At 46.2% G+C, this 130357-nt stretch overlaps 1 protein-coding gene and 1 pseudogene across 1 annotated transcript; one reads left to right on the top strand and one right to left on the bottom strand.

The window, feature by feature from the left end:
- The first annotated feature begins 21762 nt into the window (after nucleotides 1–21762).
- LOC147596754 (potassium/sodium hyperpolarization-activated cyclic nucleotide-gated channel 1-like) lies at nucleotides 21763–107076 on the top strand. The gene is given in 6 exon segments (XM_086769635.1): nucleotides 21763–21792; nucleotides 59875–60115; nucleotides 93417–93570; nucleotides 97438–97448; nucleotides 106255–106780; nucleotides 106782–107076. Coding segments are annotated over 6 exon segments (1257 nt in total).
- Nucleotides 107077–129310: 22234 nt separating this feature from the next.
- Nucleotides 129311–130357, bottom strand: part of LOC147596753 (endogenous retrovirus group PABLB member 1 Env polyprotein-like) — a 2440-nt pseudogene continuing 1393 nt past the window's right edge.

Raw genomic sequence — 130357 nt, 5'->3', positions numbered from 1 at the left:
AATAAAACACCCATCCCACAACCCGTGGTACTGGACACACAAAACTTCTTAAGTAGACAGCCTATAACGACTATCATAAATCAATTACAGCTGCAATGATATAAATTCCAATTCCCATGGGTTACAACAGACAAATGATAGCTATCCCACATACTGCTCCCACTATTCCAGTGAGAAGCACTCACATCACTACAGGGACCCACGTACTGCCCTCAGGGATTCCCGCAAAGTCACCACAATGACTTGCGTACTGCCCTCAGGGATTCCTGCAAAGTCCCCCCCCACCCCGGTCCGGACTACCCAGGGGTGAGCAACAGCTCCTTTCCCTCGCGTAGGATGTCTCCTCATGACTTACAGGTATCCCCTCTCTGACATACCTGGTCCACTGATGGTCCTTGTCTACTCCCACAGTGATCGGGCAAGGGAGGGAGTTCTTCTGAGGAAGGCTCGGGGCGTGCCAAAGACGTCTCCCTCTCAGCTGGTCCCACGGTCGAGCAGAGAGGGTCCCATCTGGGTCGCCAAATTGATGCGCGGATCAAACTCTACAACTCGGAGAGAGTTATAAAGCAGGCATGTTTATTTGGTGCTGGGTGCGTGGGGGATCGCTCCGGTGCAGGTATACATATTCATAGGATTGCACAATACAGACATACATATGCATAAGTGAGGCGGGGTTATTAAAAAAACCCATGCATTAGCATTTCAGATCTGTCTCTGGTGGTCGTTTACTTCTTCAGGGGTCTTATCTTCCTCTAGATGAACTTTAGTCATTCACCCATGCTCTCCTTTCTCTTGGTGATTTCAGCAGTTTCCCGACTTCTGACCGGATTTGCGGTGGAACTAACATTCCGTCCTTTGCTAGACATATTAGTCCTTGACAAATACCAGTTTCTTGACACATACCAGTCCCTGATAAGCTTAAGTGAGTTTCAAGGCAAACAGGATTGTCAGGCATTCTCTAGCAGACAGTTAATCTCCTAAATCAAGCAATATCTAGCAGACCGTTAACTCCCTGTATCAGTTGCTTCCACCATTGTAAGCACATGGCGCCTGCCTTGGTGGGTTTGTGGGAGTGTGATGTAATCAATCTGCCAGGCCTCTCCATATTTATATTTCAGCCATTGTCCTCCATAACACAGAGGCTTTAACCGCTTGGCTTGCTTAATTGCAGCACGTTTCACATTGGTGGATAACCTGTGCAATAGTGTCCATGGTTAAATCCGCCCCTCAATCACGAGACCATTTGTATGTTGCATCTCTTCCTTGATGGTCTGAGGTGTCATGGGCCCACCGAGCTAAAAATAGTTAACCCCTATGTTGCCAGTCTAAGTCCACTTGGGAAACTTGAATCTTAGCAGCGTGATCCACCTGCTGGTTGTTTTCATGTTCATCCGTGGCTCGACTCTTGGGTACGTGGGCATCTACGTGATGGACTTCTACAACCAGCTTCTCTAACCACTAAGCAATATCTTGTCACAGTGCAGCAGCCCAGATGGGTTTGCCTCTGCGCTGCCAGTTGCTCTGTTTCCATTGCTTTAACCACCCCCACAGGGCATTTGCCACCATCCATGAGTCAGTGTAGAGATAGAGCTTGGGCCATTTTTCCCGTTCAGCGATGTCTAAAGCCAACTGGATGGCTTTCACCTCTGCAAACTGACTCGATTCACTTTGGCCTTCAGTGGCTTCTGCGACTCGTCCTGTAGGACTCCACACAGCAGCTTTCCACTTTCGATGTTTTCCTACAATACGACAGGATCCATCAGTGAACAGGGCATATCGCCTCTCATTTTCTGGGAGGTTGTTATATGGTGGGGCCTCTTCAGCCCATGTCACCTCTTCCTCTGGTGGCATTCCAAAATCTTTGCCTTCTGGCCAATCTGTGATTACTTCTAAGATTCCCGGGTGATTGGGGTTTCCTATTCGGGCTCGCTGTGTGATCAGTGCGACCCATTTACTCCACGTGGCATCAGTTGCATGATGTGTAGAGGGGACCTTCCCTTTGAACATCCAGCCCAGCACTGGCAGTCGGGGTGCCAGGAGGAGCTGTGCTTCAGTACCAATCACTTCTGAAGCAGCTCATACTCCTTCGTATGCTGACAGGATTTATTTTTCAGTTGGAGTATATCAGGCCTCAGAACCTCCATATCCCCGGCTCCAAAAGCCTAGGGGTCGACCTCAAGTCTCTCCTGATGTTCTCTGCCAGAGACTCCAGGTAGGGCCATTCTCTTCAGCTGCAGTGTAGAGGATGTTTTTCACATCTTGTCCTGTCTGGACTGGCCCAACAGCTACTGCGTGAACAATCTCCTGTTTAATTTGTTCAAAGGCTTGTCGTTGTTCAGGGCCCCATTTAAAATCGTTCTTCTTTCGGGTCACTTCATAGAGAGGGCTTACAATCATACTGTAGTTTGGGATATGCATTCTCCAGAAACCCACAACGCCCAAGAAGGCTTGTGTTTCCTTTTTTATTAGTTGGTGGAGCCACAGCTGTTATTTTGTTGACCACATCCATTGGAATGTGACGACGTCCATCTTGCCATTTTACTCCTAAAAACTGGATCTATTGTGCAGGCCCCTTAACTTTGCTTTGTTTTATGGCAAAACAGGCTTTCAGAAGGATTTGGATTATTTTCTCCCCTTTCTCAAAAAACTTCTTCTGCTGTGTTGCCCCATACAATGATGTCATCAATGTATTGCAGGTGTTCTGGAGCTCCACCCTTTTCTAGTACAGTCTGGATCAGTCCATGGCAAATGGTAGGGCTGTGTTTCCACCCCTGGGGCAGTTGATTCCAGTTGTACTGGATACCTCACCAAGTGAAAGCAAACTGTGGCCTGCATTCTGGTGCCAAAGGGATGGAGAAGAACGCATTGGTGATATCAGTGGTGGCATACCACTTGGCTGCCTTTGACTCCAGTTCATATTGAAGTTCTAGCATGTCTGGCACAGCAGCACTCAGTGGTGGTGTAACCTCATTTAGGCCATGATAGTCCACTGTTAGTCTCCATTCTCCATTAGATTTTCTCACTGGCCATATGGGACTGTTAAAGGGTGAGCAGGACTTGCTGATCACTCCCTGGCTCTCCAGTCGACAAATCAGCTTGAGGATGGGGATTATGGAGTCTCGGTTGGTGCGATATTGCTGCCGGTGCACCGTGGTGGTAGCAATTAGGACCGTTTGTTCTTCAACCTTCATCTTTTCCACAACGGAAGGGTCCTTCGAGAGTTTGGGCAAGATGGACAGCTGTTTATTTTTCTCTGTCTCCACAGTGGCTATGCCAAAAGCCCACCGATGCCCTTTTGGGTCTTTTAAATACCCACTCCTGAGGTAATCTATACCAAGAATGCATGGAGCATCTGGGCCAGTCACTATGGGGTGCTTTTGCCACTCATTCCCAGTCAAACTTACTTCAGCCTCCAATACAGTCAGCTCTTGGAATCCTCCTGTCACTCCAGAAATACAAATGGGTTCTGCCCCTTTATAGCTTGATGGCATTAGGGTACACTGTGCACCAGTGTCTACTAGAGCTTTATACTTCTGTGGGTCTGATGTGCCAGGCCATTTAATCCATACAGTCCAATAAACTCTGTTGTCCCTCTCCTCCGCCTGGCTGGAGGCAGGGCCCCTCTAGTCCTGTTTGTAGTATTTTCTAGTCTCCTTTTGTGAATATGAATCAGAAGTCTCTTCCATAGGATCAGAGGTGAGATCAGCCCTTCTACGCTGTCTGGGGAACTGCTCACTGGAGACTGGAGCAGCAAATTGCCTGGAAGAACCTCCCTTTGGGATTGTTTTACCTCGCAACTCACGTACACGTGCCTCTAGGGCCGAGGTAGGCTTTCCATCCCACTTCCTCATGTCCTCTCCTTGGTCACGCAAGGTAAACCACAGGTCACCTCATCGCGTGTACCATCTCCCTTGAGCAGGAGGAGGATGAGGTCTTCTTCTAATAGCTGAGATATTGGTCCATGCAGGTGGGGAGTAAGACCTATCCTCTTCAAGATTCTGACACACCTCAGATAGTTTTTCTAACAGTTTTTCAAACTGGCTTTCAGATTTCTCAGTCAGTCTTTCTATAGCTGAGACACAGGCCCGCATCGGGGAAGAGAGATTGTCTTCATATTGTCGGAGCTGGTTAGCCACTGCACGTACTGGTGGCATCTCATCATATTTCCAACTCATTGCTGCCAATGAGTTGGCATATGACGATGGTGCACTCTGTACAGATTTCCACCACATGGGTCGGGTGCATTCAATTTCATCTGGATCTACGGATGTCCGTGGGTCATCCAGGTTATGATAAATCAGCTCCCGAACAGCTAATTCCCTCAGAAACTGGATACCTCTCTCCATGGTGGTCCACTTGCTTGGGTGGCCTACAATATCTTCCTTAAAGAAATACCTGTCCCTCATGCCTGACAGGACTCCCCTCCAGAGGCTGCAGGCTGCTGACTCTCTTCCAATTGCCCTGTCAATGGCTGCTTCCCTAGACAGGGATCCCAGCTGCCCGGCTTCCCTGCCTTCTAATTCCAGGCTACTGGCCCCACTGTCCCAGCATCGGAGCAACCAGGTGACAAGTTGCTCACCTTGATTACGACTGAAATCTTTTCGCATATCTCGCAGCTCACTCAGGGATAGGGACCGGGTGACTACCTCCCCTTCTGCCTCTCCCTGATCATGTGATGTGCCTGGTTCATCATCATCTTTCACTATGTGAACTGATTTTTTGGTGTATTTCTTCTGTACAGGGGCAACTGATACTGGTGTAGATTGCTTTTTTGGTTTCTCTTTGGTACTGCTTGCCAAGGTTTGAGTAGCCACAGTATCTGGCGTGGGGGCCGAAGTAATCATAGTGCCCACAGCAGGGGCTGGGGTAGCTGCGGTGCCTGCCGTCGGGGCTGAAGTAGCTGCAGCATTTGTAGCAGGAGTTTGAGTAGCCACAGTGTCTGTTGCTGGGGTTGGAGGAGCCATAATATTTTTAAAAAATTATTTAAACTTAATCAATATCAAGATCTGAGATAGCTGCAAGAGACCTATCAACATGAACACGGTGGTAGGGGTATCCCAAGGGTATTCAAAATTCTCAAAAGCTGTTGAAATTAGCTTGGTGAAGTGGGGAAATCTGTAAACAGATGTGTGTCCCCCCACGGCCTGGCTTCCCAGACCAAAACAACAGGTATAGTGTTGAAGCAGAAGTAACGGACACTGCTGACGACCAATATGATCAAGCAAATGCCAATTTATTGTTGATACATCCCGGTTAATATAGCCCTTCTAATTCCGTATCATGCGCAAGCTCTCTACTAATTGGTTAACTATATCATGCATGCGCTCCTAGCTAAAATATGATTCGTTAAGTCTCTTTGTTCACGCGCACGGCTCTCTCCACCTGCACCCTGCTTCACATTCAGCCCCCAGTCACTCATGCCAGCTGTTTTCCTTCTTCTCAAGGTTGCTTCGTTTACTTTCTCACAGGAAGCTTCATTACTTTCTCACAGGCGGCCTCATTATTTTCTCACAGGTGGCTTCAGTACTTTCTTACAGGCAGCTTCAGTACTTTCTCACAAGCGGCTTCAGTGATGTCCTTGAGGCCTGCTGCTCACAAACATAACAATTCCATTCGGTCTGGATTGTTCACTAAGTGCCCCTGGTACTCCAGGTATCCAACAGTATAGTTCCAAACAACACCCACAAGATGGCTTCCAAAATACCTGGGTGGAGCTGCCTCTGCCTCCTTGCTCTGCACACTGCCCACCACCACTGAGTACAAATACGAAATCAGTCCCGTTACCAGCAATCTCACTAAACAAATCAGTGCCGCATAGCACAGCAGAGTGATACCTTTGATCCAATGCACAGCATTGATAAACCATGCACAAACACCAACAAAAAACAAATATGGCAAGTAGGATGCTATCCAATACAGCTCTAAAAAACCTGCGAGAATAAATAAAACAACATTGTGACCAGCGATGACCAAACCGGCTTAATGAACACTTGTAACAAATCTGTTTTCAACACACTGTGTTCAAACCTGTCCTTATCTCAGCCCTTCGGAACTGACCGAGGGTTTGAACCTTGGATCCTCAGACTAAGGTCTGATGATCTCATGACTGATCTAGTGAGGCCTCTTTGAGCCCCACGTTGGGCACCAAAAAGACTGTGGTGGTTTAGCCTGGATCACCACACAGTTTCTTATTCACCCTCCCCCTACCCAGGGGGATGGGGGAGAGAAATTGGGAAGAAAGGAAAACTCATGGGTTGAGATAAAAACAGTTTACTAAAATACTAAAAACTACAAAGCTAACAGGATATAAGGATATTAATATATACAAAATATACAAAATGAACAATGTATGATTTCTCACCACCCGATGTCCGAATGACTGACGCAGCCCGTCCCAAGCAGCGATCATGGAAACAACACTGAGCAGCAAGTAAAGTGGGGAGAGCAAGCTAGCAAGGTAGAGGGAACAATGCCAGCAAGCAAGAGAGAAGAATAGAATGCCAAGTGTGCCCAAATGGATGCCAGAATGGAATGCCCCCTCCCATGGGCAACCCCCATTTATATACTGAGCATGATGTTTATGGCATGGAATACTCTCTGTGGCCAGTTTGGGTCAATTATTCTGTCTGTCTTTCTCCCGGCTTCCCACATCTGCACGTTAACAAGACGTTAACGAGACTTGGAAAGCCAGACAGTGTCCTTGGTCTCATTAACAACAACTCGTATCATCAGGGTGTTTTTATCAACTTTCTTCACACACGAAATCCAAAACACACTGGCTACTGAGAGGAAAATTAACTCCATCCCTGCCGAAACCAGGACACCTAGGAAGCAAGAACAGGTAGCCTGAGAGGAATACAGAGAAATTGTCTGAACAGACAGTGATCAGGTTAGGATTAAATCTGCTAAGGGATACAAGGGCAAGAGAAGCTTCTCTAACTACATTGGTGATAAAAGGAAGACCAAGGAAAATGTGAGCCCTTTCCAGGAGGAAACGAGAGACGTATTTACTTAGGACATAAAGAAGGCTGAGGTACTCAACAACTTCTTTGCCTTTGTCTTCATGGGCAGGGGCTCTAGCCACATTGTCCAAGTCACAGAATGCAAAGGCAGGGACTGGAAAAATTAAGAACTGCTCACTTGTAGCAGAAAGTATAGTTCAAGACCTTCTAAGGAACCTGAAGGTGCACAAGTCCATGGGACCTGATGAGATGCATCAGCGGGTCCTGAGGGAACTGGCGGACAATGTTGCCAAGCTGCTGTCCATCGTATTTGAGAAGTCATGGCAGAGATTCCCAATGACTGGAAAAGGGGAAACTTAAGCCCCATTTTAGAGAAGGAAACAAGGAAGACCCAGAGAAATATAGGCCAGTCACTCTCACTTCTGTGCCTGACAAGATTATGGAGCAGATCCTCCTGGAAACTATGTTAAGGCATATGGAAAAAAAGAAGGTGATTGGTGACAGCAAATGTGACTTCACTAAGGGCAAATTGTGCCTGACCAATTTGGTGGCCTTCTATGACAAGGTTACAGCGTTAGTGGATAGGGGACAACCAACTGACATCATCTACCTGGACTTGTGCAAAGCAATTGCCACTGTCCTGTGAGACATCCTTGTCTTTAAACTGGAGAGACATGGATTTGATGAATGGACCACTTGGTGGATAAGGAATTGGCTGGATGGACACACTCAGAGTAGTGATCAATGGCTCAATGTCCAAGTGGAGACCGGTGAAGAGTGGCGTTCCTCAGGGGTCGGTATTGTGATCGGCTGTCATAGTTCAGCCCCGATCGGGACCAGACTATGTGGTGTCTCTCTCACTCCCCCCACCCTCCAAGAGAATAGGGGGAGATGATTTAAGAAAAACACCTCAAGGTTTGAGAGAAGGACGGGGAGAAATCCTTAAAGTTACCGTTATGGGCAAAACAGACTCAACTTGGGGAAAAGTATTCATTTATTACTAAAAATAGCAGGATAATGAGACAGAGAACGAGATAACCTCCCTCCACCCCTCCCTCTTCCCGGGCTTAGCATTATCTTGTTGACGTGGAAGTAACGGACACTGCTGACGACCAATATGATCAAACAAATGCCGATTTATTGTTGATACATCCCGGTTAATATAGCCCTTCTAGTTCCGCATCATGCGCAAGCTCTCTACTAATTGGTTAACTATATCATGCACACGCTCCTAGCTAAAATATGATTCGTTAAGTCTCTATGTTCACGCGCACGGTTCTCTCCACCTGCACCCTGCTTCACATTCAGCCCCCAGTCACGTATGCAAGCTGTTTTCCTTCTTCTCAAGGTTGCTTCATTTACTTTCTCACAGGAAGCTTCATTACTTTCTCACAGGTGGCCTCATTATTTTCTCACAGGTGGCTTCAGTACTTTCTTACAGGCAGCTTCAGTACTTTCTCACAAGCGGCTTCAGTGATGTCCTTGAGGCCTGCTGCTCACAAACATAACAATTCCATTCGGTCTGGATTGTTCACTAAGTGCCCCTGGTACTCCAGGTATCCAACAAATCCCCTTTTTTGTTTTGAACAATCCAGACCCACTTTCATCATACGTTCCATAGCTTTCACAAAGCATTTTAAAATATACCCCAAAATCATCAGTGTCAACAGCAAACCCGTCAATAATACCAACCCATAAACTATCAAATCTTTTAGCCAGCCTGTGACCCCCAAGGATTTCAACCAGTCTGTTAACCTGCTTTCCACTTGTATTGCATGCATGTTGCATCGTAACTCTGCCAACTGATAGCGTATCGACTTAGAGTGATCAGAAACATCCATGCAACACATACCTTCAAAATCTTCACATCCATGTCCATGCGCTAATAACAAAAAATCCAATGGCTGCTTGATTCTGCAAAAATATCATGACGCATGCTATCCATGTCTTCGAATAATCCTGATAACATGCTAGAGGTTAAATTCATTTGCTTTTGTGCCCAACAAGCTAATTTATTTAAGTTAGCTAAAGTTTTTGCAGTTGCTGCCCAAGGAACAAATAAAGATAATGCTATCCGCTCAGCTGTACCCAACAGGGTTAAATTGCCATCACAATGGGGAGTCAATACTTTTAGCGATCTTCTTGCTCGAGTATGATTCCATAATGTTCTCATAGGTGGAGCAAACATTATCAATTTTCCAAAATCATGTAGAACTCTACTGAATCTCCCCCCCCACTTTTTTTTTTTTTTTTTTTTTTTTATGAGCCAGATTGTCTGTATTGAGTTGTTAATCATTTTTTGCAAGCATGGTATGTTAATGATTATGCCTAGTATGATGCCTAGTATCACAATTCCGATTTTAACCAAGGACAGCAACCACCCAATTATGCCACACACAAGCTTAGTTAATAAAATTACTGATCACACGTTATACATATTCATGATTACGAAGCAAAGCTAAGTTTCACTACCTTCTAGTAATTTTCTAGTATAACATTCTTCTACTATTATAGATATAACGACTCCAGTAACTTTCTTATCTACAAGAGCAATGACTAGTTTTCTGCAGGCCTCTGTTGAAACAAGCCATAAATTCTGCTAACAATGTTTTGTATCTTAAAGCTTCCCTTCTCATTCCATGGCTTTCTTCCTGAGAGCATGATTGCATTCCTCCCCCAAGGTCGGTGTGCTTTCACTGATACCATACTGGCTCAGCGAAATACCACATCTCCCCCTTCTTTGTTTATGAGAAGAGGCTTGTTTCAACGCTTTATCTATTAAAGTCTGCACACATTTTAAGACACAGAATATAGATCAAAATACATATATAAAAGGAATGAATAAGCATCCTACAGCTATTAGTAACAAGCTTATATCAAGTCACCAAAAGATTTCGGAATATATCAAAACCATCACTTTGCTGCTGTTTTTGTACTCCTTTTTGCAAGTTTTGAATACTTTTGTGAATAGATTCTGAATGATCAGACAGATTCATGCAGCAAAGCCCATCAAAATCCTGACAACCATGATTTTGTGCTAATAATAAAAAAAAAATCTATTGCTGATCTATTCTGTTACTAACCCAACTATGCCAAAGACACCGCTGAGCAAGAGGATGTTTATCAGCCGGGTCAGAGCAGAGAAGGGAGGCATGCGCAGCACCTTCAGGGCGTCCCCTGTTGTTAATAAAGTGAGCTCTGGGCCCGTCCTCTCTCCCCCGCTCCGAGCCACCTCTGTTTATACCCTCAGCAGATTCAGTGAAAGAGTACTGACTAGGTGTTGCTGCATGCGTGGCCAGCACATGCAACAAGGCCTGTCAAAATATGTGCTCTGCAGGCTAACAGCGGTTCTGTTTTGTAAAGTAGCATAGTATATAGAATCTACATCAGTTAACAGCATTGATAGTGCCGATGAAGTTATATTTATTTGCTTAGCAAGCCAACAGTCCAATTTATTTAGCATAGTTAATGCCTAGGCACTTGCCACACCAGGTGTAAAGACTGAAGCAGCAATAATTTTACTTAGTTTCCAAAACTCTGTATTATCTTGGCAATCAGATTCAATGCTATGTATGCTTCGTTTAGGTCTTTTATGCTGTCTGGATTTTGATATGTGCTTGCATGATTACGTCAAGCTGTGTCGTTGCAATGTATAGATCTTAAAGCATTTACAATCATTACCCCTCTAGAAACATTAGCTCTTGAATAGTTAAAAAATAGACAGAAGTCCATCTTTACTGATCCCAAAAAGTTCCATCTTTTGTAGTTTTAGCACTCAGCACTCGTGGCTGCTGCTGTTTTACACAGAGTTGCCGTCCTACCGGTATCTGGCAGGTCAACCAAACATGTTCTGAAATACCCGCAGATGATACAGACAGGGATCCACTTGTTTACTGCTCCTGTAAAAACATAAGCGTATCCCTTCCCCCATGTTATAAGAGGGAACGGTCCTTCCACTTATACAAAGCTCGACTCAGACAGGAGTATCTGTTAACCATGTCAGGGGCAGGGGGGGGGTGGGGGCACCTGGCGGCAGCTGTGGCCCCGGGCATATAGGAGGAAAGAAAACTAAAACCCGAGGTTTAAGACAAGAATAGGGAGGGATCCTTAAAGCCACCGCTACAAGCAAAACAGACCATCACTAAAACCAAAGCAGGATAATGAAAAAAGGAACGAGACAACCTCCCCCCACCCCTCCCTCTTCCCAGGCTTAACACCATCTCCACCTCCCTCCCCTGCCCCCTTAGCGGGACAGGGATGGGGGGCGGGGGGCCGGGAAGAGGGAATGGGGGTTACAGACAGTTAATCACGCACCGCTTTATTGATATCAACGGTTTAACTGCTGCACCTACAGCAGCAGCTATGACTGTAGCCTTTTCTTGTTCTAACATTCGCTTGGCAGCTTCCAGCAGTTGCCCTGTACTAGATCCTTTTGGCAGCACACTAAGGGCTCTCTTAGTTTTTTGGGGTTTTTTTTTTTGTTGGTTTTTTTTTTAGTTTGTTTTTTTTTTTTCTCATCAGCCTTATTAAAGGCAAGCATATCTAAGAACTTTGCTTTCATGTCATCATCCAAATCAGGGTGAGCCATAATTGCAGTGTGCAACCGATCAATAAATTTCCCATATGGTTCTGTGGGACCTTGCCTTACTGACATAAAGGCAGGTCCGGACTTTTCATTGTACACCCTAGCAAGCACTCTATAAGCCAAATCTTGGCCCAGTTGTAACACTTCAGTAGCAAATTGCGCTTGCCAATCAGATCGTGTGTAGGGTCCCGCTCCCATCAGCATTTGAGTTTGCACCCCAAATAATGGATCACCCTGTTGTCGAGGCGTTGCAGGTGCCCTATCACAAGCAGTCTGCCAGTGCTGAAAGAACTGCAGCTGCTGTGACGATAGCAAAAGCATCTGGACAATCATTCTAATATCATAAGGAGTTAACAACTGTGACAAAAAAATATGCTGCAACACAGATTGAGTATATGATGATTTTAGCCCATACTGAGTAACTGCACTTTTAGCTTCCTTCAATATTTTCCAGTCTAATGCTTGCCACACCCTTCTCCCAGTATTATTGGTCACAACTGGAAATGCCATGGGCAAAGGCTCTCCTTCTATCAAAGCATCTCGAATCACCTCTTTCCACTGCACTATCGGATTCAAAACCCCGGCCCCTCCCGCCGGCGTCCCTTGCAAAGGTGCAAAAAGACTGATCTCACCTGATGCTCCGTTCAGAACAAATAGGTTGGATGCTGGCAGGTCTCGATGTGGCACAGGCGAAGGAGTTGACAAGTTTCCCAGCGACGCTTCTAGGCGAACCTCTAGGGCTTCCAGCCTTTTTAGCGTCTCTTGCAGCTGTGCATCCTTCAAGCCGGATGAATGTTCATCCCCCTCTTCCTCATGCCGTGGTGGCAGGGAAGAAGGTGGTAACGGGGGATAAACCAGAGCTGCTGGCGCCGGCGAAAAGGCTCGTGACTCTGAGCCTGCACTGGCGCAGCGTGGCGGGGTGCCTGGCAGTGGTACATCTGGTGGTGGTGAAAAGCCTTTGGCAGTTTTTCCCTCTGGTGCCCACATATCTATAGTTATAGGGGCTGTGGCTGCATTTCCTGGAGTCCTTGCTGGGACTCGAACCCCCCCACCCTCAGCACGAGCCAGGGCAGCGGCAGGGCTCGTTAAACCCGAGAACAGCATGCTGGTAGCGGAGGTGGACCCGTCGGCTGGAGTTAAGGCCGCAAAAGCAGATGTGGCAACTCAATGCTTGGCTTTCATGCTTATCAATGTTTCGTTAATTAGCCTCCACACAGTGGAGAGTTTGCTCGCCTCCTTTGATCCCTTACTTATTTCATCCCACAGCTCTTTTCCTATCTTTTCCCATGCTGGGAGTTCAAAAGCATCATCAACTGTGGGAATTAATTCCCTTTTCTTTGCCCACTGCAGCAAAGCTTCTAGGACGGCCGAGTCATAACTCAGTCCTCTCATAGAGAGCATATGTTGGAGGAGCTTAACCACTGCTGACTCCTCTTTGGTCAGCATGGACCCCATCTCCTCCCCGGCCGCTCGCCTGGCCAAGACGAGATTCCCTCCGTACCTTTTGTACCTTTTTGCGCTATAGCGACTTCCCGACTGCCGGGGCAGCACTCGCCTTCGACCGGCTTCCACCCCCTCTTCTTTTCCTATTTCGGTTCCGTCGGGATGTCCAACGCCGATCTGAGGGTCCCTGTTCGGGTGCCACCTGTTGACGTGGAAGTAACGGACACTGCTGACAACCAATATGATCAAGCAAATGCCGATTTATTGTTGATACATCCCGGTTAATATAGCCCTTCTAATTCCGTATCATATGCAAGCTCTCTACTAATTGGTTAACTATATCATGCACGCGCTCCTAGCTAAAATATGATTCGTTAAGTCTCTATGTTCACGCACACGGCTCTCTCCGCCTGCACCCTGCTTCACATTCAGCCCCCAGTCACGTATGCCAGCTGTTTTCCTTCTTCTCAAGGTTGCTTCGTTTACTTTCTCACAGGAAGCTTCATTACTTTCTCACAGGTGGCCTCATTATTTTCTCACAGGTGGCTTCAGTATTTTTCTTACAGGCAGCTTCAGTACTTTCTCACATGCAGCTTCAGTGATGTCCTTGAGGCCTGCTGCTCACAAACATAACAATTCCATTCAGTCTGGATTGTTCACTAAGTGCCCCTGGTACTCCAGGTATCCAACATTACCTCTACTACCTTCCCCCCCCCTGAGCGGCACAGGGGGGAAGAGGGAATACGGTCAGTCTGTCACACATTGTTTCATGCCACTGCTTCATGGTCGGGGGAAGAACTCCTCGCATTCCTCCCCTGCTCCTTCGTGGAGTCCCTCCCACAGGCTGCAGTCCTTCGTGAAACTGCTCCGGTGTGGGTCATCTCTTCCACGGAGTGCAGTCCCTCCAGAACAGCTGTCCCAGCGCAGGCCCTCCACAGGCCACAGCCTCCTTCAGGCATCCACATGCCCCTGTGTGGGGGTCCTCCATGGACTGCAGGTGGATCTCTGCCCCTCCGTGGACCTCCATGGACTGCAGGGGGACAACCTGCTCCTCCATGGTCTTCACCACAGGCTGCAGGGGAATCTTGGCCAGGAGCAGCATTACTCCTCCCCCTCCTTCTTCACTGACCTTGGCATCTGCAGCCGTTCCTCTCACAAGAAAAATTCTTCATAACAGGTAGGCGGACGCCTCTCAGAATCTCTTCACATCATCCATCTCATCTCCTCTCCACTTCTTGCAGCCAGGCCGGGCCGAGTTGGACCCAGTCGGCTGCCCGACAGGAAGCCAGAGGGTAAGGCCTGCAAGGCCCACAAGGCTCACGTCTCCCCCTCTCTGCCCCTGCTCATCTCCTTCACATCTTCTCTCTCTTTTTTTTTCTGTTTTCCCCTTCTTAAATATGTTATTACAGAGGCGTTATCACGGAACATTCTGCTACTAATCGGCTCGACCTTGGCTAGCAGCGGGTCCGCCCTAGGCCCGGCCGAGTCCACTGAACAAAGGGGAGCGACTTCTAGCAGTTTCCTACAGAAGCTACCACCTTAGGTCCCCCCTCACTAAACAAAACCAGAACATTGGCTGTTTAACATCTTTGTTGGCGACATGGACAGTGGGATAGAGTGCACCCTCAGCATGTGTGCCGACGACCTCAAGCTGTGTGATGTGGTCAACATGCTGGAAGGACAGAATGCCATCCAGAGGGACCTTGGCAGGCTGGAGAGGTGGGCCCATGCAAACCTCATGAAGTTCAACCAGGCCAAGTGCAAGGTTAGGACAATCCCAAGAACAAATACAGGTTGGATGGTGAATAGATCGAGAGCAGTCCTGAGGAGAAGGACTTGGGAGTACTGGTGGATGAGAAGCCCAACATAAGCCAGCAATGTGTGCACACTTGCAGCCCAGAAGGCCAACCGCATCCTGGGCTGCATCAATAGGAGCTGGCCAGTAGGTCGAGGGAGGTGATTCTGCCCCTCTACTGGGCTCTGGTGAAACCCCACCTGGAGTACTGTGTCCAGCTCTGGATCCCCCAACATAAGAAGGATGTGAACATGTTAGAGTTCAGAGGAGGGCCACAAAAATGATCAGAGGGCTGGAGCATCTGTCCTATGAAGAGGGGGTGAGAGAGTTGGTATTGTTCCGCCTGGAGAAGAGGAGGCTCCAGGGAGACCTTCTAGCAGTCTTTCAGTACCTAAAGGCAGCCTAGTAGAAAGCTGGGGCGGGACTTTTGACAAGGGAGTGTAGTGATAGGACAAGGAGTAATGCGTTTGAACTGGAAGAGGGTAGGTTTAGATTAGACATAAGGGAGAAAGTCTTTACTGTGACAGTAGTGAGACACTGGAACAGATTGCCCTGAGAAGTTTTTGGATGCCCCATCCTGGGAAGTGTTCAAGGCCAGGTTGGATGGGGCTTTGAGCAACTTGATCTAGTGGAAGGTGTCACTGCCCATGGCAGGGTGGTTGGAACTAGATGACCCTTGAAGGTCCCTTCCAACCCAAGCTATTATAGGTCTCTATTATTCTATGAATCTTAGATGTGATCATGGACTGGCCAGAAGGCAAAGATTTTCGAATACTACCAAAGGAGGAGGTGACGCGTGCTGAAGAGGCCCCATCATATATAAAACTGACAGAAAATCAGAAACAATGTGCCCTGTTCACTGTCGGGTTCTGTCATATTGTAGGAAAACATTGGAGGTGGAAAGTTGCTATGTGGAGTCAAGAGTCACAGAAGCTGCTGAAGGACAAGGTGAATCGAGTCAGGTTGTAGAGGTGAAAGCCATCCAGCTGGCTTTAGATATTGCTTAACAAGATAATTGGCCAATACTTTATTTCTATATTGATTCATGGATTGTGGAAAATGCCCTGTGGGAGTGGCTACAGCAATAGAAGCAGAGGAACTGGCAGTGCAGAGACAAACTGATCTGGTCTGCTGCAGTGTGGCAAGATATTGCTGCCTGGCTAGAGAACTTCATTGTAAAAGTATGTCACGTAGATGTCACCGTAGCCAAGAATCGGGCCACTGAAAAACATAAAAAAACCCAGCAAGTGGATCAGGCTGCTGAGATTAAAGTGGCTCAGGTGGATCTGGACTGGCAACATATTGTTGAACTATTTATGTCTTACTGAGCCCATTGTTACCGAAATCCGGAATAAAACTCCTTAACAGCAATGAGAAGTTAAGAAGCAGGCACTTCTTTATTGCAGCGCTGGGCACACGGGGGATCGCTCCACCTAGCGTGCGCACCCATTTGATCAACAGCACGGGTTAAATACACATTAATTATACATATTCATTAAATTCCAAGAAATAATATGCATAAACATAAATTTTCTGAGAAACCATTACATCATTTCCCTACCCACTCGCGCATGCCCAGTCTTTTGAGTCGAGGGTCTTTTGGTGGTCTTGGTGGTCGTCAAAACGCCCCCTCCTTGAATTCGCTGGTCAAACTCCTCCTTGAAATCTCCATATATGGTCTTGAGAACAGGTCGCGATGCTCCTTGATTTTCCTGGCTCCAAAGTGATGGCTCAGGGCCTATTTCTGCAGGTGGTGTTTGGGGGTGTTTGGGACTTACCATTGTATTAAAGATATGCTAGGCTAGCTTCTAACAAATGCGTATTATAATATCTCTAGGGTCCCACTCCCTTTAGGAACAAACGAATTTTATGAAGATTTAACCTATGTGACTACAGTTCTATAGTTAGCAAGAATCACCTCATATTGATATTTAATTTTCAATGTTTATGTCATGTAACACCATGATACCTCAGGCCATCAGGGAAGAGATGCAACATACAAATGGGCTCGTGATCAAGGGGTGACTTGACCATGGACACTTTTGCACAGGTTATCCATGAATGTGAAACATGTGCTGCAATTAAGCAAGCCAAGTGGTTAAAGCCTCTGTGGTATGGAGGACGATGGCTGAAGTATAAATATGGAGAGGCCTGGCAGATTGATTACATCACACTCCCACAAACCCGCCAAGGCAAGCGCCATGTGTTTACAATGGTAGAAGCAACAACGGGATGGTTAGAGACATATCCTGTGCCCCATGCCACTTCCTGGAATACTATCCTGGGCCTGGAGAAGCTAGTTAACCTAGGGAGCGCCAGCGACCCGGAGCGCGGCGAACAGGACAGGCAAACAGGGCGTGGCGTGTCAGGAAGGGCGTGGCATGGCAGTTTGCGCAGCAGTTCGCGCAGGAAGGGCGCGTCAGCGAGGGCGCTTGCCCCGGGGCACTTGGTGATTCACGCCTCTCAGGGCGACATGGCCAACACCCGCCTGAGAACAAAGGCTGCACCTCCAGCCAGAAGGGCTGCACCGGCACCCCCTGCGGCGGTCGATGCCTCCGTGCAGACGGAACAGCTGAAGGGGGAGGCTGCAGTGCAGACCTCGGGCTGCAGGCAGTGCCTGGACCCTACTCCCGGGGCAGGGGCAGGTGGCAGCCCTGACTGCAGAAGGCGTGCCCAGGTGGAGCATCTCCTGCGGCAGGTGGCTGAGCTGCAGGAGGCAGTCAGGAGGCTGCGGGACATCAGGGAGGCTGAGAGGGAGCTGGATACTTGGTTCCAGGCACAGGCTGCACCGGAACCGCAGCACTCAGTGAACCAATCAACCCCCCCCGCAGTGACACACGACGTAAGCAAGCAGGCAGAAGATGCCACTGAATGGAAAGCTGCAAGGGCAAGGTGCAGGAGGAAGAAGCAGCAGCTTCCCCAGAACCCCGAGGTGCCCCTGCAGAACCGCTTTGCTGCTCTGCAGACTGAAGAAGTAAGACCCAGCACCTCGGGGGAGGCATGGGAGCCGTGCGAGGTAGCGCGCCCGGCTCGTGTAATAACTAGCGCTACCAAGAAAAAGAGATGAGTGGTAGTAGTGGGTGACTCCCTCCTGAGAGGTACGGAGGCACCCATCTGCCACCCTGATGCGGTCTCTCAGGAGGTATGCTGTCTCCCGGGGGCTCGTATCAGGGACGTCACCGAGAGAATACCTAGCCTCATATGGCCCACAGACTATTATCCACTGCTGGTGTTTCATGTGGGGGCCAGCGACACAGCTGGCAGCAGTCTAAAAAACATCAAAAGGGATTTCAGGGCTCTGGGTTCAACAGTCAAAGGCTCTGGGACGCAGTTGGTATTCTCGTCAATCCTCCCAGTGGAAGGGCAGGGACCTGAAAGGGCCAGACATATCTGGCAGGTTAACTCGTGGCTCAGGGAGTGGTGCTACAGCCAGGGCTTTGGGTATCTACATCACGGGGAGTGCTTTGAGAAGCCCGGGCTGCTAGGGGCGGATGGCGTGCACCTAACCAAGAGGGGGAAGAGTGTGCTTGGACAAAGACTTGCCAGGCTCATCTGGAGGGCTTTAAACTAGTGTTGCTGGGGGAGGGGGAGCACAGTTCAGCCCACTGCTGTCAGCATGGCGCCAGTGCCAGCACCGAGGGTCCAGAAGCTGAGGAAGGATCACAGATAAGTGCAAATAAACCTAAACTGCGGTCCAATAGCACCCCTGTCGCTCCAGCCAGCAAGTCGGCTTTGTCGGGGGCCCAGCTGAAGACTCTCTATACCAATGCACGCAGCATGGGAAATAAACAGGAAGAGCTGGAGATGCGTGCACACGAGCAGGGCTACGACCTCATTGGCATCATGGAGACGTGGTGGGATGACACATATGACTGGAGCATCAACATGGAGGGGTATAGGCTTTTTAGAAAAGACAGGAAGGGGAGACGAGGAGGGGGTGTCGCTCTCTACATCAGCAACCGGCTGGAGTGTGTGGAGCTCTGCCTGGGGATGGAGGAGGAGCTGACAGAGAGCTTATGGGTCAAGATTAGAGGATGGGGACGGACAGGGGACGTTACGGTGGGGGTCTGTTACAGGCCGCCTGGCCAGGAGGACAGAGCAGACGAAGCGCTCTATAGCCAGATAGGAGCAGCCTCACGGTCACAGGCCCTGGTTCTCATGGGGGACTTCAACCACCCTGACATCTGCTGGAGAGATAACACAGCAGGGCACAGGCAGTCCAGGAGGTTCCTGTAATGTGTGGATGACAACTTCCTCCTGCAGGCGATAGAGGAGCTGACAAGGAAGGGTGCCATGCTCGACCTTGTGCTCACCAACAGGGAGGGGCTGGTGGGGGATGTGAAACTGAAGGACAGCCTTGGCTGCTGCGACAACGACATGGTGGAGTTCAAGATCCACGGGGCAGCAAGGAAAATACATGGCAAGCTCTCTGCCCTAGACTTCAGGAAGGCAGACTTCGGCCTCTTCAGGGACCTGATGGGCCAAGTGCCATGGGAGGCGGCCCTGGAGGGAAGAGGGGCCCAGGAAAGTTTGTCTATATTCAAGGAGCACCTCCTCCAAGCTCAGCAGAGGTGCATCCCGATGAAAAACAAGTCGGGCAAAAAGGCCAGGAGGCCGGCGTGGATGAGCAAGGAGCTCCTGGACCAACTACCAACTGAAAGTGAAAAAGGAAGCCTATAGAGGGTGGAAGTGGGGACAGGTAGCCTGGGAGGACTACAAAGAGGCTGCGCGAGTGGCCAGGGATCAGGTGAGGAAGGCCAAAGCCCTGACAGAATTGAATCTGGCCAGGGATATAAAAAGCAACAAGAAGAGCTTTTATAGGTACGTAGGGGACAAAAGAAAGTCCAGGGAAAATGTAGGCCCCCTCTGGAAGGGAACTGGTGTCCTGGTTACCCAGGACATGGAGAAGGCTGAGGTTCTCAATGACTTTTTTGCCTCAGTCTTCACTGACAAGAGTTCCTGTCCCACCACCCAAGCTGTAGAAGGCACAAGCGGGGACTGGGAGGATGAAGAACCACCCACTGTACTGGAAGAGCAGGTTCGGGAACATCTGAGGAACCTGAAGGTGCACAAGTCCATGGGACCTGATGAGATCCATCCACAGATCCTGAGGGAACTGGCAGATGAAGTTGCCAAGCCACTGGCCATTGTATTTGAGAAGTCATAGCGGTCTGGTGAGGTCCCTGATGACTGGAATAGGGGTAACATAACCCCCATTTTTAAAAAGGGGAATGAGGAGGACCCAGGCAACTACAGGCCGGTCAGCCTCACCTCTGTGCCTGGCAAGATCATGGAGCAGATTCTATTGGAAGCCATGCTAAGGCACATGGAGAACAAGGAGGTGGTTGGTGACAGCCAACATGGCTTCACCAAGGGCAGATTGTGCCTGACCAATTTGGTGGCCTTCTATGATGGGGTGACAGCATCGGTGGAGAAGGCATGATCAATGGACATCATCTACCTGGACTTGTGCAAGGCATTTGAAACTGTCCTGCATGACATCCTTCTCTCTAAACTAGAGAGACATGGGTTTGATGGACGGACCACTCAGTGGATAAGGAGTTGGCTGGATGGCCGCACTCAGAGAGTGGTGGTCAACGGCTCAATGTCCAGGTAGAGACCGGTCACGAGTGGGGTTGGTGTTGGGCCCGGCCCTGTTCAACATCTTTGTCGGCGACATGGACAGTGGGATAGAGTGCACCCTCAGCAAGTTCGCCGACGACACCAAGCTGTGTGGTGCCGTCAACACGCTGGAAGGGAGGGATGCCATCCAGAGGGACCTTGACAGGCTGGAGAGGTGGGCCCGTGCCAACCTCATGAAGTTCAACCAGGCCAAGTGCAAGGCCCTGCACCTGGGTCATGGCAATCCCAGGCACAAATACAGGCTGGGTGGAGAATGAAGGGAGAGCAGCCCTGAGGAGAAGGACTTGGGAGTGCTGGTAGATGAGAAGCCCAACGTGAGCAGGCAATGCGCCCTTGCAGCCCAGAAGGCCAACCGCATTTGCTTCAGAGACCAGCTTCAAGCAGGTAAAACTGCACTGAGGAAGGAAACTGAAGTGAAGAAAAGCAACCAGAAAAGCTCTTTTTTTAGAGGTTTTTTTGGAGCCAGTAGCAGTGTTGTGCCTGGGCTAGCAGCTGGCAGCTTGTGGGAGGGCTCCTGACTCACTAGGGGTGGAGCTGACACTGCATGCTCTTTATCTCTGGTAATTGACCTTGACCCATTTGCTGTGTGGATAAAGAGAGACCTGGGAGGGTGGGAACTTGCCCACACAACGCAACACAGAGGGTGTGGAAAGCCTTTCTGAGCACCTAGGGTGGAGGTAGTCAGTATCTGAGGGTTGCCTGCACTGCCCATTCAATTAGGTGGCAGTGGGAGTGGAGGCTGTGTCTTGTATCAGCATGGGTGAGTGCTCTTGTCTTTTCTCAGGTAACTTGCTCTCTGGTTGATAGGCCCTGACACCAACACTTCAAACATGGTCCTCACCAGGAAATGGACTTCCCACGTGAAGACTGTGGCAACCCAGACAGAGGGTCTGCTCCATAATGTGGCAGTTCAGGTTTCTGGTTGCCAGGAGTACCTCAGACTGCTGCTGCCAGGGGAGGATGGGAAGGAGGTGACTTGCGTGCGGTGTGAGCAGCTAGATGAGCTGCTCAGCCTTGTGGTGGAGCTTAGGGAGGAGGTAGATAGACTGCGGACCATCAGAGAATGCAAGCGGGAGATTGACTGGTGGAGTGACTCTCTGTGAGAAAGGTGCAGAGATTGCACTTCCCAGACTGAGGGAGTATTGGGAGTAATGGCCCCTCTCTCTCACCATAGTCAAGCAGGGAGAGACAGCTCGAGAGGAGAGGAGGAATGGCAGCAGGTCTCAGTCTGGCGTCGCAGGCAACCCCCATCCCGACCTACCTCGGTTCCCCTGGTCCCTCTCTGTAACAGGTATGAAGCCCTGAAACCAGAGGGAGAGGTGAGTGATGATGACATGGGAGCGCTGCCGCCAAGCTTGCCCAAGGTGAGGCGGACGGCTCCACGTTTGAAGACTGCCTCCTCCAAGAAAGAAAGGAGGGTGATAGTTGTGGGCGACTCTCTTCTGAGAGGAACAGAGGGTCCAATATGTCAGCCTGACCCTACCCATAGGGAGGTGTGCTGCCTTCCTGCGGCCCGGGTCAGGGATATTTCTAGAAAACTCCCCAGCCTTATCCGCCCCTCTGATTATTACCCTTTATTGATAGTTCAGGCTGGCAGTGATGGGATTGCTGATAGAAGCCTGAGGATTATAAAACATGATTTTAGGAGGCTGGTGAAGTTAGCTGATGGAGCGGGCATACAAGTAGTGTTTGCCAGTATTCCTTTGGTGGCAGGGACAAACACTGAGATAAGCAGAAAAAGCCATCTTATAAATGCATGGCTGAGAGGCTGGTGCAAACGCAAAAATTTTGGATTCTTTGATCACGGGGCGGTCTACTCGGCACCTGGCCTGAGGTCGGCTGATGGGAATTGCCTGTCTCCAAAAGGGAAACGGATACTTGCCCAGGAGCTGGCAGGACTTATAGAGAGAGCTTTAAACTAGATAGGAAGGGGGAAGGGGATAAAGCCAGGCCTGCTAGAGATTGGCCTGGGGAAGTGGTATTGGGATTAGGAGAGAGGCGAGGGACTCAGCTGAGGTGCGTCTACACTAATGCATGCAGCATGGGGAACAAGCAAGAAGAGTTGGAAGCCATAGTGCGGCAGGCAAACTATGACCTAGTTGCCATAACAGAAACGTGGTGGGATTGCTCCCATGACTGGAGCGCTGCAATGGATGGCTACAAACTCTTCAGGAGGGACAGGCAAGGAAGGAGGGGTGGTGGTGTGGCTCTCTATGTTAGGGAATCCTTTTCTGCTACTGAGATTGTGACTGGGGATGATAACATTGAATCCCTATGGGTAAAGATCAGAGGAAGGGCTGACAAGGCAGACATCCTGGTGGGCGTCTGTTATAGACAGATGAGGTATTCTACAAGCAGCTGGCACGAGCTGCACGGTCGTCAGCCCTTGTCCTCATGGGGGACTTCAACTTCCCTGACATATGCTGGGAGTACAGCACAGCACAGAAGAAGCAGTCTAGGAGGTTTTTGGAGTGCATAGAGGATGCCTTCCTAATGCAGTTGGTCAGAGAGCCCACGAGAGGAACTGCCCCGCTAGACCTGCTGTTCGCAAACAGGGAAGGTCTGGTGGGAGATGTGGAGGTTGGGGGCTGCCTTGGACAGAGTGACCATGAAATGATAAATTTCTCAATTCATGGTGGAGCTTGGAGGGGGAATAGTAAAACTGCTGCCCTGGACTTCCGGAGGGCGGACTTTGAATTGTTCAAGAGACTAGTAGGGGGAGTCCCCTGGCATTCAGTCTTAGCAAACAAAGGGGTCCAAGAGAGCTGGTTGCCCTTCAAGAAGGGAGTCTTAAGGGCGCAGGAGCAGGCGGTCCCCCTGAGCCGCAAAATGAGCCGGCGGGGAAGAAGACCAGCGTGGATGAATAGGGAGCTATTCTTGAGGCTCCGGGAGAAAGAGAATCTACCGCCTGTGGAAGGAGGGACGGGCAACTGAGAATGAATACAAGGAAGTCGTTAGGATGTGTAGAGGTGAAATCAGAAAGGCAAAAGCCCAGCTTGAATTTAACCTGGCCACTGGGGTGAAAAGGAATAAGAAACTCTTTTATAAATACATTAACAGTAAGAGGAGGACAAAGGAGAATATCCACTCTTTGCTGGATGAGGCTGGGAATGTGACCACTGAGGATAAGGAAAAGGCGGAGGTTCTGAATGCCTTCTTTACGTCTGTCTTTAAAGGTCAGACCAGTTATCCTCAGGGTACTCCTCTCTCTGACCTGGTAGTCTCGGCTGGGGAGCATGCTAACCCCCCTGTGATTCTGGAAGAAACGGTCAGAGACTTACTACTCCAACTGGACTGCCACAAGTCCATGGGGCCGGATGAGATCCACCCAAGAGTGCTGAGGGAACTGGCGGAGGTGATAGCCGAGCCGCTTTCCATCATCTATCAGCGCTCCTTGTTGACTGGTGAGGTCCCAGAAGACTGGAGGATTGCCAACGTGACTCCCATTTACAAGAAAGGTTGTAAGGAGGATCCGGGGAACTACAGGCCTGTTAGCCTGACCTCGGTTACAGGGAAGGTTATGGAACAGATAGTCTTGAGGGAGATCATGCGGCATGTGCGGGATGGCCGGGGGATCAGGCCTAGCCAGCATGGGTTCATGAAGGGCAGGTCCTGTTTGACCAACCTGATCTCCTTTTATGATCAAGTGACCCATCTGCTGGATGAGGGAAAGGCTGTTGATGTGGTCTACCTAGACTTCAGCAAAGCCTTTGACACTGTCTCCCACGGTATTCTCCTGCAGAAGCTGGCAGCCCATGGCTTGGATGGGTACACTCTTGGCTGGGTAAGGAGCTGGCTGGAGGGCCGGGCTCAGAGAGTGGTGGTGAATGGAGTTAAATCCAGCTGGCTACCGGTCACAAGTGGTGTTCCCCAGGGGTCGGTGCTGGGGCCTGTCCTCTTCAATATCTTTATTGATGATCTGGATGAGGGCATTGAGTGCACCCTCAGTAAGTTCGCAGATGACACCAAATTGGCTGGGAGTGTGGATCTGCCTGGGGGTAGCGAGGCCCTACAGAGGGATCTGGACAGGCTGGAGAGCTGGGCTGAAGCCAATGGGATGAGGTTCAACAAGACCAAATGCCGAGTCCTGCACTTCGGCCACAACAACCCCAGGCAGCGCTGTAGGCTTGGGGCGGAGTGGCTGGAGGACTGTGTGGAGGAAACGGACCTGGGGGTACTGATTGCTGCTCGGCTGAGCATGAGCCGACAGTGTGCCCGGGTGGCCAAGAAGGCCAACGGCATCCTGGCTTGCATCAAAAACAGTGTTACTAGCAGGAACAGGGAGGTAATTGTCCCCCTGTACTCGGCACTGGTGAGGCCGCACCTCGAGTACTGTGTTCAGTTTTGGGCCCCTCACTGCAAGAAAGACATTGAGGCCCTGGAACGTGTTCAGAGGAGGGCTACGAAGCTGGTGAGGGGTCTGGAGCACAGGCCTTATGAGGAGCGGCTGAGGGAGCTGGGATTGTTCAGTCTGGAGAAGAGGAGGCTCAGGGGAGACCATATAGCTCTCTATAACTTCCTGAAGGGAGGTTGTAGTGAGCTAGGGGTCGGCCTTTTCTCTCGTGTAGACAGTGATAGAACTAGAGGCAATGGTTTCAAGCTGTGCCAGGGGAGATTCAGGCTGGACATTAGGAAATATTACTTCTCGGAAAGGGTAGTCAGGCACTGGAATGCACTGCCCAGGGAGGTGGTGGAGTCACCGACCATGGGGGTGTTCAAGAAACATTTGGATGTTGTGTTGAGGGATATGATTTAGCTGAGACGTATTGGTGATGGTTGGACTGGATGATCTTTTAGGTCTTTTCCAATCTTGATAATAATTCTGTGATTCTGTGATTCTGGGTTGCATCAAGAGGAGCGTGGCCAGCAGGTCGAGGGAGGTGATTCTGCCCCTCTACTCTGCCCTGGTGAGACCCCACCTGGAGTACTGTGTCCAGTTCTGGAGCCCCCAACATAAGAAGGACATGGACCAGTTGGAGAGGGTCCAGAGGAGGGACCAAAGATCATAAGAGGGCTGGAGCACCTCTCCTATGAGGACAGGCTGAGAGAGTTGGGGCCGTTCAGCCTGGAGAAGAGGAGGTTCTGGGGAGACCTGATAGCAGTCTTCCAGTACCTCAAGGGGGCCTACAAGAAAGATGGGGAGAGGCTGTTCAGTAGGGCCTGTTGTGATAGGACGAGGGGTAATGTTTTCAAAATAGAGGGAGGGAGATTTAGATTAGATATTAGGAAAAATTTTTTTCACAATGAGGGTTGTAGAACACTGGAACAGGTTGCCCAGAGAGGTGGTGGATGCCCCATCCCTGGAATCGTTCAAGGCCAGGCTGGATGAGGCTCTGAGCAACCTGATCTAGTTGGGGATGTCCCTGCTCCTTGCAGGGGGGTTGGACTAGATGACCTTTGAAGGTCCCTTCCAACCCTAACCATTCTATAATTCTATATATCAAAGATAGAAAAATGGTGGTGATTGATTGGAAAGTGTAGGATGTGAGTATGGCATAGATGGTATAGAACAAGGGGTGGATAGTGTCCTGGTTTTGGCTGGGATAGTTAATTTTCACAGGAAGCTGGGAGAGGACACAGCTGGGATAGTTTACCAATTAGCCAGTAGCTGAGATAGCTTACCTAAATTAGCCAAAGGGATATTTGATGCCATGTGACATCATGTGCAGTATATAAAGTGGGCATGGCACCAAGGGTTTTTTTTTTTTCTACTTGGGAGTGATCTCTTTGTCAGGATCCACTGTGAGCTATTGTTCTGTAATTCATGTGGTTAGTATATTCTGTTATTGTTTGGTTCCCCCTCCCCCTATGTTCTCTTTATTTGCTATTGTATTTAAACTGGTTTTATCCCAGTCCATGAGTTTGCCTGTATTTTTCTCCTGATTCACTTCCCTATCCCACTGTGGGGGCAGGGATGGGAGGAGTGAGTGAGCTGCTGTGTGGTATTTTAGGTGCCAAGTGGGGCTAAATCATTACATCTGTAAGTCACACATGTAGGTTACATCAGCATTCTTGGGCTTTATAATGTATAGCCACAGAGGCTAGAGAGATTTTTCTAAAGCCCACACACCTGTAATATCCAGTTGTATTAACAATAGCAAAATATCCAAGTTCTAGTGAAGAAAGAGTTGTGTTTCCCAAAGTAGCTCTAGACATAAATTATGGTATCCAAGAGTTACCCTATTTGTAAATAAAATTTAAGCAAGATGTCTATGTGTCACAGTTCAGCCCCGATCAGGACCAGACTACACAGTCTCTCTCTCGCTCCCCCCACCCTCCAAGAGAATAGGGGGAGATGATTTAAGAAAAACGGCTCAAGGTTTGAGATCAGGATGGGGAGAAATCCTTAAAATTACCGTTACGGGCAAAACAGACTCGACTTCGGGGAAAAAAACTCTCATTTATTTCTAAAACTAGCAGGAGAATGAGACAGAGAACAAGATAACCTCCATCCACCCCTCCCTCTTCCCAAGCTTAACATTATCTCTACTACCTCCCCTCCCTGAGCGGCACAGGGGGGAAAAAGGGAATGGGGGTTGCAGTCAGTTCATCACGCGTTGTTTTATGCCGCTTTGTCATAGTCAGGGGAAGAACTCCTCGCATTCCTCCTCTGCTCCAGCATGGGGTCCCTCCCACGGGCCACAGTCCTTTGTGAAACTGCTCCGGCTTGGGTCATCTCTTCCACGGGGTGCAGTCCCTCTAGAACAGCTGTCCCAGCGCAGGCCCTCCACGGGCCACAGCCTCCTTCAGGCCTCCACCTGCCCCAGTGTGGGGTCATCCACGGGCTCCAAGTGGATCTCTGCTCCTCCGTGGACCTCCATGGACTGCAGGGGAACAACCTGCTCCACCATGGTCTTCACCACGAGCTGCAGGGGAATCTTGGCCAGGAGCCATATTACTCCTCCCCCTCCTTCTTCACTGACCTTGGCGTCTGCAGCTGTTCCTCACAACAGGCTGGCAGATGTCTCTCAGGATCTTTTTTACATCTTGTTCACTTCTCATCTCCTCTCCACTTCTTGCAGCCGGGCTGGGCTGAGTTGGGCCCAGTCTGCTGCCTGGCAGGAGGCCAGAGGGTGAGGCCTGCAAGGCCCATGAGGCTCGCGCCTCCCCCTCTCTGCCCCCTGCTCAGCTGCTTCACATCTTCTCTCTTTCTCCTTCTGTTTTCCCCTACTTAAATATGTTATTGCAGAGGCGTTATCACGGAACATTCTGCTACCAATTGGCTTGGCCTTGGCCAGCAGTGGGTCTGCCCTAGGCCCAGCCGAGTCCACTAAACAAAGGGGAGCAACTTCTAGCAGTTTCCTACAGAAGCTACCACCTTAGGCCCCCCCCTCACTAACAAAAGCAGAATACTATGTGTCGTAGTTCAGCCCCAACAGGGACCAGACTATGCAGTCTCTCTCTCACTCCCCCCCACTCTCCGAGAGAATAGGAGGAGATTTGACAAACAAAAGAAAACCAGGGAAAAAAAAACCAAACACACGGGTTGAGATTGAACAAAAAGTAAGTTTAACAGTAATGACAGAAGAAAACAATAGAGTGATGGAACACAAATACAGTATAATAGCTCACAACAGGTCTCCACATCCAGTCTCTTCCAACTAGGAGGGCCTCCCTTCAGCACCCTCCTCACTTATATACTGAGCATGATGTCAGATGGGATGGAATAGCCCTTTGGCTAATTTGGGTAAATTAACCCCAGCTGTTAGCTAATTAGTTAACTATCCCAGCCATAGGGGCTACCAGCTTCAGTTCTCCACCCAGCTCAGGTAAATATTAACTCTATCCTGGCCAGAACCAGGACACTATGTTAAGTGATAAATGTAAATGAAAAATGGAAAAATCATGAAAATGCTATTCAAAGAGAAAAATGTTCATAGCTGTTATTACTTATATGAAAGCCTCTGAGAAAAAAAGTTATTTTCAATTGACACACCCTGTATAGATAACTAAACACAATGTGTCAAAGCAATTTGAACAATTTCAGGTGCACCAGAAAAAGAATATTGCATGCTGTTGCTGCCTCTAGATTTTCTGGCATTAAACAAATTATGAGCTAATGATGCAGTCATTCCCTCAGTGGTGTACTAGTTCTAGTCCTCATATTGCCTGCTCTTATAAACCTATGAGAACATATCTGTGAGATGGCACCTTTCTGCTAAAGTTGAGTGTAACTGACCTGTGGGCTAAAAAATTACAGTATATCGTGAATATATATGGTACGTGACTCCTTAAAACCTAGCTTAAATATATTTAACCTGCTCATATGACCCAAAATCCCTGAATATCATGCTCATTCTTGTAGTTCTTTTAATTACCTGCTCAGTTATTTTTCTGTTGTGAGTTATTTCTAAGAGAAAAAACAGCTTTCTTAATAAGGTGATTTCTTCCTTGCAATAGTCAGGAAATTAAGACTGATTTAGTTTCTCATCCTTTGAAAGCAGAGTGTGAAGGAGGGACACTCAGAAAAAAAAATTGCATTGTTGAAGTTATGAACTAGATTTTTACAGTAGTATGTAGAAGCAATTCTTTGATGTAGCCATAAACAGACTTTGGTGGCCTACACATAAGAAGGACACAATTTGTAGATGGAAGTAGTACCTTTTATTAGCTCAATTGCATTCTTGGGAAAAAGCAAACAGATCTTTTAAGAACTTGTCGTGGTTTTGTTTAGTGAGGGGGGGCCTAAGGTGGTAGCTTCTCTAGGAAACTGCTAGAAGTCGCTCCCCTTTGTTCAGTGGACTCGGCCGGGCCTAAGGCGGACCCTCCAGAACGGCTGTCCCAGCGGGCCCTCCACAGGCCACAGCCTCCTTCAGGCATCCACCTCCCCCGGTACGGGGTCCTTCACGGGCTCCAAGTGGATCTCTGCTCCTCCGTGGACCTCCATGGGCTGCAGGGGGACAACCTGCTCCACCATGGTCTTCACCACAGGCTGCAGGGGAATCTTGGCCAGGAGCAGCATTACTCCTCCCCCTTCTTCTAAACTGACCTTGGAATCTGCAGCCATTCCTCTCACGAGAAAAGTTCTTCACAACAGGCTGGCAGGCGTCTCTCAGAATCTCTTCACATCATCCAGCTCATCTCCTCTCCACTTCTTGCAGCCGGGCTGGGCCGAATTGGGCCCAGTCGGCTGCCTGGCGAGAGGCCAGAGGGTGAGGCCTGCAAGGCCCATGAGGCCTGCACCTCCCCCTCTGCGCCTCTGCCTCCGCTCAGTTTCTTCACATCTTCTCTTCTCTTTTCTTTTTTTTTCTGTTTTCCCCTTCTTAAATACATTATCACAGAGGTGTTATCATGGAACAGTCTGCTACCAATTGGCCCTAGGCCTGGCCGAGTCCACTGAACAAAAGGGGAGCGACATCTAGCAGTTTCCTACAGAAGCTACCACCTTAGGCCCCCCCTCACTAACAAAACCACAACAGGTGGTAGTATTTATAATATTTCTAGTTAGTTTCTCACACATTTTCAGACTGATCTCATTTTTGGAAGAACATAGTTGCTATTCCAATCTAGAAAAGAAACAGAAATACATAACCTTTCATTTTACAACCCGATCACACATAAATAGAGTTTTTAAGGGTCTTACTCTAATGACTTTCCACTTGTCTCCAGGTTCTGGTGGAGGGCCAAGTTTGACCTACATTTAGTGGATTCAAGACTTGATTTTTTTCCACTTTCACAGCAGTATAGCTGGTCAGCAGGACTGTATATGGTCTTTTTCACTTTTCCTTTAATGGCTGTGTTGGTTTTGTTTAGTGATGGGAGGCTATGGTGGCAGCTTCTGCAAGAAGCTGCCAGAAGTTTCCCCTTTATCCGGTGGACTCAGCTGGGCCTAGGGTGGACCCGCCATTGGTCAGGGTTGAGTCAATTGGTGGCAGAATTTTCGCTGATAACACCTCTGTGATAACATATTTAAGAAGGGGAAAAATAAAAAAAGATGTGAAGAAACTGAAGAGGGGGCAGAGAGGGGGAGGCGTAAGCCCTGGGGGCCTTGCAGCCCTCACCCTCCGGCCTCTCGCTGGGCAGCTGTCTGGGCCCAACTCGACCCAGCCTGGCTGCAAGAAGTGAAGAGAGGAGATGTGAAGAGAACCTGAGAGGCGTCTGCCTGAGCAGATTGTGAAGATCATGAAGGACCCCATGCTGGAGCAGGGGATGAATGTGAGGAGTTCTTCCCTGAGGGAGGAGGAAGGAGTGGTGTAAAGTGACACGTGATGAACTGACCATAACCCCCATTCCCTACTCCCCCCTGTGCCTCTTGGAGGGGGGTAGGGAAGAAGGTAGAGGTAATTGAAATGAAGTTAAGCCTGTGAAGAGGGAGGGATGGGGGGAAGTTATCTTGTTCTCTTTCTCATTATTCTGCTTTTGTTTTAATAATAATAATAAACAAATAGTTTTCCCCAAGTCGAGTCTGTTTTGCCCGTAACGGCAACTTCAATGATCTCTTCCTGTCCTTGTCTCAAACCTCGAGCCTTTTTTGTTATGTTATATCTCCGTGTTCCCTCAGAGGGTGAGAGACTGAGAAAGAGACTGCGTAGCTTGGTCCCAAGCTGGACTAAACTACGACAATGGCTCATTTTTCCAAGTGTGAATATAAACCAAGTCTCCAGGTTGAAAATTGTGTACTGGCTAATGCAAAGGTGCTGGCCAAGGCCGAGCCAATTGGTAGCAGAATGTTCCCTGATAACGCCTCTGCGATAACATATTTAAGAAGGGGAAAAGAGAAAAAAAAAAAAGAGGAGATGTGAAGATGCTGAGTGGGGGTAGAGAGGGGGAGGCACCAGCCTTGTGGGGCTTGCAGGCCTCATTCTCTGGCCTCCCACTGGGCAGCCGTCTGGGCCTGACTTAGCCCAGTCTGGCTGCAAGAAGTGGAGAGGAGATGAGATGTGAAGAGAACCTGAGAGGCATCTGCCTGCCTGTTGTGAAGAATTTCTTGTGAGAGTAACGGCTGCAGATGCCAAGGTCAGTTCAGAAGGAGGGGGAGGAGTAATGCTGCTCCTGGCCAAGACTCCCCTGCAGCCTGTGGTAAAGACCATGGTGGAGCAGGTTGTCCCCCTGCAGCCCATGGAGGTCCACGGAGGAGCAGAGATCCACTTGGAGCCCGTGAAGGACCCCACATCGGGGGAGGTGGATGCCTGAAGGAGGCTGTGGCCCATGGAGGGCCCACTGGGACAGCCGTTCTGGAGGGACTGCACCCTGTGGAAGAGATGACCCACGCTGGAGCAGTTTCAGGAAGAACTGTGGTGTATGGGTGGGACCCCATGCTGGAGCAGGGGAGGAATGTGAGGAGTTCTTCCCCCGACCATGAAGCAGCGGCGTAAAACAACATGTGATGAACTGACCGCGACCCCCATTCCCTCTTCCCCCCTGTGCCGCTCAGGAGGGGAAGGTAGTAGAGATAATGTTAAGCTTGGGAAGAGGGAGGGGTGGAGGGAGGTTATCTTGTTCTCTGTCTCATTATCCTGCTATTTGTAGTAATAAATGAATAGTTTTCCCCAAGTCAAGTCTGTTTTGCCTGTAACGGTAACTTTAAGGATTTCTCCCTGTCCCTATCTCAAACCTCGAGCTGTTTTTCTTATATTGTCTCCCCCTATTCTCTCAGAGGGTGGGGGGAGTGAGAGAGAGACTGTGTAGTCTGGTCCCGATCAGGGCTAAACTACAACAAAAGGCAAAGGCGCTCGTTGTTTGAGGTATCTATGTAAGGAGGATAAAACGTGCGAAAGAGACAACAGATAGTTTTACAGCATATTTTCTCCCGTAACATGCATCTGATCACTTTGAGTTTCTATAGTTCTCCCTGGGTAGGGTTTTCCATATAGTATCTCAAAAGGACTTACTCCTTCTCTAACCCATAGGGTGATTCTAATTCTCATCAAGGCTATTGGTAAAATGTCTACCCATTTAAGGTGAGTTTCCTGACATAGTTTTGAAATTTGTTTTTTCAGGGTCTGATTCATTCTTTCTGTCTTTTCACTAGACTGTGGTCTCCATGGGGTATGTAAATTCCACTTAAATTGGAGAAACTTTGACATTCTCTGGACTACAGCTGAAATAAAATGAGACCCATTGTTTGAGGATATTCCTTCAGGAATTCTAAATTTTCAGATTGTTTTTCAACAATATTTTAACTACTTCATGAGCTTGATTGGCACAGCAAGGGAAAGCTTCTGGCCAGCCTGAAAAAGTGTCCACTAAAACCAATAATATTTATATTGATTACATCTTTGACTCAGAGAAATCTATTTGCCAGTATTCTGCTGGGGTAACTGCTTTTCTTGTCTCTCCCATGGGTGACTGTTTTTGTACTTTAGGATTAATTGCACAGCATATTTTACATCTTTTTAATATTACATCTGCCATGGTTTTCATTTTTGGCCCAATGGTATTATCTTTTTGACACTGTTTACCATGGTGTCAGCTCCCATGTGAGTTTCTCCATGCAATTTTTCAAGGATATGCTGCATCATTCTAGGTATAGTAAGAATTTGTTGACTTGGAGTCACTCACTATCCTGCTCGATCCTTTAAGCACTTTAAAGATTTAGCCAGTTGGTCTTCCTGAGGTGGATGTAGATCATTTTTATTTTTCAGAATCAGAGCTCTGAGTACTTACCTTTGTAAGGATGCTTTCTTTGCAGCAGAGTCAACTTTTCGGTTGCCTTGAAAAATTTCTCCCTGTCATCTTTGATGAGCCTTACAATGCATTATTGCCACTTCTTTAGGCTCTAATACTACTTGTAACAATTTCATAATTTCTTGTCCATATTTAATAGGATGTCCTTGTCAACTCAGTAACCCATATTCTCCCCAAAATGGCACCATGGGTATGTCCCACTCTAAAGGTGTATTTTGAATCAGTATAAGTATTTATAGAATCATAGAATCATAGAATCATAGAATGGTTAGGGTTGGAAGGGACCTTCAAAGGTCATCTAGTCCAACCCCCCTGCAAGGAGCAGGGACATCCCCAACTAGATCAGGTTGCTCAGAGCCTCATCCAACCTGGCCTTGAATGTTTCCAGGGATGGGGCATCCACCACCTCTCTGGGCAACCTGTTCCAGTGTTCCACCACCCTCATTGTAAAAAAAGTTCTTCCTAATATCTAATCTAAATCTACCTCCCTCTATTTTAAAACCATTATCCCTAGTCCTGTCACAACAGGCCCTACTGAAGAGTTTCTTCCCATCTTTCTTGTAGGCCCCCTTGAGGTACTGGAAGACTGCTATAAGGTCTCCCCGGAGCCTCCTCTTCTCCAGGCTGAACAGCCCCAACTCTCTCAGCCTGTCCTCATAGGAAAGGTGCTCCAGCCCTTTTATCATCTTCGTGGCCCTCCTCTGGACCCTCTCCAACTGGTCCATGTCCTTCTTATGTTGGGGGCTCCAGAACTGGACACAGTACTCCAGGTGGGGTCTCACCAGGGCAGAGGAGAGGGGCAGAATCACCTCCCTCAACCTGCTGGTCATGCTCCTCTTGATGCAGCTGAGGATGTGGTTGGCCTTCTGGGCTGCAAGGGCGCATTGCCTGCTCATGTTAAGCTTCTCAGCCACTATCACTCCCAAGTCCCTCTCCTCAGGTCTGCTCTCAATCCATTCCCCACCCAGCCTGTATTTGTGCCTGGGATTGCCCTGACCCAGGTGCAGGACCTTGCACTTGGCCTGGTTGAACTTCATGAGGTTGGCACGGGCTCACCTCTCCAGCCTGTCAAGGTCCCTCTGGATGGCATCCCTCCCTTCCAGCGTGTCGACAGCACCACACAACTTGGTGTCATCGGCGAACTTGCTGAGGGTGCACTCTATCCCACTGTCCATGTCGCCGACAAAGATGTTGAACAGGGCCGGGCCCAACACCGACTCCTGAGGGACGCCACTCGTGACCGGTCTCCACTTGGACATTGAGCCGTTGACCACCACTCTCTGAGTGCGGCCATCCAGCCAATTCCTTATCCACCGAGTAGTCTGTCCATCAAAGCCATGTCTCTCCAGTTTAGAGAGAAGGATGTCTTTCAGGACAGTGTCAAATGCCTTGCACAAGTCCAGGTAGATTATGTCTGTTGCTCATCCCTTCTCCACCGATGTTGTTACCCCATCATAGAAGGCCACCAAATTGGTCAGGCATGATCTGCCCTTAGTGAAGCCATGTTGGCTGTCACCAACCACCTCCTTGTTCTCCATGTGCCTTAGCATGGTTTCCAGGAGAATCTGCTCCATGACCTTGCCAGGCACAGAGGTGAGGCTGACCGGCCTGTAGTTGCCCAGGTCCTCCTTGTTCCCCTTTTTACAAATGAGGCTTATGTTACCCCTATTCCAGTCATTGGAGACCTCACCAGACCGCTATGACTTCTCAAATACAATGGCCAGCGGCTTGGCAAATTCATCTGCCAGTTCCCTCAGGATCCGCAGATGGATCTCATCAGGTCCCATGGACTTGTGCACCTTCAGGTTCCTCAGATGTTCCCAAACCCGCTCTTCCAGTACAGTGGGTGGTTCTTCATCCTCCCAGTCCCTGCTTGTGCCTTCCACAGCTTGGGTGGCGAGACAAGAGCCCTTATCGGTGAAGACTGAGGCAAAAAAGTCATTGAGATCCTCAGACTTCTCCATGTCCCGGGTAACCAGGTCACCCGTTTCCTTCCGGAGGGGGCCTACATTCTCCCTGGACCTCCTTTTGTCCCCCTACATACCTATAGAAGCCTTTCTTGTTGCCCTTGACATCCCTGGCCAGATTCAATTCCGTCAGGGCTTTAGCCTGCCTCACCTGATCCCTGGCCACTCGCACAGCCTCTCTGTAGACCTCCCAGGCTACCTGTCCCTGCTTCCACCCTCTATAGGCTTCCTTCTTTACTTTCAGTTGGTCCAGGAGCTCCTTGCTCATCCACGTGGGCCTCCTGGCCTTTTTGCCTGACTTGTTCTTCATCGGGATGCACCTCTGCTGAGCTTGGAGGAGGTGCTCCTTGAATATAGACAAACTTTCCTGGGCCCCTCTTCCCTCCAGGGCCGCCTCCCATGGCACTTTGCCCATCAGATCCCTGAAGAGGCCAAAGTCTGCCCTCCTGAAGTCCAGGGCAGAGAGCTTGCCATGTATTTTCCTTGCTGCCCCGTGGATCTTGAACTCCACCATGTCATGGTCGCTGCAGCCAAGGCTGTCCTTGAGTTTCACATCCCCCACCAGTCCCTCCCTGTTGGTGAGAACAAGGTCGAGCATGGCACCCCTTCTCATTGGCTCCTCTGTTGCCTGCAGGAGGAAGTTGTCATCCACACATTCCAGGAACCTCCTGGACTGCCTGTGCCCTGCTGTGTTTTCTCTCCAACAGATGTTGGGGTGGTTGAAGTCCCCCATGAGGACCAGGGCCTGTGACCGTGAGGCTGCTCCTATCTGCCTGTAGAGGGCCTTGTCTGCTCTGTCCTCCTGGCCAGGCGGCCTGTAGCACACCCCCACCATAACATCCCCTGTCCCTGCCCTTCCTCTAATCTTGACCCATAAGCTCTCTGTCAGCTCCTCCTCCATCCCCAGGTAGAGCTCCATGCACTCCAGCTGGTTGCTGACATAGAGGGCAACACTTCTTCCTCTTCTCCCCTGCTTGTTCTTCCTAAAAAGCCTATATCCCTCCATCCCAATGCTCCAGTCATAGGAGTCGTCCCACCACGTCTCCATGATGCCAACAAGGTCGTAGCCCTGCATGTGTGTACGCATCTCTAGCTCTTCCTGTTTATTCCCCATGCTATGTGCATTGGTATAGAGACACTTTAGCTGGGCCCCCAACAAAGCCGATTTGCTGGCTGGAGCGATAGGAATTCCTTTGGGCTGCATTCTAGTTTCTCTCGCACTTACCTGCGATCCTTCCCTGGCCTCTGGGTGCTTGGTGCTGGCACTGGCACCATGCTGACAGTGGTGGGCTGGACTGTGCTCCCCCTCCCCCGGCAACACTAGTTTAAAACCCTCTTGATGAGCCTGGCAAGCCTTTGGCCAAGGATGTTCCTCCCTTTCTCAGTTAAGTGTACTCCGTCCACCCCTAGTAGACCAGGCTTCTCAAAGCAAGTCCCGTGATCGGGACTTGTCCTCTCGATATTTCAAAAAACTTAAGTACTGAACCTTTTCTTTTACCATCTGTGCCTTTTTCTTAGAGACTCTATATCCCACCAGTCCCCAAAAATTTAGCAAACTTATGGTAGCACTTATACAGTCTTCTTGATTGTTGGCCCAAATTAAAATGTCACCTACATAATGCAATAAGGTGATATTCTGATTTTTACCTTGCCATTGTTCCAGTTCTTTTACCAATACATTACCAAACAAGGTGGGACTGTTTTAAATCCTTCTGGGAGCACCATTCAACATAGCTGTACTTTTCTTCCTGTTGCTGGATTTTGCCATTTGAAAGCAAAGATTGTCTGGCTTTGTTCATCTACCGGAATGCAGAAGAAAGCATCTTTTAAATCTAAACCTGAAAAATAAACATTAGTTTTGGGAATAGAGGTAAGAAGAGTATAAGGATTTGCTACCACTGGGTCAATGTCCACTGTCACCCGATTTACTTCTCTCAGGTCTTGGACCAGTTGATATTCTTGCAATTGGGGTTTCTTTACAGGTAAAATAGGAGTGTTGAAATCTGACTAGCATTCCCTTAATAGTCCATATTCTAGAAAAATATTGATTAAAGGTTCCAATCCTTTCCTTGCTTCCAATTTTATAGGATATTGGCTTTTTCTTACTGGTCAGGTCCCTGGTTTAAGGTTTATTTTACTAGAAGTTACATTTTTTTTTGCTCTTCCAAGTTTTTCCATAGCCCATACCAAAGGTATGACAGCATTCAAAATCATCTCTGATATATCTTTTCTCTCATTTTCCTCCTTCACCAGTAGACAAATTTGAGCCTTCCATGCCACCTCAGGCACAATATGGAGCTGTACAGAATTCTCACAAATAATTATTTGTGCATTCAATTTGCATAGTAAGTCTTATCCTAACAAATGGATGTTGTCCTCTCGTTCGAAAAGAAATTGAACTAAAATTCTCAGCACCACAAGCACATGCTCCCTCTTTGCTCCACTCATAAGGAGGAGGCACAGAGACTTTCACGAGGTGCTGATGGAACTAGAAATTGCACATCCTCTTCCAAATCTGGAGTGAAATCTTTATCTTTCAAATCACACAAGGAAATTTTCTTTTTCTCTTTTTCTTTCTGTTTTATCTCTATAACTGGTAATTCCATGATATCTGCCTGTTTATTTCCTGTCATAATTGCTAGATCATCAGAATCAACTTCAGCTTTCCCAAACCATACTTTGCTTTTTAGAGTCATAAATGTCATAAGAGTTCCTGAGGACTGGAAAAGGGATAACATAAGCCCAATTTTGAAAAAGGGAAACAAGGAAGACCAGGGGAGCTACAGGTCAGTCAGTCTCACCTCTGTGCCTGGCAAGGTCATGGAGCAGATTCTCCTGGAAACCATGCTAAGGCTCATGGAGAGCAAGGAGGTGGTTGGTGACAGCCAACACAACTTCACCAAGGGCAAATTGTGCCTGACCAATTCAGTGGCCTTCTATGATGGGGTCACAACATCGGTGGAGAAGGGATGAGCAACTGATGTCATCTACCTGGACTTGTGCAAGGCATTTGACACTGTTCCACATGACATCCTTCTCTCTAAACTGGAGAGACATGGGTTTGATGGATGAACCATTTGGTGAATAAGGAGTTGGCTGGGTGGCTGCACTCAGAGAGTGGCGGTCAACGGCTCAATGTCCAAGTGGAGACTGCTGATGAGTGGCATCCCTCAGGGGTCTGTGTTGGGCCCGGCCCTGTTCAACATCTTTGTCGGCGACATGGACAGTGGGATAGAGTGCACCCTCAGCAAGTTTGCCGATGACACCAAACTGTGTGGTGCCGTCAACACGCTGGAAGGGAGGGATGCCATCCAGAGGGACCTTGACAGGCTGGAGAGGTGGGCCCGTGCCAACCTCATGAAGTTCAACCAGGCCAAGTGCAAGGTCCTGCACCTGGGTCATGGCAATCCCAGGCACAAATACAGGCTGGGCGGAGAATGGATTGACAGCAGCCCTGAGGAGAAGGATTTGGGAGTGCTAGTGGATGAGAAGCTCAACATGAACCAGCAATGTGTGCTTGCAGCTCAGAAGGCCAACCACATCCTGGGCTGCATGAAGAGGAATGTGGCCAGCAGGTTGAGGGAGTTGATTCTGCCCCTCTACTCTGCCCTGGTGAGACCCCACCTGGAGTACTGTGTCCAGTTCTGGAGCCCCAACATAAGAAGGACATGGACCAGTTGGAGAGGGTCCAGAGGAGGGACACAAAAATTATAAGGGGGCTGGAGCACCTCTCCTATGAGGACAGGCTGAGAGAGTTGGGGCTGTTCAGCCTGGAGAAGAGGAGGCTCTGGGGAGACCTTATAGTGGCCTTCCAGTACCTAAAGGGGGCCTACAGGAAAGATGAGGAGAAACTCTTTAGCAGGGTCTGTTGTGATAGGATGAGGGATAATGGTTTTATAAACAGAGGGAGGTAGATTTAGATTAGATATTAGGAAAAAAATTGTTACAATGAGGGTGGTGGAACACTGGAACAGGTTGCCCAGAAAGGTGGTGGAGGCCCCATCCCTGGAAACATTCAAGGCCAGGTTGGATGAGGCTCTGAGCAACCTGATGTAGTTGGGGATGTCCCTTCTCCTTGCAGGGGGGTTGGACTAGATGACCTTTGAAGGTCCCTTCCAACCCTAACTAATCTATGATTCTATTCTATGATTCTATGATAAAGGCATCAAGATAAAGCATTTCATCCTATTTTCCCATTTGTCTACAATACAGCATTAGTTGTAAAATTGTATTATAATGTAAAGTTCCATTCTCTGGCCATCGTTCATTGTTTTCCAATTTATATTATGGCCACCACTGATTACAGTATCTTTTCAGTTTGCTTTTAGTCATGGGATCTGAGCCAAACTTATTCCAATGTTTCAAAATGCACCCCAAGGGAGTATAATGTGTAGACTCAGGAGTGGACAAAGTGCTTCCCATTCCTTTTACCAAAAGAACTCACTGACCCACCTTTTTATACACCTGGCCCCAACTCCCCTATGTTGGCTAAGATAGAAATTCTCTTATTTCTGTCATGGCTTTTGGTGTAATCTATTGGGAGTTAACCAATAAAGGGTACCACTTAGTCCGAATTCCCTCTTCTCTCTTTTTGGACAATACCTCTTATTAATCACGTTGCACCTTTGAGTTGCTCACTGCCCGACGTTGGAGAGTAGCCAGAGGAGTTCCCAGTCAACAGGTCGGTGTGCACTGGAATCCTATGGTCCGCTTCTCTGTCAGGAACAGCGAGACAATCTGGGCAAGGCTCTATGGCAATCCCATCTGGGTCGCAAAAATGTTGTCTCAAATCTGGGTCCATTTACCTGGTGTGCAGAAACCAATTAACACACTGAGTAGAGGTATTGTTTTAATTTCATGTTTGCTCAAAGATGTGTGCTAGGTGGTATTCCACAAAGCTACTATATCTCTTAGAAATGAAAGGAGTCTTTTATACAAAATAATAACAGGGAAGAAATCACAGTAAAATAACTGATTGGTTACTGATTGGTTGGTAGGGAAACTTTCCATCTCCAAGGATACTTGGCCTTTGTAACCTTTATTTTGTTCCTACCTACAACAGTACAGTGAAAAGTGATGGAAGGGGAGTGTTGTTCTATTTCCATTGCATATAAATAATTCTCAAATAAAATGTTCTTGGTGGAATCATATCCCCACTGAATTCAATTGGAGTTTAGTTATTGACTTCAAAGATGTAGCACCTTATTCTTCATTCACTCTGTCTTTAACCCAATAATTCTGAAATTAAATCTAAAATAAATTATAATTATATGAAATTATATATTTTTGTATCTCTTTGGTTCATTACAGAGGAAAAAATATATTATACTTATCTAAGTATAGAGATGCAATGCTATTGAGACCAAGGTTAAAGAGAATCACTGTAGTGCTCTTTAAGAGTCAATGTTCATTTCTGCTTACAGACACTTCTGTTTCCACCTTGCCATTACATAATGACATTTTCTTGTGGGATTGTCAGAAGATATAAGTCTATCCTAGGAGTAGCACAAGGAAGTAATTTTGCCCTGATTTTTCTTTTTTTAATGGAAAATAAGACACTGTTGTAGATAACAGCTTTCTGCTTCTCAGGCATCTGGTGAGACATTTTGCTTCACATTATTTTTCCAAGTTCCACTGGATTTATTTTGAAAGGATTTAATTTCTCATTTAAGAGGCCCATGCCTCTTAATTGCCTCAGTAGCCAATGGCTTCCCTTCAAAGGGAGATTCCCACCTGTAAGAGACTGTGTCGAATGTTTGTCTCAACATTGTCGAAACATCAAACCACCACCTGAACAATGGAACATCAGTTAAACCATAGGACTAGAGTCTTCCTGTTTTCTTGCAAGCCAATTCTCGCTATCTTGCAAACCAGTTCTCACTATCTTGCAAGCCAATTCCTGTTATCTTGCAAGCCAATCAAGCCACAGGCCTATTTTCCTGCAAACCTGAATGCAAAGCTGATTCTGATAAATTTAGCCTTACCCCACGCATGCACCCAGACCCGAGGCCAGAAAAACAGAGGGGCCCAGAGATAGTATTGGGTGTGGGGTAACGTTAGCAGGGCTGCATGTATGCAGGAGGGGCAGTCCGCGATGATACGCGTGCTAGGCGCGGATAGGTCCATGGGCGCAGGGGGCAGGTGCGTCCACGTACGTGGTGGGCATGGATAAGTCCATGGGTGCAGGGGCAGGTGCGTGGCGGGCACAGATAGATTCATGGGCGCAGGGGGCGGGTGCGTTCACCTGCATAGCGTGTGTACGGGTATTTAACCCCGTGTTGCGCAGCATTAAATTGAAGGCTTGGCTTGACGGTATCCGTGTGATGCCCTGCTTTCCCCGGAGCGGGGCTCCGGTGCGTGCGGGGTAGGTTAGCTGGCAAGAGAGCCGGCATTGGGCATGCGTATCACCACCAGGTGAGGAGTGCGACCAAGCAAACCAGCTCTTGGAATATGCAACGTGATTCTTGGAAGGACAATGAAAACAATAAAAGGACAGAAAGGAACCAACATCGGACAGAACCAACATCGGACGGAACGTTCCCCCACCGAGTGAATTGGACTGTCAGGACGCTGCGGCTCCATGGTGGTAGCTATTGCAACTGAAGCTTTTTTCACTCTTTCCTTTCTTTCTCTCTTTCTCTTGCATTTGCGAACTCATTTTTGGGTAAATACAGTTACCTGGCGCTTGACTCCATTTTGAGTCTTAATTCTGTTCCCAAGAATACGAGCAAAACCTCGCTCCAGTGTGTGAGAGGTTGGTCCAGCCGCCCCTAGCCTCCCAGACTCGTCTGAGGTCAGCTAGAACGCAAGGGGGCCTTCCTCTCATCCGAAATCAGTGTGACACCACCTCCTTCCCAGATGCAAGGGGACTGATTTGAAGAACCCATTATGGTTTTGATGCTGTGGAATTACCTGAACTTTCCCATCATGTCTGCAAACAGGATATCAGATGGTGGGGGTGGGAGGAGAAGGATGGAATTTGTCTGAACAAGCATATCTGAAATTGCTGCCCAGAGAGCAAACTGCATGGGACATGAGATATGTAAGTATGAGACAGCAGATGCATGGAAGGTTGAAAGAGCAACATCCAGCAGGAGTGTAAGGGGCCTCAGTCAAGGAGGTGAGAGCACTGGTAGGTGGGATTTCTCCTTTGCATCAATGACAAAGGGTTGTCTTGGTATAAGAAATGCTAGGGATGTTCCTCTGAAACTGAAATAATATTTAGCTTCCCAAAGCAGTTAGATGACAGCTGGTTATATTTTTATTTTCTTTCTTCTCTGTGCACAGATGATCATACATGCTCTTCCTGTCATGTTTGGGTTGCTAACTCAGTAGATGTTGCCTGCCTGAGCCCCTCTTCATGTCTAATACTGATTAGACCCAGTTCTTCAATACACTGTTAAATCTGTATGACAACTGACCATGTTCATTTTCCTAAGACAAAGTAAGGTCTGTGAGTATTAGCTTGAAACAATTTGAAAATCTTAACATTCTTTCAGGAATTGTTCATTTTTTTTTAATTTAAAGCAATTAGGACATTTATAGCTTTTTGGTACTAACACTTTCATGTAGATGTGCTCATAGTTGGCCCTGTAAATATAAATATTCTTGGTGGGAGATGCTCTTAAGGCCTGTAGCAGTCTTAGGGAAATAGTAGTATTTTCTGCATATAAGGGTCTACTGTATATGCATTTCTTTGAAGGGCAGGAATGCATGCCTCAGTGTCTAGAAGATTAATTGAATTCTGGGAAGGAAATTTTCCTATTAATTTCAGCTAACCCTGCAGCTAACTATTGAAAGAAGGGGTTAAAGAAATTCTAATAGATATGGCAAATGGTGCTATCTGTTGTGTAAATTATCTGAGGTGGGAAGTCTTGCATTCCTCACAAGGACAGTTCCTGATAAGAACCAGGGGGCCCCCCCTCCAAGAACCAGCTAAAACCGACCCTACGGCTTGGATAAGAGCCAAAACATAACTGCGTCTGCTCGAAAACAAAATGTTACTAGCGGTGACGAAGAGGAGCTACCTATCTTCATCCCCACGACCCCCGACGACCACCACCATGAGGCACTGCGCAGGCGCGGATAGGAGGAGTTTATGGAAATGACCCCTTGGAACTAATTTTAATATGAAGCGGGGGGGAGGGGATAGCTCATGCCTATGTATAGGCGTGTTTTGAAACTTCATGTATATGTAACACCTGGTTGTATAAATTCAAAGTGAGTTGCCACGTCAGGAGCGCACAGTTTTGGTGGGACTACCCCCTGTGCTGCCCGGCGCTGAATAAACATACCTACTTTACAATCTTACAGATTGTGGAGTCCGTTTTCCATACGTCAGTTTGATGAGCCAGGCAGGAGGCTCTCTGCTTGGCTGCGGGATCGACTGCGGAGCGGACTCTTCTAGGCGCGCCCCGAGCACTTTCCTCGGGGGAGCCTCCGCTGCCAGCTGCTCACCGCAGGAGCAGACAACAACCTCCTGAAGCCGCGGACCAAACGGTATGTTTAATGGAGGGGGCCTGTAAGTTGTACGCATGGCCGGGGCAGCTGGTAAATCACGCAGAGACGTCTGGCGTGCAGCATAGTCCCCTTTGGGTGGGTACCCAGGTTGGTTTGGGGCTCCAGTTGGGGACTCACTGATCGAGTGAGTCCGAGGTAACCGCTGCATCCGAGGGACCTGCTGATGACCGGTATATGAGAAGCAGGAGAAGGGTAAGCGGGCCTCTTGTAACTTTGGTTTGGGGCTCCAATTGGGGACTCGCTGACCAATAGAGCGGCCGCTAGCGATCTTGGGAGTAGATCGAGTGAGTCCGTGTTTTGCCGGTATTGATTTTTGGCTGTTGTAATAAGGCATTTGGTGTTGGCTACTGATTTGGACTCGTTGAACCATAGTGTTTGTGTAAAGGATTTTTGTGTGTGTGATCTTCTATGCTGCGTGGTAAAAATTCTATGTTGTATGCGGGACCTTCTATGGTGTAAATGCCTGTGTTGTGAGAGCGTGAGTGAGTCCCGGGAATCTGAGCAAAGCTGTGACGGTGTGTGTGGCGTGAGGTCTGTCCAGCCGCCCTCAGCCGCCCAGATTCTTCTGAGGGGGGCTAGAAAGCAAGGGGACTTTCCTCTTTACGAAGTTTCTTGTATGACTGTGTGACCACTATGAGTGTGCGGATGTCCATGAGAGTGTGGACACTGTGAGTACCTTTGTATGTCGGCACGAAGAGAGCTTACATAGAAGTGTGAGAGACGATTTTCTGTGTGGATTGTATTGTTTGTGTGCAAAGATTGAATTGGATCCAAAGTGTGTGTGTGTTTGTAACCACGGTAGTAGTTTATTGTGTTTTGTCATTGTTGCAGGCTTCTCTTGCCAGCTAACCTACCCTGCACGCACCGGAGCCCCGCTCCGGGGAAAGCAGGGCATCACACGGATACCGTCAAGCCAAGCCTTCAATTTAATGCTGCGCAACACAGGGTTAAATACCCGTACACCCGCTACGCAGGCGAACGCACCCGCCCCCTGCGCCCATGGACCTATCCGCGCCTAGCGCGCGAATCACCGCAGACTGCCCATCCTGCATACATGCAGCCCTGCTAACGTTACCCCACAATTCCCCCCCTCTATGCTAAATCATCCTAGTCTAATGGCTGGTACCCTGAGGTGAATGCCGCTATAACATAGTTGATCATGGATAGTCGCCTAGTGACCCCTCAATCATAGCATGCAAGAAAGGTAACAGTAACAGAAACAAACAAAGCATTATCAAAGCAACTGCTAGGATTGTCAAACCTATAGACACAATATTTCTTAGCCATTTAGGTAAACCGAACAGGTCTGAAAACTACCCCCAGTCCTTTAGGGCTTTGACATTGAATACTGACTGGGCAGCATGCGCACGCGTCTTCTCCAAAGCCGAGGAGGTGTTCTTGCTGAAGTCCAAACAGCAGTAACCCTGGAGACCTAGGACTCCCTCTAGGTCGCTGCAACTGATGCCAGGCTTCGCAAGGGCATAATCTAATGCCAACTTCATTTGTGTCAGTCCTTTGTCGTGTGCTGCTAAAGCAGTCGCCAGTTCAGATATGGCGAGGGCTGTGCGGTTGGCATTCCCAAGAGCCCAACAGGCCATGCGCTATGCAAACCTGAGTAGAGTTGGTGTAATGCGTGAATTGCTCCCAAAAGTTAGTCGTTATCACTTGCATTGGAAGACTCACAATCAGGATCAATCCCACAAGGGTGAGCTGGAGAGTGCCACGCCGCTCGGTCACCCTGCTGATCCTCCAGCCTCAGCTGTACCAACCAGGCTGGGATCCATCGGGTCCCCGCACCTGTGGAGATACAAGCATACCCTCGTCCCCATGTCAGCAAATTAGCGGGACCTTCCCAGCCTGGGTTTTCTGGCAGGCGGAACCAGACCTTTGGGAGTGCCTTGCCCCCAAACAGCAGCTGACGCGAGGAAAAATGGTTTTGGATAGGGGAAACGGATTGGGGGTTAGCGAAGGACATATGATTCAGTACCACAAGCGCTTCACCGACCAAGACCCCCGGAGAACCCCTCTTTCCCCCCTCTCTGAAGCAGATTAGCTGTGCTTTCAGGGGTTTGCGTGCACGTTCTACAATCACTTGCTTGGTGCTGTTCAGAGGAATGCCAAACGTATGGCGGACTCCCCACGTCTGCAGGAAGTGGTGAGATATCTGTGACGGCCCACGGTCAGTCTTTATTTTCCGAGGTACCCTAGGCAAATAAAAGCCCAGCTCTGGTGCAGGATGGATTTTGTGTTATGGACGTCATGAATGGACACACGAAGAGAGCTCGGGAGCAAGTGTCGATCGCAACATGAATGTATTTGAAACAGCCAAATAGCGCATAGTCTGTGATATCTAGTTGTCGTACCTGGTTCGGAGCATACCTCCGGGGTTAACGCCTGGGTAGTATAAGGCCTGGTTCGGGTTAGGTGCTTGACATGCTGGACAGGCTGCCACTACAGCCCAACCGTGTGAGATGGGCAGTTGGAACTGATGTCGTATGGCGTGTGCGTTCTGATGTATTATTCTCTGTATCACTTTTATAGACAGGTGACCAAGCACGGAATGTTAATGATTATACCTAGTATGATGCCTAGTATCACAATTTTGTAGCTAAGGATAGCAACCACCTAGCTATGCCCTACACAAGCTAATAAGATTACTAATGACACCTTATATATATATATATATATATATATATATAAACCTAAATTTTACTATTTTCTACTAATTTTCTGTTATGATATTCTCTATTACTACAAACATAATAACTTCAGTAACTTTCTTATCTACAAAGCCAGTGACTAATTTTGCAGGCCTCTGTTGAAACAAGCCCTAAATTCCATTAACAATGTCTTGTATCTTAAAGTTCCCTTCTCATTCCATGGCTTTCTTCCAGCGAGCATGATTGTATCCCTCTCCCAAGGTCAGTTTGCTTTCACTGACACCGTACTGGCTCAAGAAATACCCACATCTCTCTCTTCTTTGTTTATGAGAAGAGGCTTGTTTCAACGCTTTATCTATTAAAGTCTGCACATATTTCAACACACACACGGAATACAGATCAAAATACATATATAAAAAGAATGAATAAGCATCCTACAGCTATTTGTAATAAGCTTTTATCAATCCACCAAAAAGATTTCTGAATATATCAAAACCATCACTTTGTTGCAGTTTTTGTACTCCTTTTTGCAAGTTTTGAATACTTTTGTGAATAGATTCCAAATAATCAGACAGATTCATGCAGCAAAGCCCATCAAAATCCTGACAACCATGATTTTGTGCTAATAATAAAAAATCTACTACTGATCTATTCTGTTACCAACCCGACTACGCCAAAGACACCGCCGAGCAAGAGGATGTTTATCAGCGGGGTCAGAGCAGAGAAAGGAGGCAGGCGCAGCACCTTCAGGGCATCCCCTGTTGTTAATAAAGTGTGCTCTGGATCCTCTCCCCCTCCCCGCCCCGAGTCACCCCCGTTTTATTCTCAGCAGATTCAGTGAAAGAGTAGCCACTAGACGTTGCCGCACGCGTGGCCAACGCATACAACAAGGCCTGACCAGACGTTGCTGCATGTGTGGCCAGCACATGCAACAGGGTCTGTCAAATATGTGCTCTGCAGGCTAACAGCGGTTCTGTTTTGTAAAGTAGTATAGCGTATAGAATCTACATCAATTAACAGCGTTAATAGTACTGATATAATTCCATGTGTTTACTTAGCAAGCCAAAAGCCCAATTTATTTAGCGTAGCTAATGCCTAGGCACTTGCCACATCAAGTGCAAAGACTGAAGCAGCAATAATTTCACCTGGTTTCCAAAACTCTATATTATCTTGGCAATCAGATTTAAAGCTATGTGTACTTCGTTTAGGTCTTTTATGCTGTCTGGATTTTGATGTGTGCTCGCGTGATTACACCATGCTGTGTCGTTGCAATGTATAGGTCTTAAAGCATTTACAATCATTACCCCTCTAGTAACATTAGCTCCTGAATAGTTAAAGAAAATAGGCAGAAGTCCATCTTTAGTGATCCCAAAAGTTCCATCTTTTGTTATTTAGCACTCAGCACTGGTGGCTGCTGTTGTTTTACACAGAATTGTCATCCTACCGCTATCTGATCTGGCAGATTGACCAAGCATGTTCTGAAAGGCTTATTTGAAGATGATATAGACAAACAAATGATGTCCTGTCCTGTGGCATTATCCATAATTACCCACACATTTGTTCTTTCCGTAACTGATGTCCATGGAGCTGCCACACAGCTTGTTAACAATCCGACGAACGCAAGGGAGCTTGGAGCGCTGGTCGTACCCATCATGCAGGGATCCACTTGTTCACTGCTCCTGTAGAGACACAAGCATATCCTTTCACCCACATCATAAGAGGGAATGGTCCTTCCCAATTACCTGTTTCCAGATTCTTATTTTCGCTTCTTTTTTTTTTTTTTTTTTTTTGGCTCAGCTTCCTGCACCTGCTCATTAATGAGACTTGGAAAGCCAGACAGTGTCCTTGGTCTCATTAACAACAACCCTTATCATCAGAGCATTTTTATCAACATTCTTCACATACAAAACCCAAAGCTTCTGAGAGGAAAATTAACTTCATCCCTGCTAAAACCAAGACAGTATTCATCCCTTATTTCACACCATTTACTTCATGCTTATACACACACACACACACAAACACGCCACCTCTATAACAAGGAAGCTCCAAAGACTGAAGGCTCCTTTTCTGGATCTATGGGACCTGGATCAAAGGGATTTTTCCGGCTCGCTGTTAGTCTTTGTTTCCATGGACGAAGGAGCCGACGGGGTAACGGGTGCTGTTGGATCTCCTTTCTGCGTGTGATTCTTCAAGGCTTCAAACATTACACGCCACACCGGTAATAACTTTTGAGCAGCAGGGTCACCCCGCGTTACACAGTCCCACAGTCTAATACCTATGGTGTTCCAGGAGCCCACTGTATAGATATGACAGAGGTTTGCGTTTGATACGTGAGTGGACACCCAAGTCAACAAGCTCTTCAGGTCAGTGTTATTAATAGCACAGTTCTGTTCCTCTAACACTTTTGTTAGACACGTTAAAACTGATTTATGTTCCTTTGAAGCAGTGCTTCTCGTCGTTCTGGTCTGGAGGACCGCGGCTCTATCACCCGCTGCTTTATCCTTGATCTCGGGGACCGCGGCTCTTTTCCCCGCCAGGAAAGCACTAGGACCCCGCTCCGCGTCCCGCGACTCCTGGGGCGCCACCTCGAAACTGGCTCCCGCCTCACTATCACCCCTCCACGAATTTACAAGCGGTGGAGCCGATGGGGCAGAAAGAGAGACAGAGGGCATTTCTGTGTCCTCGTATTTGTGGGGTTGTTCTTTCGGGTCAGGCTCCTCCGGCAAGGAAGGCGTGATACACGGGGGAGTACACCCAAATTACATTGCACCTTTACCACCATCAGCGTCTCCCGGCCAAACGAGGCAGACCACCGGAGCGCCACCGCCTGTCCCCTCCGCGCTGTCTCGACCCCATTCGTCCCCCTCCCCTTCTGAGGGCCACCCTTCTTTGATTGCAATTAAAGCCGCAACCCACACTTTGCGCGCCTCTTGAGCCTTAGCCAGCAGTCTTTTCACCGAACCTAACGTCTCCAGCCGCGTCGCCACACCCTTCGTTCCGACCCCCCCTTCTTCCAACGACTCTTTCCCCGCCGCCTGTAACTGCGCCACGTCCATCACCTCTCCCGGCTTGTTAATCAAGCCCCTTTTCTGCATCCATAGGATGAACTCCGTCAACGGTGCCCTATGCACCGGACAATTCAGATCTTTACCCAACGCCTTCAATACCTTCACTGTATCAGAGATGGATGCCATCTTAACAGCAGGCAGGCACGACCGCCGCGCGGCCCCAGCTCAAAACCGTCCGGACCTGTCACACGTCGGGGTCACCACTTGCAGGCTTCTCTTGCCAGCTAACCTACCCTGCACGCACCGGAGCCCCGCTCCGGGGAAAGCAGGGCATCACACGGATACCGTCAAGCCAAGCCTTCAATTTAATGCTGCGCAACACAGGGTTAAATACCCGTACACCCGCTACGCAGGCGAACGCACCCGCCCCCTGTGCCCATGGACCTATCCGCGCCTAGCGCGCGAATCACCGCAGACTGCCCCTCCTGCATACATGCAGCCCTGCTAACCCACAATTGTAGATTCCTTTGTTCCCTTGTGGTGGGACCCCGACGGTCCTGAATGGTGTCCTTTATACCATGATAACTCTTGTAAACCTATATTTGTTCAAGAGTGTAAGTTGTAGTGGAAAGTTGTGGGTAGAGTTTGGCTGGAATTTTGAGTGTCCTAGGTGCAAAATTTAGAGATTGTAGTAGGAAAGAGAGGGCTGTGTTTGTGTATGGTGGAAAAGAGGAAGTTCTAGCTCCAGAGTGATCTTAGACTGAGGAGAAAGAGGAAGTAGTTGCCCAGTCAGACTCTGGGGGAGTGGCAGCACCCGTCAGACTCTGGGGAAGGGGTGGTACAGCAACTGAGTTGCTGGACACGGAGCAAAGAGAGGATCAGATAATAAATCAATAAATATGGGGGGAGGTCAGAGCGGAGGAATATTAAAGAAGAGTCCTCTGGGTTGCGTACTCGCTCACTGGAAAGATAGTGTTAGGACTGGAGTTATGGAAAGTACGATGACCCTTATCAAATATTGCAATCAATGGTGGCCGTTGTATAAGCTAGAAGGCAAGGCTAAGTGGCTGCTCAATGGGTCAAGAGATTATAACACCCTTTTACAACTAATGTTGTTTTTAAGAAGAGAAGGAAAATGGGATGAGGTTTCGTATGCAGATATGTTTTTCACCCTCCGAAAACATCCGGAGTGGCAAAGGGACTGTGGAATGGTGCCCCCACAGGACCCTATGGTACTCGCACTTGAGCGAGCAAATAACAAGGAGCTCAGAGGTAAACTGAGGTGGTGTTGTTCGGCATGTAGTATTGGACAAAGATGTACTAAGGCAAGTAAGATTCATCAGGCGTCAGAACAAGATTTAATTGATTTGTTTAAGACTCCCCCTCGACCACAGGAACAGGATGCGGACTCGGACAGAGCTTCGACCCCCCCGGACAGCCCCGTATCTTCCCGTACCAGGAAGAAATCTGCTCCAACAGCTTTGCAAGCACCTCTCCGGGAGGCGGTGGGGCCGGATGGTGGGACGATGTTAATTAAAGTACCCTTTTCTACTGCTGACCTAGGGGAATGGAAAAAGGTTGCAAAAGATTATAGGAGTGACCCGGTAAGTGTAACTAAGCAATTTATTGTAAAACAACATAATCCTGATTGGAAGGATATACATCTATTACTGGAATATATGACTGAGACAGAGAAACAACTAATTTTAAAAACAGCAGGGAATCTGGCCGAAGACCATTATAAGATTACAGGAGGGGATGTTAAAGAATATTTCCCTCTCCAAGATCCAAAGTGGGATGTTAATAGATCTGTACATATGGAAAGATTGCAGGAGTATCAGGAGTGGATTTCAAAGGGAATGGAGAGGGCAATCCCCAAAACTATAAATTGGTCAGCTTTGTATGCAGTCAAGCAAAATCCTTCCGAGTCCCCATCTGAATTCCTGGATCAACTGAGGGACGTGATGCGCTGCAGCACACCGCTGAATCCTGGGTCAGAGGTAGGAGTACAGCAATTAGTCTCCCTATTTTTGGGTCAATCTACAGGGGATATAAGGTGCAAACTTCAGAAATTACGCCCTACAGAAAGCAGGAATTTAGAAGTACTGTTAGATGAAGCATGGAGAGTATTCAGTAACAGAGAGGAAGGATACAGGCAAGGGCAAAAGAAGCTGATAGCTGTGTTCTGGTTTTGATAGTGAGGGGGGGCCTAAGGTGGTAGCTTCTGTAGGAAACTGCTAGAAGTTGCTCCCCTTTGTTTAATGGACTCGACCGGGCCTAGGGCGGACCCGCTGCTGGCCAAGGCCGAGCCAATTGGTAGCAGAATGTCCCGTGATAACGCCTCTGTGATAATGTATTTAAGTAGGGGAAAACAGGAAAAAAAAAGGAGAGATGTTGTCGTAGTTCAGCCCTGACCGGGACCAGACTACGCAGTCTCTCTCTCACTCCCCCCACCTTCCGAGAAAACAGGGAGAGAAAATATAAGGAAAAACGGCTCGAGGTTTGAGATAAGGACAGGGAGAAATCCTTAAAGTTACCGTCAAGGGCAAAACAGACTCGACTTGGGAAAAACTATTCATTTATTACTACAAATAGCAGGATAATGAGACAGAGAACAAGATAACATCCACCCCTCCATCCACCCCTCCCTCTTCCCAGGCTTAACATTATCTCTACTACCTTCCCCTCCTGAGCAGCACAGGGGGGAAGAGGGAATGGGGGTTGCAGTCAGTTCATCATACGTTGTTTCATGCCGCTGCTTCATGGTTGGGGGAAGAACTCCTCACATTCCTCCCCTGCTCCATCGTGGGGTCCCTCCAACAGGCCACAGTCCTTCGTGGAACTGCTCCGGCGTGGGTCATCTCTTCCACAGGTGCAGTCCCTTCAGAACAGCTGTCCCAGCGGGCCCTCCACGGGCCACAGCTGTCTTCAGTCACCCACCTCCCCCGGTATGGGGTCCTTCATGGGCTCCAAGTGGATTTCTGCTCCTCCGTGGACCTCCATGGGCTGCAGGGGGACAACCTGCTCCACCATGGTCGTCACCACAGGCTGCAGGGGAATCTTGGCCAGGAGTCGCACCTCTGCCCCCGCTCAGCTTCTTCACATCTTCTCTTCTCTCTTTTTTTCTGTTTTCCCATTCTTAAATACGTTATCACAGAGGCGTTATCACGAGACATTCTGCTACCAATCGGCTCGGCCTTGGCCAGCAGCGGGTCCGCCCTAGGCCCGGCCGAGTCCACTGAACAAAGGGGAGCGACTTCTAGCAGTTTCCTACAGAAGCTACCACCTTAGCCCCCCCCCTACTAAACAAAACCACGACAGATGTGAAGCAGCTGAGCGGGGGGCAGAGAGGGGGAGGCGCGAGCCTCATGGGCCTTGCAGGCCTCACCCTCTGGCCTCCCGCCGGGCAGCCGACTGGGCCCAACTGGGCCCGGCCCGGCTGCAAGAAGTGGAGAGGAGATGAGAAGTGAACAAGATGTAAAAGGATCCTGCGAGGCGTCTGCCAGCCTGTTGTAAGGAACGGCTGCAGACGCCAAGGTCAGTGAAGAAGGAGGGGGAGGAGTAATGCGGCTCCTGGCCAAGTTTCCTCTGCAACTCGTGGTGACGACCATGGTGGAGCGGGTTGTCCCCCTGCAGCCCATGGAGGTCCACGGAGGGGCAGAGATCCACCTGCAGCCTGTGGAGGACCCCACGCTGGAGCAGGTGGAGGCCTGAAGGAGGCTGTGGCCTGTGGAGTGCCCGCTGGGACAGCTGTTCTAGAGGGACTGCACCCCGTGGAAGAGACGACCCACGCCGGAGCAGTTTCACAAAGGACTGTGGCCCGTGGGAGGGACCCCATGATGGAGCAGAGGAGGAATGCGAGGAGTTCTTCCCCTGACGATGATACAGTGGCGTAAAACAACGCGTGATGAACTGACCACAACCCCCATTCCCTTTTCCCCCCCCGTGCCGCTTGGGAGGGGAGGTAGTAGAGATAATGTTAAGCCCGGGAAGAGGGAGGGGTTGGGGGAGGTTATCTTGTTCCCTGTCTCATTCTCCTGCTAATTTTAGAAATAAATGAATAGTTTTCCCCAAGTCGAGTCTGTTTTGCCCGTGACGGTAACTTTAAGGATTTCTCCCTGTCCTTATCTCAAACCTTGAGCCGTTTTCCTTATATCATCTCCCCCTATTCTCTCGGAGGGTGGGGGGAGCGAGAGAGAGACTGCGTAGTCTGGTCCCGATCGGGGCTGAACTACGACAAGCTGTAATCCGGGAAGAAGGGGAAAGAGGGATTAAATGGGACCTGCCCCGGGTGGATAAAAATCAGTGTGCTTTCTGTAAGAAGTTCGGTCACTGGAAGAAGGAATGCCCAAAGAAAAAGAAAGAAGGCCAAAGGGCACAAACAGGAAGAAGAATAGCCCACGTGGAACAAGATTGATGGGAACCTGGGGAATCTACCCTAGCGGATCCACTGGTTATAATTAAGCTAGGGGAAAAACAAGAAGTAGTAGAATTATTAGTAGATACAGGGGCAGCATACTCGGTTTTGAATCAAGCTTTGATGCCCCTGGGGAATGATTATGTCATGGTAAAAGGGGCGACTAGCCAAAGTGAAAAGGCATATTTTTGTAAGCCTCTAGAATACAAACTGGGAAAACAATGGGGCATTCATAAATTTTTATATATGCCCAACTCCCCGAAAGCACTTTTGGGAAGAGATTTGTTGGAACAATTGGGAGCAAAGATTATATTTGAAAAAGGAGAAATTACTCTGGAGGTAAAAGATCAGCAATATGTTCAGATATTGAGTCTAAACTTAACTAGTTTCCCCTCAGAAGGAAAAATTAATGAGGAAATCCTAAACCAAGTGTACCCGGGGGTATGGGCTACTGACGTACCTGGAAGAGCGAAAAGTGCTCCACCTGTCGAAGTTAAGATTAAGGAAGGCCAACGACTGGTAAGAATTAAACAATATCCCCTAAAGAAGGAAGATAGAGAAGGAATCCGGCTGGTGATAGAAAAATTTCTGCAGTTAGGATTACTAAAGGAGTGTGAGTCTGAATTCAATACCCCTATATTACCTGTTCGGAAACCCCATGGGTCATATCGGGTGGCCCAAGACTTACGGGCAGTGAATAAGATAACTGAAGACCTCTACCCAGTAGTGGCAAACCCATATACCCTGATGACTGTGTTGACACCTGAACTAAGTTGGTTTACTGTTTTAGATTTGAAGGATGCTTTCTTTTGCCTCCCTCTCCATGAAGCCAGTCAAAAATTGTTTGCGTTCGAATGGGATAACCCTAAAAGTGGTCGGAAGACCCAGCTCACTTGGACGGTGTTGCCGCAAGGATTTAAGAATAGTCCTACCGTTTTTGGCAATCAGCTTGCGAAAGACCTAGAATCCTGGGAAACCCTGTCTGAGGAAGGAAAACTGTTGCAGTATGTGGATGATATCCTGATCGCTACCAAAACAGAGGAAGATTGTATGGCATGGATGGTGAGTCTGCTGAATTTCTTGGGACTCCAGGGATACTGGGTGTCCAAGAAGAAGGCCCAGGTAATGCAACGTAAAGTGAATTATTTGGGCTATGAAATTAGTGCGGGACAGAGGACTTTGGGACAGGCATGCAAAGAGGCGATAGGCCGAACTCAGAAACCTCAGACAGTAAAGGAGTTGCGGACTTTTCTGGGAATGACAGGGTGGTGTCGATTGTGGATTTATAATTATGGACTGCTTGTTAAGCCACTGTATGCATTAACAGCCACTGAGCAGAAGCACCTTGAGTGGAACAAGGAGACTGAACGAGCCTTTGAGCTACTGAAAAAGGCGTTGATGTCGGCCCCGGCCTTAGGACTCCCAGATGTGAGTAAGCCATTTCTTCTTTTCTCCCATGAGAAGCAAGGCATTGCCCTGGGAATATTAGCACAAGATCTGGGTCCATATAGACGGGCAGTTGCCTACCTCCCTAAGCAGTTAGACACCACTGCAAAGGGTTGGCCTGGATGCCTATGGGCAGTTGCAGCCGTGATATTGAACTGTCTTAGTGTCTCACGCAGTATCAGCAGTACTGGAAGCAAAGGGTGGGCACTGGCTCTCTCCACAAAGATTCCTGAGATATCAAGCTGTATTAGTAGAACAGGATGATGTGGAAATCATAGTCACTAACATTGTCAACCCAGCTTCTTTTCTCAGCGGGAACACAGGAGAACCAGTGCATCATGACTGTTTGGAAACCATCGAAGCAACATACGCAAGCCGCCCAGACCTGAAGGATAGCCCCATGGAAAACAGGGAAAACTGGTTCACAGACAGGAGCAGTTATGTCTTAAATGGCAATTGACATGCGGGGTATGCCATCACCACCAGTCAAGAGGTAATAGAATCAGGGCCTTTGCCCATGAACACCTCCGCACAGAAGGCAGAAATAATTGCCCTAACCCGAGCCCTGGGATTGGCCCAGGGCAAAGTTGTGAACATTTACACGAACTCAAAATATGCCTTCGGAGTTGTGCACGCACATGGAGCAATTTGGAAAGAAAGAGGACTATTGAACTCCCAGGGGAAAAATATCAAACATGCAGAAGAAATTCTGAAGCTACTAGAAGCTGTCCAGCTCCCTGAGAAAGTGGCAATTATGCATATTAAGGCACACCAGAAAGTGAGCTCAGATTTGGAAAAAGGGAATGAACTGGTGGTCAGAGAGGCAAAACAAGTGGCCAAAACAATGGTGAAAATAGAAGGGGCTCTAATTCCTGATAGGCAAATCTCCCTAGAAGGTAAGCCAGAATATACCAAGGAAGACCAGAAACTTATCACAAACTTAGAAGGGTCATATAATGAAGATGGCTGGGCTTATACCCCACAGGGAAGAATGATTATTCCCTCCTGTTTACTGTGGCACTTGATACGGGAGGAACATAGAAAAAGGCATTGGGGAACAGAGGCTCTGTATAAACATTTAGTAAGAGAAATTGTGGCCAGAAATTTATATACCACGGTGAGACAGGTGACTCAACAGTGTGACCTTTGCCTCCAGACTAATCCTAAAAATACTCCCAAACCAGAAATGGGCCAGATTGGAAAAGGCAATGGGCCTGGACAACAATGGCAGGTTGATTTTACAGAACTCCCAAGAAAAGGGGGGTATCAATATTTGCTGGTATTAACTGATACCTTTTCCGGTTGGCCATAAGCATTCCCAACCAGAACAGCTAAGGCTCGGGAGGTAACTAAAGTATTGGTACAAGAGATAATACCACGTTTTGGGGTTCCAGCAACCATATCCTCTGACAGAGGACCACATTTTGTCTCAAAAATAGTACAACAAATTAGCCACCATTTAGGTATAGATTGGCAACTTCACACCCCGTATCACCCTCAGTCAAGTGGTCAAGTGGAGAAAATGAACCACTTAATCAAATAGCAAATTGTGAAATTGGGACAAGAAGCAAACCTGACATGGCCTCAGTTTCTCCGTTTAGCCCTTTTGTGTATATGAATAAGACCAAGGGCAAAGGAAGGACTGAACCCCTTTGAAGTTCTGTATGGACAACCCTATGGAATACAAAAAGGGATATCTATGCAAATTGGGGATGAAATTATGACTTCCTACATGGTGGCATTGAGCAAACAACTCAATAGAATTGGAAAGCATGTAATTAGTACCCAGGGAAGAGGTCTAGATGAACCTGTTCATGATATACAACCTGGAGATTATGTATATGTGAAGTCTCTTGCAGAAAAAACCCTGTAACCACAGTGGGAAGGACCATACCAGGTACTCCTCACCTCTTTTACAGCAATCAAGATCAGAGAGCAGAATGCCTGGATACACCACACTAGGGTAAAAAGAGCACCTAAGTCTACATGGAGGGTCACGCAAGTACAGCCTCAAAAACTTATATTATTGCGACGCTAATCGTTATCCTGATAAATAAAGTCGGAGTAACATATTTCTGCAGCTCCACGAAAAGATTGCTAAGGTCATGAATTGGTCTGACTGCTGACTATGCTCGCATTTGCCGAGAAACGTGAGGAGTGGACACCCTGTAATGGCTATAGTTGTCTCAAAAGATTTTGAGGAACCCAACTTAGGCATACCTCTCAAGGAACTTAAAAACATAAAACCGGGAGATCTTAATTGGCAGATAGACCTAAGTTTAAGTTTATGGAATGGAACCCAAGATGTATGGTGTGTTCAAAGGTGTGACAATTCAGCTACCAGACAATGTCCGTGGGGAACTAGCATTATTCCCGGGTGTAATAATAAGACATTTGTGGGACAGTACCCCAATTGTACCACGTGTTCTCTGTGGGTATTAGACCACGAAGACTCTAAGCGGAGAAGAGGCCCTGGCAGCTCCCGGACGGTCCAGAGCTCGTGGTCAATCGCTGACTGGTGGGCAACATGGACTAGAGGAACCACAGTAATAGGAATCCCCGCCCCGCAAGGTTGGTACTGGATGTGAGGATATACAGTCTTACCATTGAATTGGGCTGGCCGATGTACTATGGGAGTCATAATACCAAACATCATTGTTAGACAGAACCTGACCTACCTGAACACACCAAAATTCTTACGCTCATACATGAGGTTCTTTCGGCAGAGGCGTAGTAGCAACCCCCTAATAGACAGGCCCACTGGCTTTCGTAGTTTTGTGCAGTGGTTTATTCCATGGTTAGGAGTGAGTGAATTAGAAAAGGCCTTAGTAAATATTTCGGCTACTATGGAAAGTTTCAGTGCTGCGACAGGGGATGCAATCCAAGCCCTCCAAGAGGAGACTTCTTCCCTGAGAAAAACGGTCCTCCAGAATAGACTGGGTTTGGATATGTTGTTTGCCCAGCAAGGGGGATTATGTACTGCTATAGGCGAGCATTGTTGTACGTATGTAAATCAAGAACAACAGATAGAGAAAGACTTATCTAAAATCTGGGAACAAGCTAAAGATTTTCATGAAGTAACCAGGGATAACACTTCCTGGGGATTTTCAGACTTGTGGGAGAAGTTAACCTCTTGGCTACCAAATTTGACATGGCTGAAACAAATACTTATCGTAATAATCATAATTATAGTTCTGTTCCTAATCCTTTGTATAATGGTTCGGTGTAGCTTCTGGTGTTTCCAAAACACAGGAAATTCCTATAGTAACTGGGAGAAAAACCAACTACGATAGAGGCTTGAGTCTAACCAATACTTTGAGAAAATGCTAAATAAAGAAATGTCATGTTAGAATTAGGTATAGTAAAGGGATTTACTAACTCTCTAGAAAAGGGGGGACTGAAAGAAGGGGTTAAAGAAATTCTAATAGATATGGCATTGATTAGTTACAGCTGTGCATACTAAGACAAATGGTGCTATCTGTTGTGTAAATTATCTGAGGTGGCAAGTCTTGCATTCCTCACAAGGACAGTTTTGGCGGGACTACCCACCCCTCCACCCCCCCCCCCCCCCCGTGCTGCCCGGGCGCTGAATAAACATACCTACTTTACAATCTTACAGATTGTGGAGTCCGTTTTCCACACGTCACTATAATACGCATTTATATTACCACTGCACTTGTTGCAATCAGAAAGATGTTACTAGTGTAATATTTGAAAACATAGGGCTAAAATTTCTGCTTGCATAACTTTTATCACTTAATACAGTTATTGCAGCAGCTAATCTTGTTGTCAGCTAGTGTAATTCTTATTTAATTTTTATCTTTCTGTCATATTTTTTCCCTTAAAATCCAAGTGTAATAATAAATAACATGAAAATCACTTGATGAAGACAACCCTTGACCTCAGTAATATAAATCAGTATTGCACTCTTGCTTCAGTCACTTCAGTAGAAACAGATGAATACGTAATGAAAAGATTAATAATTAGGCATAGAAAGAAACACAGAAAAGTCCAATAAGAGCATAATTAACTTATTTGTGAAGAAAGCAGAGTCTTTTCTCAATGCCTATTGTCACTGAAATCAGGAATCAAACTCCTTTACACCAATGTAGTATTAAGAAGCAGGCATTCTTTATTGTGGCGCCGGATGCACGGGGGATCCTTCCACCTAGCATGCATGCTAGTCTGGAAATCTGGACAGAATATATTTAGTGATTTCATGCATAATCATTAATAATTCCTGGAATACTAATACATAATCATTAGTTTTCCTAGAAATCATTATAATATTCCCCACCCACTTGTGCATGCTCAGTCTTTTGAGTCGAGGGTCTTCTGGTGGTCCTGGGGGTCGTCGGAGTGCCCCTTCCTTGAATTCGCTGGTCGAACCCCTCCTTAAAATCTCCATGTATGGTCTTGAGAACAGGTCGCGTTGCTCCTTGATTTTCTGGCTCCAAAGTGATGGCTCAGGGCCTATCTTCACAGCTGGTGTTTGAGGCCTACCTTTGTTCTACCACTTTTCTTAATTACCCCAGACATGCTAGGCTAACTTCTAACAAATGAGATGTTGTAACAGTTCTAAGACTCCCTGTTCCCTCTAAGGACAAATAGATATCATATAAAATCTAACCCATGTAACTACAGTTTTTATAGCTAGCAAGAATCACCTCATATTAATATTTAATTTTTTAAAATCATATTATTCTAAAAATATATTGATTAAGCATTTTATGTCATGTAACACTATCATAATGTATATATTTGCTGATCATTATTATAATTATATTTCCTTCCCATTTAGGAGATTGTTAACTTCAATTGTCGGAAGCTGGTTGCTACAATGCCTCTCTTTGCTAAAGCAGACCCAAATTTTGTGACTGCCATGCTAAGCAAACTGCGATTTGAGGTGTTCCAACCTGGCGATTATATTATCCGAGAAGGGGCTGTGGGTAAAAAGATGTATTTCATTCAGCACGGTGTTGCTGGTGTCATCACCAAATCCAACAAGGAGCTGAAGCTGACAGATGGCTCTTACTTTGGGGGTGAGTAGAAAAAAATTAATTATAACATTGGACTGAATGCACTAGAATAAAACATGCTCAGATATCAGACATATAAAGACATCATAATAAGTCTACTGTCTTGCCTAGATAATTCCAATTGCAGTGAAGAGTGCATAAAATAATTATGAATAAGACATTCAGATTCTGCAATAATTTGCATAGTGGTTTTATAGCTATTTAAAGGTAAAATAAGCAGAATTCATCTTTAAAAAGGGATACAAATTTTGAGTCATAAATGTAAAGTACTTCTAAAAGGTAAAAAACACTGTAATAATTACAAAACTAGACAGTGGATAAAAGACTATATGGCATAATTTGGTATTCTTCATGAATATTTCAGGCTGTTATTAGTGCTTTTTTACTGAATTTTAGCACACAGCAATGTTTATCCTTACAGTATATACTATGAGAAAGTGGACTCTCTATTTGACTAGATAGCTCTCTAACAGATATATATTAATAAAAAACAGACCTGAATTTTTATCCAAATTTAATTAATCTGGTAATCCTAATGAAAAAATATTTTTCTTTAGATGAAGGCATCTGAATTTTAATATTTGGATTAAAACAATCTTTTTTACATATAATAGACTGATATGAAAATGTTATTCCTTGTGACTGTAAATTGTCTTTGTGCAATAGAATAGGTGTCTGCTTCTGTGAGCAGTAGGAAGGCTGGCTTCCAGAAGCTGACTGAACATTTGTGTGTACCACTGCTGCCTATGACGGTTGCAGTTAGTTGGTTATTGTGTTAGTTTTCTGTTGAACCCCATGAATTATTCCAGAACAGAGTCAAAAGCTTTTCAGAAAATGTTCAATTGGAAGCCTAATCAGTGGCATTTAGCTGGTATACAGAAGTGGGAAGCTTAGAAAACTGAATTTGGCTCAGTGTTTTAATTGGGCTATAGAGGTACTTAACTAATCCCATTTCAGAATAATACTGATAATACTCCTACTGATCTGGCCAGCAGGCCTTGTCACTCTGCAGTAACCTCTGCAAGGTGATTTGTACCAGTATTTGTAGAAGCACTGCAGTAAAGTCTTGTGCTTATCCCACGGGCTTAAACTGTAGATGCTGAAGACAGGAGTTTACGGAGAAATAAAAGGTAAATGCTGAGGGTGAAGAAACAGAGCAACATTGGTCCTGGTCTTCTCTATGTTTAGCAGTGCCCTAGTTTATGACAGTGAGTTTGCAAGAACCTCTATACTGAATCTGGCCATAATACTCCTCTGAACCAGCAGAGGATCAGAGGAGATTGCACATGAAAGTATCTTACATAACTGTCAGCCTGTTGTTACAGTGCAAACAACTACTTAGCTCATCCTGTTCATCCACTACCCTTCTTAGCAGGAATGCAGACAAAAAAATAAGCTATTTGCAATATCTAGATACAAGAACTTATTACACTGCATACCAAAGCAGTTTTGTTCATCCAAACTGCAGCTGAGATGAGACAAGGGGTGCAAAAATGGGGGCAAATGCATCCAAACCCTAACAGCTGCTAGGGCAAATGGGAGATAATAGCTGCTGCTTGATATAACAAGGGGAGGAGAGGACACAGGGACAAAGAACCTGAGAAAGGAAGTGCCCTGAGAACCAAAGTGTTGTGATTCAGATCTGTGTTAACGGAATACCATATAGTATTGTGAATTCCCAGGAGTGGTTTTCAGACCCTGGAGAAGAAATACCTATTTGACTGCAGTTGAAAAGAGAGGAAACAAGCTGCACATCGGATAACTGCGAATTGAAAAAGTCCGGTTTGTCAAAGCAGAAAAAAAATATTCTAATATTCTCTTCTCTCTGGAGATGTTCTTTCCCTGAAATGTATATCAGAATCTGAGTAAAGCTTCCTGATCAAAGCAGACACAAGAAATGTTGCACAGTGGAATAATAACAAGCTGGAAGAATAAGCCTGCATTCAAATCCTAAGACAAATAACCCCTTTTTTTTTGCCTAATGGAGACATGTAAAATATCACTCTGAGATACCATTGAAGAAGCTGCAGCTTATAACTTCAACTTCAACTGTATAGCTCCCAATTGTGACGCAATAAATCAGTATCAACACTTGAGCTCTCACAAGCAAGGGAAGGACACACAGGTGGGACGGGTGCGCCATACCTAAATGGATCTTTTTTCAATTTTTAAATGAGTTGAAAGTTCACAGTCCAAGCTCAGAGAAACTAAGTGTTGGATGTCAGGCATGTCCCAGAGTTTGGGTTTCCCAGGGGCCGTGGCTCTGTGGAGAGTCAGGAGTTGTCCCTGGAGATGCAGGCTTGCCTTGAGAACTCAAGGAGGATTTCACTGACATCTCACCTTGGATTTGGAAAACGTTTGTCAAACTTACAATATTTAAAATGTTTGAGTATTGACAATACTGTATTAATAAAAAACTTCTGACACCCTGGAGTTGTTGGAGAACTGGAGGTTAGTGTGAAAGCCATGATTTAACAAGAGCCAAAGCAGTGTCACCAGTATTTGGGAGAGGCTTGAATGGAGACTACTGGGAGAGTAAGAGCCTAGAAAACCAGAAGTTGCAGTAATAAAGAGAGGAAATAGCTGGAGGTTTGAAGACTGAGACGCTGCTGAAGATTTAAATTCTTTTGCCTGATCTTTGTTCTTAATTTTAAAAAATGGTCTTCTCTATGGATCTGGGTGTTATAAGTTACACATGAAACTAGAGAAAACTTAAAATTGCTTAGAAATTCTAAAAAAAAATGTGCCTGGATAATCATCAATGGAATTGATTAATCAGGCTACATTTCACTTCTGCTTTACAATTATTTTTGAAGAAGGTGTAGAGTGGTGAGTCTAGAGAGCCCTCCATAGTTCTGGGCTTGATTGCTATCTGCCTCTTTCCTCATATGTGCTCACTGGTTTCTCCTTTCTGGAGGAAAACAGTAAGTACAAGACAGTAGCCACAGAGATACTGTGATTTGTTTGTTGGTATTCCTGTGAGAAGAGCATCCTATCCTGAGGACACCTGGTGGTGGTTAGAGGACCTATGGGTATAAAAGAATGGAAACACTAGCAATAGTGGGCTCTCTGTCTAGCATACAGGGGGGTTTGAGGCTTTGCTCTACATGACTAAACTATGCTCTAAACAACTATGCACTGACATCTGGTGCCTGAACAGGTGGAACTGAATCATTCTGTTGCTAGACAGCTACAGGTTTGAAGCCTGCACAGCTAATTCATTATCTCACCTAAGGGAGGTAAGCAAGTGGGAACAATGGGAAGCATAGCCTCAAAGGCTCAGAGGTTATTACTGGCATGGTGTGCAATGTCTGAGAATAATGTGTAGAAAGGGGTTGTGACAGTGATACAGGGAATTAATGGTCTGCTAAATATTGCTTGATTTAGGAGACTGTCTGCTAGAGAATGTCTAACAATCCTGTTTGCCTTGAAATTCACTTAAGCTTATCAGGGATTGGTATGTGTCAAGGATTAATATGGCTAGCAAAGGATGGAATGTTAGTTCCACCACAAATCCGGTCAGAAGTCGGGAAACTGCTGAAATCACCAAGTGAAAGGAGAGCATGGGTGAATGACTAAAGTTCATCTAGAGGAAGATAAGACCCCTGAAGAAGTAAACGACCACCAGAGACAGATCTGAAATGCTAATGCAAGTGGTTTTTTAATAACCCTGCCTCACTTATGCATATGTATGTCTGTATTGTGCAATCCTATGAATATGTATACCTGCACCGGATACATTTTTGGTAAAATGTGCTGTCAGAGGAGCAATCCCCCACGCACCCAGCGCCGAATAAACGTGCCTGCTTTATAATTCTCTCCAAGTTGTAGAGTTTGATCCGCACGTCAATTTGGCGACCCAGATGGGACCCTCTCTGCTCGACCGCGGGACCAGCTGAGAGGGAGACGTCTTTGGCACGCCCCGAGCCTTGCCCGATCACTGCGGGAGTAGACAAGGACCATCATCAGCGGACCAGGTATGTCGGAGAAGGGGTACCTGTAAGTCATGAGGAGACGTCCTACGCGAGGGAAAGGAGCTGTTGCTCACCCCTGGGTAGTCCGGACCGGGGGTGGGGGACACACACGACGACTTTGCGGGAATCCCTGAGGGCAGTACGTGGGTCCCTGTAGTGATGTGAGTGCTTCTTACTGGAATAGTGGGAGCAGTATGTGGGATAGCTATCATTTGTCTGTTGTAACCCATGGGAATTGGAATTTATATCATTGCAGCTGTAATTGATTTATGATAGTCGTTATAGGCTGTCTACTTAAAAAGTTTTGTGTGTCCAGTACCGCGGGTTATGGGATGAGTGTTTTATTGTATTGTTAATGTTTCATGTTGCTGTCTGAAGTAAGCTGGGTGAGTGTTTGAGTGAGTGAGACGCAGTCTGACTGCAGAGCGAGTGTGGAGTCCTGATCCGCGGTTCTGTGTTTGAGCTGCCGGAGAGGGACAGAGCATATGATAGACTTTGAGACCGTGTTAGTCAAACAGATTGTTAACCCTTTATTGTCCTGTACATGTGCATAAGGATGTTTCATGCAATCCAATATATGTTTTTGAATGCTTTGGTTGTAAACAGAACATTGAGGTACTGTTTGGGGATGATTTTTGTGTGGTAAATGTCAAGGGAACTGGCCTGACTGGGATAGAATCAGGCGTTCAGACGAGCTTGGTGGAAACTTAAAAGGGTGTAAGGAATCAGTAAGAATGGCACTGGTGTAGAGCAGAGTAGTGTCGGGTTTATTTGGTGTGGAGCACGGACGAGTGCCACCGGTGTGCCATCAGTGTTGCTTGATTGTTCATGCTAAGTGTTTGAAGTGTCATAAGTACATTATTTTTTAACAGGAAACAGGAATCTCAGTAATTGTCTTGGCGAGAATTTTGGTAATTGTCTTGAATTGAGGTGCATTTGCTGTGGGGCGAGTACGCCCTTGTATTTTTGGCCTTGGATAAGGTATTATTGTTGTCAATTTAATCAGGTTGTATTCTTTGGCTGAAGAATAAGCAGAGGGTCTGTTATGGGAGGCAAACAAAGCAGCGGAATAGTGAAAAGGAGCCCTCTGGGCTGCATTTTAGCTCACTGGAAGGAGATAGGAGAGCTGCCAGGGGGAAGTGTGAACAAAAAGACTTTAATAAAGTATTGCAATCAATGGTGGCCTTTGTATAAATTAGATGATAAGGAGAAATGGCCCGTTAATGGAACAATGAATTATAATACCTTGTTGCAATTGATGTCGTTTTTGAGGAGAGAAGGGAAATGGGATGAGGTCTCGTATGTGGACATGTTTTTCACCCTCTGAAATCATCCCAAATATCAAACGGACTGTGGATTAACACCCCCACAGGACCCAATGGTGATGGCTTTGGAAAAGGAAAATAAAAAAGAGGGAGAAGGAAAGCGAGGTACAAAGTTGGGGAAAATAAGGGGTCCTCGGATAGGAGACCTGCCGGAGCATTATAAACCACCGGTAGGAGCACAACAAGGAGGAAATGAAGGTTCCAATTTGGAAGCCCCTCCAGATAGTCCAGTATCCTCTCGCACCCGAAGTAAGAAAGAACAGATAGTGGTGCAGGCACCCCTCAGGGAGGCGGTGGGGCCAGACGGAGGCCCTGTTTTAATAAAGGTCCCCTTTTCCTCATTTGATCTTGAAACATGGAAAGCAGTAGCAAAAACCTACAGTAGTGATTCTGTAGGGGTCACTAAACATTTCCAGTTTCTAATAAAACAACATAATCCCGACTGGAATGATATCCAACTGCTACTGGAACACATGACAGAAACTGAAAAACAACTGATATTAAAGACGGCCCAGGATTTAGCTAGTGACCAAATTAAGAACACAGGGGAGGACATAAAAGATCACTTCCCCTTAAAAGACCCACATTAGGACCCTAATAGAAGTGCCCATATGGGATTACTGAATAAATACAGGGATTGGGTCGCAAGAGGAATGGAACGGGCCATCCCGAAAACAATTAACTGGTCAGCCTTATATGCCATTCGACAGGGCCCGAAGGAAACCCCCTCAGAATTCTTGGACAAGTTACGAGACACTATAAGGCGACACACTCCTCTGGACCCAGGGTCGGAAATAGGAATACAACAGCTAGTGTCTCTATTTATAGGACAGTCAGCAAGTGATATTCGGAGGAAGGATAAACAGATGCTGGTAGCGGCATTACAAGAGAGTAAGAGATCTAGAGGTGTGGGACCCAGAAGACCTTTGGAAAGGGACCAGCGTGCGTGGTGTAAACAAAGGGGACATTGGAAAAGTGAATGTCCAAAGAGAAAAGGGAAAGGAAGGATACAGGCCCACGTCAAAGAAGATTGACGGGGACCTGGGTAATCTACCCTAGCAGATCCACTGGTTATACTGAAGCTAGGGAAATAACAACAGAATATAGAATTTCTAGTTGATACCGGGTGTCCTGGTTTTGGCAGGGACAGAGTAAAGTTAATTTTCCTCTCAGTAGCTGGTGTGTTTTGGATTTCGTGTGTGAAGAATGTTGATAAAACACCCTGATGATACCAGTTGTTGTGAATGAGACCAAGGACACTGTCCTGCTTTTCAAGTCTTGCTAATTTGCAGATGCAGGAAGCTGGGAGAAAGACAGACAGAATAATTGATCCAAACTGGCTAAAGATAGTATTCTATGCCATAAATGACATGCTCAGTATGTAAGTGGGGGCAGGCGAGGGTGGGTATCTGCCTTCCTGGCATCCATCTTTCTCCCTCATTTGCTGACATCATTCCCTCTACCTTGCTGGCTCGCTTTTGCTCCTTTGCTTGCCATTCGGTTTTGTTTCCATGATCGCTGCTCGAGACGGGCTGTATCGGTCATTGGGATATCAGGTGGTGAGAAAACATACATTGTTCATTTTGTGTACTTTAATATCCTTATATTCTGTTATTATTATTTTAGTAAATTATCTTCTTGTCTTCGTATCAACCCCCTTCCTTCCCAGTTCTCTCCCCCATCCCCCTGGGGAGGGGGAGGGTGAGTGAGAAACTGTGTGGTAATTTGGGCTAAACCATCACACCGGGGCAACATTTTTGGTTTTAAACCAAGCTTTAACACCCATGGATGATGACTTTGTAACGGTAAGGGGAGCTACTGGCCAAAGTGAGAAGACGTACTTTTTGAAACCTCTTAAATTTAAATTGGGAAAACAATTGGGAATACACAAATTTTTATATATGCCTAACTCGCCAAAACCCCTATTAGGGCGAGACCTATTGGAACAACTAAAGGCAGAAATAAAATTTGAAAAAGGAAAAGTGGAACTCTGAGTGGGAAATGACCAGCTAATTGAACTTCTGAGTCTGGCCCTCATAGATATAGATACTCCTGTTAACTCAGGAATACCTGAGGAAATCCAGAACCAAGTATATCCAGGGTTATGGGCCTCAGAAATACCAGGAAAAGTGAAAAATGCCTCCCCAGTAGTAGTCAGACTCAAACCAGGGGCATGGCCTGTAAGAATCAGGCAATACCCCCTCAGAACAGAGGATAGGGAAGGAATCCAACCAATAATCAGCCGGTTTATCAAACACAGGCTGTTAACAGAGTGTAAGTCAGAGTATAACACTCCCATTCTACCAGTCAAAAAGTCAGATGGTAGTTACAGAATAGTACAAGATCTCAGAGCTATTAATAAAATTGTTGAAGATCTGTACCCTGTCGTAGCAAATCCATACACATTATTAACTAAATTGGCACTTGAATTGGCCTGGTTTACCGTACTGGACCTGAAAGACGCCTTCTTTTGCCTACCCTTGAGCCCAGAAAGCCAGCTGCTTTTTGCATTTGAATGGGAAAACCCTGATTCTGGAAGAAGGACACAACTGACATGGACTGTGTTACCACAGGGGTTTAAGAATAGCCCCACTCTTTTCGGAAACCAGTTAGCTAAAGACTTGGAACGGTGGGAGCGACCACATGGAAATGGAGTAATATTACAATATGTAGATGATCTATTGATAGCCACTGAAACGAAAGAACTATGTATAATATGGACAGTCAGTCTGCTAAATTTCTGTGGACTTAATGGCTATCGAGTCTCTCCACAGAAAGCGCAAGTGGCTCAGCGACAGGTGACTTACCTCGGATACGAGATAACTGCTGGCCAAAGGACCCTAGGAACAGCAAGAAAGGAGGCCATCTGTCAGACTCCTCGACTACAGACAGCTAAAGAACTCCGCACGTTTTTAGGAATGACGGGATGGTGTCGCCTATGGATATATAACTATGAATCATAGAATCATAGAATCATAGAATCACATGGTTGGATGGGACCTATAAGATCATCTAGTCCAACCGTCTTCCCACTACCATTGCTGCCACAGCTACTAAACCATATCCTGTAGCTTCTCATCAAGCCGCCTCTTGAACACTGCCAGGGACGGAGACTCCACCACCTCCCTGGGCAGGCCGTTCCAGTGCCTTACCACTCTTTGAGAGAAAAAGTTTTTCCTCAAGTCCAATCTAAACCTCCTCTGGTACAACTTGTGGCCATTTCCTCGGGTCCTGCTTGTTGCCTGTGAGAAGAGGCCAAACCCCTGTTCATCACAACCTGCCTTCAGGAAGCTATAGAGTGCAATGAGGTCTCCCCTGAGCCTCCTCTTCTTCAGACTAAACAATCCCAACTCTCTCAGCCGCTCCTCATAAGACTTGTGCTCCAGACCCCTCACCAGCTTTGTTGCCCTTCTCTGGACACGTTCCAGGGCTTCAATGTCTTTCTTGTAGTGAGGGGCCCAAAACTGAACACAATACTCAAGGTGCGGCCTCACCAGCGCCGAATACAGGGGGATGATTATCTCCCTGCTCCTGCTGGCCACACTATTCCTAATGCAGGCCAGGATGCCGTTGGCCCTCTTGGCCACCTGGGCACACTGTCGGCTCATGTTCAGCTGAGCATCAACCAACACCCCCAGGTCCCTTTCCTCTTCACAGTCCTCCAGCCACTCAGCTCCGAGCCTATAGCGCTGCATGGGGTTATTGTGGCCAAAGTGCAGGACCCGACACTTGGCCTTGTTGAACCTCATGCCATTCAGCTCAGCCCAGCGATCCAGCCTATCCAGATCCCTCTGAAGGGCCTCCCTACCCTCAGGCAGATCAACACCGCCACCCAACTTGGTGTCATCTGCAAACTTACTCAATCCCCTCGTCTAGGTCATCAATAAAGATATTGAACAAGATGGGCCCAAGTACCGACCCCTGGGGGACACCACTTGTAACAGGCTGCCAGCTGGACTTGTCTCCATTAACCACCACCCGCTGGGCACGGCCCCCTAGCCAATTCTTTATCCAAAGAAGGGTATACCTACCCAGTCCACAGGCAGCCAGTTTCCCTAGGAGAATACTGTGAGAGACCGTGTCAAAGGCCTTGCTGAAGTCCAGGTAGACCACATCAACAGCCTTTCCTTCATCCACCAGTCTGGTCACCCAGTCGTAAAAGGAAATGAGGTTGGTCAAGCACGACCTGCCTTTCGTGAACCCGTGCTGGCTGGGCCTGATCCCCTGGATGCCACTCATATGCCGAGTGATCTCACCCAAGATGATTTGCTCCATAACTTTCCCAGTTATGGACTCTTGGTAAGGCCACTCTATGAACTGTTGAAATGTAATCCAAAAGACCTCACCTGGAATGAGGAGAGGCAGAAAAAGCATTCCAGCAACTGAAGAGGAAGCTAATGGATGCCCCTGCCTTGGGGTTACCAGATACTACTAAGCCATTCTGGCTGTTCTCTCACGAGAAGCAGGGAATAGCCCTGGGAATCCTAGCCCAAAACTTGGGGCCATATAGAAGGGCAGTGGCATACATCTCCAAACAACTTGATGAAGTAAGTAAAGGTTGGCCTAGCTACCTAAGGACGATAGCAGCATTGGTGCTAAATATCCAAGAAGCACGTAAATTGGCACTAGGCCAAAAGATGACTGTGTTGATATCTCATACTGTATCCACAGTATTAGAGATAAAAGGAGGGCACCGGCTCTCACCACAAAGGTTCCTTAAATACCAGGCCGTTCTGGTGGAACAGGATGATGTGGAAATAGTGGTTACTAACATTGTCAACCCAGCATCTTTCCTCAGCGGAACCACAGGAGAACCAGTATCGCATGACTGCCTGGAAATGATTGAAGCAGTCTATTCCAGCCGACTGGACCTGAAAGAGGAGCCACTGGAAGATGCTGAAGACTCTTGGTACACAGATGGAAGCAGCTTTGTTCGACAAGGCATCCGCAAAGCAGGGTATGCGGTAACCACTATGGATCAGGTAATAGAATCTGCAGCCCTTTCCCCAAATACCTCGGCACAAAAGGCAGAAATAATAGCTTTAACCCGAGCATTGGAACTAGCTAAAGGCAAGAAGATTAACATCTGGACAGACTCCAAATACACTTTTGGGGTAGTCCATGCCCATGGGGTGATATGGAAAGAAAGGGGACTCCTATCCACCCAAGGGAAACATATAAAACATGCTGAAGAAATTCTGAGGCTCCTGGAAGCAGTGCAGCTACCTGAAAAGGTGGCTATCATGCATTGCAAGGCTCATCAGAAAGGAAATACCGCTCAGGAATTGGGCAATGCTATGGCGGATCGGGAAGCCAAAAGAGCGTCTGAAAGGGGCAAATTAAAGGTGCAGTCTTTGGTCCCAGATTGTAAAATACAAATTGATTGTGAACCCAAGTATTCCAAAGAGGATTGAAAATTAATTGAAGAGTTAGGTGGAGAAATAGAGAAGGGTAGGTGGGCAAAGACTCCACGAGGCAGAATTATAATTACATTTGCATTATTGTGGGCCGTAGTTATGGCAGAACACAGAAAATCCCATTGGGGAGCTGAAGCATTGTATAAATACTTGAATCAGCGTATAGCTGCCCGGAACCTCTACACTATTGTTAAATAAGTGACACAGTAGTGTGAAATATGTTTGCAGAATAATCTTAAGACAAGGCCTAAAGCCCAACTCGGACAAATAGGGAAAGGAAACTATCCAGGGCAGCAATGGCAAATTGATTTCTCAGAACTCCCAAGAAAAGGGGGGTGCTGATATCCATTAGTCCTAACGGACACCTTTTCAGACTGGCCAGAAGCATTTCCTTGCTGAACCAATAAAGCTAGAGAGGTAACTAAAGCATTACTAGAATAAATTGTACTGAGATTCGGGGTTCCTGCAACAACCTCCTCAAATAGAGGACCACATTTTATTGCAAAAATTGTTATAATGAATTAATTGTAGATGCATTAGACTAATGTTTCTAAAGCACTCAGTTGTATCCAGGCCCAATTATGGATACAATCAATAGCAGCTGCAATCATCAGGGAAGGAGAGGACGGAATCCTGCCAAAGAGAAATCCAAAAGGTAATCTGGGATAATGCAACTGAATTTGAAAAGAAATTCCAATCGTGGTGGCACTGAGTTAATTTTACCTTTGACCCTACTAGCAACACAGCCACAGTCTTTGTACTAACTGTATCTAAAGCCTTTGTGTACAATATATATCCGACTGTTGCATTAGGATTAAATCACCATGGAACTGTACTTTATCCCTTAGAACATAGGGCATGGGCTATGAAAAATGGAAAGAAATGGCAAACTATTGATGTCAAGGCCTGTGCTGTGCGAGATCAGCACAGGCAGGGATTTACTTGTGAAAGTAATACCATAAAAGCACAGGATATTTGTCTGGATACGGAACAAAATGTTAATCACTTTGAGATACACCCCAGTGAAACCCTAGAAACTATTGTAATTGTAATTGTTGTAATTTACAAGGATATGGGATATGTTTGCTTGAGGACTCTATGTGATTCTGTACAAGTTGATGACTTAATAGTGGACACGAGTAACCATTCAAGTATTTGCATCTGTAATTTTGTTAGTCTCACAGGATGTGATTTTAATTATACTGCTCCTGTCATTACCTATAAATTGACATGATCTAGTCATGAACTGATTCAAGATTTGCAGCCCACCCCTATTGGAATGAATCTTGCTCTGGTAAGGGAACTACTGCATCATGAGAATTTAAAGAGGTTGATAAAGCAAGTCCAAGACATTGGTCGAAAGACTTCAATTACTATCCAACATGATGCAGAAAGAATACACCAAATAATGGAACGAGTGAAGTCAGACAGAGAGCACTATTGGTGGGATGAGTTCATGGGTTATTCCTCGTCTGCTACCAAGATATTAAACATACTGACCAACCCGATACTGATATTACTGATATCCATGGCAACGTTAACGGTAGTAAATCTTATATTTTGGTATAAATTGAAGAAGCTTGCTGAACAAATATGGGCCTTAAAATTAGTAATGAAATATAATGAACCACTTTTAACAGCAAAAGAATTTGCTTAGGGGAAAGAAAAGGGGGGAATTGATACAGGGAATTAACGGTCTGCTAAATATTGCTTGATTTAGGAGACTAACTGTCTGCTAGAGAATGCCTAACAATCCTGTTTGCCTTGAAACTCACTTAAGCTTATCAGGGATTGGTATGTGTCAAGAAACTGGTATTGTCAAGGACTAATATGTCTAGCAAAGGATGGAATGTTAGTTCCACCACAAATCCGGTCAGAAGTCGGGAAACTGCTGAAATCACCAAGTGAAAGGAGAGCATGGGTGAATGACTAAAGTTCATCTAGAGGAAGATAAGACCCCTGAAGAAGTAAACGACCACCAGAGACAGATCTGAAATGCTAATGCAAGTGGTTTTTTAATAACCCTGCCTCACTTATGCATATGTATGTCTGTATTGTGCAATCCTATGAATATGTATACCTGCACCAGATACATTTTTGGTAAAATGTGCTGTCGGTGTGCGTGCCTTTGGAGGAGCCATCCCCCATGCACCCAGCACCGAATAAACATGCCTCCTTTATAACTCTCTCCGAGTTGTAGAGTTTGATCCGCGCGTGTTCTGGTTTTGTTAGTGAGGGGGTGCCTAAGGTGGTAGCTTCTGTAGGAAACTGCTAGAAATTGCTCCCCTGTGTTCAGTGGACTCAGCCGGGCCTAGGGCAGACCCACTGCTGGCCAAGACCAAGCCAATTTGTAGCAGAATGTCCTGTGATAATGCCTCTGTGATAACGTATTTAAGAAGGGGAAAACAGAAAAAAAAAGGGAGAGATGTGAAGCAGCTGAGCGGGGGGCAGAGAGGGGGAGGCGCGAGCCTCGTGGGCCTTGCAGGCCTCACCCTCTGGCCTCCCGCCGGGCAGCCGACTGGGCCCAACTCGTCCCAGCCTGGCTGCAAGAAGTGGAGAGGAGATGAGAAGTGAATAAGATGTAAAAAGGATCCTGAGAGGCGTTTGCCAGCCTGTTGTAAGGAACGGCTGCAGACGCCAAGGTCAGTTCAGAAGGAGGGGGAGGAGTAATGTGGCTCCTGGCCAAGATTCATGAAGGACTGTGGCCCGTGGGAGGGACCCCACGCTGGAGCAGAGGAGGAATGCGAGGAGTTCTTCCCCCGACAATGAAGCAGCGGCGTAAAACAACACGTGATGAACTGACCGCGACCCCCATTCCCTTCCCCCCCCACCCCGTGCCGCTCGGGAGGTGAGGTAGTATAGATAATGTTAAACCCGGGAAGAGGGAGGGGTGGGGGGAGGTTATCTTGTTCCCTGTCTCACTCTCCTGCTAATTTTAGAAATAAATGAGTGTTTTTCCCCAAGTCGAGTCTGTTTTGCCCGTAGCGGTAACTTTAAGCATTCTCTCCCCATCCTTATCTCAAACCTTGAGCCGTTTTTCCTATGTCATCTCCTCCTATTCTCTCGGAAGGTGGGGGAAGCGAGAGAGAGACTGCATAGTCTGGTCCCGATCGGGGCTGAACTACGACAGTATGTCAGGGGGAGAAAGGGTGAAGGGACTTAGTTATGCTTATAATGTATATGTTGCCACAAAATAGGTTTATATTGTTGTATGATACATTGAGTGGTTTCTTCATTTTTAATATGGACCACCCCAAAGTAACATACCTTAATCCAGTTCACATATAGCACTTTGTGGATATGATGTTCACAGATCCAATGATGTCAAATAACCTATTCAAAATCATAGATATAACACAAATAAAGATTAATAGATTAACAATGACTATATTAATAACCAAAAACATAGATTTAAATATCAATATAATGACCATTTTTCCCACCCTGTGAGTCCCAATATTTTCCTAAAAAAAAAAATTTAAGGTATGTTTCCAGGTTTGCCTTCAAATGGGGGGGGGGCAAGAAAGGGGGGGAAGTGAGGAGCGGAAACTGCCACATGGTTTGGCTGCCAAAAGCCAATAGTCTCTATAGCAAGTAGAACAGTTAAAAGTGGCAAAATTATATGATTCTAACAGTTACGTGTTTGGTTTGCCGTACAAATCTGATATGTTTAACCCCATCGGGTGAAGTCACAGTGACCGCTTGCATGCAAGTCAACACGCTTTGGATTGATTGAATTAGGCACGGTATAATACAAGGCAAAAACATTAAGGCTGCTAACCCACATAGCAAATAAAATAAAAGTCATTTTATCCATAGCATTCCTGGTAGCCAGGACCACAAATCACCATCCCAGCCATTCCATGTCTGAGTGGGGACATGGGCTAGTTTTCTAATGTCTGTGGTTAGCTGTAGAACCACCTCACCTACATCACTGATTTTTAAACAACAATTAGAAATATTTAACTTCCCACATACTCCTCCCTCTTCAGCCAACAAGTAATCCAAAACCATGTGGTGTTGCAGGATCACATCTCTCAAGATTGTTGATTCAGGAGATCTATAGCATCAGCAGTTTTGTTGGTAATGATTTCCAAAACTGCCTGCAAACGAATTATGCGATTTAAGTTATAAATTGGTTCCCGGGCCCCTGTTACCAATTCATTAGGATTCCAAGTGGCCGGCCCATAATGCTGTATTATCCTCTCAGGAGGCCACTCATTTTTCCCCCATTTTTGTATTCCACCTATTTCAATCTCAGTAGCTCACTTATTGCATGCAACACCTTCGTCATCCAAATTATCATACAGTTTCACTCCTAGTTGGGGACTCTCTGCTTCTGGAAGCAGGAAAAAAAAAGAGGCCGGATAATTCCAATATAACAAACCCCTGACCAGTTTGCTGGTAGTATTTTGTAGGCAGTGTGTCCACAGATCCAGTAATGTCCTTTTCTAGCTCTGACCCCTCCAGCAAACGGTCCAGCTGCAGTCCGTAGGTGTTGCCAGTAGGTTGTATTATAGTCTCCTAAAGGGCTAAAGAAGGTGGTGGTACGTTTTCCCAGCTGACTATATGTTTGTCCAGTGCAGTACCAAGGGCCCGTGTTGTTTTTCCACTCACAAGTTTGAATATAACATCGGTTGTTGGGCCACCAAGCGTCAAAGGATTCATTTTTATTTGACCAAAATCCCCCAAAATTCTTACTGCGTCCGGCTTCATTAACCCACATCCATATACTAAAACTAACATCTTTGTTAATTAACTTATATGTGAGTGTCCACTGACATCTGCTTTCCTCCTCTTTTTTGGGTGCGACTTAAACAATATCTACCTACAGCAGGGAATTGGACTGACCATGTTTCGGAATTGTCCCAACTGGTGTCATTGACCTCGCTGTAATTGCTCATGATTTGTCCTGGCGTGAGGGGCATGGAGATCCATGGTCAGCTTGATAGTCCTAGAGGTCCTCCACACACCCAACAATGGCTTAAGTTAAAAGCTTCACTCAGATTTTTGCTAACAAAGTAAACTCATTGCTTTCAAAGAAATTTTGTAGGTAGAGCGGGGGGATGAGCTGGCGTCTCTTCCCCACCTCAGATAAGTCCCCAGAGCAATATAATTGAGAGAAAAATGGTGTTTACAGACATCTTCACTGATAGGTTTTATCACTTCCTCTGCAGGCATGTCAGGTTCTGGTCTGGTGCTTTCTTCCTCCTAAAACGAGACAAAACAGAACCTGCTCGGGTGAGAGAAAGAGGAAGAGAAAAAAAAAAAAGGAAAAAAACAACTGAGAGGTGAGAGTTGGGGGGGGTGTTTCTGCTTGTTTAGAAGGATGTCAGTTTGTCTAAAATGAAGGAACTATTCATCGGGTGTGTCGTAGTTCAGCCCCGATCGGACCAGACTATGCAGTCTCTCTCTCACTCCCCCCACCTTCCGAGAAAACAGGGAGAGAAAATATAAGGAAAAACGGCTCGAGGTTTGAGATAAGGACAGGGAGAAATCCTTAAAGTTACCGTCACGGGCAAAACAGACTCGACTTGGGGAAAACTATTCATTTATTACTACAAATAGCAGGATAATGAGACAGAGAACAAGATAACCTCCATCCACCCCTCCCTCTTCCCAAGCTTAACATTATCTCTACTACCTTCCCCTCCCGAGCAGCACAGGGGGGAAGAGGGAATGGGGGTTGCAGTCAGTTCATCATACGTTGTTTCATGCCGCTGCTTCATGGTTGGGGGAAGAACTCCTCACATTCCTCCCCTGCTCCGTTGTGGGGTCCCACCCCTACGCCACAGTCCTTCGTGGAACTGCTCCGGCGTGGGTCATCTCTTCCACGGGGTGCAGTCCCTTCAGAACAGCTGTCCCAGCGGGCCCTCCACAGGCCACAGCCGCCTTCAGGCATCCACCTCCCCCAGTACGGGGTCCTTCACGGGCTCCAAGTGGATCTCTGCTCCTCCGTGGACCTCCATGGGCTGCAGGGGGACAACCTGCTCCACCATGGTCGTCACCACAGGCTGCAGGGGAATCTTGGCCAGGAGCCGCATTACTCCTCCCCCTCCTTCTGAACTGACCTTGGTGTCTGCAGCCATTCCTCACAACAGGCTGGTAGATGTCTCTCAGGATCTTTTTTACATCTTATTCACTTCTCATCTCCTCTCCACTTCTTGCAGCGGGGCTGGGCCGAGTCGGGCCCAGTCGGCTGCCTGGCGAGAGGCCAGAGGGTGAGGCCTGCAAGGCCCATGAGGCCTGCGCCTGCGCCTCCCCCTCTGCACCTCTGCCCCCGCTCAGCTTCTTCACATCTTCTCTTCTCTCTTTTTTTTTTTCTGTTTTCCCCTTCTTAAATACGTTATCACAGAGGCGTTATCACGAGACATTCTGCTACCAATCGGCTCGGCCTTGGCCGGCAGCAGGTCCGCCCTAGGCCCGGCCGAGTCCACTGAACAAAGGGGAGTGACTTCTAGCAGTTTCCTACAGAAGCTACCACCTTAGGCCCCCCCTCACTAACAAAACCACGACATTCCACCCCTCGCCTCTGCGAATTACATATTTAAGAATTCTAATTAAAATACACACACATCAACAGAAAAGAAAAAGAATTCCCCACACCAAGAATCAAATTAATATCCTCAAAACACCAACAGTGAATAATATACCATGCAATTTACACACAATTCACCACTTATCCCTTCACCACAATCAGAACATAAAATTCCCCTAATCATTTTGCTCTTTTGTCAAGTTCAATCCCTGTTTTGCCCATTACCGCTCCCAATTAAACTCAATCCTTATCTCAAATTCCTCGAGCCCCACGTTGGGCGCCAAAATAACTGTCGTAGTTCAGCCCCGATCGGACCAGACTACACAGTCTCTCTCTCACTCCCCCCACCTTCCGAGAAAACAGGGAGAGAAAATATAAGGAAAAACGGCTCGAGGTTTGAGATAAGGACAGGGAGAAATCCTTAAAGTTACCGTTACAGGCAAAACAGACTCAACTTAGGGAAAACTATTCATTTATTACTACAAACAGCAGGATAATGAGACAGAGAACAAGATAACCTCCATCCACCCCTCCCTCTTCCCAAGCTTAACATTATCTCTACTACCTTCCCCTCCCGAGTGGCACAGGGGGGAAGAGGGAATGGGGGTTGCAGTCAGTTCATCATATGTTGTTTCATGCCGCTGCCTCATGGTTGGGGGAAGAACTCCTCACATTCCTCCCCTGCTCCGTTGTGGGGTCCCACCCCTACGCCACAGTCCTTCGTGGAACTGCTCCGGCATGGGTCATCTCTTCCACGGGGTGCAGTCCCTTCAGAACAGCTGTCCCAGCGGGCCCTCCACGGGCCACAGCCTCCTTCAGGCATCCACCTCCCCCAGTACGGGGTCCTTCACAGGCTCCAAGTTGATCTCTGCTCCTCCGTGGACCTCCATGGGCTGCAGGGGGACAACCTGCTCCACCATGGTCGTCACCACAGGCTGCAGGGGAATCTTGGCCAGGAGCCACATTACTCCTCCCCCTCCTTCTGAACTGACCTTGGCATCTGCAGCCGTTCCTCACAACAGGCTGGTAGATGTCTCTCAGGATCTTTTTTACATCTTTTTCACTTCTCATCTCCTCTCCACTTCTTGCAGCTGGGCTGGACCGAGTCGGGCCCAGTCGGCTGCCTGGCGAGAGGCCAGAGGGTGAGGCCTGCAAGGCCCATGAGGCCTGCGCCTCCCCCTCTGCACCTCTGCCCCTGCTCAGCTTCTTCACATCTTCTCTTCTCTCTCTTTTTTTTCTGTTTTCCCCTTCTTAAATACGTTATCGCAGAGGCGTTATCACGAGACATTCTGCTACCAATCGGCTCGGCCTTGGCCAGCAGCAGGTCCGCCCTAGGCCCGGCTGAGTCCACTGAACAAAGGGGAGCAACTTCTAGCAGTTTCCTACAGAAGCTACCACCTTAGGCCCCCCCTCACTAACAAAACCACGACAGGGTGTTAATTTTATGTTCCTTCCCAGAGGCATCCCTTGCCTTCCATGCATATATTTTCAGAGGGCTAGTGAGTACCAGTGGTACAGTTCTGATGGTGGGTAGCTCGACCAAAACAGGTTGTCCTAGAAAATGGGAAGGGTTTTGTTTGTGGTTGGGGCCTGAGATGGCAGGTACCAAGGAGGGGGGTTTTGGACAAAAGGCCGTGAATTTAGGGCACCCGTTTATTCCCCACCGGTCGTTTACTCATTGGACCGCGTCCCACAATCAATTGGCCCAATTTGCCTCTTGGGGTTTCAGAAATCATTTAAGAAGGCCATTGGTTCTCTCAACTATGCCATTGGCCTGTGGGTAATAAGGTGTATGGAATATCCATTTGATCCCCTCTTCTTTGGCCCAGTCCTGAACTATCGCTGCTGTAAAGTGTGATCGATTATCTGACTGGATAGATTGGGGTTTAGGAAGTGAACTAAGCCACATTTTGAGGGTTTTGACTGTATTGATACCTGTAGCACAGGAGAAGGCTTTCGCCTGTACCAACCCTGATACTACCTCCACTCCAACTATTACATACTGTTTTCCTTCAGATTTTCGGAAAGGTCCTATATAATCAATTTGCCAAGTGTCCCAAAGGCCTTTTCCATCATGTAAATGTAGGGGAGGTTGTTCTAAAGGATGCCTATCCAACTGCACACGGCATTGTTCACATGCAGAAAAGCAGGTGCAACACATTTCTTGGGTCACTGGCCACCCTATGCTAGCCGCTTCTCGATAGAGATAGTGAGCTCCAGTGTGGCCTCGTTTTACATGCAGCCACTCCAAGAGTCTGTCCCATTTTTCTACCAAGGCCTCTGTTTGCAGTGTCGCCAATTTAGCCAATTCATCGACTCTGCCATTCCAGCAGTTTGTTGGGGTATCATCTTCCTGGTGGGAGGCCACCCACCCTACCAGGAAGGTCCCCTTTTTTGCTATAGAACAGATTTCCTGCTATTTCTCCTTTTGCCAAACAGGTGTCCTATTTACTTCCCAATTATTCTGTTCCCAAAAGGGAAGCCATTCGGTACATCCTTTAAACACTGCAAAGGAGTCTGTATATATACGTACAGGGATTAATGCCGCTGATTCCCGATCAAACACACTCCATACAGCTATCAATTCTCCAACTTGTGCGCTACCTTCTCCTTCTGTGATTATTTTGTTGCCTGTCCCTATCTGGAGAGCCACTGCCCGATATTTCCAAACTCTTCCTTCCCGTTTGGATGAGGCATGGGTAAAACAAACATTCTGTAATTGCTCTGAAAATGAAGGGGCAACTTGAATAATGGGGGAAAGGGTATTATTTTCCACTTCAGGAGTGGTCTCCTCCTGTAGGGGAAGGATTTTAGGGGTCCCTTCAGTTATTTGGAAAATAGTACAATAGTGCTCAATTTGAGCATACCATTTCTGAATGGAGGCACGCTGGGCTATTCCATCAGGAGGAGGAGTTCCTGATAAAACCGGCTTTATTACTTTGAATGGTCCCCTTAAGATAATTGCTTGTTTATGACTGATCCTTTCTACTTCCCAAAGGGCAATACTTACAACAATAACACCTTTTTCCCAAGTGGAATACCATTCTTCTGCATCTTTGAAACTACAAGAATAAAATCAGACCAGTCGAACAGGGCCATCAGGTCCTTGTTGCCACATGTGCAGTGACAGTCCTGAATTTGCAAATCCCCATTCTATCTGCACGGGGTCTGTGGGGTGGATAGGGCCTAAAGCCTTGTGAGTCATAGCCTCAAAAATTAAAAGCCGCAAAGCCTCATCATGAAGAGGAGTCCATTCCCAAGCTGCTCCTTTTTGCAACAGATCATATAAGGGCCGAGCAATTATTGCAAAGTCTGGGATGTGTTTCCTCCAAATGGCTAAATCCTAAGGCGTGTTGCAATTCCTTTTTATTTTCTGGAATTTTTACCTGATCTAGTGCCAAGAGGGTGTCTTGAGGAATACAGACTGACCCTCCTTTCCACCATATCCCTAAAAATTTAACCTCATTTGCAGCAATTTGTATCTTTTCCTCAGGAATCTGGAGTCCCAGAGACTCTAAGTAATGTATAATCTTTTCCTGTGTCATCTGCACTGGAATCTTTTGATCTCCTCCTATCAAAACATCATTGATATATTGATGAACTCCAACTCCCGGTTCTGGGGGAATTAGGGCTAATTCTTGTGCCGAAGCGTGATGTGCTAAGGTGGGAGAATGTTTGTAACCTTGAAGGAGGCAAGTGAAAGTATACTGCTGTCCCTCCCATGTGAAAGCAAAGCGATCGCGGTCCCCTTCCTGCAGTGGGACCATAAAAACCATATCTTTTACATCAATTGTGGCCATCACCTGGTGAGCTTGTTCCTGAATAAGCAAAATTAGCTCAGCCATATTAGGCACTGCTGCTGTCAAGGGGCCAGTATTAGCATTGAGTTGATGATAATCTACAGTCAGTCTCCACTTTCCGTTTGGTTTACACACTGGCCACACTGGGGAGTTGTACAGGGAATGGGTGAACATTAAAATTCCCTGTTGTTTAAGATCCTCAATCACGGGGGCTACCCCTTCTTGGGCCCCCAAGGGCAAAGGGTAGGGTTTCACATTAGTCATCTTGGACGGGGGAAGGGCAGGTGCTGCTTGTAATAAATGCACTTCTGTCTGGGACATTTTGGAGAGTTTTCTAATTTGAGGAGTGCCAAAATACCATGAATTTCCCTGGGTATCACACCACTGTCTGCCTTTCAATACATCTATGCCCAAAAGATTTGTCGGAAAAGGGCCTATTGCAACCTTGGTGTGCACTGGATCTTCCTCCCCGGGCAACCGTAATGTTACCGAGGCCATAGATATTGATTGGGTTTTTCCCAAAGCATTTAAGATAAGGTTTTTCGACAAAGTCAAAATTCCACATTGCTCTGCCTCAGTCTGCATCAGTGCAGTAAGTTGTGCTCCTGTGTCAATTAAAAAGGTTACTGTTTTTTTCCGTGGCCCTACAGCCACTGTAATCAATAAATCTCCTCTCATATTTAAGGTGAGTTGTTTTATAAACATCCACCCTCTGTTTCCCCCCTCACCTTCAGGGAACAGAGGAACTAGTTTCCCGTCACCCTCTTTTCTGCATCAGTTTCTTCCCTAAGGTCTATCAATGGTGGGGCACTAGGGGTTGTTCCAAAATTGACTTTTTGCCCTGACCATATTTGTATAAGTTTTTCTAATTTCTGGGTTGGAAGCCCATCCATTAAATTTCAGGGAATACCTGTCAGGAGCCCCAGTTGCCACCATTCCTGACAGTGGAGGGGTCTCCCTCTCCCAGGACCAGTAAGTCAGACCAACTCAGAATCGTGACTTCTCTTGACCAGTGCTGGCCACCCTTCACCTTTTCCTGTGGCTCTTACAGCTCTGGTTTCAGTTTTTTGCCTGAATCCACCAACGGGACTGTATTTCCTCCCAAAATTTATGAGTTCTTGGGCTACTTCTCCCCATGTCCACACTTTCCTCCCTGTCCTTCTGTGATCAGGGGTCACTGTTTCCTCCAGGGCACCTGTAAGTCTATCTGCTACAGGAGTACTCTGTATCTTCCCCTGTAGCTAGATCCCAATGGGTTTCAGGGAATCAGGAAGTCCTCAAATTAGAGGAGTCATCCGTTCGGGATCCACAGGCATCATCATTGGAGAGCCCTGGTTAGGTTTGAGATCTCTATCATACATCATTTGCAAACAAGCAGCCTTCTGCACACTCTCCACCAGTTGATCCACTGTACCTGTGATGGCTAGGGGGTCCCCTCTCTCCAAAGGGTTCAGCCCCCCAGCCCAATATGCTGCCCCCTGTGTCAAAGACCATGGGGCCCAATAATTGCTGGTAGTTAAAAATACACCCGAACCCCATATCCTTCTGCTTCCTTTTCTGACAACAAGATCCCATCCCCCCCCCAGCAACAACACTCTCCAGACATATTCTGTATCCGATTCCTTTGGAGTCCTTGCAAAATCCTTCCTTAATTTTGCCAACTCAGTTGCTGTAAACAAAACCTCTTTAGTAATAACTTGGGGATGATTATCGTTTTCTCCCTCATACACATATTCAGTTTTAACTAGGGGATACATCTGAGAAGGGTTCTCTACAATTTCTTTTGCTTTTTGCAAGTCCCCCTGAGGGTAGATTTGCCTGATCCCCTTCTCTTCCAGCTTCAACTCCACCTCTCCACACAAGTCATTTTCTCTCCACAATTCTTCCTTCAATGTTTCTTTCAGCAAAACATTCTGGTGTTTCTCCTCCTCCAACAACTGCTTGGTCTCTTTTAATTGTTCTCGTAAGGATTCAACTGCCAGTTTCAAAGAGTCTATCACAACATTATCTTGACACAATCTCTGCCTCCTATCTTCTATAGCTGCTGCCAGGCTTGCCCCTAAAACGGCACAAATTATAGCTTTTCCCTTCCTGGGCCTAAGTTTAGAGTCCTTCTGTAATATCACAATCCTATCCACTATACTCTGGTTGGAACCAATGATTTTTCACCCATTCTCGCCCTTGAAGGGATGGGCAAGCATGATATTTTTCCAAAAGGTCATCCAATTTCTCTAAATCCCCATTCAATACCATTGCGGGGATCTCATCATGATCATTTGCAGATTTGCAAGCACCCATCTCACCAAAGAGGGATTATTTCATCCTGAGAGGGCTGCACCACAATTTTCTACCACAATTCCCCCTCACACACTCTCAGGAGGACACACCTTTCAAGTTTCTCACGAAAGAGACTTGTCTTTCACCCAATTCTATCACTTCATCCTTCTCCGGCTGTTTTCCTCACGGACAAACAGAACCACAGATCCGGACTCAGCACTTGCTTTGTACCAATGTACATCTCAGTCACACACACACACACTGGAGTCTCTAATAAAGCAACTGGACACTTTCTGTTTCTCTGAGAATCCTGCCGACCACGCCAATTAAATAATGTCACGTTCCAATTTTGGATGAGAGGAAGGCCCCCTTGTGTTCTAGCCAACCTCAGATGAGTCTGGGAGGCTAGGGGTGGCTAGACCAACCTCTCACACACCAGAGCGTGGTTTAGTTCGTATTCTCGGGAACAGAATTAAGACTCAAAACGGAGTCAAGTGCCAGGTAACTATTTACCCGAGAACAAGTTCGCAAATGCAAGAGAAAAGAGAGAAAGAAAGGAAAGAGGGAAAAGAAAAAAGACGATCTTCCTAACAAGAGGGCATGACATCCATTCCCTATAGGGCCATATACGCCAGTCAGTACAGCTATAGGTTTAGAGTTTTCTAAATATACAGGTTGGGAGGTGGACAGGTCCAGCCCTGCGCTTCCTGGGGTGCCTGAGTTGAGGGTTGTGACTTGCTTATGCCCATCCACGCGTGTGGTTCCTGAGGAGTGTTCCAGGGAGCATTTGTTGTCTGCGCGCACACCTCCCTGCAGCACTCAGCTTGTGGTTTCCCTGATTATAGGCAAATTTTGAGTTATGGTATTCCACATAATATCTCCCCTTGTTACATGGAAAGTATATTTTGGGACTTCTAGGGCAGTCCCTTTGCAGATGCCCTGGCTGTCCACAACCATAACATGTTTGAGGTCGGGATGCGCCCAGTTGACAAGCAGCAAACGCTTGAGCCATTTGCCATCCATGCGTCCCTACCACATTACACACCTCTACCATTTGAACTATTGAGGCACCAGGATTTGTTGCCAGTAAAGAGGACAATAGCCTTTTACAAATTTGGTTTGCATTAGCAACTGCCAGGTGTTTTAACAATATAGATCCAGCTTCCGCATGATCTACCTGGCATTCTAAAGCCTCATTCAAAAAACCTACAAACTTCATATAGGGCTCTGTAGCCTCTTGCTTTATGGTTGCAAAGGACTTCATCGCAGTACCACTCTCATCAGGGAGGGTTAAAAGGGCCCATAAAGCAGCATTCTGACTCTGTACTAAAGCTTCACAGATGATTCGCAACTGTGCACCATGTAGCACAAACACACCCTCTCCCATTAATACATCAACCCTGACAGCATACAAAGGGTCACCCGGCTGCTGGTTCAAGTTCTCAAGCAATGCTCATTCACAGTGGTCTCTCCACGATTGTTGCCGTAACATTCTCTGGGTGGGGGTAAGGATAATTTGCACCAATGTGCAACAATCATTAGGTAGCATTAGAGTTGTGTTAAAGATTGATTGAATTAACCCCCTCATATATGGCAAATTAAGTCCCTCCTCCTTTACACTACCTCAGATCTCTTTCACTAGCCCAAATTGAAACCCTTCCCACTGAGGGGGGGCCATTCGGCTACAGTATCACAGGCATGGCCAGAGCCTTCAGCAAGTCTATGTCCCCTTCCATAGCAGCTTGCCTCCAATCAACCAATTCTGTGGTCATCACTGGAGCTACTAAATTAGCTGAAGAGCAACCTTTTTGCAAATCATCAGGGCAGAGTGGGGAAAAAACCCAGCTTCTTTTTCAGGCCTGGATCAAAGGAATTTTCCAACTCACTATCAGTCTCAAATGGAGGAGCAGACAGAATAACAGGTGCTGTCACAACCCCTTTCTGCACATTATTCTCAGACATTGCACACCATGCCAGTAATAAACTCTAAGCCTTTGACACAACACTGCCCATTGTTCCCAGTTGCTTACCTCCCTTAGTTGAGGTAATGAATTAGCTGTACAGGCTTCAAACCTGTAGCTGTCTAGGAACAGAATGGTTCAATTCCACCTGTTCAAGCACCAGTTGTCAGTGCATAGTTGTTTAAAGTATAGCCCAATTATGTAGAACAAAGTCTCAGTCATGATCTTAGACTCAACCACAACCTAGGCAAAAAGCCCCCTATTCTTACTGTTTCCATGCTTTTATACCCATGGTTCCTCTAACCACCACCAGGTGTCCTCGATTTTGCTTCTCTTAGAAAGTCCCTTATTTTTCAATCCCAGGGCTTCTGATATTCATTGCCCCCAACACAAAAGTATATTTTAAACCAATCACATTTTTATCATATGAAAACAACTTATCTCTGTTTTCTGTATTAGAAATGGTTAAGTCAACACAGAACTAGGAAATCACTCAATTTCTGAAGGATTCTCCATTTCTCAAGAAGCTTATTGTTTTTTTTAATTGCTTGAAGTTTATATAGTCCTTTGCTAAAGAAAAAAATATCACTCACATTACCTGTCGTAAAGCTGGGAGCAGAGTGTCTCAGGTTGAAGGTTACTGTCCCTTCTTGTGACTGGCACACCAAGAAGGTGCCTGTTAGCTAGTTTCTGGTCAGTGGACAACTTCAGTAGCTTGAAGGAAACCAAGAACTACTGATCTTAGCACCTTGCCAAAGAGTTGATGTTATGAAGAGTTAGGGAGAAATACCTAAACCTGGAAGTTTTGGGAAATGTGCTCTGAAGACTTCCAGGACTTGCTATAAAAAGACACAAAAGCATGGGGGGATGGCATACATGAAGCTTTCCCTGCTTCCTGATCAGTCAGGTTCCATGGTGGCACTCCCTGATCAGTTTCTAGGCTTTGGGAAATTTCCCATATCTTTTCTGACCTGTCCTTTATTGTCATATCTAACTAGAAGACTATTATTAAGAGCCTTCCAAAAAGATGCTCTTCAACCCTAAGTTGTGGGCTGACAGGGTTTGCAGAATATGATGTATAGTTTACACAGTGATTCTTTCCATTCGCCTTACTTGACAAGAATATGGTTTCTTCCTATCCTTCTTACTGAAGTAAACTGAAATACAATATTCTAGATTAATAATTATGAAAACAGTACTTTCTCCATTATTTTTTACACTCTTCAGAATGCTTGGGATCCATAGTCAACATTTGTTTTGGGCATGTGATGTTTTTAGACTCAAGTATATTTATTTGTTAAGTACAGCAGAAGACACCTCCTTATGTCTTTAGTATTGTTTGCAGCAATTTTAAGTAAAGAAAGTTGAAAATCAGGAGTATGCCACCGTCACATGAATTTTCCAGATAGTTAAGTTGTCTATAAATTCAACCATATATTGTAGAACTTAGGAAATGGAGCAGTCATTTGCTGCATTTATCTGCTCCCTTTGGGCAAAATGTCCTTCTTGCTCTTGTAACCAAAATGCAGTGGTTTCAATCAAAGGAGAAAGGGTCAGACTGAGCTAGGGGATGGAAGAGGAAAGGACTGACTTCTATTTGACCTGGCTGACTCTTTGCAGGAAACTGTCATTTTTTCACGGGCATCAGGTTTTGTAAGGGACATTAGGTCAAAACTCTTAAAATAGCCATTAGTCTCTATAAATTCTCCCCAAAGCTGTTGAGGTTTAAATATACTCAATACTAGTACTGATCTCATATTAATGTACTTTGATTTATCCACTATTATTTAAGCATCTTAGCCCCTAAGCCTTCAGAGTTAGATGGCATGTGGAAATTCTTCAACAAGAAGTACGAGAATGAAAACCATCAAGGTTCTTTACATTCGTTAAATTAATTTAGTAAATTTGATGAATGATTATGTCAGCTGAATGTTTAAAAAAATCAATAGAATCACTTGGATTAATTTAGTCAGCAAGCTGTGTTTGACAGTGGATGGATCATTTATTACAATTTAAAGAAGATTTTTTTTTAAAAATGTGATAAAATCAGAGTCTAGACTGAGAAAACCTATAAGCAGGGCTTGTTGGATACCTGGAGTACCAGGGGCACTTAGTGAACAATCCAGACTGAATGGAATTGTTATGTTTGTGAGCAGCAGGCCTCAAGGACATCACTGAAGCTGCTTGTGAGAAAGTACTGAAGATGCCTGTAAGAAAGTACTGAAGCCACCTGTGAGAAAATAATGAGGCCGCCTGTGAGAAAATAATGAAGCTTCCTGTGAGAAAGTAAACGAAGCAACCTTGAGAAGAAGGAAAACAGCTGGCATACGTGACTGGGGGGGGCTGAACATGAAGCAGGGTACAGGTGGAGAGAGCCGTGCGCGTGAACATAGAGACTTAACGAATCATATTTTAGCTAGGAGCGTGTGCATGATATAGTTAACCAATTAGTAGAGAGCTTGCATATGATACGGAATTAGAAGGGCTATATTAACCGGGATGTATCAACAATAAATCGGCATTTGCTTGATCATATTGGTTGTCAGCAGTGTCCGTGACTTCCGCGTCAGCAGGTGGCGCCCGAACAGGGACCCTCGGAGAGAGGGTACAGGGACCCTCAGATGGGTGTTGGACATCCCGACGGAACCGAAGAAGGAAAGAAGAAATGAGGGGGCAGAAGCCGGTCGAAGGCGAGTGCTGCCCCGGCACTCGGGAAGTCGCTATAGCGCAAAAAGGTACAAAAGGTACGGAGGGAATCTCGTCTTGGCCAGGCGAGCGGCCGGGGAGGAGATGGGGTCCACACTGACCAAAGAGGAGTCAGCAGTGGTTAAGCTCCTCCAACATATGCTCTCTATGAGAGGACTGAGTTATGACTCGGCCGTCCTAGAAGCTTTGCTGCAGTGGGCAAAGAAAAGGGAATTAATCCCCACAGTTGATGATGCTTTTGAACTCCTGACATGGGAAAAGATAGGAAAAGAACTGTGGGATGAAATAAGTGAGGGATCAAAGGAGGTGAGCAAACTCTCCACCGTGTGGAGGCTAATTAACGAAACATTGATAAGCATGAAAGCCAAGCGTTCAGTTGCCGCATCTGCTTTTGCGGCCTTAACTCCAGCCGGCGGGTCCACCTCCGCTACCAGCATGCTGTTCTCGGGTTTAACGAGCCCTGCCGCCGCCCCGGCTCGTGCTGAGGGTGGGGGGGTTCGAGCCCCAGCAAGGACTCCAGGAAATGCAGCCACAGCCCCTATAACTATAGATATGTGGGCACCAGAGGGAAAAACTGCCAAAGGCTTTTCACCACCATCAGATGTACCACCGCCAGGCACCCCGCCACACTGCGCCAGTGCAGGCTCAGAGTCACGAGCCTTTTCGCCGGCGCCAACAGCTCCAGTTTATCCCCTGTTACCACCTTCTTCCCTGCCACCATGGTGTGAGGAAGAGGGGGATGAACATTCATCCGGCTTGAAGGATGCACAGCTGCAAGAGATGCTAAAAAGGCTGGAAGCCCTAGAGGTTCGCCTAGAAGCGTCGCTGGGAAACTTGTCAACTCCTTCGCCTGTGCCACATCGAGACCTGCCAGCGTCCAACCTATTTGTTCTGAACGGAGCATTGGGTGAGATCAGTCTTTTTGCACCTTTGCAAGGGACGCCGGCGGGAGGGGCTGGGGATTTGAATCCGATAGTGCAGAGGAAAGAGGTGATTTGGGATGCTTTGACAGAATGAGAGCCTTTGCCCATGGCATTTCCAGTTGTGACCAATAATACTGGGAGAAGTGTGTGGCAAGCATTAGACTGGAAAATATTGAAGGAAGCTAAAAGTGCAGTGCAGTGCTAAAATCATCATATACTCAATCTGTGTTGCAGCATATTTTTTTGTCACAGTTGTTAACTCCTTATGATATTAGAATGATTGTCCAGATGCTTTTGCTATCGTCACAGCAGCTGCAGTTCTTTCAGCACTGGCAGACTGCTTGTGATAGGGCACCTGCAACGCCTCGACAACAGGGTGATCCATTATTTGGGGTGCAAACTCAAATGCTGATGGGAGCGGGACCCTACACACAATCTGATTGGCAAGCGCAATTTGCTACTGAAGTGTTACAACTGGGCCAAGATTTGGCTTATAGAGCGCTTGCTAGGGTGCACGATGAAAAGTCCGGACCTGCCTTTATGTCAGTAAGGCAAGGTCCCACAGAACCATATGGGAAATTTATTGATCGGTTGCACACTGCAATTATGGCTCACCCTGATCTGGATGATGACATGAAAGCAAAGTTCTTAGATATGCTTGCCTTTAATAATGCTAATGAAAAAAAACTAAGAGAGCCCTTAGTGCGCTGCCAAAAGGATCTAGTACAGGGCAACTGCTGGAAGCTGCCGAGCGAATGGTAGAAGAAGAAAAGGCTACAGTCATGGCTGCTGCTGTAGGTGCAGCAGTTAACCATTGATATCAATAAAGCGGCGCGTGATTAACTGACTGCAACCCCCATTCCCTCTTCCCGGCCCCCCGCCCCCCATCCCTGTCCTGCTCAGGGGGCAGGGGAGGGAGATAGAGATGGTGTTAAGCCCGGGAAGAGGGAGGGGTGGGGGGAGGTTGTCTTGTTCCCTTTTTCCTTATCCTGCTTTGGTTTTAGTGATGGTCTGTTTTGCTTGTAGCGGTGGCTTTAAGGATCCCTCCCTATTCTTGTCTTAAACCTCGGGTTTTAGTTTTCTTTCCTCCTGTATGCCTGGGGCCACAGCTGCCGCCAGGCGCCCCCACCCCCCCGCCCCTGACATGGTTAACAGATACTCCTGTCTGAGTCGAGCTTTGTATAAGTGGAAGGACCGTTCCCTCTTATAACATGGGGGAAGGGATACGCTCATGTCTTTACAGGAGCAGTAAACAAGTGGATCCCTGTCTGTATCATCTGCGGGTAAGCCTTTCAGAACATGTCTGGTTGACCTGCCAGATACCGGTAGGACGGCAACTCTGTGTAAAACAGCAGCAGCCACAAGTGCTGAGTGCTAAAACTAGAAAAGATGAAACTTTTTTTGATCAGTAAAGATGGACTTCTGTCTATTTTTTTTAACTATTCAAGAGCTAATGTTTCTAGAGGGGTAATGATTGTAAATGCTTTAAGATCTATACATTGCAACGACACAGCATGACGTAATCATGCAAGCACATATCAAAATCCAGACAGCATAAAAGACCTAAACGAAGCATACATAGCATTGAATCTGGTTGCCAAGATAATACAGAGTTTTGGAAACTAAGTAAAATTATTGCTGCTTCAGTCTTTACACCTGGTGTGGCAAGTGCCTAGGCATTAACTATGATAAATAAATTGGACTGTTGGCTTGCTAAGCAAATAAATACAACTGCATCAGCACTATTAACGCTGTTAATTGATGTAAATTCTATATACTATGCTACTTTACAAAACAGAACCGCTGTTAGCCTGCAGAGCACATATCTTGACAGGCCTTGTTGCATGTGCTGGCCACACATGCAGCAACGTCTAGTCAGGCCTTGTTGTATGCGTTGGCCACGCATGCAGCAACACCTGGTCAGTACTCTTTCACTGAATCTGCTGAGGGTATAAACAGAGGTGGCTCGGAGCGGATGGGAGAGGATGGACCCAGAGCACACTTTATTTACAACAGGGGACGCCCTGAAGGTGCTGCGCCTGCCTCCCTTCTCTGCTCTGACCCGGCTGATAATCATCCTCTTGCTCGGCGGTGTCTTTGGCGTAGTTGGGTTAGTAACAGAATAGATCAGCAATAGATTTTTTTATTATTAGCACAAATTCATGATTGTCAGGATTTTGATGGGCTTTGCTGCATGAATCTGTCTGATCATTTGGAATCTATTCACAAAAGTATTCAAAACTTGCAAAAAGGAGTACAAAAACAGCAGCAAAGTGATGGCTTTGATATATTCAGAAATCTTTTGGTGACTTGATATAAGCTTGTTACTAATAGCTGTAGGATGCTTATTCATTCCTTTATATATATATTTTGATCTATATTCTGTGTCTTAAAATGTGTGCAGACTTTAATAGATAAAGCGTTGAAACAAGCCTCTTCTCATAAACAAAGAAGAGAGAGATGTGGGTATTTCTTGAGCCAGTACGGTGTCAGTGAAAGAAAACTGTCCTTGGGAGAGGGATACAATCCTGCTTGTTGGAAGAAAGCCATGGAATGAGAAGGGAAGCTTTAAGATACAAAACATTGTTAGCAGAATTTATGACTTGTTTCAACAGAGGCCTGCAGAAAACTAGTAATTGCTCTTATAGATAAGAAAGTTACTGGAGTTGTTATATCTATAATAGTAGAAAAATGTTATAGTAGAAAATTACTAGAAGGTAGTGAAACTTAGCTTTGCTTCGTAATCATGAATATGTATAACGTGTGATCAGTAATTTTATTAACTAAGCTTGTGTGTGGCATAACTGGGTGGTTGCTGTCCTTGGTTAAAATCGGAATTGTGATACTAGGCATCATACTAGGCATAATCATTAACATACCATGCTTGCAAAAAATGATTAACAACTCAATACAGACAATCTGGCTCATTTAAAAAAAAAAAAAAAAAAAAAAAAAGGGGGATTCAGTAGAGGCCTACATGAACCTAGTTGATATTGTAGTAAAATAAGGTCAGGAGTACCAAAAAGGGCCATAGGAGGACCATGTTATTTTGGAAAATTGATAATGTTTGCTCCATCTGTGAGAACATTATGGAATCATACTCGAGCAAGAAGATCGCTAAAAGTATTGACTCCCCATTGGGACAGCAATTTAACCCTGTTGGGTACAGCTGAGCGGATAGCATTATCTTTATTTGTTCCTTGGGCAACAATTGCAAAAACTTTAGCTAACTTAAATAAATTAGCTTGTTGGGCACAAAAGCAAATGAATTTAACCTCTAGCATGTTATCAGGATTATTAGAAGACATGGATAGCATGCGTCATGATATTTTTGCAGAATCTAGCAGCCATTGGATTTTTTGTTATTAGCGCATGGACATGGATGTGAAGATTTTGAAGGTATGTGTTGCATGGATGTTTCTGATCACTCTAAGTCGATACGCTATCAGTTGGCAGAGTTATGATGCAACATGCATGCAATACAAGTGGAAAGCAGGTTAACAGACTGGTTGAAATCCTTGGGGGTCACAGGCTGGCTAAAAGATTTGATAGTTTATGGGTTGGTATTATTGACGGGTTTGCTGTTGACACTGATGATTTTGGGGTATATTTTAAAATGCTTTGTGAAAGCTATGGAACGTATGATGAAAGTGGGTCTGGATTGTTCAAAACAAAAAGGGGGATTTGTTGGATACCTGGAGTACCAGGGGCACTTAGTGAACAATCCAGACCGAATGGAATTGTTATGTTTGTGAGCAGCAGGCCTCAAGGACATCACTGAAGCCGCTTGTGAGAAAGTACTGAAGATGCCTGTAAGAAAGTACTGAAGCCACCTGTGAGAAAATAATGAGGCCGCCTGTGAGAAAATAATGAAGCTTCCTGTGAGAAAGTAAATGAAGCAACCTTGAGAAGAAGGAAAACAGCTTGCATACGTGACTGGGGGGGGCTGAAAGTGAAGCAGGGTGCAGGTGGAGAGAGCCGTGCGCGTGAACAAAGAGACTTAACGAATCATATTTTAGCTAGGAGCACGTGCATGATATAGTTAACCAATTAGTAGAGAGCTTGCATATGATACAGAATTAGAAGGGCTATATTAACCCGGATGTATCAACAATAAATCGGCATTTGCTTGATCATATTGGTTGTCAGCAGTGTCCGTGACTTCCGCGTCAGCAAGGGCTCTTAAAGGAGATTAGTTATTTTTTTCAGAGTAGCAAAAATAGAATCAAACACCTTCAAAATTGCCCCTGCATCCTTGCGTAAACAGTGATAGAAAAATTACTACTGATGACTGTTAGCACTAAGTCACTTCCTAGCTTTTAAGTTTCACATGGTTCACTAACTTCATTGTTTCCTGTGTGTGTTGAATTTTTCTCTGCCCAGAGATTTGCCTTTTGACCAAGGGCCATCGAACTGCCAGCGTACGAGCAGACACGTACTGTCGTCTCTATTCCCTCTCAGTGGACAACTTCAATGAGATTCTGGAAGAGTACCCCATGATGAGAAGGGCCTTTGAAACGGTGGCAATCAATAGACTGTTGGGTAACGTTAGCAAACAGGTGGGTGTTGTTGGGTAACGTTAGCAAACAAGTGGGTGTTGCAAGGCAGAACTTACAGCCTAGTAACAAGGCTATGAGTGGGGATGGGTTGCATGTGCGTGGGAAGGGCTGCGAGCAGGGCCGCACGTATGCAGGAGGTGCGGTCCACAGTGATTTGCGCGCTAGGCGCGGTTAGGTCCATGGGCGCAGGGGGCGGGTGCGTTCGCGTGCGCAGCGGGTGTACGGGTATTTAACCCTGTGTTGCACAGCATTAAGTGGAAGGCTTAGCTTGATGGTATCTGTGTGATGCTCTGCCTTCCCCGGAGCGGGGCTCCGGTGCGTCCTGGGTTGGTTTGCTGGCAAGAGAGCCAACAAGTGGTGACCCCGACGTGATAGAAGGCGACGTGATAGGTCCGGACGGTTTGAGCTGGGGCCACGCGGGCGGTCATGCCTGCCTGCTGTTAGGATGGCATCCATCCCGGATACAGTGAAGGTATTAAAGGCGTTGGATAAAGATGTGAATTGTCCGGTGCACAGGGCACCGTTGACGGAGTTCATCCTATGGATGCAGAAAAGGGGCTTGATTAACAAGCCGGGAGAGGTGATGGATGTGGCGCGGTTACAGGCGGCAGGGAAAAAGCTGTTGGAAGAAGGGGAGGTCGGGACGAAGGGTGTGGTGACACGGCTGGAGATGTTAGGTTCGGTGAAAAGACTGCTGGCTAAGGCTCGAGAGGCGTGAGGAGTGTGGGTTGTGGCTTTAACTGCGATCAAAGGAGAAGGGCGACCTTCGGAAGGGGAGGGGGACAAACGGGGTCGAGACGGCGTGGAGGGGACGGGGGGATGGTGCTCCGGTGGTCTGCCCAGTTCGGCCGGGAGCCTCTGATAGTGATAAAGGGACAATAGAATTTGGGTGTACTCCCCTGTGTATCACGCCTTGCTTGCCAGAGGAGCCTGAACCGAAGGAGCAACCCCCCAAATACGAGGACACAGAAATGCCCTTTGTCTCTCCTTCTGCCCCGTCGGCTCCGCCGCTTGTGGATTCGCGGAGGGGCGGGACCGGCTTGCCACCTCTCCCTAAGGATTCATGGGCTGCGGATAGGGGAGGGGGCAGCGAAGCGGGAGTAGTGGACGCTTTAATCTGAAGGTTCACGCGGTTGGTGGCGGACGTAGAAAAGACATTGAGTAAAGTAGAGGGGTCAGTGCGGAAAGCGGAGGCAGGTCGTGGATTTATGGATTGGACATTGATTGCTAAAAATTGCATATTGGAAGGGGTATCTCTAGGGCCATCAGATGGAGATGGGGGTATAATGGTGTGCCCACTGATACAGGGGCAGCCTGAGAGAAGGAGTTAAAGAAATCTTAATAGATATGGCATTGATTAATTATTGCTGTGCATCCTAAGGAATCAAGTTGATAAATAGTGCTTAATGTTTTGTTAACTACTTGCTTAATAATTTGCTAACCATTGTGCAAACTATTTGAAGCAGAAAGTCTTGCAATTCTTCACGAAAGACAGTTCCCGGTAAGGACTAGGGGGGTCGCTTCAAGAACCAGCTAAAACTGACCCTGCAGCTTGAATGAAAGCCAAGGGATAACTGAGTTTGCGCAAGAACAAAAGGTTACTAGCGGTGACGAAGAGGAGTCACCTGCCTTCATCCCCACGACCCCCGACGACCACCACCAGGAGGCACTGCGCAAGCCCAGACAGGAGGAGTTTATGAAAATGACCCCTTGGGACTAATTTTAATACGAAGCGGGGATAGGTCATGCATATGTATAGGCGTATTGTGAAACTTTATGTATATGTAACATTTGGTTGTATAAATTTAAAGTGAGTTGCCACGTAAGGCGCGCACGGTTTTGGTGGGACTACCCCCCTGTGCTGCCCAGCGCTGAATAAACATACCTACTTTACAATCTTACAGATTGTGGAGTCCGTTTTCCGCACGTCAGTTTGGCGAGCCAGCCAGGAGGATCTCTGCTTGGCTGCGGGATCGACTGCGGAGCGGACGCCCCTAGGCGCGCCCCGAGCACTTTCCTCGGAGGAGCCTCCGCTGCCAGCCGCTCACCGCAGGAGCAGACAACAACCTCCTGAAGCCGCGGACCAAACGGTATGTTTAATGGTAGGGGCCTGTAAGTCGTACGCGTGGCTGGGGCAGCTGGTAAATCGCGCAGAGACGTCTGGCGTGCAGCATAGTCCCCGTTGGTTGGGTACCCAGGTTGGTTTGGGGCGCCAGAGGGGACTCGCTGACCGATAGAGCGGCCGCTAGCGATCTTGGGGGTAGATCGAGCGAGTCCGAGGTAACCGCTGCATCCCATTGCTGGGAGCCAGGATGGACCTGCTGATGATCGGTACATGAGAAGCAGGAGAAGGGTAAGCGGGCCTCTTTAACCCGGATTTGGAGATAGTTTAACATCAGTAGGTGAGTTTGTTCTTGCAACCATTTTGCAGCTGCTTTAAAAGGCTGGTATGAATGAGGGATCCCTGTGCTGTATGGTTAAGAGAGTGTGGTTGAGTGATTGATTGTAAGTGTGGTGTGGAGGAGTGAAATAGTTTGTCTAAATTTGAATCATTCATTGAGACCCTCTCACAGAGGAAATATAAAATGGGTAACACTCAAGGGGGAATATTAAGGAAAAGCCCCCTGGGCTGCGTACTCGCCCACTGGAAAGATATTGTCGGGGGTGGAGGTACGGAAAGTAAAAAGACTCTTATTAAATATTGCAATCAGTGGTGGCCACTGTATAAGTTAGAGGATGAAGTCAAGTGGCCGTTCAATGGAACGTTGGATTACAATACTTTGTTGCAGCTTATGTTGTTTCTTAGAAGAGAAGGGAAATGGGACGAGGTGTCGTATGCAGATATGTTTTTTACCCTACGAAATCACCCAGAGTGGCAAAGGGACTGTGGGATGATATCCCCGCAGGATCCTATGGTACTCGCACTCGAACGGGAGAACAAGGAGGGTGGGGGCAGGTTAAAAAGGTGCTGTTCATCATGCAGCATTGGGCAGAGGTGTACGAAAGCAGATAAAGTACGCCAGGTTCCAGAACAAGATTTAAGTGATTTGTTTAAACCTCCCCCCCGATCACAGGACCAGGACGCAGACTCGGAAGGGACATCGAATCCCCCTGATAGCCCTGTATCTTCCCGTACTAGACAGAAATCTGCTCCGACAATCTTACAAGCACCCCTCCGGGAGGCGGTGGGGCCGGATGGCGGAACAATGTTAATTAAAGTACCCTTCTCCACCGCTGACTTGGGAGAGTGGAGAAAAATTGCTAAAGATTACAGAAGCGATCCGGTAAGTGTGGCTAAACATTTCCAGTTCATTGTAAAACAACATAATCCGGACTGGAAAGACATACAACTGCTATTAGAATACATGACTGAAACGGAGAAGCAGTTGATTTTAAAAACGGCAGGAAATCTAGCCGAGGATTATTATAAAGTTACCGGGGGAGATGTTAAGGAGCACTTCCCCCTCCAGGACCCGAAATGGGAGGTAAACAGGTCAGTACATATGGAAAGATTGCAGGAATATCAGGAGTGGATTTCGAAGGGGATGGAACGGGCAATCCCTAAGACTATAAACTGGTCAGCCTTATATGCAATTAAACAAGGTCCTTCCGAGTCTCCATCTGAATTCCTGGATCGACTGAGGGATGTGATGCGTCGTAGCACGCCGCTGGACCCGGGGTCTGAGGTAGGGATACAGCAACTAGTTTCTCTGTTCCTGGGTCAGTCTACGGGGGACATAAGACGAAAGCTTCAAAAGTTGCGTCCTGCGGAAAGCAGGAATTTAGAGATATTGCTGGATGAGGCTTGGAGAGTGTTCAGTAATAGAGAAGAAGGGTATCGGCAGGGACAAAGAAGGTTGGTGGCTGTTGTTCAGGGAGATGGGGAGTGGAGAGGTAGGCGAAATCAGCCTCGGTTGGGGTTGGAAAAGGATCAGTGTGCAATGTGCAAGGGCTTTGGCCACTGGAAAAAGGAATGCCCAAGGAACAAGAAAGAAGGCCGGAGGATCCCGGCGAATGCGAGGATAGCTAATGTGATAGAAGACTGACGGGAACCTGGGGAGTCTACCCTAGCGGATCCACTGGTTATAATTAAGCTAGGGGAAAAACAACAACAAGTAGAATTCTTAGTAGATACAGGGGCAACATATTCGGTTCTGAATCAAGCGTTGATGCCCCTGGGAAATGATTATGTCATGGTAAAAGGAGCGACTGGCCAAAGTGAAAAGGCATATTTTTGTAAGCCTCTAAAATACAAATTGGGAAAACAATGGGGTATCCACAAATTTTTATATATGCCCAACTCCCCGAAAGCACTTTTGGGGAGAGATCTATTGGAACAATTGGGAGCAAAAATTATATTTGAAAAAGGAGAAATTACTCTGGAGGTAAAAGATCAGCAATATATTCAGATATTGAGTCTAACCTTAACCAGTCTCCCCTCAGAAGGAAAAATTAGTGAGGAAATCCTAAACCAAGTGTACCCGGGGGTATGGGCTACTGATGTACCTGGAAGGGCGAAAAGTGCTCCACCTGTTGAAGTTAAGGTTAAGGAAGGCCGACGACCGGTAAGAATTAAACAATATCCCCTAAAGAAGGAAGACAGAGAAGGAATCCGGCCGGTGATAGAAAAATTTCTACAGTTAGGACTATTAAAGGAGTGTGAGTCAGAATTCAATACCCCTATATTACCTGTTCGGAAACCCGATGGGTCATATAGGGTGGTCCAAGACTTACGGGCGGTGAATAAGATAACTGAGGACCTCTACCCAGTAGTGGCCAATCCATATACCCTGCTGACTGTGTTGACACCTGAACTAATTTGGTTTACTGTTTTAGATTTGAAGGATGCTTTCTTTTGCCTCCCTCTCCATGAAGCCAGTCAAAAATTGTTTGCGTTCGAATGGGAAAACCCTAAAAGTGGTCGGAAGACCCAGCTCACTTGGACGGTGTTGCCACAAGGATTTAAAAATAGTCCTACCATTTTTGGGAATCAGCTTGCAAAAGACTTGGAATCCTGGGAAACCCCATCTGGGGAAGGAAAATTGTTGCAGTATGTAGATGATATCCTGATTGCCACGAAAACAGAGGAAGACTGTATGGCATGGACGGTGAGTCTGTTGAATTTCTTGGGACTCCAGGGATACCGTGTCTCCAAGAAGAAAGCCCAGGTAATGCAACGTAAAGTGAATTATTTGGGCTATGAAATTAGTGCGGGGCAGAGAACTTTGGGACAGGCCCGCAAAGAGGCGATATGCCAGACTCAGAGACCTCAGACAGTAAAGGAGTTACGGACTTTTCTGGGAATGACCGGGTGGTGCCGATTGTGGATCTATAATTATGGACTGCTTGTTAAACCACTGTATGCTCTGACAGCTACTGAGCAGAAGCACCTTGAGTGGAACAAAGAGACCGAACGAGCCTTTGAGCTACTGAAAAAGGCGTTGATGTCGGCCCCGGCCTTAGGACTCCCAGATGTGAGTAAGCCGTTTCTTCTTTTCTCCCATGAGAAACAGGGTATTGCCCTGGGAATATTAGCACAAGATCTGGGTCCATATCGACGGGCAGTTGCCTATCTCTCTAAGCAGTTAGACGCCACTGCAAAGGGTTGGCCTGGATGCCTACGGGCGGTTGCAGCTGTGATACTGAACATACAGGAAGCCCGAAAGTTTACCCTGGGCCAGAAAATGACTGTTTTGGTGTCTCATACAGTATCAGCGGTACTGGAAGCAAAGGGTGGGCACTGGCTCTCTCCACAAAGGTTCCTGAGATATCAAGCTGTATTAGTAGAACAGGACGATGTGGAAATCGTGGTCACTAACATTGTCAACCCAGCTTCTTTTCTCAGTGGGAACGCAGGAGAACCAGTGCACCATGACTGTTTGGAAACCATCGAAGCAACATATGCAAGCCGCCCAGACCTGAAGGATAGCCCCATGGAAAATGGGGAAAACTGGTTCACAGACGGGAGCAGTTATGTCTTAAATGGCAATCGACATGCGGGATATGCCATCACTACCAGCCAGCAGGTAATAGAGTCAGGGCCTTTGCCCATGAACACCTCCGCACAGAAGGCAGAAATAATTGCCCTAACCCGAGCCCTGGAGTTGGCCCAGGGCAAAACTGTGAACATTTACACGGACTCAAAATATGCCTTCGGAGTTGTGCACGCACATGGAGCAATCTGGAAAGAAAGAGGACTATTGAACTCCCAGGGAAAAAATATCAAACATGCAGAAGAAATTTTGAAGCTACTAGAAGCTGTCCAGCTCCCTGAGAAAGTGGCAATTATGCATATTAAGGCACACCAGAGAGTGAGCTCCGATTTGGAGAAAGGGAATGAACTGGCGGACAGAGAGGCAAAACAAGTGGCCAAAATGAAGGTGAGAATAGAAGGGGCTCTAATTCCTGATAGGCAAATCTCTCTAGAAGGTAAGCCAGAATATACCAAGGAAGATCAGAAACTTATCACAGACTTGGAAGGGTCATATAATGAAGAGGGGTGGGCTTATACCCCACAGGGAAGACTAATTATTCCCTCTTGTTTACTGTGGCACTTGATACGGGAGGAACATAGAAAAAGGCATTGGGGAACAGAGGCTCTGTATAAACATTTGATAAGGGAAATCGTGGCTAGAAACTTATATACCACAGTGAGACAGGTGACTCAACAGTGTGACCTTTGCCTCCAGACTAATCCAAAAAATACTCCCAAACCAGAAATGGGCCAGATTGGGAAGGGCAATGGGCCTGGACAACAATGGCAGGTTGATTTTACAGAACTTCCAAGAAAAGGGGGGTATCGCTATTTGCTGGTATTAACTGATACCTTTTCAGGTTGGCCAGAAGCGTTCCCAACTAGGACAGCCAAGGCTCGGGAGGTAACTAAAGTATTGGTACAAGAGATAATACCACGTTTTGGGGTTCCAGCAACCATATCCTCTGATAGAGGACCACATTTTGTCTCAAAAATAGTGCAACAAATTAGCCACCATTTAGGTATAGATTGGCAACTTCATACCCCGTATCGCCCTCAGTCGAGTGGCCAAGTAGAGAAAATGAATCACTTAATCAAACAGCAAATTGTGAAATTGGGACAAGAAGCAAACTTAACGTGGCCTCAGTCACTCCCTTTAGCCCTTCTGCGTATACGAACGAGACCAAGGGCAAAGGAAGGACTGAGTCCCTTTGAAATTTTGTGTGGACGACCCTATGGAATACAGAGGGGAATGTCTACACAAGCTGGGGATGAAATTATGACTTCCTACATGGTGGCATTGGGCAAACAGCTCAATAAAATTGGAAAGCATGTAATTGGGACCCGGGGAAGAGGTCTAGATGAACCTGTGCATGATATACAACCTGGAGATTATGTATATGTAAAGTCTCTTGCAGAAAAAACCTTGGAACCACAGTGGGAAGGACCATACCAGGTACTCCTCACCTCCTTTACAGCAATCAAGATCAGAGAGCAGAATGCCTGGATACACCACACTAGGGTAAAAAAGGCACCACAAAAACTCTGGACTTCTGAAGTTCAGGGACCCCTAAAGCTTAAACTGAGAAGGTAGAATGTGGATTAAGGTTTGTGTAATCCTGGTAAATCTACAAATGATGAACATAGCTGACAGTAAAAGAATTTACTAATTTTCTAGAAAAGGGGGGACTGAGAGAAGGAGTTAAAGAAATCTTAATAGATATGGCATTGATTAATTATTGCTGTGCATCCTAAGGAATCAAGTTGATAAATAGTGCTTAATGTTTTGTTAACTACTTGCTTAATAATTTGCTAACCATTGTGCAAACTATTTGAAGCAGAAAGTCTTGCAATTCTTCACGAAAGACAGTTCCCGGTAAGGACTAGGGGGGTCGCTTCAAGAACCAGCTAAAACTGACCCTGCAGCTTGAATGAAAGCCAAGGGATAACTGAGTTTGCGCAAGAACAAAAGGTTACTAGCGGTGACGAAGAGGAGTCACCTGCCTTCATCCCCACGACCCCCGACGACCACCACCAGGAGGCACTGCGCAAGCCCAGACAGGAGGAGTTTATGAAAATGACCCCTTGGGACTAATTTTAATACGAAGCGGGGATAGGTCATGCATATGTATAGGCGTATTGTGAAACTTTATGTATATGTAACATTTGGTTGTATAAATTTAAAGTGAGTTGCCACGTAAGGCGCGCACGGTTTTGGTGGGACTACCCCCCTGTGCTGCCCAGCGCTGAATAAACATACCTACTTTACAATCTTACAGATTGTGGAGTCCGTTTTCCGCACGTCAAGCCGGTACAGCAGCGTCCCGTCGGGGGCGCGCACATCGTCGCTCGGCGCTGCTCCTGCTCCCACAGCCGGTGCCGGTGTGGCATTCAGCACCCACTCGTCCTGGCGCAGGCGGCGGCGCGGCGGGGGGCAGCCCCGGCCCCGCAGCACCCGCCGCAACACCTCGGGGCTGACGCTGAAGCCTCAGGCCAGGCGCTCTGGCGGCCACTCATCGGGCAGCTCCTGCCGCAGGAACCGCATCTACTCCATCGCCTGCCAGGTCAGCGTGCGCTCAGGGCCGCCGCACTCCCTGCCCAGCTCCCGCCGCAACAACGCCGCCATGGCCGGAGGACAGGGGTGTGTTTTATCTCGACAGGTGCAGGCCAGGGAAGGTTGGAGCAGAGACGGTTGGCACCTATTCACCCTGGTGGGGTTGATCCCGATTGTGGCTATTCTGACACCAGTGGTAACAACAGACTTCTGGGAGCAGTTCACATGTTACATCAACTCTACTCAGGTTGTACATGCACACAAGCCCCACTTCATGGCTTTACACTGTTAAGAATTTGGAGGAAAAATTATGAAGCTTCCATGTCTCATGTGGACAAGTTTGTTAAAGAATTGTTATCAAGTGATGCAATGAAAGACTATAACAGAGCTCGAGTTTACCTGGATGAGAATTATAAATCGCAAGAACATTTTACAGCTCTAGGAAGTTTTTACTTTCTTCATGAATCTTTGAAGGACAACTATCAGTTTGATTTCAAAGTTAGGAAGTATAAAAAGTTACCGGGAAAGAAATCTACTCAGATGCTTAAGAAAGTATACCCATGCTGGAAAAAAGAGAAGTTTCCGCAGGATTATTTTCCCTGAGTGCAAGTGATCCAGAAAAAGTTTCATTTGAACAAGATGGTGTATTATTGACTGTGCCTTTGACTTGGTAAACATTCATTTTTTCCATGATGCTTCCAATTTAATTGCTTGGGAAACAAGCCCATTGGTTTACTCAGGAATACGTCATAAGACTCTTGGCTATGTGAAATATGTTCACCTGATTCGTGTTAATGGGAGGCAATACTAGGGTTGCATGGTGAAATGTGACCCTCTTTGTATATGGAATCTTTAATTATCCTGTTTGTTCTTATATAGCCACAGGCTCAGGAGAAACAGGATGATATGTACATAGTTTTAAGCCCATTTTTTTTGTAAACTGTATATAAGTTTTGTTGTAAATGTATTTGAGTTATTGAGATGTGTTTGGCGGGATTCACTCCTGCCTTGGTAGTTTAACATAATTAGAGGTTTTACCTGCTGCAAGGTTATAAGAAGGACACTGAACAGTGGAGCGAGCAAAAGGTGGGAAAACTGGGCTGGGGGCTGATGGCCACAGGCACGTAAACAACTCCAAATATGGGATCAGCCGCTTCTGTACTTTTAGCTAATTAACATCTGTATAGTGGCTGGATACACACTCTTAGCCAATCAGCACCTGTCATGAACGGTGTGAGTAACCAATGGAATGTAGATTGTGAGCTCCAAAAAAAAAAAAAAAAAAAGGAGACAGGCAAGGTGGGGGAACTGGGAGAGGTTTTAAATACTGTAACTGTGAACAAAGGGGTGTGCGTCTTGGTGGAGCGGAGACTCCCGGCGCACCCAGCGCTGTTTGCTTGCCTCTATTCAATAAATTGGAAACTGTAATTGGAATTCTGTTTGGGACTAAAATAATTTATCACAGCTGTGTACTTAATAGAATTATAGATTAGTGGCTTGAGAAAGTTTCATATTTTGTTTTTGGAAATTTCAACTTTAGACTAGGATGATTTAGCATAGGGGGGGGGAATTGTTGGGTAACGTTAGCAAACAGGTGGATGTTGTTGGGTAACGTTAGCAAACAGGTAGGTGTTGCAAGGCAGAACTTACAGCCTAGCAACAAGGCTACGAGTGGGGATGGGTTGCATGTGCGCGGGAAGGGCTGCGAGCGGGGCCGCACGTACGCAGGAGGGGCAGTTCGCTCGCTAGGCGTGGATAGGTCCATGGGCGCAGGGGGCGGGTGCATTCGCGTGCGCAGCGGGTGTACGGGTATATAACACTGTGTTGCGCAGCATTAAATTGAAGGCTTAGCTTGACGGTATCCGTGTGATGCCTTGCTTTCCCCGGGGCGGGGCTCCGGTGCGTCCTGTGTTGGTTTGCTGGCAAGAGAGCCAAAAGACTTGACAGGATAGGTATTATTTTTTTCCATATTTGTAATTCTTAAAACCTTTCTACCTTTTGTTTTCCTTGAGTTGAAGGATAAAATGCCCAGATTAAATCCTTCTTAAAAGTTTCCTTTCTGTTACACTGCAGTAAATGTTCTGTTGATCTATAAAACATGTCTAGACAAGAAATTCTGAAAGTTCACTTTTAAATAATAAAAACCTTTGAATTTTAGAAAGCTCTCATAGTCCTCTGAGGATTATTTTTTATACTCTAATTGTCATTAGTATTATTTATTAATCCTGTATATTTCTTTTGCTGCCTTTATTGCAGTTTCATGAGCAGTGGATGACATTTTCCTACATAAATAGTTTACAGATGACATTCATAATATTGGGAAGAGTTGAAGCCTCTTAGCACTCACAAACCCCATGTTTGTTGAAGTGAATTAATCCTTTGCAGCAGGACTGTCGTTTTTCTCACAACATGGGCACTGCTAGCATTGATTGCTGCACACTGGCATTACTGAGATCATAGAATCATAGAATGGTTAGGGTTGGAAGGGACCTTCAAAGGTCATCTAGTCCAACCCCCCTGCAAGGAGCAGGGACATCCCTGACTAGGTCAGGTTGCTCAGAGCCTCATCCAGCCTGGCCTTGAACATTTCCAGGGATGGAGCCTCCACCACCTTTCTGGGCAACCTGTTCCAGTGTTCTATAACTCGCATCGTAAAAAATTTTTTCCTAATTTCCAATCTAAATCTACCCCCCTCTATTTTAAAACCATTACCTCTCGTCCTATTGCAACAGGCCCTACTAAACAGCCTATCCCCATCTTTCTTGTAGGCCCCCTTGAGATCTGCATGTAATCAGAAAAGCAGGCCAATGATATCGAAGTGGAAGGCAGAATTATATGGCAGATTATCAAAACAGGGTGTGTGAAGTCTGCTGTTGTGCATCCAGACATTCTGGACCTCTCTAATAGGACATACTAGATAAAATATATGGTCTTTGATCGGGACAAGTACACTCTGATCATCATTATTGACACTGGTTTTAAAATGCAACTATGCATTTAAAAATGTTTATCATGATTTGTAAGAAAACTTATTTTCTTTAACATAGCTAGAGTCAAGAAATTAAATACATGTAAACAAGTTTTAAATATTTAATACACCTGTTCTAATATTCTGCAGGTTGTGAACACTCAGTGCATACATTTATGCTTTCAGAACTTTTCAAACTCTTATAATTTGTCTGTCAAGACTCTCTGGAAATATAGTCCAACTCAAAGTAATATGTGCTTAAATAATATTAGTAGTAAAGTCCAGTCTACTCTTGGAGTAGTAATGCCGTCTGAAGTGCTGTGTTTACAATATGAAATCTACACAGGACAAAAGATAAAATATGAATTGTTTCATTGAAAAAAAGAAACAATTGAGTGCAATTGTGTTCCTGTGCATCTGATGACACAGAATAGTGTCTACATCTTGCAGACACTGAGAGCGATCAAGCAAACATCAGGACACGGTGTACAGCAGTCTTTATTGTATAAGCAGGTGTCACATTAGCCATGAGTTCATATTAATTCACAAATATTTAAAAAGATTATTTCTTGCAAGCTAGTGGTCACTGGTTACTAATGTCTAATAATTAGTTCCAGGGAATGTGCTAAATGGCAGATATATTTATAACTTATGTAACATTTTAGTGGAAATTAGAACCCTTTTGCAATGAGAGAGAAAGACGTTACACATGCAGAGCCTCATGCCTTATTCCACTCTGCTTTTCAGTAAATTACCACGGTTACATTTTTAGAATAATTATAGTAATAGCAATGCACTACAAGTGAAGAGACGTAGAAAGTTCAGGTGTCTTTGAGCTCAATGGTGTTACGAAAACCTGCCGTGCTGGTACAGAGAGAGGGGGAACTGGGTGTGCATGGAGGCCAGCTGTCAGGAGCTGCATGCCAGCATGAGTTGCTGTGATGGTGCCTGGAGAGGCTCAGCACCACTCTGCCATAAGGAACGAGCTCTTTGGTCTCTGGCTCCTGGGGAGATTGATGCGGTTCAGCCTATCACAGTGGGCTCACTGTCAAGCTGTGGCCAGTGCTCAGCCTGGTGTTTGCTCAGGCTTTTACAATGTCAATATAGCCCTCAGTGATGGTGGCTGAAATGCAAAGTCAGAGTGGGGATCTGCCCCCGCATGTCAGGCTTGCTAACTCTTCTGTCTCTCTGTAAAGGGAAGAAGGATCTCAACACCGGGGTTTTCAACAACCAGGAGAATGAGATCTTGAAGCAGATTGTGAATCACGACAGAGAGATGGTACAGACCATTGCCCCAGTGAGCTTCCAGCAGATGCCTGGGCTGAACTCCAGCACCCCCACCACCTCCACCACCACCTCATCATCATGCATCAGGATGCAGTGCCCTCCCATTTACACCGTGAACAACCTTTCTCACAGAAACCTGCACTCCACTTCTCCCAGCACGCAGACACCCCAGCAAGCCATCATCCTCTCGCCCTGTTCCTACACCACTGCCGTCTGCAGCCCACCCATACAGAGCCCTCTGGCCAGCCGAACTTTCCAGTACGTCTCCCTAACCACCTCACAGCTTGCTCTCATGCAGGAGCAGCTGCAGGCGCTTCAGCAGCCACCTGGTGCCATGCAGAAAAATGAGGTCCACAAGAGCACCCAGGCCCTCCACAGCACCAACCTGACCCAGGAGGTGCAGCCCCTCTGCCTCTCAGCCTTCCCTGTCCCATGAGATCTCCACCCTGATCACCAGGCCTCACCCCACCATGAGGGAGTCCCTCGCCTCTCTCCCACAGCCCACCCTCAGCCTCAGCATGCTCCCAGCCAGCTGGGCCACCATCCCCCAGCGTGTCTTGCTCTTCCGACAGATGTCCTCAGGAGCCATCCCCTCAAACCAGGGGGTCATGCTGCCCGCAGCCCCTCTGCAAAGGGATTCTTCCACAGTCTTAAGCACAGCAGTCAAGGGAGACAAACCATGGTTCACATCAAGCTTATGATCCCTGGTAACTGTGAGCAATGGACTTGTAATGAACTGAGAACCATCCCTAGAACTGTTTTAGCCTATTTCCTAATGTACCCCACCAGTCTACTATGAGAAAAATACTTTAGACAGCTTTGCCCTACATAACAAATGTAAAAATTCTATATATATACATTAAAAAATTATATTTTAAAAATTAGTTGAAAAACTTGTTTGAATTCGTCTTCCTTTCTTGCAACCATTAAATAAGCCTAAATTCAGCTGTAATATTATTTATTTTTAACATATTGACTTTAAAATTGATCTGACAGATTTCACTGTTTATGAGATTTGCTGTTTTCATGGGAAAATTGTTAACGCAACAACAAACTTCAAACAAGTATATAAAAAAATAAAAATGAATGTAACTAAAACATAACACTGACAGTAACATTCTGAAACCTTCATTATTTTATTTATTACATAAACATTGTTAATTTCTTGTGAATAATTTAGTTGTTATTTCCCATAGCATTTCATATTTTAGCACTTTCCATTCAGAATTAGATTGGAAAACAAATAAATTGCGAACACCTGCACTCAAAAGGCTGGCACTAGCACTCCTCTGGATAGATTGTAACCTCATCACATCAACCATTCTGTTGTTTCAGAAAACTGGGTGGACTTCAGTCTTCACATTGCTAAAGACTTTTACAAAGACTATAAATATTGCCATTGTAAATATCTTTTTAGACTCAAACAAAAATAGCTGCTGTATGGTGTACCATTGCAAGGTCTTTGTTTAGGAATTTAGGTTAAGCTCTTCACTTCAAAATTTACAGTTGTAAAATTTGTTAAAGCTAAGTGCAACACAACTATTGAATTGTAATGCAATGGCTTAAAACCTACTATGTTACTTTTACATGCAATGTTTTATGCAAAATTGTACGCCTGATCCTGCAAACTGCTTGTACTTCACCAATACCATCACTTTTCTTCTTGCCCTCAAAAGCATCTGAAAATATTCCATGCATGCTTTGGAAAAAAAAAAGACAATAAAAATAGGTTCAGTCAGCCATTTTAGGAAAAGACTTTACAGTATCTTAAAAAATAATAGCCATTCATTAACTGAGTCTACCTTAAAATTCCTATAATGCTGACTTTGAACCTCTGGTGTAAGTCTAGAAGTAAGGTTTTTCATTTAAAGGATTATTTGTAAACCACAGCTTGATTTAGGCTTTCAGGTGCTTTCTGTGTCTTCACTGTAGTTTTGTAATTGACTGTGGTGTTAATTTAAAAAAAAAAATATAGTATAGCATCAAGTCTGTCTGGAAATGCACAATTTGCTCTGTGTATATGCTAATTAAATGACTAGTATATCCTAAGGCATGTAGTGCCAAGCATAGCCCATAGATAGGAGGTTTATTATTTTTTATGTTTTCAAAACAGAAAGGAAATGGTGACAGAAAGCAGAATTAAAGTATACTGTTCTGTCAACATTTTGTTTTGTTTGCTCAAATCTTAATGTTAGGTTATCCACAAAAACATAATCATTAGTGCCTCATTTGTCACATTAAATAGAAATTGAAACTAAATGTGTCATAATTTAACTAATTGAAAAATCATAATTATGGATATAATACAAGCATATATTCTATTCCTTAAAACCCAGCTGACTCATGAAGGAAGTGAATGCAAAGGAGTTCTTCTTTTCCCATTTATGCTGATTTTAACAACGCATGAAAAAAACCAAACCACCAATATCACAAACTATGTAATGCAGTGAATCCAGATGTACTTGAGAGCCAATTAAATATTCTAAAGCTAACAGAGCTTGAAACCATGTTGCATATTACGCTGTCGTAGTTCAGCCCCGATCGGGACCAGACTACGCAGTCTCTCTCTCACTCCCCCCACCCTCCAAGAGAATAGGGAGAGATAATATAAGGAAAAAAGGCTCGAGGTTTGAGATAAAGACAGGGAGAAATCCTTAAAGTTACCGTTACAGGCAAAACAGACTTGACTTGGGAAAAACTATTCATTTATTACTACAAACAGCAGGATAATGAGACAGAGAACAAGATAACCTCCCTCCACCCCTCCCTCTTCCCAAGCTTAACATTATCTCTACTACCTTCCACCTCCCGAGCGGCACAGGGAGGAAGAGGGAATGGGGATTGCGGTCAGTTCATCACACGTTGTTTTATGCCGATGCTTCATGATCGGGGGAAGAACTCCTCACATTCCTCCCCTGCTCTGTTGTAGGGTCCCACCCATACGCCACAGTCCTTCGTAAAACTGCTCCGGCGTGGGTCATCTCTTCCACAGAGTGCAGTCTCTCCAGAACGGCTGTCCCAGCGGGCCCTCCACAGGCCACAGCCGCCTTCAGGCATCCACCTCCCCTGATGCAGAGTCCTTCATGGGCTGCAGGTGGATCTCTGCTCCTCCATGGACCTCCATGGGCTGCAGGGGGACAACCTGCTCCACCATGGTCTTCACCACAGGCTGCAGGGGAATCTTGGCCAGGAGCCGCATTACTCCTCCCCCTCCTTCTGAACTGACCTTGGCATCTGCAGCCGTTCCTCTCACAAGACAAGTTCTTCACAACAGGCTGGCAGACGCCTCTCAGAATCTCTTCACATCATCCAGCTCATCTCCTCTCCACTTCTTGCAGCCTGCGCCTCCCCCTCTGCGCCTCTGCCCCCGCTCAGCTTCTTCACATCTTCTCTTCTCTTCCTTTTTTTTTTTCTGTTTTCCCCTTCTTAAATACGTTATCGCAGAGGCGTTATCACGGGACATTCTGCTACCAATCGCCTTGGCCTTGGCCAGCAGCAGTTCCGCCCTAGGCCTGGCCAAGTCCACTGAACAAAGGGGAGCAACTTCTAGCAGTTTCCTACAGAAGCTACCACCTTAGGCCCCCCTCACTAAACAAAACCACAACATACGCCCTTTACTAAAGTGGTACTTTAGTACCACTAAGGTGCTGGAGCACCTTTCCTATGAGGACAGGCTGAGAGAGTTGGGGCTGTTCAGCCTGGAGAAGAGAAGGCTCCGGGGAGACCTTATAGCGGTCTTCCAGTACCTCAAGGGGGCCTACAAAAAAGATGGGGAAAGGCTGTTCAGTAGGGCCTGTTGTGATAGGACGAGGGGTAATGGTTTTAAAATAGGTAGATTTAGACTGGATATTAGGAAAAATTTTTTCACAATGAGGGTTGTAGAACACTGGAACAGGTTGCCCAGAGAGGTGGTGGAAGCCCCATCCCTGGAAATGTTCAAGGCCAGGCTGGATGAGGCTCTGAGCAACCTGACCTAGTCAGGGATGTCCCTGCTCCTTGCAGGGTGGTTGGACTAGATGACCTTTGAAGGTCCCTTCCAACCCTAACCATTCTATGATTCTATGATTCTAAATAAAAAATTTAAAAAACCTTCCAATTTTTGCTGACTCCTACTCACCAGTAAAAATCAATGTAATTAACCCATTAACATGCTGCTGCCATTAATCCAAGTGCCCTAAAGTATTATATGATGAAGCGTTTGTTTAAAAGTGTTTGGAACATTATGGATACGCTGCAAAGACCATTTATTTATCAGTACAATATCTCTTATCTTATTTTAATACTATCAAATTCTGTCAGTTAATTAAGATCATATACTGATCTTTCAAACTGTTTAAGGTTTACATTTGCTAGGAGAAACGGGGTTAGTAGCAAAATATTTTAAAAAACATTTTTATTTTTTTTTAAGCACTATGAAGAAATAGTAATTCACATGGTCTTTCAGTGAAGCCATAATTAATTTTTAATGAGTTTGTAATAACATGAACAATATCTAGGATTTTTATGTTAATTAAAAAAATGGTACAGAGTATAAAATTATATATGTGTATATATGTATGAATGAATGTATATATACTTAGATTAAGAAACAAACTATTCACATTCCTGTGATATAAAGGTCCATTGCTAGTTTCAGAAATGACCTATTTTCTCTGTACATAAGTAAACCCATAAGTATGAAATCTTACATCTGTACAGGATGAAATGTATTAATGAAAAAGATTGGATCTTACTGATGCTGGGAAGACGATAGATCTGATTCTTACAATGACTGTACAACCAGAGATGAGTTAGATGTTTTCTTTTTTCTTTGCTCAAAGCCATAAATAAATCTATATATAAAATATTATTAATAAATTGAAGAAAATATATAAAAAATAAAAATATGTATATTTTATGGTTCCAATATAAGAGAGCAAGTTTTGCTTTACCATGAAAGAAAAACTGTTTGGTTTTCTCTTTTCTTCATTCTGAGCCCCAGAAATTATATGCACAAAGAATGCGGAGGTGAGAAAAAAAAATGTCTGAATGTGCATAGTAGGAAAAAGAGGGCTTAGAAATTCAAGGATACTACCTGATTTACTCTAGTAATTCCTAAGCAAAATTTCCTCTGTGGATTAGAGGTATTCAGTGTGCTAAAAACATTTTTCCCCACAAAATTGTCATTTAAGCCATTACCACTAACCTATAACATTTCTTCAGTGCAAGTATTTCAAACTGAAATTTACTTTTATATAAAATTTTAAATATCCTGAGAATCCCAAGTAGTTGCTAGTATAACCTACGAAAACTATATTCTATCATATATTCGCTTTATCTTACTATGTCTACAAATCCCAGATGATGGACCTCTGAACTTGTATGTAATAGGTGATATTTCAACAGAACATTGATGTGGAAGTAGTGTTCATTAAATGCATTTTAGGTCACTATAAATGAAAAAGTGTAGTCCATTCAAACCAATTGTAGATTTTTTTGCATTAACTTCAGTAGGATATATAATGCTAGATAGATAAACAGTGATTTAAAGCAAGCATGAGTAGTTATATTTTCAAATACACAAAGTACTGTGTTTTCCTTTAAGTGACACTTAATTTTTTATTTTGCATTACTAAGATATAACTCCAGTCTAATTGTAGTCAAGAAAATTATTTCCAAAAGGACCAGTATTGTACTAGAAACTTCTTGTCTACATTTGACCATACACAGGGTATACTTTGCTGTTTTGGTCCAGTCTTATTGTTTCATACATATCTATGTATAGAACCAAAAGAAACAATAGGTTATTTTTAAACAATATTTTAAATCACTATATATATCTAGGAGCCCCCAACATAAGAAGGACATGGACCAGTTGGAGAGGGTCCAAAGGAGGGCCACAAAGATATTAAGAGGGCAGGAGCACCTCTCCTATGAGGACAGGCTGAGAGAGTTGGGGCTGTTCAGCCTGGAGAAGAGAAGGCTCCGGGGAGACCTTATAGTGGTCTTCCAGTACCTCAAGGGGGCCTACAGGAAAGACAAGGAGAAACTCTTCAGCAGGACCTGTTGCGATAGGACGAGAGGTAACTGTTTCAAGATAGAGGGCGGTAGATTTAGATTAGATATTAGGAAAAAATTTTTTACACTGAGGGTGGTGGAACACTTGAAAAGGTTGCCCAGAGAGGTGGTGGATGCCCCATCCCTGGAAACGTTCAAGGCCAGGTTGGATGAGGCTCTGAGCAACCTGATCTAGTTGGTGATGTCCCTGCTCCTTGCAGGGGGTTTGGACTAGATGACCTCTGAAGGTCCCTTCCAACCCTAACCATTCTATGATTCTATATGTACCTACACACCAATGTATTTATCTTTAAAATTCTGTCAGTTTCTAATACCTATTTCTATCTCAGTTTAATTTCTATCATACCTTAATTTTACTTTAAAAAGCAGCAACAGAACTGGAACCAAAGTATTTTTTATTTTAAACAGCAAATTTTAATGTCTTGATGAAAGATTAATATTTAAGCTTAATATTTCTATTTTCAAAATTTACTAATGTGAGTTCTCACACTGACTTTAGTATATCTATCCATGTGTGTTCTTTTCTACTGTGTAGGTGACATTGCTCAGTGAAGAAAAATATTTTGTTTTAAAAATAAGATGTTGATTTTTAAACAAACCTGCAATGCAGCTGCTCTGGGAATACACAGTGACATTAGTCATAGAATCATAGAATAGTTTGGGTTGGAAGGGACCTTCAAAGGTCATCTAGTCCAATCCTCCTGAAGTCCAGGGCAGAGAGCTTGCTGCATGCCCTCCTCGCTGACCTAAGGATCTTGAACTCCACCATCTCATGGTCACTGCAGCCAAGGCTGCCCTTGAGTTCCACCTTCCCCACCAGCCCCATCCTGTTGGTGAGAATGAGGTCCAGCATGGCACCTCTCCTCGTTGGCTCCTCTGTCACTTGGAAGAGGAAGTTGTCATTTGCACATTCCAGGAACCTCCTGGATTGTTTGTGCCCTGCTGTGTTGTCCTTACAACAGACATTGCGGTGGTTGAAGTTCCCCATGAGGACTAGGGTGTCCTGGTTTTATTTAGTCAGGAGAGGGGGCTACAGTGGCAGCTTCTGCAAGAAGCTGCTAGAAGTTGTTTCCCCTTTGTCCAGTGGACTCGGCTGGGCCTAGGGCAAACACGCTGCAGGCCAGGGCCGAGCCAATTAGTAGCAGAATGCTCCCTGATAATGCCTCTGTGATAATGTATCTAAGAACAGGAAAAAAAAAAAAATTAAGAAGATGTGAAGAAGATGGAGCAGGGGCAGAGAGGGGGAGGCGCAAGCCTTATGGCCCAACTCAGCCCAGCCCAGCTGCAAGAAGCAGAGAGGAGATGTGAAGAGAACCTGAGAGGCATCTGCCTGAACCTGATTGTGAATATTTTTTTTTGTGAGAGGAATGACTGTAGACGCCAAGGTCAGTTCAGAAGGAGGGGGAGGAGTAATGTGGCTCCCGGCCAAGATTCCCCTGCAGCCTGTGGTGAAGACCATGGTGAGGCAGGCTGTCCCCCTGCAGCCCATGGAGGTCCATGGAAGAGCAGAGATCCACTTGGAGCCTGTGAAGGACCCCACACCAGGGGAGGTGGATGCCTGAAGGTGGCTGTGACCTGTGTAGGGCCCGCTGGGGCAGCCGTTCTGGAGAGACTGCACTCCGTGGAAGAGATGACCCACGCCAGAGCAGTTTCATGAAGGACTGTGGCGTATGGGTGGGACCCTACAACAGAGGAGGGGAGGAATGTGAGGAGTTCTTCCCCCAACCATGAAGCAGCTGCATAAAACAATGCGTGATGAAATGACCGCAACCCCCATTCCCTCTTCCTCCCTGTGCCGCTCAGGAGGGGAAGGTAGTAGAGATAATGTTAAGCTTGGGAAGAGGGAGGGGTGGAGGGAGGTTATCTTGTTCTCTGTCTCATTATCATGCTTTTTTCAGTAATAAATGAATAGTTTTCCCCAAGTCGAGTCTGTTTTGCCCGTGACGGTAACTTTAAGGATTTCTCCCTGTCTTTATCTCAAACCTCGAGCCTTTTTTCCTTATATTATCTCTCCCTATTCTCTTGGAGGGTGGGGGGAGTGAGAGAGAGACTACGTAGTCTGGTCCCGATCGGGGCTGAACTACTACAATTGGACAGCTCAAGGATTTTGCTTTTGTTTCTATCCGCTTTGCAAGACAAAAAGATCTGGACACAGTTCAGAACTCTTAGTCAAACTCTTGACTGAACTAATGATTAGCACATAGAGAAATCATAGAATCATAGAATAGTTTGGGCTGGAAGGGACCTTCAAAGGTCATCTAGTCCAACTCCCCTGCAAGGAGCAGGGACATCTCCAGCCAGATCAGGTTGCTCAGAGCCCCGTCCAAACTGGCCTTGAATGTTTCCAGGGATGGGTCATCTACCACCTCTCTGGGCAACCTGTTCCAGTGTTCCACTACCCTCACTGTAAAAAATTTTTTCCTAATGTCTAATCTGAATCTACCTTCTTCTATTTTAAAAACATTACCCCTTGTCCTATCACAACAGGCCCTGTTGTGATATAAACTTCCCTGTTGTGAAATAAACTTCCTTTCTAGAGCATATGATAATCTTATGTCGTTTGGCACATAACATCCGGAAGTAAGCTTTTAGACAATGGAAAAAAAAATCATTTGTCAGCACTATATACATGACTGAAGATGGTATATGCCCCTAAACACTATGTAATCTACTGTGTGGGTTAGATCCAAGATAACCTCTGAGTCAGAAAGTGAGAAACTGTGTCTTTGGGCTTTTAATCTCCTGTTTTATTTGTATACACTCAAATCTCCCAGAACAACAAATCTTAATACAAATAAAAAGGATCTGTGACTTTCTGAATCCCTTAGGTTTTGATCCTCTGTAAGTAAGCATTACAATCGTGTTTCTGGTTTCTATGAGAGCTGAATTATTTTGAATGAAAATGTCTCACTGTCGTAGTTCAGCCCCTATCGGGACCAGACTGTGCAGTCTCTCTCTCACTCCCCCCACCCTCTAAGAGAATAGGGGGAGATGATATAAGAAAAACAGCTCGAGGTTTGAGATAAGGACGGGGAGAAATCCTTAATGTTACCATTATGGGCAAAACAGACTCGACTTGGGGAAAAATATCCCTTTATTCTAAAACCTAAGCAGGATAATGAGACAGAGAACAAGATAACCTCCCCCCACCCCTCCATCTTCCTGGGCTTAACATTATCTCTATTACCTCCCCCCTCCCTGAGCAGCACAGTGGGGAAGAGGGAATGGGGGTCATGGGCAGTTCATCACGCGTTGTTTTATGCCACTGCTTCATGGTTGGGGAAAGAACTCACATTCCTCCCCTGCCGCAGCGTGGGGTCCTCCACAGGCTGCAGGTGGATCTCTGCTCCTCCGTGGGCCTCCGTGGGCCTCCGTGGGCTGCAGGGGGACAACCTGCTCCTCCACGGTCATCACCACAGGCTGCAGGGGAATCTTGCGAGGAGCCGCATTACTCCTCCCTCTCCTTCTTCACTGACCTTGGCGTCTGCAGCCGTCCCTCTCACAAGAAAAATTCTTCACAACAGGCTAGCAGACGCCTCTCAGGATCTTTTTACATCTCATTCACTTCTCATCTCCTCTCCACTTCTTGCAGCTGGGCTGGGCCGTGTTGGGCCCAGTCGGCCCCCTGGCAGGAGGCCAGAGGGTGAGGCCTGCAAGGCCCACAAGGCTCGTGCCTCCCCCTCTCTGCCCCCGCTCAGCTGCTGCACATCTTCTCTTTTTTTTTTTTTTTTCTGTTTTCCCCTTCTTAAATACATTATCACAGAGGTGTTATCAGGGAACATTCTGCTTCCAATTGGCTCGGCCTTGGCCAGCAGCGGGTCTGCCCTAGGCTCGGCCGAGTCCACTGAATGAAGGGAAGCAACTTCCAGCAGTTTCCTACAGAAGCTACCACCTTAGGCCCCCCCTCACTAAACAAAACCAGAACACTCACATAAGGCATCTCTCAGATTTGGAGTTTGAGATGAATACTTTATAGCCTTTATTTTTTTGCTTGAGTCTATGATATTCAAGTGTTCTGTGAAAGAGGTGACATTTTTATCTTTTGCCATTTTTTCTCTAGCTTGCTAAGGAAAGGGGAGTTGTCATTGTTAATAGCTGGCAAAACCTGACGTATCTGGGATGAACTTTTATAGTGTAGGCAGTGTTATTACAGAAGATAGCACTGAGCACAGAGTACCACATGTCATGGTCCCAGTTACGCTGGCTATTTCAGGTCCGTAGTTGTCAATGAGGTCACATATTGTTTATTCCTGCACTCTTCTGGCTCACTTCTTGCTCTCTTATCCTGTCCCTAACAGTCCTGTGCAAGACAGAAATACTGGATATCTGGAACATACAGAAATTCTTCTGTCCTTTCGAACAACTTTTTCATCATTTCAGCTGTGATGATAGGTGATAAAATAGATTATGTTATGTGGAATGATTGTGGGTTTTTTTTTTCTTTTTTTTTCTCAGATGTTTGAGGGGGACTTCTCAATAGTAATTTGACATACTGATGTGTCATGGTTTTGTTAGTGAGGGGGGCCTAAGGTGGTAGCTTCTGTAGGAAACTGCTAGAAGTCGCTCCCCTTTGTTCAGTGGACTTGGCCAGGCCTAGGGCGGACCCACTGCTGGCCAAGGCCGAGCCGATTGGTAGCAGAATGTCCCGTGATAACGCCTCTGCGATAACGTATTTAAGAAGGGGAAAACAAAAAAAAAAAAAAGAGAGAGAAGAGAAGATGTGAAGGAGCTGAGTAGGGGCAGAGGTGCAGAGGGGGAGGCGCAGGCCTCATGGGCCTTGCAGGCCTCACCCTCTGGCCTCTCGCCAGGCAGCTGACTGGGCCCGATTTGGTCCAGCCCGGCTGCAAGAAGTGGAAAGGAGATGAGAAGTGAATAAGATGTAAAAAAAGATCCTGAGAGACATCTACCAGCCTGTTGTGAGGAACGGCTGCAGACGCCAAGGTCAGTTCAGAAGTGAGGGGGAGGAGTAATGCGGCTCCTGGCCAAGATTCCCCTGCAGCCTGTGGTGACGACCATGGTGGAGCAGGTTGTCCCCCTGCAGCCCATGGAGGTCCACGGAGGAGCAGAGATCCACTTGGAGCCCGTGAAGGACCCCGTACCGGGGGAGGTGGATGCCTGAAGGCGGCTGTGGCCCGTGGAGGGCCCGCTGGGACAGCTGTTCTGAAGGGACTGCACCCGTGGAAGAGATGACCCATGCCGGAGCAGTTGCACAAAGGACTGTGGCGTAGGGGTGGGACCCCACAACGGAGCAGGGGAGGAATACGAGGAGTTCTTCCCCCAACCATGAAGCAGCGGCGTGAAACAACGTATGATGAACTGACTGCAACCCCCATTCCCTCTTCCCTCCCTGTGCCGCTCGGAGGGGGGGGAAGGTAGTAGAGATAATGTTAAGCTTGGGAAGAGGGAGGGGTGGATGGAGGTTATCTTGTTCTCTGTCTCATTATCCTGCTGTTTGTAGTAATAAATGAATAGTTTTCCCTAAGTTGAGTCTGTTTTGCCCGTGACGGTAACTTTAAGGATTTCTCCCTGTCCTTATCTCAAACCTCGAGCCGTTTTTCCTTATATTTTCTCTCCCTGTTCTCTCAGAGGGTGGGGGGAGTGAGAGAGAGACTGCGTAGTCTGGTCCTGATCAGGGCTGAACTACGACATGATGTCATTGCCAAAGAGCCGTGAAAAGAGCAAAAGTGACAATAACAATGAGCAGAAGAAAGGCAGAGAGAAGTGCTAGAGGCATTAAAAAATATATCTTTGAAATAAGGCACTTGTGTTAAGATTCCCTGAAGGACATGAGAGAGAGAGAGGAAGAAAGATGACAACATGTCATGTCCTATTTAAGGCTGCCAAGCAGCTTTGTCATGAGGGTAGCGATAAAGCAGGAGAAACAGGAGAAATCAATCCTACAAACTGCATTTTGTGTTGGAACATCTTATCCCAATAAATATCATGTACATTTATTAAAAGTTTATTGACACTAGCACTTTGAAGCTATGTCTGTACAGTAAAATTATTCAGTAATGTATAAAGAAAAAATATACTAAAAGATAACGAATATAACAAAAATGAAACATATTCAGTTATCTACATATATCTAAATCTCCTGCATGGGTTTTTATGCAGACAGCAGTGCAGCCCAGCCTTCTACACCTTGAATGCAAAGAATATATGTTGGATGTTAACTTTGTTGCAATCATCTGTGATCTCCAGCGATTGTTAAGTGGATGCAATACCATTCTCAGTGGTTGACAAGACAGTTTTTCAGCCAGCAGAAGAATGTTGGGAATTAAAACTATTGCTTCCAAACTTCAGGTGCAGGGATATGTTTTAGCCAAAAGTATTTGCTAATCTTAAGCTGTTAGCAGATATTAAAATATTAAATATAATACTTTAGAAATTTTATTTTAGATTTTTTCAGCAAGTAGTATCTAGAACCCTCATTTATACTATATACTAAGATTATATAGTATACTAAGATTAAAATTCTAACAGTATGGATAAGTTTTGATTATTACCTTTATTTCGTATATTTCCTGTTGGCACTAGAGAATAGTGTTTAAATGCAACAAAACCCCCTGACCCAATAGAACTGAACAGAGGGCTTTCTTTAAGGGCCAGAGTAAAGAAATCTCACACTCTACCAGGCACTATGAGTAAAAATTCTTCAGCTCTGCTCCCACAGTCTCACTGCAGAACCAGCCCTTAGCTTTGATGCATCTGTTCTGCACAGCATTATTCATTTAGTAGCTTATCCACTAGCCTTTTTTCTAGTCTTCCTAAGTCCAGCTTGAATTTTCACTCTCCTCTCCAGGACAAACACAGGCCATTTACAGTGATTACTTGCCTTTTAAGGCTGTCTCAGTGGTGCATACACTCATTGCATGGGTTGTGGGACTGGTGCAAAGTCCAGCTAGTGGTCAGTAACTAGCAATATCCCTCTGGGATCACTGCTCAGGCTGATACTGTTAATTGTCTTCATTAACAATGGTGATGGTGGGATAGAGTTCAAGTTTTCCAAGAGGCCAAATTGACAGGGGAGAGTAGGGGAGTGGGAGCAATCAATACGCTGGAGGACAAGTGTCTTCAATGAGCCCTCAACAGACTGGAGAAATGGACTGACATTGACCTTATGAAGGTCAACAAAAGCAAGTGTAGGAAACAGCTTTGCAGAAAAGGTGAAAGACCTGGGGGTCCTGTAAACTACAAGGTGAACATGTGCTAGGGTTGTGCCCTAGCAGTAAATGTGACAAACAGCATGTTGGACTGTATTAGCAAGGCAGCAGCCAGCAGGCTGAGGGAAGTAATCCTTCCCCTCAATTCAGCACTTGTGGGATTGAATCAGAAGTATTGTGTCCAGTTTTGGGTCCCCCAATACAAGGAAGACATTGACCAACTAGAGCGAGTCCAGCAAAGGATCAGCAAGATATCCAGGGTGCTGGAGAAAGCACGGTACAAGGAGAGGCTGAGAGAGCTGGGCTTGTTTAGCCTTAAGTTGGAGTGTGGAGGGGCTTAGGGAGACCTTATTGCTGTCTATGAATATCTGATCGGAGGATACAGATGAGGTGGAGTTAGACTCTTCTTGCTGGTGCACAGCAATAGATCAAGAAGTGATGAACATTAAGTTGAAGCATACAAAATTTTAATTATATATAAAGGAAAAATCTTTTTTACTAATAGATTAGGCAGACACTGGAACAGGAGCTCAGTGAGGCTATAGCATCTCCATTCTTGAAGGTGTTCAAGACTCACCTGGGCATGGCCCTGAGCAACCTGACCTAATCAGACCTATTTTGAGCAGGATGTTGTAATACATGGGCCTCAGAAGTCACTTCCAACCTAAATTATTCTATGATTGTATGATTGCAATGTCACCATCTCTGCCCATTCCTCCTGCTGGCCCAACACTATCCACTTCATCTGAACAAGCTTGGATCCAATGGCCTATGTCACAAGTTGCAGTCTTTGCTTCTTTGTTGTAAATACAGAGCCTTATCCTGGCATGGAGGTTGTAGAGCAGCCCTTGTACAAGTTTTAGGATAAGTGAAGTTTCATGAAAGGACAGGACATCTCTGTCACATCATCGCCCAGTTAGAGAGTGGGTATTAGAGCTGCAGTCCTTCATATCACAGATTATTTTTTACTTACTTATCTGGCAAAAATCCCTAACTTCCAACTAGAAATTAAGGTCTGGCTTTGTTTAGGCACCAGATGAGAGTTCTCAGCTCTGGATTCTGGATGGAGGAAAATGCATGTCTTTGTCCTAGAAAGAAGTACATGGCTCAGCATTGCTTCCTCCGAGGAGAGCTTTGGCTCTCTTTTCTCCTTGAATTTCTTTTTTTCTGGGTCAGATCTACCCCTGCTCAGTCACAAGCCTATTCGTAGGCACCTAACTTGTCACATGTATTATACCAGGGAGCCCCGTCAAGATGAATTCTCTGAAAAACAGTCTAAAAATTTGGTAGTCTACAATGAGTCTACAGTTCTTGCTTCTTTCTCAGTTAATCAGAAGTAGTTTTCAAGAGACAATGCCAAAATATGTCATCTAATGTGATTTACATTGCTAATGAAATGAATGTCAAAGAATATCACACTTTCTCAGTCTATAAAAAGCATGGTTTCCAAGTGTATATGAGGATATTGGATATTAAAAAATCATAGAATCATAGAATAGTTAGGGTGGGAACGGACCTTCAAAGGTCATCTAGTCCAACTCCCCCCTGCAAGGAGCAGGGACATCTCTAACTAGATCAGGTTGCTCAGAGCCTCATCCAACCTGGCCTTGAACGTTTCCAGGGATGGGGCATCTACCAGCTCTCTGGGCAACCTGTGCCAGTGTTTCACCATTCTCATCATAAAAAATGTCTTCCTTATATCTAGTCTAAATCTACGTCCTTCTATTTTAAAGCCATTACCCCTCGTCCTATCACAACAGGCCCTGCTAAGGAGTTTCTCCCCGTCTTATAAACCCCCTTTAAGTATTGAAAGATTGCAATAAGGGTTCCCTGGAGTCTTCTCTTCTCCAGGCTGAACAGCCCCAAGTCTCTCAGCCTGTCCTCATAGGAGAGGTGCTGCAGCCCCTCTTAATATCTTTGTGGCCCTCCTCTGGACCCTCTCCAACAGCTCCATGTCTTTCTTATGAAGGATGCAGTACTCCAGGTGGGGTCTCAGGAGAGTTGAGTAGAGGGGAAGAATCACCTTCCTCGATCTGCTGACCACGCTTCTTTTGATGCAGCCCAGGATGCAGTTGTCTTTCCGGGCTACGAACCCACATTGCCGGCTCATGTTGAACTTTTTGTCCACTAGTACCCCACATCATACTAAAGGCTGAGTAAGGAACAAAGGCAATGAAAATTTCAACAGTTCCTTGTGCAAATTTAGTAGGCAACCTTGAACGGACATTAGAAATTAATAAAGAATATTTGGACTTGTACCTTTAGTGTCACATTTGTACATTACAAAACTGCCCAATCTGTTTTCCTTATTCAAATTGAGTGAAATGGGGAAAAAAGGGCAGCAAACAAAAAGCCTGCATGCTAAATCAGCTTTATTATTCTTACTCTGACACTCAGAGCTCTAAGCTGTTATTACTGCCCCTCAAAAAACCTCTGAAATATCATTTCAAATTTCTCACAAGCTATTTTTTCCCACACTCTGTTTGAAACCATATTAGTTTTGAAGGGATGAGACTCACACAGTCTGCGTATGTGCCTGCATAGAGATGACTATATATTACCACACAGGCACAAAGACTTCACAATTTATTTATGGTTGGACGGCACTGAAATTAGATGTCAGTTGCCCAAGCATTCATATAATCAGAATGAAAGCTGCAGTAAAGGAATTACTGGTGCTGTTTGTTTACCACAAGAGGAATTTAATAAAAATAAATGAAGATCATAGAATCATAGAATACTTAGGGTTGGAAGGGACCTTCAAAGGTCATCTAGTCCAACCTCCCTGCAAGGAGCAGGGACATCGCCAACTAGATCAGGTTGCTCAGAGCCTCATCCAACCTGGCCTTGAATGTTTCCAAGGATGAGGTTTCCACCTCTCTGGGCAACCTTTTCAAGTGTTCCACCACTCTCATTGAAAAAAAATGTCCTCCTGATGTCTAAATCTACCTCCCTCTATTTTAAAACCATTACCCCTAGTCCTGTCACAACAGGCCCTACTGAACAGTCTCTCCCCATCTTTCCTGTAGGCCCCCTTGAGGTACTGGAAGACCGCTATAAGGTCTCCCCGGAGCCTCCTCTTCTCCAGGCTGAACAGCCCCAACTCTCTCAGCCTGTCCTCATACAAGATCCTGTGCTCTTAGCAATGTATAAAGGTATTACAAGATTCTCTGTGATTTACATTTACCAGTATTTTGTTAACTGCTGTTCTACTTTTGACTAAGCTAGTTGCACCTAATTTTGTGGTTGAATTCCTAATATATTTAATTTCTGAGCTTTATTAGTAGATATCTGCTTATTAAGAGCTATATGGTGAATTAAAAAACCCAATAGCTTGTTAAAAGGGGACTGGATGTGCAGTCTGTTGAAGGCAGTGGAAGTTTCACTTTAACTGTGGACCAAGCCCAAGGGAAGCAGCATCTTAGTCACCAGGAATGCTGATAACTCACTACCTTCCATCTGTCTCCCTCCCGTACTGGTCTAAAAGCAAACTCCTGCATGTGTTGTAGTTTAGCCCTGCTCAGGACCAAGCTACACAGTTTCTTGCTCACTCCCTCCACGGGAATAGGGGAGAGATAATATAATGATAAAGGCTTGAGGTTTGAGATAAGGACAAGGAGAGATCCTTAAAGTTACCATTATGGGCAAAACAGACTCGACTTGGGGAAAACTAGTTGTTTATTATTAAAAGATAATGTGGAAGAGAACAAAACAACTTATCCCCACTCCTCTCTCTTCCCAGGCTTCCCTCTCTCTTCTCTTCTTCATTTTCAATTATCTCTATCTCGCCCCCCCCCACCCCGAGCGGCACAGAGGAGGAATAGGGAATGGGGGTTGCGGTCAGTTCATCACATGTTGCTTTATACTGCTCCTTCCTCCTCGGGGGAAAAACTCCTCACATTCCTCCCCTGCTCCAGCGTGGGGTCCCTCTCATGGGCCACAGTCCTTCATGAACTGCTCCGACGTGGGTCGTTTTTCCAGAGTGCAGTCCTTCAGGAACCAGCTGCCTCAGCACAGGCCCTCCATGGGCCACAGCCTCCTTCAGGCATCCGCCTGCCCCGGCATGGGTTCCTCCATGGGTTGCAGGTGAATCTCCGCTCCTCTGTGGACCTCCATGGGCTGCAGGGAGACAGCCTGCTTCACCACGGTCTTCAACATGGGCTGCAGGGGAATCTCTGGCAGGAGCAACATTACACCTCTCCCTCCTTCCACACTGACCTTGGTGTCTGCAGCTGTTACTCTCACAAAAAATTATTCACAATCAGGTTCAGGCAGATGCCTCTCAGGTTCCCTTCAGATTTCCTCTCTTCACTTCTTGCAGCCGGGCAGTAGGCCAGAGGGTGAGGCCTGCAAGGCCCACAAGGCTCGTGCCTCCCCCTTTCTGCCTCCACTTGAGCTTCTTCACATCTTCTTCTCTTTTTTTTTCTGTTTCCCCTTCTTAAATACGTTATCACAGAGGCATTACCAGGGAACATTCCATCACCAATTGGCTCAGCCTTGGCCAGTGGCAGATCTGTTCTGGACCTGGCCAAGTCCACTGGACAAAGGGGAAACTTCTAGCAACTTCTTGCAGAAGCTGCCACTATAGCCCCCCCCCCCCAACAAAACCAACAAAGCATGTTGCCTGCTACAGTTTCGCAATCTTAGTATTAAAGACGACCATTCTATTTTGTCGGTTTATTTACGATTTCACCAACTGTAAGTAGCCATATTATATTTCAAAATATTTTTCAGTAATTCATTTTTGCCCAGAAAACTCTCTGCTGGATCCCACGGGTCTACCTACTGCCAACACTTTGAATCATTGCTTGTCCTTTAATCAATTTTCCTCCATTAAATCAATACTACTCCCACCACCATATATTTCTTTTCTCATAAATTACATCAATGTTGAAAAACAGTTATATCAAACAGTCATTGTTACTAGTGAAAAATGAACCTATATTGTAAAAAATGTAGACTCAAGTAATATATTATACAAAATAATATATCAAAGTCATCAGAGTCTCACTTCAGATCCCAGTATAGACATATATCCTTTGTTGCTCTAACTTAAATACATAAATTCACCATACTAGAATAAGATCATGTAGCCCTCTTTAGAGTAAGAGTGTTCCTGGCTACGTTTTCAAAGAAATTTACTGCAATATCCAAGAAAGATTTATTTTTTTTTAGCAGCCACCTCTGTTTTTTATATACTTGGCTACATTTGACTGCAATGCTACAGAAGACTGTCTAGCACCCAGAAGTTCTGACTGTATGACCTTTGTGTAGGCTGGCATAAACACCACTTTGTGGGGAGGTAGAAGCATGTGCGCTGCCTTGGCACCCCAGGCTGGCTAGGACCCAGAGTGCAGTGGATGAATATCAGCTGCAATGACAGGGTGCATGGGTTTGGGCTGGGAAATCTGTGTGTTAGCCAGTTGTTGTCATTTGCACAGTGCAATTAGCAAGTGTATGGACCTCATGAATTTGCAGTGCTCAGTTTATCAGCCTCCACTTCCCAGACTTCCTGGGGACTGTAGCCCATGGACTGGACTAAGTGTCAGTAACAAGACTCCAAATTCTTTAGGGACAAGCTCTGTTGAAGATGAAATAGTGATCTGATGCTCTCTGTTTTTCTTGCTCCCTTATGCATGTGAGCAGTATCTATATATATATCTTTCAAGGACATTTTCTAAGTTTAGAGGAAAACTTAGCACTTATACAATGCTTAATGGCATTGATTCTTAAAAACATGTTCTAATTCGCATCTCTTTTCTGCAGCCCTGATTTTGTCTTACACAATTTTCATCCTTCTTGCATAAATGTTTATCAACTTTTCACACTCAGATTTCTGAAACTATTTTTCTTAAGATTTTTTTCCACCATCTTGATAGAGCAATTTGTTCAGTAAGAGAAAGAGCATACTGTCATATATATACCCAAGTTATTTGAATAAAATGAGACATTCTTACTGATAGTATTTATGACTCATTTTATCCAGTTCTTCCTGATGTTTTAGAAAAAGTTCTTCTATTCATTACATGTCCAAAAATGGGCATATATTCTTTCTAATGTGTATGCAAAAAGCTTTGCAAGATTTTCTTGAAATGTCTATTTCCTCATCTTATAAAATCTTCCATCGTTATATCAGAGAAAAAACAAACCGGATTTAAATGGCAAGTATTTACTAGAAAATAAAAGTAGCCAATAATTTTTTTTTTTTTAGATAAAGTTTCCTTTGAATTTCCTTGATTCATTTTCCAGAATTTTTCCTGATTTACTACCAGCAGAACTGATGTGACCAAGGGTAGCTTACATAGCTTTAACTCTCTAACAGTTGGTGTCTGTTCTAAGTCCACATGAACTTAATGAACAGACTACTATAGGTCCTAACACAATTTTTAAGTTGACTGAAGAAGTGATGACCACATGAATAGTCAAGGAGATACAATTATGCATTTCCTTTCTTCAGATGTAATCTTAGAAATATAACTCCTTTGTTTACACAATTTTGAATTAAGTGACAGTTGTGTCTACCTGAAGCAGGATAGATTCCAAATACTTCTAATTGAGGGAGTTGTCATGGGAATATTAAAAAAAAAATTCATAATCCTTATTTTCTTATGCAGTAAGACTCTATGCATGTTATTAAGCTGTTCACAATTAATGACAATGTGATTAGTTGGAATGGTGATGTCCTACCTTCAAACAGGGCAAGAAGGTGGATCCAGGGAACTACAGGCCCCTTGGCCTCACCTCGATTCCTGGGAAGGTGATGGAGCAGCTAATCCTGGAAACCATTTCCAGGCACATGAAGGACAACAAAGTTATCAGGAGTAATCAACATGGATTCATAAAGGGGAAGTCATGCTTGACCAACGTGAAAATCTTCTACAATGAAATGACTGACTTTGAAGATACGGAGAGAGCAACGGATATTGTCTACCTTGACTCCCCGAGTGCCATCACAGGATGAACATATATGTTTTCACAGTGTTTTATAATATCAAACTCTTAACAGTAGTTTCAGCTACATTTATAAAACCAAGTTACAGTTCATTAGATTCAGATGAAAAGCAAGAATAGAATTTGGTTATCTTTTGTTCTGGTTTTGTTAGTGAGGGGGGGCCTAAGGTGGTAGCTTCTGTAGGAAACTGCTAGAAGTTGCTCCCCTTTGTTCAGTGGACTCGGCCGGGCCTAGGGCGGACCCGCTGCTGGCCAAGGCCGAGCCAATTGGTAGCAGAATGTCCCGTGATAACGCCTCTGCGATAACGTATTTAAGTAGGGGAAAACAGGAAAAAGAGGAGGAGAAGATGTGAAGCAGCTGAGCGGGGGGCAGAGAGGGGGAGGCGCGAGCCTCATGGGCCTTGCAGGCCTCACCCTCTGGCCTCCCGCCGGGCAGCCAACTGGGCCCAACTCGGCCCGGCCCGGCTGCAAGAAGTGGAGAGGAGATGAGAAGTGAATAAGATGTAAAAAGGATCCTGAGAGGCGTCTGCCAGCCTGTTGTGAGGAACGGCTGCAGACGCCAAGGTCAGTGAAGAAGGAGGGGGAGGAGTAATATGGCTCCTGGCCAAGATTCCTCTGCAACTCGTGGTGAAGACCATGGTGGAGCGAGTTGTCCCCCTGCAGCCCATGGAGGTCCACGGAGGGGCAGAGATCCACCTGCAGCTCGTGGAGGACCCCACGCCAGAGCAGGTGGAGGCCTGAAGGAGGCTGTGGCCCGTTGAGGGCCCGCTGGGACAGCTGTTCTAGAGGGACTGCACCCCGTGGAAGAGATGACCCACGCCGGAGCAGTTTCACGGAGGACTGTGGCCCGTGGGAGGGACCCCACGCTGGAGCAGAGGAGGAATGCGAGGAGTTCTTCCCCGACGATGATACAGCGGCGTAAAACAACGCGTGATGAACTGACCGTGACCCCCATTCCCTTTTCCCCCCCCGTGCCGCTCGGGAGGGGAAGGTAGTAGAGATAATGTTAAGCCCGGGAAGAGGGAGGGGTGGGGGGAGGTTATCTTGTTCCCTGTCTCATTCTCCTGCTAATTTTAGAAATAAATGAATAGTTTTCCCCAAGTCGAGTCTGTTTTGCCCGTGACGGTAACTTTAAGGATTTTCTCCCTGTCCTTATCTCAAACCTTGAGCCGTTTTTCTTATATCATCTCCCCCTGTTCTCTCGGAGGGTGGGGGGAGCGGGAGAGAGACTGCGTAGTCTGGTCCTGATCAGGGCTGAACTACGACAGTTATTTTGGCGCCCAACGTGGGGCTCGAGGAATTTGAGATAAGGATTGAGTTTAATTGGGAGCAGTAACGGGCAAAACAGGGATTGAACTTGACAAAAGAGCAAAATGATTATGGGGAATTTATGTTCTGATTGTGGTGAAGGGATAAGTGGTGAATTGTTTGTTAATTGTCTACCCACTGTTGGTGTTGTGAGGATATTATTTTGATGTTGGTGCAGGGAATTCTATTTTCTTCTGTTGATGTGTGTGTATTTTACTTATAATACTTAAATACGTAATTCGCAGAGGCGAGGGGTGGAATGTTCTGGTTTTGTTAGTGAGGGGGGGCCTAAGGTGGTAGCTTCTGTAGGAAACTGCTAGAAGTCGCTCCCCTTTGTTCAGTGGACTCGGCCAGGCCTAGGGCGGACCCGCTGCTGGCCAAGGCCGAGCCAATTGGTAGCAGAATGTCCCGTGATAACGCCTCTGCGATAACGTATTTAAGTAGGGGAAAACAGGAAAAAGAGGGGGAGAAGATGTGAAGCAGCTGAGCGGTGGGCAGAGAGGGGGAGGCACGAGCCTCATGGGCCTTGCAGGCCTCACCCTCTGGCCTCCCGCCGGGCAGCCGACTGGGCCCAACTCGGCCCGGCCCGGCTGCAAGAAGTGGAGAGGAGATGAGAAGTGAATAAGATGTAAAAAGGATCCTGAGAGGCGTCTGCCAGCCTGTTGTGAGGAACGGCTGCAGACACCAAGGTCAGTTCAGAAGGAGGGGGAGGAGTAATATGGCTCCTGGCCAAGATTCCTCTGCAACTCGTGGTGAAGACCATGGTGGAGCGGGTTGTCCCCCTGCAGCCCATGGAGGTCCACGGAGGGGCAGAGATCCACCTGCAGCTCGTGGAGGACCCCACGCCAGAGCAGGTGGAGGCCTGAAGGAGGCTGTGGCCCGTGGAGGGCCCGCTGGGACAGCTGTTCTAGAGGGACTGCACCCCGTGGAAGAGATGACCCACGCCGGAGCAGTTTCACGGAGGACTGTGGCCCGTGGGAGGGACCCCATGCTGGAGCAGAGGAGGAATGCGAGGAGTTCTTCCCCTGACGATGATACAGCGGCGTAAAACAACGCGTGATGAACTGACCGCGACCCCCATTCCCTTTTCCCCCCCCGTGCCGCTCGGGAGGGGAAGGTAGTAGAGATAATGTTAAGCCCGGGAAGAGGGAGGGGTGGGGGGAGGTTATCTTGTTCCCTGTCTCATTCTCCTGCTAATTTTAGAAAATAAATGAATAGTTTTCCCCAAGTCGAGTCTGTTTTGCCCGTGACGGTAACTTTAAGGATTTTCTCCCTGTCCTTATCTCAAACCTTGAGCCGTTTTTCTTATATCATCTCCCCCTGTTCTCTCGGAGGGTGGGGGGAGCGGGAGAGAGACTGCGTAGTCTGGTCCTGATCAGGGCTGAACTACGACATCTTTTCAATAGGAAAAAGACCTTTAGCTTTTCAATTACATTGCTAAACACGTGATGGTTCATACATAGTCCTAAAGAAACAAAGGGATTAGTAGTTTTCAGAAAAGTTCCAAGTCAAGAAAATATAACAATTTATTTTTTAACTTTTTTTTTTATATTTTCACTTGGATTTTAATTATCCAATATTGGTTATGTCAGTAAAAATTGTACCTCTGTCCTAGGTGACAAGAGGCCAAAGAAAAAATTGTACCTTAAGTAGGATCTAAGTGAAGTTAAAACATAATTTTAGCATAAAAAGTAAAAGGTCTGAGAATTATCTGAAAAGTTCCTCTTTCCTTACCTGGATTAATAAAGAATTGTGGTAGAGTGTGATGGTTTAGCCTGAGTTACCACACAGTTTCTCGCTCACCCTCCCCCTTCCCAGCAGGATGGGGGAGAGAATTGGGAAGAAAGGAAAACTCCTGGGTTGAGATTAAGACAGTGTACTAAAATAGCAAAGGAAAACTACAATAATAACAGAATATAAGGATACTAAAATATACAAAATGAATGGAATGGAATACTCTCTTTGGACAGCTTGGGTCAATAATTCTGTCTGTCTTTCTCCCAGCTTCCTTCATCTGCACATTAGTGAGACTTGGAAAGCAGGACAGTGTCCTTGGTTGCTGACGCGGAAGTCACGGACACTGCTGATGACCAATATGATCAAGCAAATGCCAATTTATTGTTGATATATCCCGGTTAATATAGCCCTTCTAGTTCCGTGTCATGCACAAGCTCTCTACTAATTGGTTAACTATATCATGCATGCGCTCTTAGCTAAAATATGATTCGTTAAGTCTCTTTGTTCACACGCATGGCTCTCTCCACCTGCACCCTGCTTCATGTTCAGCCCCCAGTCACTTATGCCAGCTGTTTTCCTTCTTCTCAAGGTTGCTTCGTTTACTTTCTCACAGGAAGCTTCATTACTTTCTCACAGGCGGCCTCATCTATGTCCTTGAAGCCTGCTACTCAAAAACATAACAATTCCATTCGGTCTGGATTGTTCATTAAGTGCCCCTGGCTCTCCAGGTATCCAACAAATCCCTCTTTTTGTTTTTGAACAA

The sequence above is a fragment of the Chlamydotis macqueenii genome, chromosome W (assembly GCF_036417535.1).
Source record: "Chlamydotis macqueenii isolate bChlMac1 chromosome W, bChlMac1.mat, whole genome shotgun sequence".
Lineage (NCBI taxonomy): Eukaryota > Metazoa > Chordata > Aves > Otidiformes > Otididae > Chlamydotis > Chlamydotis macqueenii.
This window is presented reverse-complemented; position numbering and strand designations above follow the sequence as displayed.